General features: G+C 43.9%; 2 protein-coding genes across 6 annotated transcripts; both read left to right on the forward strand.

Annotated features, from left to right (window-relative positions):
* Positions 1-12,090: 12,090 nt before the first annotated feature.
* On the forward strand, positions 12,091-24,557 carry FIBIN (fin bud initiation factor homolog). The gene has a single exon (XM_084852517.1). It carries the CDS (start codon positions 17,410-17,412, stop codon positions 18,070-18,072), a length of 663 nt encoding a protein of 220 aa, XP_084708643.1. The 5' UTR covers positions 12,091-17,409; the 3' UTR covers positions 18,073-24,557.
* A 16,925-nt stretch (positions 24,558-41,482) lies between these two features.
* BBOX1 (gamma-butyrobetaine hydroxylase 1) lies at positions 41,483-114,023 on the forward strand. 5 transcript variants are annotated; one of them, XM_084852541.1, is made up of 9 exons: positions 41,483-41,543; positions 52,178-52,249; positions 55,141-55,605; positions 61,008-61,122; positions 92,429-92,627; positions 105,480-105,585; positions 110,691-110,887; positions 111,958-112,124; positions 112,887-114,023. In XM_084852541.1, the coding sequence occupies exons 3-9, from the start codon at positions 55,213-55,215 to the stop codon at positions 113,045-113,047; spliced, it is 1,338 nt and encodes a 445-aa protein (XP_084708667.1). In that variant the 5' UTR covers positions 41,483-41,543; positions 52,178-52,249; positions 55,141-55,212; the 3' UTR covers positions 113,048-114,023. The 5 variants fall into 5 exon arrangements, with proteins under 5 accessions (XP_084708667.1, XP_084708658.1, XP_084708693.1 ...); XM_084852532.1 differs by lacking the exon at positions 52,178-52,249; XM_084852567.1 differs by lacking the exon at positions 52,178-52,249 and having other exon boundaries at positions 113,967-114,012.
* The last annotated feature ends 30,156 nt before the right edge of the window (positions 114,024-144,179 follow it).

A 144,179-nucleotide genomic window follows, 5' to 3' on the forward strand; every position in this document is an offset into this window, starting at 1 on the left:
AATACACTCAAATGTAGCAAGAGCAGCAAGATCTTCAGTCTGTTGAGTGTTGGGTGGTGGGTGTTTTTCCGTCCAAGCTAAGTATCCACTTTTGCTGTCCATCTGTTAATCCCCACATCACAGGGATGTAATTTAAAAGTGCATGTACAGCTGCTATTATCACAGACTTTTTGAGATCAAAATTTATACAAGCAATGACTTCCAACGAAAAGGAAGCCACTACAGGACATGCCAACATCTTATGCCTCAAAGAGGCATTGTTCTCATTACATCGCCATCATCTAGCAAAGCTAGCCAACTTCTCCTTAGCAAACCTCTCTGGTGTCCAATATACACAAAACATTATTTGTTGTTACATCAATCTCAGTTTCAAATCTAAAGAAATAGTACTTATGGAAGCTCAAGCAACTTTCCATTGATTGAGCTGTATAGAGCATCCCAGTTCCTTACTCCATTCATCTCTGACTTTCTGAACATCTACTTTACTACATTCCAAAAGACTTTTAGAAACAGCTATTGTAGGCATAGCTTTCTATAAGGAACCAAGTAATTCCTCCAACAGTGCAGGAAGCACTGAAGTACTCATTGCTGATGGGCCATATATAGACTCCCAGCAGATGCTAATGCTAAATATACTGCCAACTAGTACTAGACAAATTATATCTATTCCACAATACTGAAAATGGTAGGAATTCATTCTCCAAACCTATTAGCTGATCTCAAGTATAAATTCCATTGTCAGCCCAACTCCTCCACATAAAAGGACAATAGTACATTCTTTCAAGAAGGAAGGAAGGAAAAAAATATTGAATATAATGATGATTAATAGCTTTTTGTTAAAGCATAAACTCTTCACAATAGAATACTTAATCAGTGATCTAGGGCATGTGGATTCTCAATCATTCCCAAACCATATACCTAGAAAACTGACTTGTAAAATTCCCTTTGTTTAGGATCTCTCTGCCCCCTGTCCTCCTAATCCAAAAGATACAATCCATCAGAAATTTCTCGGGTAAAGCCCAATTGAAATTAATGGGAGTAGACAGCTGGACTTGGAGAGCCAGGTTCAACCTATGTCTGCCATGGACTTGATGACTTCTGTCTCCATCTCAGCTGCCTGTCTATAAAATGGGAATAATATTGGTCAATCCCATTATTGTGAAGACAAGCATAATATTCTTACTGATTTTATGTAAGCTGCCCTGGCAACCATGAAGAGTGGAATAATGCTTAATAAAAATAAATGATAAATACTGCAAAGCATGCTACAATTTTTTTAAAAATGCTAGATATTAATAGAAATCTTTATTTTAAAAAAATATAGGGGGCAGAGCAGTGAGTCCCAAAACAGTTTTTTTTTATTGTGCTTTCTACTCTATATGCGTCATACTTCACATTTATGTCCTGCTGTAAGCTATGAACAACATCTGTCCATGGTGGGGAAGGAGAATTGCCAGTTGATTAAGCAATGAAGCAAATGAAGATAAAGTTATGATTCCTGAAGGGTATTGCTTCCTTGCCTCAATATGGTTTAGCCATCTGTGTTTTTCACCTGCAATCAGTTATAGCCCAGATGTTTTCCATGAAAAAACAATGGATAACTATTAGATTCTGAGTCTGTAGAAAAACCTCAGGCCAGAAATAGAGAAGGTTGTTTATGGTTTAGTCCCAAAATTAGATTTGATTTAACAGTGTTCTTATCAGATTAGATCAAATAGTACAAAAAGTATTTCAAGACACTTTCCATAAGTCCATTGTGGTAGTTTTGGTGACCTTAAAAAGAGAACATTGGTAATTGTTTACAAATAGTAAAAAAACCCTAAATCCCATCATTTCATACATTTTGTCAAAAGTGATTATTTGTCTAGAGATCCTTATCTGATTTCCCCAATTTCTTTCTACTATTGTCTGAAATGGATTTCATTTACTCAGAAGCATCAATGTTAGTCCATGAAATGAAATTAATTTAACTTAAAATTAAATGTGCTTAAGTTTGGATGGAGACAGACAATATTTATTTTGTTTATACCCTACTTTCTACCAGATAATGATGCTCAAGGTGGCTAGCAACAATAAAAGCATCATTTAAAATAAAACATTATTAAAACAATCATAAACCAAATAGAAAAATACAATTTTAAATAACAAAAACGGTAGGGTTCCCCAACCCCTGAGAGTTAAAGACAATTTGAAACACTGCCCATAGGGTGTACATTCATTCCACTTTTGCCTCTGATAAATAAGGTATATAGGTTTTGTGCATTGTTCTAAAACCTGCAAGACCTATTTGACCAGAGGTCACAGCGGAACAAAAGTAACATTTAGGAATCTATGTCTCTCTCAATACAAACCACTTTCAACTCTCTTAAAATCTATTATCTGTATCTGGCTTTTCTCTACACTGCATCCTATTACCCCAATCTAAAAAATATAATCTGCATGCAGATAAAGGTTTTGCATACAGATCAGCTGTACTAGGTGCATGGAGGAGGAAACCTGGTGAATGGTTTCATTGATTACATATTTCACCCTGTTCACATCCCTACATAGAAGACTCTGCATGTGCAACCATATGCATGCATGGATACTTACATGCTATCCTGGACTGGGGTTCCTGTGTGTAAACCTTCTCTAAATAAGAAGCTGGATTAGCAGTCATGTACTGTGGTAATTAATGCTGGCAGAGAAAGTAGAAAGTAACCTGTGGGTTCCTCACTATGTGCCTGTCTACACTTTAAATTTAAATTCAGTAGAAAGTAACCTGTGGGTTCCTCACTATGTGCCTGTCTACACTTTAAATTTAATGCAAGTATAAAACTTTAGGTATCCCTTTGCCTTACAAGAGGCTATCCATGAATAGCACATTGCTGAAGAAAACAGTCTGTGAAACGTGTGTAGAACAACCAAGATATCCAAGTGCAACAGCTAGGACCTATCTCCTGATGATTCATAAGAAACATTTCTCACATGATTCACATATGGGAGAGAAAATGCCACACTCATTGGAAAGCATGTTTCTGCAGTTCTTGTTGTAATATGGTGGGATATTTCTGGATTCTAAATACCTTGGAATCACTATATGAGGAACTTCACTTGCCAAAAGCCTTACTTAGGAAGCAATCCTATGGCTGCTAGTCAGAGGCTAGACAGCCATAGGATATGTGGGTTTCCGGGAACCAACTTCCCCGCCCTTCTGTGCTGCCTGGCAGGCAACGTGGAATGGCCTCACGCTCCACGCTCGAAAGAGGAGCGTGGAGCAGCCAAAACGGGGCATTCCGAGGGGTGTTCCGGGGCGGGGAAGGCGGAAATGCTGGTGCCACACATCCTATGTGTCATCCAGCAGCCTCCTCCCATGCTCCAGCTTCCCGCAGCTAGACAGCCGAGATGCAGGGCAGAAGAAGCGCAGAGGGAACAATCCCCTCCGTGCTTCTCCTGCCCTGCATTGGATAGGCGCTCACCTCCGAGTCTGGAGGTGGCCACTTATCCCCATCGGATTGCGCCCTTAATCAGTGAATCGTGTCTGTTGTCGCTTTATAAGGGTACATGGGGCTTACGGGAGCTGTAGTCCAAAACATCTGGAGGGCACCAGATTGCCTACCCCAAATAGGATCATTGGTCCCACCTATGTATTTCCTTCATACACATTCAGCATGGGAAGTCGTTCCCATGGCACTGTGTACGTGTGTAGATGGGTCCTTAGATACAGCATGTTTGGGAAGACTGAAATGATCACCCTTCTGATTTTTCTACATCCTTATTCTGATGTCTGATATTTTGTACTTCATTTTCTTACATAGGAACTGTCCTGTTTGGCCACTGAAAGGCATCGCAGGCGGAATATGTCATATATATCCCTAGAGAGTGTGGTTTTTTATGTTATTAGATGCAGTAGTTAATATTGCCAAAGGAGGTGAAGGAATGTTGCTGGCAACAGCGTTTGCTGCAAGGCTTGGTTCCTGAACCTTTTTGTCCCTTGGGTTGTCAACTTCTTGGTGTGTAGTTATTTTAGGTTAAGAATATTCATTTTTCACTACTCAAGAACTTAATTACCTGTGAGGGATTCTGTAATGTTACGCCATTTAGGGTGCAATCCTAGACAGAAAAAAAGCCTTACAACTCCCAGCATTCCCTAGCCATTAATCTGGTGCCCTCCAGATGTTTTGGTCTATGAGCATCTCTACACCAGCCTAAATCCCCGCATTTAACACGGGGCTTTCTGCTTCCGTTTTAAATGCAGGTCGCAACGGGCTCCCTTTACACGCACTTTCTCCCCCCACTTCCCCCCTTATCTGAATCTTCCATATGTTTCATTGGTCTAGCTGCTGTTATTGCTGCGTTTCCTTTTTCCATGGAGGGAACTCAAGCAGGGTAATTTAATAGCACATTATCTCCGATCTTTCTAACAATGGTATAAAGGTCATTTAGTGCAGGAGACACTCTGGAGGTTAACAATGTCATCTAAAAGGCCCATGAACTTCCGTGAGCGAGCAATCTCAATGGCAGGATAAAAGCTCCGTATGAAGAAGCCCCACAACTCCCATAAGCCCCAGCCAGTAGGGTCGATGATCAGGGACTGAGGGAGTTATAGTCCAAAACATCTAGCAGACACCAGGTTGCCCATCTCCCACTGAGCGTGCATCTCTATGTAGCCAAAACAGCACGATTCATGCAAAAGACGGAGGCATTAGCTGGCCCCAAGGTTTGCGGAAGTATAAAACATCTTTAGGAGGGAGGGGGAACCCTCCAAGGGGGCAAACGTGATGTGTCAGTTGGCAGACTGCACCACTTCAGATGCTGGGGGTTTATTGGATGTTCAGATGCTCCCTCGTGGGAAAAAAAAGATTCCTGCACATAGAAAGCATTACTGGGGAGAAGGTTAGGTTAATAATATATAACTTAAGAGGCTTCCTGTTTTCCTAATGCCAGATCAAGCCACTGATCCATTTAATTCAGAATTATGTTCAATGACAGGCAGTAGCTCTCCAGAGTTTCAGACAAGGAACTTTCACAGCCTTACCTGGAGGTGTGTGTGTGTGTGTGTGTGTGTATATATATATATATATATATATATATATATATATATGAGAGAGAGGAAGGAAGGGAGAAAGAGAAGATGATGCAGTCTTTCTGCACTTTCAACCTGACATGGTACAGTTTTGCCAATTTATGTAGAAACATTTTGACCATTTCATCTGTTGCTCGTGTGACCTCAGTGGACCATAGCGCACAAAAATAAGCCATGGCAAGAGGCTGTTAAACCAGACATGGTATTACAAGGAAGTGGTGAGAGAGATTCAAGAAACAGAGATCCTTCACTCCAAGCAGAATCGGGGCCGGAGCAAGAAGCAGGGCAGAAGGAGGACCAAGCCAGAGACTACAGTCAGGAGATATGTTTGGAAACAGGGAAACAGAAGGAAACCACAGACACAGCAGTCATAAGTTCAACACAGGATGGTAGTGATGAAATAAAGAAGTCCCAAGAGAACAAGCAGGACAACTGACACATACTGGATGTTAATCATAGGTCACATCAGACTATGGGAGGCAATGACTCAGATGCCCAATTGACAGTAGAATCAGAGTCCCAAGACCATGATGGTCTTGGAACTCAGTCATTGGATGGGATTCTTTCACACAAGGTAGCACTCCAATACAGGAATCAAGAAGGTTCTTACAAAAGGAATACGGGAATCACAGGTGCTTACAAAAGCTAGTTCAGAGGGTTTTGAACCTTTCCAAATAGTTTCAATTATCTAAAAGCATTTGCTGTATTACACTATCACTTCTAGAATGATTAAAGAACATCATCCTAGTGTTTCCTATTATCATTAGGAATCTTTTCCTGCTTTAAATCATACCTTAATTAATGCAGGGGCACATGTTAAATATTTATCTCTACGTGCTTCATTATAAATAGTAATTTATATTTTGCCTGCTCAGAATAAAACAAGGCCATTAACCTTCACTGTAAAAGATATATGGCTTTGGTTTTCCAGAACAGTAGCTTGGTTAAGACTGTAATAGCAAAAAGCTTGCCAAAAACCATGAAGGGTGCCAGATCACCTTAAGACTAGCAGTTTTTGGTTCCTTGAAATGTCAAGAGCTCTGTTTTTGTGATGTGAGAATGCCACGGGTCGAAATGGATGCATGTCAGCATGGAAACTTTCAGCCTACAGATACTGAAGCAATTCATATAATAAAACAGCTCCCAGTGCATGCTTGTGTAGGTAAAAATAGTACATTAAACCAGGAAATATGAATTCTCAGCTGTATTGTACACAAGTTCCAGGGACAGCAGAATAATGCGGTGTTGATGCTGCTGAATGAAAGCACTGTTGTGTGCTGTCATTCAAAAGCTGTGGAATGGTCAAGTGTAAGTGTTAAGAAAATAAATATAGTGCTGGCAATAACTATTTCCTCGCCTGCTTTTTATACCATCAACCATGTAGAATGTTATTATCATATTGGTTACAGAGGGAGCCATTTTTCCTTACATACGTATTAGCATTTTTCCCCATTGAAACCACATATTTGGTTGGTTCTGTTGTTCAGTTGCAAAATGTGTCCCATTTCAAAGTAATTTGTCGTATAAACACACGGGGATGAACTGGCAGAATGAACACATTTGGACCGATTGACTAAACTGACCTTTCAGTCTATTCAAGACAGAGCTAGAAGTTTAAGGGAAGCATCCCTGGGATTTCATGACTATCTAGGCTTTTTAAACTCTGTTGCTAAAGACCATATAACTTGTTCAAGAACCCCCATTTAAACTAATTGGTGAAGCACTTTCCCATACACTTATAATGCAGCTGATTCCAGTCCTGATTACACCATTGTGCTTGGGCACCATAAGGTTTGCAAATGCTGCTGCGTCACAAAAGCATGGCTTGCCACAAAGCCAGTAAGCATGTGGAACAAATCAAGCATTACTAAAAGGCTGTAACTCTATGGAATACGCTGATTCAATCTTAGGACATGATTCACGCAAAAAGCACTTAACTTCAGAGCAGTTAATCCCCCATAGAGATCCATGGAAGTCTAAGGGACTACTCCAGGACTAGACTGGATTTAACATGGTGGGTGGAATGTAACCAAACATTAATTTCGCATGTCACATAACTAGTCTGAGATCAGATTAATTCCAGAGCTCCTAGGCCTATTACTGTGAAGGCACTGAGAAATCACAGGGAATTAGGAGATGGATAGCTGGATAAATAAACCAACCATCTTTCCAGATTGAATTTAACCATCTGGCAAACAGTGACTCTCCACTTTGCCCTGAAATATCTTGCAGTTGTTCCTGTACTGACCCTGCTGGGTTGTCAGTTTCACTGTATGTCCACAGCAAACCCAAAGGCCCAATTAAAACATTGTTACAAGGCTCATCATAGTATATATGATGGGTCGATATGATCCTAGCCAGGAATATCCTTCTGAATAGCAGCAGGCAGATCCATCTGCAATTGGAGCTAGAAAGACAGGAATAGGGTGGCCACTTATGGATCACCAAAAAAGAAAAAAATACATCACCAAAAAAGAAGCCAAAAGAGGGCACAGGTCTGCATACAATTTGCATAAACTAACTTTGCATATAGATACATTTAGAAATAATCATTACAGTTTAAATAGAAATACAATATATCTCACCATAGTGAGGAGGACTGTGACCAGGTGACCTGTGTGCCTGCTTTTCGCCATCCAGGTGCTAACTCTTGACGGACAACTTCAAGGCCTTGCTGCTCTCCCTCCTTATGGTTCTTTGTCTTTACACTGGATTTGATCTGGACAGCCCTTCCATAAAGGACATCTTCAACTAATAGGGGATATTTGGGGAAGAAGTATGGAGTGGTTGTGGCCATTAGTTTGCATACAGACTTGAAACATTAAATCAGTCTTGACAGCTTCCAGATGTGTTGGACTGCAACTCCTGTAATTCCCAGCCAGCATAGCCATCGGTACAGCAGCAAGGCTTGCCCTGGCCTTCTTCCTCATCAAACAGTTTTCTGCATGCAAGGAGTTGCGTTTCTCCACCTACAGTAACCCTCCCACTTCAGCTGAAAATGATCCTGTTCAGGAAAAAGGGCTACATAACTCTGCTGATTGAACAAACTGGCAGTATAACTTTACAACACCTGTGTCTGGGTTCCTGTGATTTGGGTGAATGGCATCTGAATACACCTATGATGCTATTATGACCCAATGGTGAAATATCTCAGCCTAATATTGGGGGGATAATTCCCTCAAAGCCCTGGGGGTCCTTTAGGACCGTATAGAATGTAAAGATAATATTCAAGCACAGGCACTGAAACAGAAGCTCTGGTTCTGAAAAGGGCCTTTGTCACGCTGCCACGACTCTAACAGAACGAGGCAACAGCAGAAAAAAGCAACACAGTCTTTTTATCTTTGCAGCCAAGTCCTGCAGATGAACTGTTTTAAATATAAGGAAGCATGAGGTCACTTTTCCTGGCAGACAAGCCTGCACTGCTTCCGTTGACTTCAGTAGCAGCATTAATGTCCTAGGGAAAAACTGGGCATTGACTCCAGTGGTGTTACACGACGGGGGACAAGCCAGACTCAGCAGAGCAAACTTTGCTCTTATCTGCCCTATTGTGCATGTGCCAAAAACTATCCGCATGATGTAATTGTGCATATGCAACAGCTGTGCACTTGTGTTTAGCCACTAGATCAGTTATGTAAAAATCCATCTGTGTATGTGTACATACATATTCACACGCACATAGTATTTTCACACACAAAAAGCTCTCAAGCGGGATGGGCATAGATACATACATGAACATCTATGTCCATCATCATACAAGTTTAAATCAGGCTCTGTACAAAGACAGGGTTTTTAAGACAGCCTGGTTTAAATTTGAGGCCTTCATGGGAATGCAGCAGAGACAGAAGTTCTCCTAGAGATCATCCAGTCACTTAAGCCAGCTTCTTTTCATTAAACTTAATTGAAATGTATAGTAAAATTTCAGCTCCAAAGCAAAATTCAGACATCATTGCATGCGGACCTGTTCATTTTTGGGGGTGGGGGAGTATTGCTTTCTTGATGCCTATTGTCTCCCAGAAACCCCATCAGGACAGACTTCTAGAAAGAAAAGGAGCCTTCAGCAAAGTCATTACTTTTATTTAGCTACCCACCCCTTCTTAGATTCTGCTGTGCTAGTCTATGAATTTTTGTAGCAGACTGTAGAACTGAGCCTTTGTATTATTTCAGGGTCTATATTTGTGCAGCTGCAGAGCTTCATGGGAGTTCGCAGTAGCGATAGTTACTAATTTTATTGCCATGGGGATTAGAAGCTTTCGGCCCCACCATCCTGGAGCAAATATGCTTGGCATTCTGAGCCTTGAAAAGATTCAAAACGTAAATTCAAAACAAGAGACAACAGGTGGCTATGATAGATGGGGAACACAAGGAAGAATGGAGACACTGCTGAATAAACTGCAGTCTTCACATACTGGCTAGTACGTAACTGTTCTTTTACTAAGTGCACTCTGTTCTGGTATTACTGGCTCTGGTATTTGACGGAAGGATGCTCCAGCCGTTCTTACATACGTCCGAACTTCAGCACATATTGAACTTGTGAGTCTTCTCATGATATAATCCCAGAAAATTAAGGCTTTCAGAGAACTAACTTTCAGCTTTCTTCACACCTCCCCATTGCAGGCCTCCCACCCCCAGTTCCCACAGGGCTTCTGCTATAAAGCAAAACCCAAAACAAACTACACGATATATTAAAGGCATAACAATGTATAGCTGCCCTTCTTTTTAATTGCTCACAAGTAAGCACATGGGGTCCTGATCTGGATTGAAGCCACTTTGTGTGAGAAGGGGAAGTTTAAACCTTCCCCTACCCATATTTGTCCGCCCTGCGTGGGTTGTTCTACACCTTCCCTTAGCACACGCGCGCGCACACACACATTTTTTAACTGTTGCGCTGATGAACAGCGAATGTTAGGAGGGGAGTGGTTGGGGAAATGTTTAAACTTCCCTTCCCCACCTACAGTGGTCCTGATCCAGATTTGGGAGCCCATGATTACTTGGGAGTAATCAAGGAGTGGCAGCTGCACACTACAACTTCAGCATAATGGGCAATTTAGCCCTCAGTTTGAGAAACAGTATTCTGAGGTTCCAGGAGATAGCAGTTGTTGTTTTTATGCTACTGCTACTTTCCTTGTTTTAACATTGTGGTATGTTTGGAATTTTAATGAAACAGGCTGTATAGAATGTTAAGAACCTACCACTCTTAGAGGCATGGTGCAGGATGCTAAAACTCCCAAACTCCCTATTGTAAGTTGTAACACTTGGGAGGTTCCCACAGCATCAGGAGAATCGGGAAGTTCTTAAAATTAGAGTTCTTAGGTTGTACTTGGGAAGCACAACAGGGGCATTAAAGAGCTCTGTCTGACTTTCATGCTTTCTAAAAGCATCTTTTTATGTGGCTTTGGACACATTTCCCTATAACCTGTGGCCACTGTCCCACATCTGACTCACCTTGGAAGGTGAGTTGACACCATACAGATTGCAGCTGAGATGCTTATCACAGAATTTATTTATTTATTATATTTATTTATTTATATTCTGCCTTTTCCCCCAATACTGGGACTCAAGGCAGCCTTAAAATGTTAAAACTTCTACAGTTAAGAATTACTTATGAACCAGTCACAGAGAAAGAATAACAGCCTGTCAGATAACTGAACTCAAAAGAACAGCATGAAAAGGGCAAGGCCATATGTTTCTTTAAGCTGTCAATTAGTCTGAGACAAGCAGCTGTTACCCAAAAACAAATTTAAATTCCAGTGACATTTGTGTTTTTATTGCACATCTCCCCAGGCACTTTTGTTTAGTGTAGTAGAAGTAATTCATAAAAACAGTAAATAACCTTGGAACAGCTCCAAACAAGTGTGAGCAGATAAGAGGGAACTGAAATATATTAATTCTTTGTGTGAAATTTGTGCAGAGAATTTCAGGAGGATGCTCATATGCTTCAGCATGTTCAGCCTCGTGCTATGTACATTTACTTTCAAGTAAGTCTTACTGCATTCAACAGGGCTTACTAAGGAAATAGGCATCATATTACAATCTAACGTTCAGTCTGCACAAACTCTTTTAATAGTATGTTCTATGGTCAAATGTATCAAGCAGCCACATTTGACGGAATTCAGCAGGATAGCCAATGTAGTCATAGACTTGGGATTAATTTGGCCTTTCCTGCCTTGTAAGGGCTCTGATATTTTAAACACCTGCTTGTCGAATTAGTAGTGGTGGGTGATGCCTTACCTGCCAGACATCTACATACCATACAACTACTGTATCTACAGTAAAGGAGCCTATGCTACATCTGTTGCAGAAACCTGTGTGCACCTGTATCTGTCTTGAATATGTTCAGGGGAACAGTAGCCATGTCTTGCTTTGCCCAAGCTCTGTCTAAAAGGTGATTGAAAAACGATGACCCCAATAGAGAACATACATTAACAACTCAATTATCCTTGTCTGGGAAGGCCATCACTATCTCTTCCTTTGCAAGAGTGCTAGCCTTAAGTCCCAGGCCACCAAATGGATGATTACTTTCCTGCTGTCATAGCCATTTGAAGAACATTCCTTCCAATTCCTCACATCACTTGTCATAAATCCCATTCCTTCTTATTGGTGTGTAAAGTACTTACCAGAAAACCTCCTGCTAGAAGTTATGTGTCATCCAGGGGCTGTGTAACTCCTAAATTGTTTTGTCTCTTCCTTTGCTGTTGCACTTTGCCCTTAAATGAGTTCCTCTACCACTGATATTCCAACCAATCCTGGAGAACCACAGGGAGATCAACTACAAAAGAACAGGCTTTGCTAGGTCGCACAAACTTGTGCGGCCTGTCATACAACTTGGGACCCACCAATTTGGAAACAGCCCACTAGCCATGTACTGTGGCCGGACAGGTTCTTAGTAATCCCTGTTTTGCAGGCAGCAAAAGCTGGAGTTTTCTTCTGCTTCTGGTGACCAATACATGACTGATGGTTTACATTTGGCTTTACAGGTCTGGAGTGTGATATTTATTTTTGTATTTATTTTGTATTTATTTAAAACATTTATATCCCACCCTATATTATTAGGATCTCAGGGTGGCATACAAATAATATCAGTTTAGACAGTATCAAACAATAATAATTTTTAAACAGCTAAAAACATATTAAACCATTAGGCAAGTAATACCAATTTAAAATCTAAAACCATAAAACAGTGAAAACAGTGTGCTACTTTAGGGAATGCATTTAGCCCTCAAAAGGCTTTGGTAAAAAGCCATGTTTTTAATTGGCGCCGAAATGAAACTAATGTCTGTGCCAATCAGGCCTCCAAGGGGAGGGCATTCTACAACTGGGGTGCCACAGCAGAAAAAGCCCTCTCCCACATCCCACGGTAGTGTATCTCTCTCACTGATGAGATGCAGAGGAGGGACCAACAGATCTCAATCCTCAGGCAGGCATATGTTGGGGAAATAATATTTCATTAAATTGGTAAAATGCTGTAATTTGGCTTGCTTAGTAATGAGTGAATCTGCTCTTGAGAATGAGATCATAATTCAGGCTCAACTTCTGACTGGGGTTGCTTCCACTCCAGCCATTTTCTCCAGAATTGACATCTTTGATTCATTCACTTATCACAGAGAATATGGACATTGCTACCAAACTGTTGCAATCATTTTCTGTGTTGCCCTCCCAGCTATATAAAAAAAAATTGTTTTTGGAGATTTTTCTTTTTAAATGCAACTGCAGTGCCAGCCTGTCCACTGTAAACTGGGAAAGCACTATTGATGCACCTGGAGGAGTGGTCCATGAAGCAACTGGTTATGCGCTTGTTGATACCCTACCTATTTGCACTGCTTGCCCTGCACCTGTTGGGTATATTGCCCTCCACTACACCTAGAGTTTTGTCTAGCATGAAAGCACAAATGAAATATTTTTTTCTTTTTCTTTCACTAAAGCCCAATTCTACTAAAATAAAATAGAATAAAACAGATGAATAAGCAAATGGTGGGGTTGCTATAGCTGCAAAAAGAAAACAACTACTGTAAGAGGCCGATTCTGGGAGGGCAGGAACAGGAAATTACTAATGAAATGGCTGATTTCAGAAAAGCTGGTGATTGGAAGAGAAAAGAAAATTTTCGGTTTAAGGACCAATGTAACGTGCTGTGAGATGCAGCAGCACTTTAAATCACACCATTGATGGAAGGCTGCATACCTAAGCACATGTTCTAGAACTGGATGGGATTCACTTCTGAATAAACATATGAATTTAACCACAGGAACATGCAGTGCTGGAAATTTATGGGGAATATAGTAGTATATTAAGTGTCATGTGGAATCACAATTTCAATTCCATTTCCAGATGACTGCGGAAGAGGAATACCTCAGCAGTGCTAATGGGCTGTAGGTCCTATAATTTCTGGATTAAATATGACCTTCTAACTCCTGTACAATAGCAACTAGCTTAGCATTAAAGCCAGGAAAACATTTACAGCATGATCCCATGTGTACTCAGAAGTAAGTCCCACTGATTTCAATGACGCTTGCTCCCAGGTAAGTGAGCATAGGATTGCATCCTTATTTAGCTAACATGCACTTGCATTCTTTTTTAAAATACATAATTCTGTACCTATTTGCTTTATAGTTTGTTTAGTACTTTGCTCTGGGGATTCATGTGTTCTGTTTCTTCTAAGCCTAAAAATACCATTGAAATTACATTCTTATGTAACAGCATGGGGTGGGGGTGTTTGAGAAAACTTGTATGGCAGCCATCTCCAACATGGTGCCCTACAGATGTTTTGAACTACAACTCCCAGGGTTCCTGACCACTGGCTATGCTGGCTGGAGATGATGGGAGTTGAAGTCCATAACATCTAGAAGGCACCAGGTTGGGGAAGGCTGTTGTATGGTTTAAGGGGTTATGGTAGACAGAATAACCACAGAACTTACTCCGTGGTTGCACGTTCAAGTTTTGTCTATATCCCTGTTAACCAATGAATTACTATTCCATTCCATGAGTTGACAGTGGAACCCCAGGATAAGTGCTGATTCAGCTGTTTTTAAAGACAACCTACGCTACATCTGTTTTTGATAGCACTGTTTGCTTTTCAGTCTGGTTATTATTATTCAACATGAACTGCTAACCTAGAAAAGTCAATCATAAAAGCACTTGTTTCTAATACAGCCTCTAGTTGAATAACTCTGGTTTAATAGTTTCAGAACAGTAATTGCGGTGTTCTCGACTTACAAAGATGTGATATTAATAAGATTCACCAGTGACAGTCACTGGACAGTTTAGGCTAAACTGCGTGTTGGGAGTAGATATGGGCGGATTCCATATATCTATTGTTATTTGTTTAGTAAATGTATACCTCCAAGATTACCAAAGGCAGCTAAAAATATAAAAACAATAATGTTAAACAATCACAAAAGTAAACAGATACAGATTAAATGACCAATCAAATCAATTTGGTAAATTGAAAGCACGTGCTGAAACAAGTGATTTTTAAAGAGACAATACAAAATCATTAAGGCAGGAGTAAGACAGATCTCCCAAGACAGAGTCCTATAATCTAGGTGCAACCACACAAAAAGCTTTCTGCTGTGTTCTAGCCAAACATACCTTCAGATATAGCTGGGAAACGCAAGGAGAAAGGCAGGCTCCTTTGGGAAAAGATGGTCCTTTGTATATTGTGGTCCCACTGTACTGTTCAACTTAAATAAGGGATGCTATAATGAGTGACAAACCTGATAGTTTCCCTTGCTAGACTTCAGTTTTAAGTTGAAACTGTGTATTCATCATTTAAAAAATAGTTTGAAGCTAATACCATCCTCCGTCTCCCTCCATCCTGAGGTTTCTTACCGAGTTAAGCTTCTCAGGGCCAGCTCCAGCTTTGAGAAGGCCTTGAGCAAATTGCCCCCTGGCAGGCATATAAAGCTCCTCTTAGCAGGCTTATCAGGTGACCCAGCAGTGGGCTGGAAGACTCAGCAGCGATAGTGGCAGGAACATGGGCCGGATGAGTATGGCTGGACTTAACAGACCCATTTTCTTTCCCCCACAATGTAATGCCATATTGTAGTCACTCCTGCCCCCCAAATATTTTAAAAATAATTAGGGCCCCAGATCATAACTAGTATCAGTGGGATGCCATGTGCTGACACTGGGCTTGAACCTTCTAATAAGATCTGAGATGGCAGGGAAGAAACTTAACATTCTTGTCAGATAAAGGGGCTGGAAAGATTCAACTTGCTGTGTTCACACTCCCTTGCTGCATTTTAAACAGCATCATTCCATTCAGGGAAAGCAGACAGTGAACTGCCCCTTAATCTCAGCTGTGCGTGGATGATTAATTTCCATGATTTCATTACACACTGCAATCATATGGACACATGATAGTATTGATATATAAAACACAAGCTGCAATTTTAAAGAGCATACAACCATTTTTCAGGTTTCATAACCATTTTATTACAATGTGCCTTTTGGAAAAGGTCGTTTTCCAGTTTGTTTCCATCAATGTTATTATGACATTAAAACTGTATTGCAGTCTTTCTGTTTACTGTTGGAAACAAAAGCTACAATCCACTCATATGCCAGAACAGTCACACTGGATTTTTGAGGGCTATTCTAGAGTAAGTGGGGTTAAGCCTAAAACCCATGAACCAATTTGGCTGCAAACAGATGGCAGCTTCCTACACACAAACAAAATTTTAAGGATCACGTGATGCAACACAACCCATTCGGATTGTGTCAAACTTCCTCATGACACAGTCTGCCAATGAGGGGCTTCAGAGAGATCTGTATAATCCCTGCCTTACTTTATTTATTTGTATTCCACTCTTCCTCCAAGGAGCTCAAGACAACATACATGGTTTTCCACCCACCCTCCTTTTATTCTCACAACCCTGTGAGAAAGGTTAGACTGAGAGAAAGTGACTGGCCCAAGGTCACCCAGCGAGGTGCATGCCTGAATGGAGATTTGAATCAGTCTCCCCAGTTCTAGGTTGACACTCTAACCACTATACTGCACTGGCTGTCTTTCGTGTCTTCTTCAGGCTCCTTCACTATAATATCCGACAATGAATTAACTTTTTAAAAGGGGCTGAATTCACATAAGCAGCTGTGTGATGGTCATTTTAAATTGTAACCATGTGGAAACTGCTTCTGTTCATATGAAGCAGCTGCCATGTGGCTTGCCACTCAAGATTTTACATCACAACCCCCCACCCCTTTCTCCCCTGAAAAAGGGTTGCAGTAGCACTGTGAAATTTTCATGGTGCAAGGAATAACAAAGAGCTCACTATGCAGTTTGGATTTAAAGTGGCTATCAACATGCACATAATCTTCATCTAAGTAGCACCTTCACTTTGTGACAAGGAAACAGAGGGCATTTCAGCAAGTCATATTTCTTATTTTATTTATTCATTCTGATGTACTGACCCTGAAGGGTAGGTGATATGAGCTTTTCCGCAATTTATTTTAAAGAAAATGCTCATTTAAAACGGGGGAGGGGAAAATTGGAAGAAGCCGTTTCTCAATGTCAGACCTTTGTCCTCAAAATAAGTTTATTAGCCTCACTTGGAGTTTTTGCTGGAAATATTGCTGGCGTTTCTTTCCAGACTAGAGCAGCGTGGCAAGATCTTAGCCTACTGGGGCCATCCACTTCTTTATTTCTTTCGCCCTCAACCTTAAAGCTCCCCACACACCCGTTGTCAAACGCAGGAGTCCTGAAAAAGAAGTGGCACTGTAGCTTTAATAACGACATCGAGGTCTAAAGGCTTCCTTCCAAACTTGGTGTTTTGGACTTTTGCATAAGTGACGAGACCAGTGGTGTAATTCGAGAGGGGGGAGAGAGAGAGATCCTACGGCCAAAAGCCAAGCTCCCGCGTTACCACCAATCCAGATGTTGAAGAAAGAGTAGCTCGAGGCGGCTGCAGCAGCAGCTTCAGGCAGGTCTAGCTCTAATCCGGCCGCAGGCTCTCTCGCTCCGGTTTTGCTTGGAGGCTTCGTTGCGTGGAAGAGAGACTGGAAGGAGGGAAAACGTGGTGAGGTGGATGGGAAAGTTGGAGGGAAAAAAGACAGAAGAAACTCCTCCTTAGGGTTTGCTGCTGCTGCTATTTTCTTTCTCTCCCCCCCCCCCGGGGGGGAGGATAAAGCAGCAGCAGCAGCAGCTCCCGTGGATGAATCGGGGGCGAGCGCGGTCTTCCAAGGGAAGGTGACGCCGAGCTTTCAGGGAGCCCCGCGCACGCTTCCCAATGAAGCCCCGCGCGAAGGGCGCCCGCGGCCAGAGGACTTGATCTGCCCCCGCTCGGGTCCGTCCGCCTTTCGCCCTGCGCTCGGGGGCCCGCCGTCGGGCAGCCTCCCCGCTCGCCACCAGGCCGGGATGCCGCTGGGGCTGCGCTTGGTGTGGCTGCTGGGCTGCTGGGCCAGCCTGGGCCGCGGCTATTTCGACGGGCCGCTCTACCCGGAGATGTCCAACGGGACGCTGCACCATTACTTCGTGCCGGACGGGGACTACGAGGAGAACGACGACCCGGAGAAGTGCCAGCTGCTCTTCAGGGTGAGCGAGCGGCTGCGCTGCGCGGCGGGCGGCGGCGAGGCGCAGCAGCGGCTGCACCACCAGGCGGCGGCGGCGCCCGGCCTCACGCTGCGAGAGGAATTCACCGTGCTGGGCCGGCAGGTGGAGGACGCGGCGCGGGTGCTGGCCGGCATCCGCAGGAGCATCTCCTACGACCTGGACGGCGAGGAGAGCTACGGCAAGTACCTGCGCCGGGAGTCCACGCAGATCGGCGACGCCTACGCCAGCTCGGACAAGTCGCTGGGCGAGCTGGAGAGCAAGTTCCGGCAGGGCCAGGAGCACGAGAGCCGCGAGGAGAGCCGCCTCGACGACGACTTCCTGGGCATGCTGGTGCGCGCGCGCGCCCTCCTCAAGGAGACCCTGGCCATCTCGGCGGGCCTCCGGGACAAGCACGAGCTGCTCGCGCTCGCCGTCCGCAGCCACGGCACGCGCCTCAGCCGCCTCAAGACCGAGTACCTCAAGGCCTGACCCGCCCGCGGGAGGCCGGCCTGCCCGGCGCCCGGCCCGGCGCGGACGCACCGCCGCGACCAACCCGCGCTCGCGTTCCCTTCCCGCCCGGCGGCGGCGGCGGCCACGTGCTGGGGCCCCGCCGGGCACGCTTTGGAGGCCCAGCTCTTCATCGAGTTCCCCCTCCTCCTCGTTGTTACTCCGCTTTATTCCCAGGGCTGGCCCTACCGTTAGGCAGGCTGAGGCGTCCGCCTCAGGTTTCGGGTGTCACGAAAGGGCAGCCAATCGTTAGTTCTTGACTTCGTCGTCGTTATTGTTACCATTTTTACCGCCAAGGATGGGGAGGGGTGTTTGTGGGATTGTCTGCCTCATGTTCCAAAATAACCTTGGCTACTCTGCACCTTGATTGAACGGTGTGGGGGGTGCCATTTGTTGCTCTCCCTCAGGTAGCAAAATGTTTTGGGGTGGCCTGGTTCCAAATCCTGTTGGTGTTAGTGGTAATACCGACATTCCATCCAGCACTTTGAAAGTGCAATGTAATTAGCCCTACTGTTGGGGGGGGGGGGCGGGGAGCCTTGGCTCTCCTCAGGAGACGGATTTAGGGGGATTCTTAAAGAACCACAAACTGGCAACTGATTGGTTTATCGTTTTTTAAGACCGTGCAGGGTTCTGTTTCTGCTCAGGCACCAAAATGTCCTGGAACACCTCTGGTCAACTTGTTGCTTTTTTCTTTTCTTTCCTTTTTCTGTTTTTAAACCCTGGCATCCACGTCTTTGCCAACTTTCTGTTGTGCAGAAGTGAAACCACAGACTGCTGTTTCAGTAAAAACTGCATTTGTTGGATTTCTGTCTGTTACACATCTGTTAAAGGTGCAAGAGCCCTGGCAGGGGCGGGGGAGAGCAGGTGGCAATCTTGTTTTATTATCTTCATTGTCTGCTTTGAGTATAATGGATTGGAAAATTGGTATATAAATAGTGACTAATGGCACAATCCTATGCATGTTTAGACAGAAAAATGCCCTACAACTCCCAGCATCCCATAGCCATCATGGTTAGCTGGGAAATTTTGGGAGTTGTAGGATTTTTTTTCTGTCTAAACATGCCTAGGATTGTGCCCTAAGGCTGCAATTCTATACAGCCTTACCTGGGAGTACATTCCATTGCACTCAGTGGGGCTTGCTTCTTAGTAGGGATGTATAGGATTGCATTGTAAGGCTGCAATCCTATACCCACTTACCTGGGAGCAAGTCCCATTGAACTCAGTAAGATGTATGTCTGAGTAGGCATGCATAGGATTGTGCTGTATACAATTAGAAGCCTAGGAGATAGTTCACTTTTATACGCATCTTCTGGATGTGGGTACTGAGGCTGATATAGTGATATCAGTAGCTTTTGAAGCCTGCAGCCCTGAACGGACAAGTGCAGCCCAATATGGATTATTGGGTGGTACAACTTTCTAAAAAGTCTTATTAGTAAATATTGTATTTATATGATTAGATAATGCTTGTCATGTGCAAGAGCTTAATAATCCTTATTGGTATGTATAATCCTTCAGCAGAGTTAGGCACACCGCCCACATGCTGGGGGGAAAGGTAGTCATGACTGGGGAAGGCAATGGCAAACCACCCCACTATAGTCGGCCATGAAAACGCCAGCGTAAGCGGCGTCCCTCTAGGGGTCAGCAATGACCCAGTGCTTGCACAGGAGGAACCTTTCCTTTCCTGGAACATGGTCAGTACCCCTGGGAAATAAGTAGGAGGCCAAGAGCTAATGACTTGCTAACAGCTTTTGGTCCTTGCTTTCCACTTCGTCCCCTCTGCAGCTGTGTGGAACTCCAAGAAGATCCAGTATTACAAAAAATGTACTATTAATGGCAATGTATATAGCACTACTAATGTGCAAAGTTGTTCATGGATCTTATTTTGTTCATTTTCACACACACAAAAACCCTTTAATGTAGGCTACTGATTGCCCATTTTATATTTGAGGAGCTGAGACTTATTCCACCATTTTACTGACTGGCTGACATGGAAATTTGTATGCTGATTAGTGAGTGTGAGACTGAAATCAAGGAAACTGGATTAATCGGGAGTAAAGGGATATAATCTTTTGTATGATGCCTTAAGACAAAACTTTTCCCATCCTATCATTGTGTGTTTATGGGGGAAATGGGAATTCAGATGCTCATTAGGGATTGTTTGGAACCAGAGTATGGTAGCTATTAACTTGGCAAGGTACAAGGGTGTGATATGTCACACAAGTCTGTAAAAATATAGGCCCCTTCTCTTTCAGTTTAATTTTTTTTTCTAGGGTCATAGTCACCAGGGACAGTTGGTGGTGTTGGGGACTCTTTAGAATTCATGCCATTCATGTGGAGTATTTGCAGTAACAGCTTTATAATTCTCACCATCTCTTTCTCTCTTACACACACATTATACACACACACTCCATGCAGAATATACAACTGTGTGCTTAGTGTGCTAGGACTGTGAACATTCTGATATCAGGGAATCTCTTACATCAACTATGACTTTGTGTCATAGGCCCTTTAAAAATAAGGGACAGTCTTTAAAATATGAAACCCAGGGGCCTCCTAGAAAAACTGTGCCAGACTTGAAGCAATAACTCCCATCCTTCCCCTTTCTGCAAGAATTATTTTAAACACTGTAAAGGGATTTAGCATAGTTGGAAGCTACTGTTGAGTATAGCTTGGCTTCCTCTAGGATGTAGATTTCCTGCCCACTAGGAGAGAACCCAGCTGGATTGCCAGCAACAGCCAGAAACTGGAATCATGTACATTATTCCCTTCAATCTAGGACTGCCAGATCTATGTTTTAAAAGTAAGAGATGTTTCATAACTTTGGTGTCCACAGAGTAAAGCTCCATTTGAGCTGCTGTAGCATTTTAAAATGACATTTGTTTTGTTATGTGGAAAAACAGTGTTCAGGCTAAGGGACAGACCTTAGAAATAAGAATAGGACTTTCTGACCATGGTACTCCAGGGTCAGAAGAGACAGTTTTGAAGAGAAACTGGGAACAACTCCCAGTTAAGCTTTATGAACAAGGCAGAATGGTAGCAGTCAGAGTTCCAGTCCAAAAGAAAGTGACAAAACCTGTTGTTTCTTCCTTGTACCAGAAGTCTCATTGCTCACCCTTTCAAAAGATCTGATCGGGAGCCCTAGAGCAAGCAGGGTAGAGGGAGGCTCTGAGACTCTTTAGAGGGGAAACCCCCCCCAGAACGGGCAATGAGAGCATCCAGGCAGAAAGACAGAGCAGAACTCCTTTTTCTTTCCTTGTTTCTTTTTGCAGCTACCTGGGCCCAGGAGATAGCTGACCTTCCGGCAATAACTTGGCCCCAAGTGACAATAGCCATTCCCATACTTACATTGCTGCAAATCCTCTTTCCCCTGTGGCCTACATCATCACCCTCACTAGGCTGCTTTCCTGAAACATTACCCTTTTTATTTCCTAACTGCTTGCACCATAGGGTCACCTTTAACCAGGTTAAACAAGAGATGCTCTACAATGGCAGTGTGTGTGACACAGTTCTACAGAATTCAGAAATAAATACATGTATCATGTTCTAGGGAACTGTTGTATCTGGAGGAAAACACATTGTTCTAAATTAAGAAGACAGCTGTCCAGACACTAAGATACTGGCATCTACCTTCTCTACTGTTTCACAGAATACAGTACAATTCTTCCTGAGTTTGTAGGTGCTCTTAACTGTCCTACAATTTTCCTGTCTACCAGCCACTTCATTACTTACACTTCTCTGCAAAAAACTTAAGGCTAAAGCCTAGATATACTTACTTAGGAGTAAGCCCCATTAAACACATATTTACTTTTGAGTAAACATGCATAGGTTCATGCTGTAAAACCTGCAGCCCACAGCCTTATCTTCCAAGCGCATCCCAGCATTCCCAGCATGTGGCTTGCTCCTCCCATCTTTTGTACCATGCATAATAGCCCTTTGATGATTCAGTTCTCTTAGGATTGTGGCATTAAGTATCCATTTATTATAAGATATTTTAAATATCAGGTAAGCCATTAACAGAGTGGTCCTATACATGTCTACTCAGAAGTAAGTCCCACTGAGTTCAATGGGACTTCTGAATAGACATCTATAGGATGGCACTAGCCAATCTACTTTGTAATTCCATAGGCTGGAAGAAAACTGACTTTCCTTCTGTCATTACCAAACCAACTGTAATTAACCAGCATGGTACTGAATCCTGTCGTTCTGAAACTTGTCATGATTCCACAGGTGGCACTTAGAAGATGGCCATAAAAGGCCTAATTTCTCCCTTCAAGTAGGTTAGGGCTGTATATTCGTATTAGCTAACCTTGGCTTTGTGAATTTGTGCGGGATTTGCATTTTCTGGTTCACTTACTCCATACCTGTTTGTGCGAGCGGCCAGGAGTGGTCCATGAAAGGCTTGTTCTACACCATATTCTTTCTGTTTAAACAGTCACCATTGGCCACATTGTCATTCCATCAAGTGGGAGGCTGGGAGCACAATCAGATTTGCAAATCTATAAGGCCAACCCAGCCTCATACAATTATCATTCCAAAGGCTTCTGACTATTTTATACTTGTGTTTGTGAGAAAGCGTCTTTAAGTTGACTTGGAAGTCAAGAAGAAATGCACACGTCATCATGCAACAAAACTGATCCACAGTAAGATATCAGGAAGTGACAGAGATATCTTAAAAACAGATTATAATATAGTGCTGGATTACTCAGAAGCAGGTTTAATTTAGATCCATTTCCACTGAATCCTAAGTAAGAAGAGATAAAAGTATGGGTCACAATCCAGCTAAAGTTAAACATATTAAAGCCTCATTGATCTCAATGGAAAAATTAAGTAGCACTTTAATCTCTTCCACTGAAGTCAATGAGACTTCAAAATATTTAATTTTTGTGGGATTGTGCCTACAATTATTTGCTTTGAGTCCATTTCCATTGTCACAGCAACACCAAGACAGAACATTGTCCTTGCTGAAATGTAATTTATTAATGTGAAGTTTTGCCATCTAGAGCTTGTAAGATCTAGGATACATTCACCCTCTAAGAGTCCATCAACAGCTGAGTTTGCTTTTCACAATGATATTTATTACGTTTACCTTTTGGTTTACTATTTCTTAAAAGTATACGTTGTAAATGGTATGTAACAAATACATATAAAGCTTAAATCTAGAAGTATTAAGCATTCTAATATTTAACAACTATTTTGTATTCCATTGTGTATCTTTAATTGGGTATAATACATTTGGACTTTCTGTTGGTGCTGTTTTTCATCCAAAACTAAGAGCCTCCCAAAATATTGATTCAACAACTATACATGGATAAACCAAGGAATTTTGGATTCATATCCAGGTCTATATGTATTGGACTACAACTGTCTTGTTTTTGCTTTATTTGACTTTTCTTGCTCAGATATGGAGCACACGGTATGAGCTACAGCTCACTTCTGCTAGCATTCTGAAACTGGCATGCGCTGCAGTCCTGTGCACACTTACTCAGACATAAATCAGTGGTATATGTGTTTAGGATTCATATGTCCATCATGCTGTAATGAAGGCTATAATTAACACATCACTTGGGCGGCAATCCTGCATGCAATTGGTCAGTTGGGTTTAAGCAGCTTAATTCTGAGCAATTTTGCAACTTGTGAGTATGCCTGGAACTGAATGGAAAGTTGGTAATATTATTTCAGAATAAGCAGTTTGGGGCTTGAACTGTCAGTTACAGGTGTTCTACTTCTACTTTTTAAAAAAACTGCTCAGTTAAGTATTTAAAGCTGTGATTTTTTCTTTCTTTTTTTGTAAATAACAGAAAATGTACTGTTTGTGGCTTGCCTTTGTCACTGTAAACCATCAGTTAGGGTGCAAAGGAGGACAGGGCCCCTAAAATAGTATTGTAGATGAGGGAGTTTCAGCTGGTGTAGCTTGCAGAACAATCTACGCCGTCTTAAAGAAATTCCCTCTTCTACACAGCTGTTAAAGATGCAAGAGCCATGCCATCTTTTGCATCTGGGCACCCTACTGTCAGTACCCTCAGAGGCAGTTTGAAGCTTATCTAGAAACCAGGGCCTGCAATTACCCATGAATGTAATTAACTTATTCCTCCCATTTCTGTTCATAGTGTGAGTTCACAATTTTATGAGAAGGATCGGCTTTTTTTTCTCCAGAACCTCTGCCCACCCTCAATTTAAACACACTTGCTTGTGAGATTAGCTACCTTGTACTTATGTGTGCTTTGGATTGCAGCCTAGACCTGGTTAAAAGAAGTTCTTTGTTCTAAGGCACCAGTAGTTTTGTTGTATCCATACCTTTGCTAGCTTCTGTTTTATAAAATCCTTTGTGCCTCTAGACAATAGCAAAAGAGCATGGTAAGAAGGTGTGTTGTTGTTTTTAATCAATTTTTCCTATTTAATTCTAAATTGAAGGTACCATGAACATCTAGATTGCAGGAAGGAAATTTGTCTTTATATTCTTTTAATAAATATTTAAAGAAAAAAGTTGGAGTCCTATGATTTGGGAGGGGATGCATTTTACTCACGGAAGTTTCTTTTGACAGTGCTGCAAAGATCTGAATTGCTACCTATCAAGAGCTTGCTTTCTGTTAAAGAACAATATAACTTAATTAACATTCAGTGTAAAAGTTTCCAAGCCAAGCACTATTTTTTGTAAAGTAGTGTTTTAAAAACATAGGGACTGATACAGCTAAAGCTCATCATGACCAATATTTTCTTGGTTTCAGTGGGATTCATTTACAACTAGGGAGGCCAGATGCAAAACAGGGCCGGTTTGCTGCACCTTTAATGGTTTTGTAGAAGAGGGTATTTCAGCAGATATAGAGTGTTTCTACATTAAACAACACCTCCCCCCCCCCAAAAAAAATCCCACATCCTTTCTGGAGCTTCCTGCTTTCGGTTTCTTGGCAGGATTAGGAAGGGCTTCTTTAGTGCTTTCCTCCCCCCCCCCCCGCTTGTGTGCAAAGGAGGGTGGGGGAAATCTTGTTTTTGTAGCTTAACTTCTGCTGTACTGTTTTCTCGCAGCCCCCAGGAAACCTCCAATTTACTTCTGAGTAGACATAAAATGTAAGATTGTGCTGTAAGTCTGCAACCCTTGGCAGACTTATGTGGGAGTAAGCTGCATTGAACTCAGTGGGACTTACTTCTGAGTAGACATAAGATCATCCTGTAAGTCTACAACCCTCAGCACACTTAGTTGGGAGTAAGCCCCACTGTAATTTATAGGGTGCTCTGAAACAACAGGATGTTGCTTCTGAGGTTGGTGGGGTGTGGGATCAGATGTGTCTCTGTTGCAGGGAGGCATGTTGCCCTATTCTCCCTCCAATTGAGAAATGCAGAGGCAGGAGATGCAATTTGCAGGCGATTCTTGCCCTCGCTGCTGTCAAATCTCATCCTGACCGCGCCCCCAACAACTGAAACCAAACGCCCACAGCAGGAAGACACAGCGGTTTCTCCCGCTATTGGAGAATTTCACAGGGAGGTCATAGTGCTCCTGTTCTGTGGGCTGGAAAAAATACCGTATTTTTTGCATTTGAGAAAAACATGAGATAGGCTGGAGGAAATGGCGGGAGACACCCTGGAGGGTAACGGCGTCATCTAAAAAGCCCGGAAACTTCCAAGGGGGTGCCATTTCAATAGCAGATAAAAACTCTGTGCAATGAACCCCATAGCTTGTGCTACACTCAAAGGTGGGGGAACTCAATGGACTGCAACCCACTTTTGCCCTTGGCACAGGAGAAAAGGCACACTTTCATCATTTCCTATATAAATTGGCACTGTGAAATCCTTCCCAGTGTATTGTCTCATAGTGTTGATATGCTCTTGGGTGGTATGAGCAGAGGCAGGACTCATGGGTTTATAGTTACTTTGAGGATGCATGGAAAAATCTATTGATATCAACTGCCATGTATGGCTTTGTTGAGACTACACAGCAAGGTGAGAACTCCAAGGTGATTTATAAATATTTTAAATAAGGTATATTCTGGATTAGGCTAGGGTATTTCAATAACGTGAAAATGATGGACCACCAACAATGATAAAGCACTTCACACTCAAGAGACGTTACTTGGGAATGCCAGTGACTTCAATGGGAAGCAATAAAGGTATAACACATACTTAGGAAATAAACCAATATAACTATGACAGAAAATTGTGAAGTAATATTCCAAAGCAAATTTCATTGTGTTTTCCTGTCATTTCCATGTAGTATGATTTGACAGGTGCATGGAATGAAAAATTTGCTGTCCAAACTCCAGCAGTGACATGGTAAACATCACGTACAAAAATTAAAGTTTGATCAAAGTTGAAGTGACTTCCTTTCTCATCCAGGGTTGCCAACTGACAGGGGCACGGGGGGGGGGGGGACTGGCCAGGCCTGCTTTTGTATTCAGCAGTTTCATCTGCAGAAATTGGCTGGTAAAGCATTTTCATTTCATTCATTATAATTCTATACCGCCCAATAGCCAAAGCTCATGAAATGAAAATCATGCTGCATACAGAAGGGAGTGGGAGAAAACACTTAAGATTCAAAACTCATAACTTGCTTTAAAACAGTGCCAACAGAAGACCTTGGTTGAAATTATCAGTGGTTGCTCTGGGGTAATCTCATTCTTTGCAGTGGAGGATACTCTTGAACAAATGCCGCAAGCATTGCAGCTATGTTTACTTTCATTGTTAAAGAGTGAACAAGTACTTTCCAGCGTTTCAAAGGAACAGCACATTGAAAATTCTAAACAAAGAGCTGGGGGCCTTTAGACGGCACCCTCTGTATTAATACCGAACCTCATACAGTCATCAGAGCCTATGTGGGTTTCAGCCATTAAAGGGGACCAAACAGTTGAACATTTTAAAATCTTGCATGTGAAAATGCTCATTGGAAAATGGGCCAAGCCTCCTTTTAACTTTCAGTGTCGAAGATCTGCAACAAGTTTTAACGTTAGTGCTTGTTTTCTCCAATGTTCTAAAGCAGATAGGTTCAAATGCTGGGCAAGAGGGGTGAGGGAGAAACACTACATCTTAATTACGACATTAAAAGCCAAGTCCAGTTTAAAGATTATGATTTAGTGAGGGCTAGAACTAAAATTACATGTAGGAACAAAATCCCACCTATTACCTGGATTTTCATGTGAGCCTTCATCCATCCACCACTGCACATTGTGCTATGTTCATACTGACTGTCAGGGCTGGCTTGGGCTTCCTATCACTATCAGTGGGGACATGTTGAATCCCTTAACTTGTTGGGAATTCTGGATGTTTGATTTGTTTTTATCCCTCCTGATGATTAACCTCTAGAATGAGATAATCCAGTCTGTCACAGCTCTGTGAGTGGCAAATGGAGCCATCCCCACTGATTCTCAGAGGGGAGTAGACATTCCACATTCTGAAGATGTGTTCAGTAAGGAATCTTGCCTTTTGAAGCAGAAGCTTCCTTCCCAGAGTTGCAATAGGTAACCATAAAGGGTGCTCTTATATACTTCATAGTCCCATTATAAGGAGAGGTTTAGCAGGTGCCTCGTGTGGCGCAGAGTGGTAGGTGGCAGTACTGCAACTGAAACTCTCTCCATGACCTGAGTTTGATCCCAGTGGAAGCTGGTTTTCAGGTAGCCGGCTCAGGTCAACTCAGCCCTCCATCCTTCCAAGGTTGGTAAAATGAGTACCCAGCTTGCTGGGGGAAAGGTAGTTAGGATTGGGGAAAGCAATGGCAAACCACCCCACTATAGTCTGCCAGGAAAACGCTGAGGAAAAACGGCGTTCCTCTGGGGGTCAGTAATGACTTGGTGCTTGCACAAGAGGAACCTTTCCTTTCCTTAGCAGGTGCACATTATTCAAGGCACAGGCTCTCACATTGAGTCCGAAGGTGGTGATCTTATGGAGCTGCCAGTGGTTCTGACATATATTCCCTAGTATTCCCAGGGAAATTCACAAATCACATAAATGGGGATCATGTTCATGTGATTTTGCAAGCTATCCTCTGAATAAGGATGCTTTGCCATGAGATGCTATCCATATATTTAAAACCAAAATATGCACACTAATGTTTGAATCCATTCTGGGTCCTTCAAAAGGCTAGCTATTTTCTGGCCACTTAGTTGTTCAACTTGAACTTTCCCATGTCTTTGCTTTTTTTTTTTTATCAAAAACTCAGGAATTTCAGGAGCAAACTCCTGCACCATTAAAGTTATTTGTCAGATGTACCATCCAGAATGACAGAGTAATATTTTGTTGTAGACTTCTGGTGAACCAAACTTTTTGACTTCCATCGCCAATAAACTGATGCTCTCATTTTGAATTATTTTCTCTGAGGTTGTGAGTGTGGATTTCTAGGGTAGTTACACTCTTTGGGATCAATTGACATGAGACTTTAAACAGCAGACCCATTCTCTTCCAAGTAAGTGTGTGGGCCCCAATCCAGATCGGAACCATTGCATGCGGGTAAGGGCAGTTAAAACCTGTCTCCATGCTGCTTGTATTCTGAAATTTCCTCCCACCTCCGCCAGTGGGCTAAAAATTGGTGGGGGGAGCCTCCACTGACACCAATACAGGCTTTTCCCTCCCATTTTTGCCCCTGCACTTTTAAACCCCTTTTACCCATGTATGGTGGTCCCAATCCAGACTGAGGCCCTGTGAGCTTACTTGTGTGTAAAAATCAGCAGGAACTGCTGCTGCGCTCCTGCTATTTCTTTTGTGTCAGTCGGAGTGACTGCTTGTGCAACTGGCATTTTGCAATTCTAAAAGTAACCCCAGAAACAAGTGGAAATACTCATTTCCAGATCGGGACAGATCAGTAGAATTCCCTTCTGTGAGCTCCACTGACCTGCCCTGTTCCAGAAACAAGCACTTCCACTCCTTTCAGTTTGCTTGTAGAACCGCAAAATCATTGTTGCAAAAGTGGTCACTCCTTCTGGTACACAGGCACAATGGGATACTGCCCAGGCGGAGTTGCCTGCTACATATTTAACTTGTCATATAGTTTGACCCTTAGATAGTTTGTAGGTACAAAATCAAAAGCTCCCACCAACTTCACAGTTTTAAGGAAGTTACTATTAGGGTTGTTGGAGAATTCCTCCACAGACTCCAGTGAGGCTGGATTCTAAAGAATCCAGCCCCGCAGAATCCGTGGCGGAACGGCCTCGCCCCCCCCGCAATCGCCCCCCGAAACGGACCTACCTGGTGGCAGATGCGGCAGCTCCAGGTCGTCTTCCGGGCTGCTGCAGCCACAAATGGCCGTCATTTGCATCCCTGCTGTAGCCATGATAGGCTATGTAAATATTTACGTAGCCTATCACGGCTAAAGCGGGGATGCAAATGGAGGCCGCTATGCCATTTGTGTCCCTGCTTTTGCCGTGATAGGCTGCGTAAGTATCTACGTAGCCTATCACGGCAAAAGACAGGGACACAAATGGCATAGGGGACACCATTTGCATCCCTGCTTTAGCCGTGATAGGCTATGTAAATATTTATGTAGCCTATCATGGCCTAGCATAGGGATGCAAATGGCGTCCCCTACGCAGGACGCCATTTGCATACGCAGCAGCCTGGCAGTGGATGGGGCTCCCGCTGTGGATTGGCCTGGCCAGTGGCTTGGCAGACTGGCTGTGGAGCGGAACCGGCCAGGCAGGATTCCGGGGGGGGGGGAGGACCGGATCGCCTCCCCCCCCCCCCGTTGAGGATTCAGGGGGAAGGACCGGATCGCCTCCCCCCCCGCACAACCCAGCGGAGCCAGGTAAGTGGGGTTTCGTACACCCCTAGTTACTATTGCTTGGCACATTCAGCTCTTTTGATGTCTCATGCAGGCTGAATCTACACATAGCAGTTTTACCGTTATCATACTGCAATGATAACTGTTGGTGCACATGACACCAATGGGCACCAATAGTTATCACTGTAGTATGATAATGGTATAACTGCTATGTGTAGATTCATCCACAGTCCAGGTTTTGAGAAGCAAGCAATGCCTTGGATCATCTAAGTGAAGACTTAGGCTTTCTTCACATGGGACTTCTATCCTGCGATTGAGATTGCGCCTACACAGAAATTTGCGGGCTCTTTAGATGACAGTGTGGTCATCCAAGGCGTCTCCTGCACTAAGTGCCCTTTGTTCTGTTTTTAAATAGATTGCAGATAATCAAATTACCCCTTTGTGCTCTACTTGAGAGTCTTGAGTTCCTTCCATGATAAGGAGAAAAGTGGCAAGAAGAGGAGTGAGATCAATGGAAGACTCAGATATGGGGAGGAGGGGGAAAGGGGAGGGGGGAAAGGAAGTGGGAGGGAGTCCTTGTGATCCTGCATTTAAAATGGAAGCAGAAAGCCCCGTTTTAAATGCAGGATTTTAGGTGGATGTAGAGATGCCCTTAAACTCAGAGGCAACTGTGACCAGCTGCTCCATCATTCACTCAGCAGTTTTGCTCTCCTCTTTGGTCACATATGTGGTTGCATCCATTTAAGGTGTGAGTGTAGATGCAGCAGCTATCAGCTCACTTACACTCTGACAAACTGGAAGAACAATTGCCTCCCAGTTGCTGTCACTTGTATGGCTGCTGTAAAATATGGTAGAATATTCTAAAGGAGGTGATGGTGTCTAAAGGCAGCTTTAATACACGCCAGTCTGTAGCTCTTATAATGAAATGCAAGAGAAATCAAGTCATGGTACGTAGTACACCCTGTACAGTCAAGCGTTGCCTAAAGTTACACAGTATACTCCAGACTGGATCATTTTCCAACCAAACCGGAATGTAGGAAGTGTGCTTCTACTGAGTCAGGTTGTGATACATCTAGCCCAGTACTGTCAACACTGGTAGTGGCTCTTCGAGGTTTCAGACAGGATGCTTTCCCAGCCCTTCCTGGAGATGCCAGAGATTAAACTTGGGACCTTCTGTTCCCTCCACTACCAGTATTAGACATTACTGAAGGCTCTGCTCCACCTGCTGTATACAGTGGTGAGAAAGTCTGTGAACCCCTTAGGATTGTCACATATTTCTAGCCTAAAATGGTATTAGATCTTAATTTAACCCCATAATCCTAGATAAAGATCAATAGATAACATCAGAAAACAAATGACCCACAAACTTAATGCTTTTTCAACATTTACTTATCCACAGCTGATTCAACATTCTATATCCATGTGTGAAAAAGTATGTGAACCTTTAGATCCAGTACCTGGCACTCCCTTGAGCAGCAATGACTTCACGTAAGCATTTCCTGTATCTGTTGGTCAGTCTCACTAGTCGGTTTTGAGGAATTTTGGCCCATTTCTGCAGTGACATTTGAGAACTTCCTTGCATGAACAACTCGCTTCAGGTTCTGCCACAACCCTTCGATGGGGTTTAGGTCTGGGCTTTGACTGGGCCATTCTAAAACACGGAATTTCTTCCATTCTGCTGACAGGAAGACACCATTGGATTCAAGCCAATGATTCTTGTTCCTCTATTTAGTATGTAACAATGCAACTATGAGATGGATACTGAATCCTGAGCATTGTTACTAGTCTGCAAATGCTATGTAAGTCATTTGAGACACTTTGAAAGCCTAACAAATAAGCTATCTTTTCTATTTTGCAAATGCCTTCCATGCTTGGTTGCCTGGAGAAGATTCCTACTCACCACAGGTGGCAGGATGACTGGGTTGATTACAAAGATGCAGTCTCAAAAGCATAGCACTTTTAAAGCAGTGTGTTATGATTACATCTCTTTTAGTGTTCTGAACCTTATTAACTCAGTAAGGAAGCAATCCTATTGGGATAGGTGGCTGCCCCCGAACTCAGAGGTGACCACCTATCCAAGGCAGGGTGGACGACGTGCGGAGGGGATCTACTCCTCTGTGCTCTGGCCACTCTGCATTACTGGCTTGAGAGCCGATTTTGGCTGACTAGCCAGAGCAGTTCAGAGCGGAGGAGTGGTGGCCAGATGGCACAGTCAGGGCCAGAAATGTTGGAACAAGGATAACTGTTTTGGCAGTTGGCCTCTGTACACCACCACATTGAAGTTGAAAGGAAACACACGCACATGGGAGCGAAGTCAGGATTTTCAGCTGTAATTCAAGGGGTTTGACAAAAGTGGGGCACTAACCATTCAGGAAGGACAGCCAGTGGCATACACACACACCCATCGTTGGTGGCTCATAAGTAATGGAAGAATGGCTGACAAGCAGCTGCACGGCCAGGTGTGGCCTGTTTCCTGGGTACCCCATGACCAATCAAGCAGATAAAAGGCCTGGAGGTGGTTCTGAGTGTTACATGTGCATTTGGTAGCTGTTCACTGGAACTCCCAACATGAGGTCCACAGAGGTGTCCATGAGAGTGGAGGAGGCCATCATTAGGCTGAGGAAACAAAATAAACCCATCAGAGAGATAGCAAAAACAGTGGGAGTGGCCCACACAACAGCTTGGAACATCCTGGAAAAGAAGGAATTAACTGGCAAGCTCAGAAACAGCAAAAGGCCTGGAAGACCATGGAAGACAGCTAAAGTAGATGACCGCAGAATTCTGCTCATGGTGAAGAGGAACCCTTTCACAACATTTAGCCAGGTCAAGAACACTCTTGAGGAGGTAGGCATGTCATTATCAACATCTACAGTCAAGAGACAGCTTTATGAATGTAAACACAGAGACTTCACAACAAGGTGCAAACCACTGGTAATGCTCAAGAACAGAAAGGCCAGATTAGCCTTTGCCAGCAAACACCTAAAAAAGCCTGCCCAGTTCTGGAATAAGATTCTTTGGACTGATGAAACCAAGATTAACTTGTGCCAGAACGATGGGAAGAGAAAAGTATGGAGAAGGAAAGGAACAGCTCATGATTCAAAGCATACCACATCTTCTGTCAAACATGGTGGAGGCAGTGTTATGGCATGGGCATGTATGTCTGCCAATAGAGCCGGGTCACTTGTGTTTATTGATGACCTGACTGCTGATAAAAGCAGCAGGATGAATTCTGAAGTGTATAGGGCTATACTTTCTGCTCAGATTCAGCCGAATGCTGCCAAACGGATAGGACGCCGCTTCATATTGCAGATGGATAATGACCCAAAACATACAGCAAAAGCTACCCAAGAGTTTCTCAAGGCAAAGAAGTGGGATGTTCTTCAATGGCCAAGTCAGTCACCTGTTCTGAACCCAATAGAGCATGCCTTTCACTTCCTGAAGACAAGACTGAAGGCAGAAAGACCCACAAACAAGCAGCAGCTGAAGGCAGCTGCAGTAAAGGCCTGGCAAAGCATCTCGAGGGAGGACACTCAGCATTTGGCCATGTCCATGGGTTCCAGACTTCAGGCAGTCATTGACTGCAAAGAATTTTCATCCAGGTATTAAAGGCGATCCTTAAGTCTGAGATGATGTTGGTTTGTTCCATTACTTATGAGCCACCAACGATGGGTGTGTGTGTATGCCACTGGCTGTACTTTCTGAATGGTTGGTGCCCCACTTCTGTCAAACCCCTTGAATTACAGCTGAAAGTCCTGACTTCGCTCCCATCTGGGTGTGTTTCCTTTCAACTTCAATGTGGTGGTGTACAGAACAGTTATCCTTGTTCCAATATTTCTGACCCTGACTGTAGGAAGCATCATAACAATGCTTCTGCTGTTCCTGCCCCTCCCCGCCCCCAGGAATACCTCTTTTCCTCCCACTCCACACTTCTCATGGATGTTTCTGAGAGCAGGGAGTGGAATAGCAGTTCAGATTCTGAAGGAGAACCACCAGACATGAGGGAGGTGTTTTCCCAGGCTAGTCCAGACATGACCGGCCCGTCTTCTCAGGTTACAAATGCCCAGCTGGCTGAGGATAAGGGTTCCTCTTCACACACCCCTGTGAGAGGCAGCGAACAGAAGGAGGGGGGAAGTTGGAGAATCTGATCTAATAGACGCCAGGCGCAGAGCAAAGGCAGGGGCGGAACTTAGACGTCTACCCGATTGGCCTTGTGTGAGAAACTGCACTCAGAAGCCTCATGAGAGATTTCCCCCCCCCCTTAAGTTAAGCTAGTGAGACCGCCTTCCTCTTCAAACAGTGGGCAACGCTCTTAACTACCTTTTGAAGTCCCCTGAAGGCATTCCTTTGTAGACTGAGAGTCACTGAGAATTTGCATCTGTATGACCCTGTGAAGTAATGGATTAAAAGCTGTAGCCTGAGGCCTTTTGTCTGTGTTTGTCTTCAATGTTGAAATAAAGTGGGGGCTAAAGGAATCCTGACAACACTGCTCTTCCAAGCGTGGAGCCTGGGACGATCCACACTGCCTATGAGGCAGTGGGGGAGAGACGAGGAGGCGGTTTTCTGGGAACTGACCTTGGAGCTCTGGCTCTGAGGTTGGTTCCCGTAAACCGAAAAATCCTATGGCCGTCTAGCCGCTGTCTAGTGGCCATAGTATTGCGGCCTAAGGCATTTTAATTCTGAGTTTGATGTGGAAGCCTCATCTTTATTTTAACACTCCTAAATTTCACTCATTTTTTCTAGCTTTTTTCCATGGCATCTGGTTTTTGTGATTTAATAATAATAATAATAATAATAATACAACTTTTCAGGTGTCATCCATAGCCTGAATGAAATGGTAGCTATGGTAATGAATAATGAAGCAAGTGTATTGTTTTTAAAGTTTGGCAGAAATGTCTGATGTTTTTCAAACCATGAAAATGTGGCTACGCCTGCAGTCAGTTAAAGAAATTTATTTCTTCAGCCTCTTTCCTTACTTTGATCTTTATCCAACCAAAGAAGAAAACTGGGGCATAAATTTATTTCTTGAAACTCAGAGATGCAAAAATAGTGTTAGACAAAGTATTTTCTAACACTGATTCATATTACAGAGCAATTAAAACTGGGCATGATCTAGTCAAATTTAAGCACTGTTAAGTTCCATTGATTTCAAGTGACAGAGTTAAGCACATGCTTAACTTTCCCACTGAAACCAATGGAGCTTAAATGTCATTAACTTTGGCTAGATTGTGCCTATGGTACTGTTTCCATTTCCTTGCCAACCTTGTCTCATTGTTCCGATGCTTTAGCAGCCCCACTCTCCTATTATTCCGTCCCATACTAGTCTACCAACACAGGAATGTATAAACCACTTGGGGAGGGGCAGGATCCTGAGGGAAGGACCAAACCAGCATCAGAGAATGGATCAAGGGATGGCACGAACATGGTTCTTCCCATGTGATCCCTATATTACTGGAAAAGTATGGAATAGAGCCACAGAAACAGCAGCTATGCCTTTCCCACAATGAGAGGTTTGTCTATGTTAGCCAACTACTGCATAATTCAGCGATCACAGAATCTTAAGGCACTGTCCTAACACTGGCTAAGTTAACCAAAATGTTCCTGGGATTTATGTGAGGTTTTGTTTTTTTTTTACCTGTCCTATTCCCAGAGTTTTAAAGGTCAGTAACAATATGTAAAAGTTGTAGTATATTTTTTTAAAAAAGTCAAGTACAGCAAAAGAATAATCATACTCCAAAAAGGATCCATGGCAACAGAATGCTTTTCCAAAGGTTATGCCTGGACAATTCTGGACAATTCTCAAGTGTGGCTACCATGCAAATTACTTTTGAAAAAGTAAAGTCACCATGAGATTGTTTTCTCCATGAAGGTGTCACATGATGAATATTTCTTCTGTGTCCCAGTGTGGTGACAACTGGCAGCTGAACTAGCTGGCTTCCTGGTATAAAAAGGGAGGGTTCTATTGCACTCATGTTCTGCTTTTGGACTTCCCACTGGGGCATCTGACTGGCCAATGTGGGAACAGTGTGTGGGACAAGATAGCCCTTTGGTCTGATCCAGCATGGCTTTTCTTACGTTCTTAAATACCAGTTGTCACCATGCAAGAGCACACTCATAAGAAATGTTGCCCTGTGAAACAGTTGATACAAATAATCCCTTAGTGACCTTACCATGGGCCAGTTCACACAGTCTGAAGCTCCCTCATGATGTGCAACCTGACCATCTTCGACAGCACAGTCATTTGGAGGACATACGTATAACTCCATGTAACTATGGATACAGCTGTAGCTTCTGAGTGACGGTGCCTGAGGACGTGCCAGATCCACTGTGGTGCAGAATGTTGGATGTGAACTAGATCAGCCTTCCCCAACCTCATGCCCTTCAGATGTGTTGGATTACAACACCCATAATCCCCAGCAAACATAGTTGTAGGCCAACACATTGTTGTGGTTGTCGTCCAACATTGTAGTGGTTGTACTTCAACACATCTGGAGGATACGAGGTTGGGGTGGCTGGACTACTGTAGAGAGACTTGATGGAGGGCCTATTCCTTGTCCTATTCCATCTTTTCCTCCTTAATGTTTTGTTTTGTTTTTCCTGGTAAGAAAAAAGATGGAAGAAACAATGAGAAAGCACAGGAGGTTACTAGCTGAAGAAAACATCTGGGCATGCACACCCACCCAAATTCTATGAATGAGGCTGGGTGAATGCACAATAATGCCTCAACTGGAAGCAGCCCTGGCTTCAAAGTCCTGCTTAGTCATGAAGAATAAGTGTGGGCCAGTCACTCTCTCTTTGCCTAACCAACTTGGAGCTATGAGGATATAACGGGGCGTCTGTGTGGCAGTGAAGATAAACCATGTACACTGCTTTGAACTCTTTGGAGGGGCAGCAATATAAAAATATAATCACTCAATGGATCAATTCCATGTGCAACTGCAGGAGCACACACGGCTGAAGGTAGCTTTTATCCCATATCAGAAGTGAACATGGGATAAAATAACCTTAAATTAAAGCACTCCAGCTTAATTGGGCTGTAATGATGGCCAACCTGGGATTGGATGGAATAAGTAAATTAACCAAATGGTACATGTTTCTGTAAAATGATATTGTGGCAGTAACAAAAACATGTAACACACTGTAAAGGTAACGAGTTCCAGATTTTCATTACACATTACTTTGGATATTTCTATTTTAAAGTTCCATTTTTATAGGCATTCAGAAAATAGAAGGATAATGGTAATGAGTCATACTTTTGCTAAGTTATTATGTAATCTAGAAGGGAGTATGCTTTATTTCAGTTGGACAAGATTCTTTTCCACTTGGATCACATGCAGCACCCATTATACATTTCATAGGATGTATCAATCAAGCAAACACTGCTTAATACATTGCTGTTGGGACGAGTGCTGTTTCAGAATTAGAACTGCAGCTGCAAAAATGTTTCTAACTCTCAGATTTCTATCCTCACACCATTCTTCTTTATGATAGATTTTCTTTGCTATCTTAAAAAAAGTTCTAAAATTTATTGATTTATCTATTCATTTATCTATTTATTTAAAATTACAGCATTTCAGGGCAAACCGCCCTCTCAAGCTGATACAGAAATACAGTAATAAAACAATAAAACAAAATATAAATAATTCAAACTTCAGCATCAAAAATATTATTTGGGGTTTTTTTTAGTAACAATTAAAACTACAGGAAAATATATCCTGGCATCATTATCTAATCAAAAGCAGACTGGAATATCCACACTTTTAAGACCCAAGAACAAACCGAGGCAAAGCAACCATTTCCTGCGGAAAGGAATTCCGTAGGGATGGGACCGCCACTGAAAAAGCCCTGTCTCTTGTGCCCACCAACCTGCCCTTGAGCCAATCTTGAAGTCTGGGCAGGTTCACACAGGTGTAGGTGGCCCTTACAAATAACCTGGCCCCAAGTCATTTAGGGTAGTTAAGATTAGGGCTGTGCGCTGCTTCGGCCTGAGGCCCGAAACCCGAGTCGAAGTGGGCTGCTTTGGGCCCCTTCCAAGATGAAGCGAAGGGGGCACAAAGCGACATGACGTGGATCGGGGGCTCTACTGACGGTGTATTTCATGAACATTTAAATTGTCATAAGGACCACTGAGAACTACAGCTGAAGTATAATTTCAACTGAGATATTAACATTAATTTCTGTTATCTGCATAACTCTGCAAATATTGCTTTACACTGTTCATTTCTAAAAATGCTAAGTTGCCCTCGAATGGTGGACATAGAATCATAGAATAGTAGGGTTGGAAGGGGCCTATAAGGCCATCCAGTCCAACCCCCAACAGTTTTCACCCTTGTCTGAATACATCCTACTAAGATATCATCTAGGTATTGTTGATGTGGCTGACAGCAGCTTACTTAACCTGCAGCATATATTTAGAATTACAGTTGCCTTTCTGTATTAATGGATCAGGACCTGATCTGAAAAGGGACTTATCTCCTTTCAGACCCAGAATCTTTTTCAATGCATGGAATCTTCCCCCAAAGATATAAATGCAATTGTATGTTATTTCCCCTTGTATAGCCAGAAACCTTTATGTATAAACCATATTTTTCTGTTTATATGGGACAAACCACATCATCTGTGTTGAATAATAAAAAAACTAGGTTCACACTGACCAAAGTGGTTTATAATTTGAAAACTCCTGATTTCCACAGCATCAGCTCAGTAAGAACAGAGTAAAATTATGCAGAAATATAGAATTGCTGAACATGTTTGATCTCTCTAACGACTTAGACAAGCAAGGAAAACCCATGAGTGGAAAGATAAAAAATGGATATGGAATATTTTAAAGCTACTATATGTGACTTATGGAACAGAATTAGACATATTTTTGCATGGATTACTGCATTGATTTGGCACTTGGCGATTCTTATTGAATAAAGCTACCAAGACAAATATTTCATTTCCCATATGTCACAAAACTCAGTTTGAGTTCATTCTCTATTCTAGTTGCCAAAATGGCTGTAAAAATTTAATTCACAAAACAGTCTTTTAACTCCTTTATTACGTCTGCTCATAATTGTTTCCATCAAACTACCCAATATTTAATCCAAGAAAAACGTTGTCATATTTGATAAAGATGTTGGTGTGGTACTATTTTAGGACTGCAGTTGTCCCATATGCCATTTCTGGTATTAAACTAATGAGCAGGCTTTGCGCTCAGTAACATGGATATCTGGAGCTGGACTTCAACATTCCTTACAACTACATTACTTCTGCATTTATATAAAGCCGCGGTACAGCGAGACTTGAGGAAGAGTGAATTATGAATTCACAGGAGTTGAATATTGAATTACAAAGCCATGAAATGGCCGGCTTATTAATAAACCTCAGCTACAATGTGAAGTTTGAATGTGTGGGGAGAACACAGGCAAGCAAGAGGGGACAGCCTCCACAGGTCACTCTCCACCCCCCCCCCCCACGCCCCGCCACTCTCTCAGCAGCATGGCAGTGAGGACTGTACTGGGCAAGTGATGGTTCCAAGGAACAGCTGCTACTGCTTCAGATCTCTCACCACCACCACCACCACCCTGCTCTGGGAGGCTCACCCTGTTCCCTTTACGCAATGCAGTGGGAAGTATCGGGCCCAGTGGAAACACCCAGAACAAGCAAGCAATACTGCTTATCTGCTCTTCCTCTTTCTGAAGGCACTGTAGTAGGAGGAGGGGGCTTGCTGGGCCCAATCCACTCTGTCGCCTGGCCCAGGAGAAGGTCACCTGCCAGAGCAAGTGAAAGCTGGGGCTGCACCTGCACTGCCTTTGCTTGGCCCAATCCCCCCAGCTCCACAACCCACAGGGGGAGAGTGTGGGTGAGAGTGTGATAGGATGAGGTGCCTGCTCCTTGCAAAAGCAACGGATCTTGCCCACTTCTGCACTGACGATCTCCCTCTGGAGGTGCCTGCCATGTTGGGAACTGGGCCCAGCAGGATCTCCCTTTCCCAGCCATGCCACCCAGAGAAAATGAATGGTCTGCCTCATCCAGTATCAGAGGCAGCATGCCTATGTACACCAGTTGCAGGCACACATGGGCAGGAGGGTGCCGCTGCACTCATGTCCTGCTTGTGGGTTTCTCATGAGCGGCCGGCTGGCCACTGTGAGAACAGAATGCTGGACTAGATGGACTTTGGTCTAATCCAGCATGGCTCTTTTTATGTTCTTATCTTGCTCTTTCTCTCTGGGCAGCACTGCCACCCCAATCCTTGAAGTCCGAATCAGGCCCCCTGTCAGTAGCCACAGATGTCGGCAAACACACTCGAGTGGTGGGTTAGGAACAGACTTTACTGGAGATATAACAAACGTACATCTCAAGGTAAGTTGGCTGTGGTCAGCCCCATGGTCAGCATCACTTTCTGGAGGAAGAAGGAAGAATAGGAAAGTAGAGGGAGGAGACAAGGAAAAGGCAGAGCAGAACGGACCTCCCAGAGATCCCCTCCCACCTCACTCAGGTACATAGTAACCCTTCAAGTTCAGGTTAAGTGACTCATGGCCCTTGTCCCTCCAACCAACCGTACTGTTGCATCTCCCAGAGAGGACAGGCCAGTTAGAGGGCAACCTTCCCCAATTACCATAATCCCCTTTGCCCAAGCTGCAGCAGCTGCCCTATACCACCTGCTCTTGGAGGTGATGTTGCTGTTGCTGCAAGGCACAGATGGCGAGGCGGCACATGGAGCAGCTGCATTCACCCAGCAGGGCCTAAACCTGCCAAGGGCTGCTACAACTCAACAGCAGCTGGTCACGCAGTGGGCTCTCCTGAGACTCTGCAACCTCTGCATCTCTCTCTCTCCCCACCCCCCCAACCCTGGGCTGGAGCATCCTGCTGTGTCCAACATTGTAATCTAAAAACACACACACACCGAACTTAGATGCCTTGATGTTGCTGGATGCCAAACAACAGGTTTAGGTCAGCCGTGTTGGAATGCTGTGAGAGGGGTGGGCAGAAGGTAGATTAGGATCTACTGGTAGATCTCTAGATGATTTCCAGTAGATCGGCACGGGTTTCCTATTCCCAACTCCCTAGTAAGAGCAACAACTAAACACTGGGTTGCTGGGGGGTGGGGGAGACACTCTTGAGAAATCCCAGGAATGGATTTTTGCGTGAAAGGACTTCTGTACTTGGTTCTGGTTTGTTGTTGTTGTTCAGTCGTTCAGTCGTGTCCGACTCTTCGTGACCCCATGGACCATAGCACGCCAGGCCTTCCTGTCCTGCGCTCTCTCCCGGAGCGTGCTCAAGTTCATATTCATATTGGTTCTGGTTACTGATCACAAATTCCTGGGCTGAACATGTGCGCCGAGGCATGTCTGTCTGTCCACCTGACAGTGTATGTCTGTCCACCTGAGCGCTGCTTTGCACCTAGCTTCAGCGAGTGGATCTAAGGGTTGGGGGGGGGGGACACAGCACTCTAGATCCCGCAACCTTGAAGTCTGCCCAGCCCCGACCTCTGATATTCCGTGTCCCAGAGTGCAGTGCGCTTTTCGTTGCGCTGTCTCGCTCACACACCCCTTCCCAATGGCTGTGCGTGCGAGCACGCGGGCAAACCTCACTGCCGGGCACCCTCGGAGCCGCTCCTCTTTGTGGGCAAGCCAGACAGTTGACCTTTACTCCTTCTGCCAGAGGCGGCTTGCTGCGCCCGCCTGCGGCGTTTCCTCCCCCCCTTTCTTTGTGGAAGTAGGCGGCGGCGGCGGCGGCCTTTGCCCGCTTTCCTGGTTCTAGCGCGGCCCAGGTAAGACGCTACGCCCCTGCTTCGTACAGGCTGGAAATGTTTGTGGTTTCCGCACTCCGGCTGAGGCTCGGAATGCCTCTCTCGGGCGGCCGAGAAACTGCGCGGGAGCAACAGAGTTCGGCAGCGAGTCCGCCTCGTCTTCCTCCCCAGGGAGGCGGCTCCTTTTCCTCACAGCTTGAGTCGGGGGGCGGGGTGGGGGCGGTGAATTCCCTTCTCCGCCCGGTTGGATTCCCTTGTGGGCATCGAGATCTGGGTGGAGGAAGACCTCGAGGGAGGGCAGCGCATTTTGTAAAGGCCGCTGAGGAAACCGGAACCTTTACTGGGCTTTGTGGGTAGGGGACCCTAGATGTGAGCCTGAGCGGAGCGGCAGTGTGCATTTCTTGGAGGCTGTACAACTCCACTCTATATATAGACGTAGCTAGGAAGAGAGGCGTGGGATGTGGGAGAAGGGAGACAGCCTTGCTCCGCTACTAGCTGGGCTGCGACAAAATGTTGCAGTGTGGGGTGCACCTGTTCGGGCTGCCGGCCGTGCCTTCTCCCACGGTATCTCATTCTACTCACACGTCCATACACACATGCAAGAGTCAGCCACCATTCTCGGCCCACTAAGCATTCCCCATCCTCACTGAGCTGGGGTTTTAAGGGTTTTTTTCCCACCCTCCCTAAGTCTGTTTTGTTCCTCTGCAAAGCTTCTCCCAAACCAGTTGATACTTCCCTCTTGTGCATGGAGTGTGCTGTTTTGGCTACGTAAAGAACTACGCTCGGAGAATGAGTTTGCTAGTCGTATGTAGGACGAAGGGGCGGATCAGGATCACTTTGTATGCTACAGAGCAAGCTGTGACTTTCTGAAGGCAGTAGAGATGGCTATATATTACTTCCAGTATCGAGAGTCAATATGCCTCTCAATATCAGTTGTTGGGGAACATGAGCAGCAGCGTCATGTGGGCTTCCCACGGGTAACTAGTTGGCCACTGTGGGAACAGAATTCTGGACTAGATAGGCCTTTGATCCAGCAGGGCTATTCTTGTGTTTTTAAGGAGGGGAAGGAATGGGGCAACTGCCACTGTTTCATTCATAAAACAGTAAAGCACATGAAAAGTATTTTATCTGATCATGTGAAAACATAATGTGTAACACCTACATTAGTATGGATTGCAAGTCTTACTAAAAAACAAAATCTAAGGAGAGAGCTAATATGCTCTGCCTCTGGAATATAATCTATGGCAGGATTAGGATACTTTTCACAATTGACCTAAACATCTGTGTGGAACCAGGGGTAGTGTTTCTTTGTTTATGTATTTATTAGTAATACTTATAAACCACTTACTATAATAAAATCTCTAAGCAGTCCACATATACATATTAAAAAATCACATTTAAAAACTATTAAAAACAATTCCAACTATAGTAACAATAAAAATAATATTTAAAAACACTATTAACAATTCCAACTATAGTAACAATAAAAATAATATTTAAAAACACTATTAACAATTCCAACTATAGTAACAATAAAAAATAATATTTAAAAACACTATTAACAATTCCAGCTACAACAATACAAAACCATACAAGGAACAGTAATATGGAGCAGCATATAGTTAATTGCAGTTCATTACAAGCCAGGGAAGGCTTGGGTGCAGAAGTGAATTTTCAGGAGGTGTTTGAAACTTATCACATTTTCTGCCTTCCAAACTGCACAGGGGATGGTTTTCCAGAGGATGGCACCATCTCCAAGAAGACCCTCCCCCGTGATATGTGGCAACATTCTGTTGGTCACAGAACAACCAGCAAGGCCTCCTCTCAAGATCCCTAATGAGTATGCTGCCTCACAATACACGTAGGCCCTGTGTCATAGAGGACACTTGCGTGAAGGAACCCCACACCAAGATCTCTCTGCAATTGGAAAATGTATATTAGTGCTTGCCAACTCTTCTCTGATATGGCTCTTGTGCCATGATAGTTGTGTGCCAGACATTCATCACTTCATTTCCTCCATCACTGCATGCCCATCCTAGCAATTACTGTAACTTCCCTGTTTTAATAAGTGGTTAGAATGCCTTTTAATTTGGGCTCTGCAATATGTCACTTGTGAATGTACTAATGTGGAACAGAACGCAACAGAGTCGCTTTCAAACTAAACATTGAATACTATTTTCAGACTAGTGTTTTATCACACATTCACAAATCAGCACCTGGTGTTTGATAAAATGCTCCTTTCCATTTTGCCAAATGATACTAGTAAGCCAAGTTACCCCTGGTTGAAAGAACTTGCCCTGTGGTGGTTCATTCGATCCGTACGGAATACGTAGGAACCAATGTAGGTTTTTACATTCAAACTACAGATGGGGCAAATTGGAAAGCCTTATTCCTGGAACCTGTTTCAGTCATTTCCATGGCTCAATCCTGGATATAAGAAACAATGATAAATAAATTAACTTCTTTGAGCATATACGAAGTGCCTTTTCTTTACTTCTCAGTAACCACACTGGTTTGGTCACCTAAGATCAAAGAAAAAGGCTTCCATATCAGAAAGTGTAACTTCCAACCAGGTTTGAGCTTCTGTGCTCTGTTGAGTTAGACAGTAAATTCCAGATTATGAAGTTCCTCACTGATGACTGCTGATGCACCACTACTGCTGGCCCACCGCATCATCTCAGCACAAGATGTTGTGGCAGTGCCGAAGAATGGATCTCTGCTGCTGTGCCAGGAGCTGCCATCACCCGCAGAATAGTAGTATCTTACAAAGCTGTAACTTGGCACTGAACTGGGCAGAAATGTGGTATTATCTGTCAGGACTGGAAACAAGGCGCCTTATGTCATGTCCTAAAAAATTCCCAACCACCACGGAGCCATTTACATCTAGGCAGACATACTTCCCTCAGTTATTGTAATAAAATGCATGGAATGTGTTTACTGTGGGTTATGTTTTAATGTGAAGGGATTTCTTGTAGACTTTGGCTTCAGTGTCTTCTAAGGATAAGAGGCTGTATAAGGTGAATTCTTTAAAAATTGAACGAGCGGTGCACAGTCCTTTTACTCTACAGGGGTTCTGTTAAGGCCAGAATAAGTAGGTTGGAGATTACATTTAACTACAAGTAGGATAATAGGATTTTTAACCTTCTGATCCTAACAATTTTAAAATCCCATTCCTAAATATATTTACTTGGAGGTCTTCTGCACACATTTACATGGAAGCTTTCACCTGGACATACTTGCATGTGAGCAGCCTTATACACCATTCCTGGATGTGTTTACTTGGAGATACCGCTTAAATCAGAGGGCATTTACATCATGAAAATAGAACTCAAGTTCTACTCTGTTTGGTACTAATGGCTATGAAGAGGGTCTAAAGGCACGTAGTGCAACTGTAATTGGTTGGGTAACAGACACTTTTTTTTTCCGGACTCTATCAAAAATTGGTAAATGTCATAGAGTATGACATTCAGTTTATTTGTATCTAAGTACAGTGTTACTGGTCATAACATTACCCATACCTTTTATAAAATTGACCCTCCTCTGATCCCTTATAAAAGAATATTCCACAGTGAATTGAGTCTGGGGTGTTTCTACATCCCCAGGATAGGTGGTCTTCCAGGTCGATATGGTTCTAATCTAATAAGAATATGGACTACTATATAAGCATGCCAAGTATCACCTTGTAAAGGGTTTAGTCTGGAAGAAATTTTTAACCACTGCAGAAGGAATATTTAAAGCATATTTCAATAAGACAATTAAAATCTCACCTCATATTTTTTTACTTCTGTTTCCTTTAATGGTCATATTTTGGCATCCTAGCTGTCTTTTTTTCCTTCACCCCATAATTTTGCACTGTATTTATGTTTAAGGTACAGTTTATTTATTTCATTTCTATACCACCCAATAACTGAAGTTTACTATGCAGGTAATAGTTGTTGTTGTTGTTGTTGTTCAGTCATTCAGTCGTGTCTGACTCTTCGTGACCCCATGGACCATAGCATGCCAGGCCTTCCTGTCCTGCGCTGTCTCCTGGAGCGTGCTCAAGTCCATATTCATTGCATCAGTGATGCTATCTAGCCATCTCATCCTCTGCCGTCCCCTTCTCCTTTTGCCTTCAGTCTTTCCCAGCATCAGGGTCTTTTCCAGAGAGTTTTCTCTTCGCATTAGGTGGCCAAAATATTTGAGCTTCAGTATCTGTCCTTGCAATGAGCAGTCAGGGTTGATTTCCTTTAGGATGGACTGATTTGACCTCCTTGCAGTCCAGGGGACTCGTAAGAGTCTTCTGCAGCACCACAGTTCGAAAGCATCAATTCTTCGGTGCTCAGCCTTCCTCATAGTCCAGCTCTCACAGCCATACGTTACTACTGGGAAGACCATAGCTTTGATTAGACGGATCTTTGTCGGCAAGGTGATGTCTCTACTTCTTACTATGCTGTCTAGGTTTGCCATAGCTTTCCTCCCAAGGAGCAAGCGTCTTTTAATTTCATGGCTACAGTCACCGTCTGCGGTGATCTTGGAGCCCAAGAAAGTAAAATCTGTCACTGCTTCCATTTCTTCCCCTTCTATATGCCAGGAAGTGATGGGGCCAGATGCCATGATCTTAGTTTTTTTAATGTGGAGTTTCAAACCAGCTTTTGCACTCTCCTCTTTCACCCTCAACAAGAGGCTCTTTAGATCCTCTTTGCTTTCTGCCATTAGGGTGGTATCATCTGCGTATCTCAGGTTGTTGATAATTCTCCCGGCAATCTTAATTCCGACCTGTGATTCATCCAACCCAGCGTTTCTCATGATGTACTCTGCATATAAGTTAAATAAGCAGGGCAACAATATGCAGCCTTGTCGTACTCCTTTCCCAATTTTGAACCAATCGGTTGTTCCATGTGTGGTTCTTACTGTTGCTTCTTGACCCTCGTACAGGTTTCTCAGGAGACAGGTAAGGTGGTCTGGTACCCCCATCTCTTTCAGAATTTGCCAGAATTTGTTGTTAAGGTAATAGTTAGGGCTTGCTAACACATTAAATATTTTAATTTATTTACTTTCTGTCTTATAACTGATTAATTTTAAGTAATTTTGTTGTTGTTGTTCAGTCGTTCAGTCGTGTCCGACTCTTCGTGACCCCATGGACCATAGCACACCAGGCCTTCCTGTGCTGCGTTCTCTCCCGGAGCGTGCTCAAGTTCATATTCATATTCATTGCATCGGTGTTAAGTAATTTACCTATTAGCATTATAGGTGTTATTGAAAATATTAAAGACAAAGCAATTGTTTTGTTTTTCTGAAATGTGAAAGAACCTATGATTTCTGTTAACAAAAGGTGTCTCCTATTGTTATAGGGAAAGGCCATCTTTATCAGTTTGGAAATTTGGAATATGCTGTGTTAATAACAACCACAGTCAAAATCGCTTCAGAAATGAACATACTCAGATTATATTAGAATTGTGAAAGATCCAAATTCAAAAGATAAATTGACATAGATTTCAACTCAGAATTGTGAGCATCAGTTGCTTGTTCTTTTAGCTAGAAGGAAAACATAGTGGTTTCACCCAGAAATGCAAGGCATCTGCTAGGCTTGGATACATATTGGAAGGAAAATTCATCTTCAAGGGCTGCAGTCCCATTACCCACTTGCCTGAAAGTAAGCTCCATTGAACTTAGTGGGACTTCCTTCTGTGCACAAATGTATAGGATTGTGCTGTCAAAGTTGACATAGGGAGGAGGGAAGTAGTTTGTTTATAGCTTCCATGGCAATGCCCCTCAGTCTCAACCTCACTGATGAAACACTGGAAAACAGACCAAATTTTAATCTGTGATTAAAACTTTAATTTTTTAATATATGGATTACAAATTGATACAATCTTGCTGCCCATATACAACACATTTTCAGATAAATACATTTAGGATCCCAGAAATGTTGATGGGAGCGCCTACTGGGTATTGTTAAGACATGTACTATAAAGAGGTAGAGTCCTAGGTCTACTTCTCAAATTATGTTGGTGCTGTGGGAACTACTTCAGCATAGCTCCTTCCAACACTTGCATAATGTGAGAATTTGAAGCCCCTAAATCTGAAACAATTCAATTAGACAATTGGCCTCCTTTGCCTTGATCACAAACTTTTCAAAGTCAGCCATTTTATCACCACCACCAAAATTTGATAAGACAGACGTTAGAATGAGTCACACTGTACTGATATAACTCACCAAAATGTCACTTTCTAGCTCAGAACACAAGGTGTACCAAAGAAGTATGAAAAAGGGAAAAGATGTAATTAATATGTAATTTTTAAGTGTGTAAATAACAAACTAAAAAAGGATGTTTTATTCTGGATCTGCTCTCAGACCTCTCTTTAGCTCTGTCACTCATAGGTCTTAGTATCTGCAATGGAGCTGGTTATACGTAGAGAAGCTTTCAAAATTTCATCCAAAAGGTTGTGCTTCAACCATATACAGGTGCATGAATTCCACATGCTGGGATATTTCATGCATCTCAACACATGGAGAATGTATGAGTTTTCCCTTGGACATTATACTGGAATTGTGATAGGTGGAAATATGAGTTACTTGTACATCCACCTTTTTCCCATTTGTTTCCAGCTTCTGAAGCCACCCTGGGTCGGGCAGACCCATGGGAAATTAAGGCATGGTCACATACTCTCTCTTTTTGAGCACTGAGGGCCAAACTGCATGTGACGCTAAATGCATCACTGGAAGTTGTATTGTTTTATTTTTATATTTATTATTTACTGAAATCGTTATCTCACTTGTTAGCCAAATGGCTCCCAGAACGGATTACAAGAATCAACAATTAGACCGTCCCTGCCCTCAGATTTATAATCTAAAAAGACATGAGACATGAGGAAAAGGATTGGGAGGGATGAGCGAAACAGCATGATGATGCTTGATTCAGTTACCAAGATGGATGTGAATATACCTATCATGGAACCAATTTTACTCAGGTCTGCACTGAATCTTTTGTCCTAGGATGGCCTGTTCCTCTTTCTTCTGTTCTGCAGTTTCTTTTCCTTTGAGTTCAAGTTTAATTTGCTTCTTCTCTCATTCCTCAGGGCAAGATGTTTCCTCAGAAGCTCTTCTGGTAGCATTTGGGGGAGGGAGAAGCCACCATTTGCACTTAAAATGGAAATAGGCATAGCCCCCCCTTGGGACCATGTACTGCAGGGATGATTTTGTAAACCTTTCCTCCCCCACTGCAGTCCCAACAAAAATTGCCCACAACAAAGTTGCTGTTATCTCTTGGAAGGAAGTACTCATTGGTGTATCTGAATAATGGCAGCAAATGAAAGTTTACTGTAGAATTCCAACCATCCCTCATCAATCCCTGCTTTTTTGCATTCCTGCAGCAGCCCTTTTTCTTTGTGAAGTCTTTAACCACAGCATCAGAATTAGAAATAAAGAGAATTAATAGTGATTTCTGTGAAACAGCCATTAGCTGAAGCCACTTCCCATGACTAGAGTGGATTAATTTTGTTCTGAGCATTTGCTTTGTGTAAAATAGAGCAGGAAGGTGGGTGGAGCATTAATTGCTTGCCCTGCTTACAAGGATTTCAAGTTTGTGCAATTACTTGAAACTAACTATTGTATAAGTATCAAAAGATGTGCACGTGTTCTGTTTCAAATATAACTATGTACACATCATTAAATACTTTAATAATTTAGAGCCTAGTAAAAATAGAGTGTAAAATACCTTAGTTGTAGATTATCTTGTCATATGACCAACAAGGCCTTTAGCTGGAATAAATCAATGTTTTTCCATTGATGTTAGTGGAAACCGCATTCCATCCAACTTCAGTGAAAGACATAATAGAAACGTGGTCCAGATAGCCACGTCATTTGTATTGTATTGTACTGGATTGTAGTCATTTTCACAGCTGCAAAAATGTCAGTCAGTATTTGTTTGGAATAATTATATGTACATAGATGCATCTGCCATAATATTTCTTCAACAAATAGAAAGATGAAGTTTGTTATATCCATAGGCCAAGACATTCTGGCAACTACAAAGTTCTGGAAATGTAGCATTTTAAAGACATTTGCTTGGAATGCAGGATATGCAGTCTACCTCATAAGAGCAGCCAGCACTCTTGCATAGAGCAAGCCAATCTGTACATGCTGCAAAATGGAGGGGGCATGAAAGCCCCTCATCACACACTTTAGCCATCCTCTGAATAGGGAGATTTGCCCAGATAGAGGCAGTATATGATAGTCAGGAAATAGTAGCATATGACACAGAAGATCTTCCATCTCCTCAAAATGGCCCTCAGTAAAATTAGTTTGTGATCAAGGCCATATATAGTCCATGGGGGGTGTGTGTGTGTGTGTGTGTGTGTGTGATCAGTGTGAAGGATGTATTTGCAGGTGGTGATGCTGTGTGATGCAAAATTATGGAGTTGAGTATATTTTGTAGTGAGTCCTTGGGGTAAATGCGTGTATGGGTTTGGACTACAGGGTCACTGCTCAGGGACCAGTAAAATCATGGACACATCCATATGGCTGATTAACCAGTCTCGTTCATATTTTTTGTTGTCATTTAATAAGCACTTTATGTCTAAGTGATGTTACTAGGCACTGTTAGTTCCCTCTCAACAGCATTTTCTAACATATTAAGAGCCTTCCCTTTAGGTACCCAGTTAACTTTGTTTTATTCAGAGAAGATCTCCTTTTTAGTAGTGACAATTGACAGTAGACTAGTAAAAATAAGCAATGCTTCTTACTGAAGATGAAAAAAAGGTTGAACCAGTCCCAGCAAGCTCCTTTCAAGATGCCGAAAAATATTTTGACATATGAAAATGGAATTATAGATTTATGATTTTAACTAGCAGAATACTTGGAATATTGAATTATGTGCTTTTGAAGAGCTGGGTTTGCTTTGGGAGAAACGATCCATCTTTCAGATATAAGCTAATTCACCTGAACTTATGAGTGCTCAGGGAAAGGGAGAACGGCATGGCACATATTTTAGTCCCTACCCCCAGTTACATTCCTGAGTCACATATATATCACTGGCCACATACTGCAAAAGTAGATGGTTATCAGTTGCAGCAAAAAGAGTCTGTTGCTCCTTTTGTGTGATACTTCCTGCTTAATCCCCTCCTGCTTCTGCAATATGCACCCTTACTGGGTACACACTTAGATATATACTGATTTACCCCTGTGGGATGCAGTCCACAAAATGTAATGTACCTTTCTGTTCTGTATGCCCAATGTAACTTATATACTAGTTATTCCTGAGCTGTAAGTTGTAGAATATAGGACTCTTTGCCTCCAGATATCCTTGACTGCAACTCCCAGCATTTTTGGCCCTTGGCCATGCTGGTAGGGCTGATGGGAGTTGAAGTCCAAAACATTAGAGTGCACAAGATTAGGGAAAGGCTGCAGAGGGATGCATAAACACTTCAAACGAAAGCAGAGAGATGCGGAAGTCTGGGAGGTAGGAGCCAACACAGGGACACCCTGAGAGTTTGGCTGAAACAAGGGAATAGACAATTACGTTGAGTTGAAGGAGGGACCTGCCACCAAGAGGCAGTGTGGTTGAAGGGAAGGAGTGGGAACTATATTGAGAAGCAGGAAGCTGACATAAGGGTGAGTGGAGAAGGCATAGAAGAAGCAGAGATCTGAAGTTTGGAGAGACCAAGTGAAAAGGTGGGGTGGGGAGAGAGAATCATGCAGGTCCTAAGGACATACAGGCTGTGTGCTGCTGATGAGAAGGGGGTTAAGGATCAGTGGCCCTGATCCAGTGAATCCTTTTATGCACCTGAACGGGATTGCCGATGTACCATGATTTTTTTGTTTGTTTTACCAAAGCAGCTCCCCTGTACTACACTGTATGAAACTTAAAACAAAACACCCCTCCAGGTGTAATTTAAAATCCTCTGCCTCAGGATGTGTGGCAGAGCATATATATTAGCACAGATGTGTATCATACTTTCCCCATTATGATACCATGTGGGTAAAGAACATGCCAGTTACATGCAGTCAGCTGTTCCCTTTTTGCGGCTTGCAGATATAAGCATGAAAAATTAAAGCGATTACATTTGACAGGCTGTTAAGCCATGAGGTCAGTAGGAATTATGTATTTATTATTTTTTCCAGTCTCATCATTCTTCATGCCAGTTAAAAAAAAAAACCATTGGCAGCTTCTGGTCTCCTCAGCTAAAGAAGTAAATGGATACTGCAAAGTTCAACCTTATGATTTTCCCTCCAGGAAAAATGGTTCCTCCTTTGAACCTTAATCAGACCAGCATTATAAATGTGTGCTCCTCCATCTGTTATTAATTGAATGACCAATAGCAGGTTAGAGTTGCCACCCATCTGGAAAACGACTGGTCTGGCTGATTGTGAGGTTTCTGCTGCCACCCCACCCCAATTGATGGGTGAGAGAAGTGAAACCAGGTTTCCCTGCATGGTTTCCCATTTATTTTAAAGAAATTAGCATTAGTATTATTAATTATTTTGGTCAGAAGAGACCCCAAAGTGGGAAGCAGTCTACGTGGCTACAGATCCACAAGGGAATGAGAGCATGTAGTGCACATATGGAGCAGGGAGTGTGTGTTCCTAGATGTTTAACTTCTTGACTATAATGCATATTATTACTATATAAAGCATAAGTTGCCCCATCCTTGCACGAATTTGTGTTTTCTAGCTTTCATAATGTCTGGCCAAAACACTGTTCATAGTGTGGCTTACCACAAGTGCTTGGATGATTCTTCATAAGGTGAGATTGCTTTCCTTTAAAATACATCTCTGTGTTGTAAGCTTATCAAATTTCATTTCTTGTGGTTTTGCAGGGGTGGAGATGTAAAACATGCTGAGTGGTGGGTGGTAGGCCTATGAACACCTATCGGCAAATGTGCTGTTTATTAAGAATTTCCCAGAGAGCATCGTTTTTAAGGTGCCAATGGAATATTTAAAAGCACATAGGATGATGGGTGGGAGTGTCAGCTTGTGGTGCTGCATGTGATGAATTTGGATCTTTAAGGGCTCCTTCACACGGATCTTTTATCCTGCGATTGAGATTGCTCCTTCACGGAAGTTTGCGGGCTCTTTACATGACACTGTGACCCTGCCTTGACCCTCCAGGGCGTCTCCTGCACTAAATGCCCTTTGTTCTGCTTTTAAATAGATCTTAAATAGATTTTAAATTCCGCAGATAATGAGCTATCAAATTACCCTCTTGTGTTCCACTTCAGTTTCCTCCGTGAAAAGAGTTAAGCGGCAAGAAGAGGAGCGATATCAATGAAAGATATTGGGAGACTTAGGGCGTGTTTCCACGCTATGGGCTTCACTTCGTTTGCAACTTTTGTTCCCCAATCGCATCTTCTCCTTTTCCAGTTTCCACAGTGCTTAAAGTCCTGGCTTATCATCGCTGTAGCCTGGGGCTCTGTGCTGTTCCACTGAGCTCTAATGAAATTATTTCTTGATGGCTGGGTGGAATCTGGGTCGAGTCTGGATTGGGTCTGATTACCTCATCAGTGTTCCCACCTCCCCGGCCGTGTTTCCAGGACAATGGAAGGAGACGCTAATGGAGGAGTAACAGATTTTAATCACATTTAAGGAATTGGGCTTAAAAGTGTGCCATTTCAATTGAGGGGGAATCTCTCTAAGTTCTGATGTAGGCATTCACAGGCAAGCCTCATTCAGCACAATGGGAGTTACTTCTGAGGAGACACTAATGGGTTAGTTGTGGGAAAGAGAGTAGTAAAGACGAAGACGGAATCCAGCCCCCATTGTAACCTGCAGGATAGCTATAATGGAGCTGCAAAGTACTTCCTAAGGCAATTCATTGGAGCCTCGTTTGGTTGCTTAAATGCATTTAAGGAATTAGGCTTTAATGTGTGCCATTTGCTAGGGAAGTCAGAGAATTCTGCCCAAATTTTAAATGGGATCGAATTCTGACAAATCCTGTCCACAGAATCCTCGGAATGGGGCAGCCTGGTCGACCCGGACCGGAGCTCACGCAGACCCTTTTTTTTGTGTCTGCTGAACAGCGGATTTTACGAAAATAATTACGAAAAGAAATCTGTAAATCGGAAATGGAGGAAGAACACGAACGGCTTTACCTTTTTTACGAGGCATTTTCCCAAGGCTTTCTTTTGCTGGGGTTGAGTCGCAAAGTCCACGGAAATCCTCCATCTTTTCTGTTTATTGTCTGTGGAGGTGAGGTGAGGTGAGGTCCGGTCATGTCAGGACATGTCAGGTCAGGTCAGGTGACCGGAAGTTACGTGGGGAATCCCCATGAAGGGCTTTACTCTTACAGAGACTGACAGCAGGCGTGCGAAAAGGATTTTTTGGCGGTAGTTATGGAATTATTTATGTAAGTTCGGGGAGCCGGAAAAAACGGGGGTATCTGGGGCATGCAGACGGCGGAATGGGGCGACCCTCGGCTCTGTGGAATCCTCGCAGAGCAGCTCCGTGAGGATTTCGGGGGGGGGGAGGAACAGATCGGCCCCCCTCCCGCGGATCCCCCACCGGAACAGACGGTGGGAAATCCGTACATCCTTAGCCATTTCAATTGAGGGGGAATCTCAGCCTCATCCACCACAATGGGAGTTACTCCTGAGGAGACAGTAATGGGTTTGTTGTGGGAAAGAGAGGAAACCAGCCCCCATTTTAACACACAGGATCTCTGTATGGAAGCTGTGAATGAGTTATATCCTAAGGCAATGGACCAAAGCCTCGAGATCGCACTTAATCGCATTTAAGGAATTGGGCTTTAATATGTGCCATGTCAGTTGAGGGGCTTTTCTGTTATTTCTGTGGGCATTCAGAGGGAAAGCCTCATTCGGCACAATGGGAGAAAAGACCCCTGACTGGGGTCATGCACTGTGTTCTAGTGCTTATTTGCAATGATGTTTTAAAAGTTGGTCCTTCAACATCCTACCCCCAAACGGCGATGAAACTCCCAGAAAACAGGGAGGGAAAGGGTTGGGTCACTGAGGTCAGAGTGCCCAAAGGCTAGGCTACACGGCCCATGGTCAAGGCTATGATACCAGACACAGTGCGACTGTGGAAACAGGTCAGTAATGGAGCTGCGGTAAGCCGGAAAAGTCAGACTATAAGCAGTCTCAGAAGTGGTTTTTCAGCGATAAAATGCGGGGCTGGTGCTGAATGGCCATGACGTCATGGAAACACAGAGACCTCACCGCGCAGCCAGGTTGGAGTAAATTGCTGGTGGAAACACTGTCTCAGATGAGGCAGGAAGAGGGGGGGAAGGAAGTCAGTTGTGATCCCGCATTCAAAACGGAAGCAGAAAGCCCTGTTTTAAATGCAGGATTTTAGGCTGGGGTAGAGATGCCCCAAGAATGAAGTGCTGTAAGGGAAAAGGTGGCAGGGAAAGGAATCAGTGGGTACAGCCTTTCCTAATATTATCTTTAAAAATGCTTTAATTTGTACTACTGGCTCAATGTCTGCCCTCTAAAATCATGGTCCTGTCAGATATCTTTTAAGTACCAAAATATTGATGCACCCAATACTAAAATAAACTTTTAAATAAATAAATGCAGACCTTATTATGTGCTAGTTAGAAAGAACAACAAGGAACAGAACTAACAAACAGCAGAATCCTTTCTCCTTCTAGCCTTTCAACAATATACATTTTTCTTACAGCGCTGACCTGAAGAGAACTTCCATAGAGGGAAAAGCCTTTCTGGAGTCAAGATCAAACAAGAGGAGGCAAAGATGTGGACTGCAATTGCTAAATACTTGCTAAGAACTAAAGTCCGTCAAGACTGTTCTCGAACTCTGCTACAGGCACAAAAGGCCAAGCACAGTCATGGGAAGCATTTCTCTCTAAGCAGCAGGCCTTGGCAACATTCATCTGCAATAGCACAGGCAGTTCAGGCCTTCAGCACGAGTGCAGCCATTCAGAAAGTAGAAGGTCTGGAGGCAAATCAGTTTATCTGTGTTCACTGGGAAGATGGGAGTGAGAGCCTTTACCCTTCTGTGTGGCTACGAGACAATTGCCAATGCCCTGATTGTTTCTTGCACTCTGCTAAAGCACGCAAACTGCTTCTTGAAAATCTGGATGTCAATATTGGGGTGAAGGATGTCACTTTGACAGAAAGGAAAAAGGTAACGTGTGTGTGTGTTTAAAAACTTGTTTTCACATAATGTATGAATTTCAAACTGTAGACCCATTGCTGCTGCTGCTGTTTTGCAGTAGTATGATTCCTTAAGGCCGCCGTCCAATATACCAGGGGTCCCCAACCTTTTTGGAGCCGCGGAAACATTTGGGAAATTGCTGTGGGCACCATCACAAAATGGCTCCCATGGTGGTGGTGGCAAGTCACATAATGGCTGCTGTGGGGCCTGGCTAGTTGAAGTGATTGTGGGGGAGAGAAATAGTGAGGCTAGAGGCTAGGGGGAAAGGGAAACTGGAAAGAGTTGCTTCCTGGTCAGGCCAGTCTTCCATCCACACCAACCTTTCCCCTTTGCTCTCAAGCTCTCTTTGCACTCCCAGCCTTGCTATTTCTCTCCCCCAACCTCTTTACTCACTGTTTTTCTCCTTTCCCCATCTCTTGCTTTCTTTGTCTCCTTCCCTAGCCCCTAGCTTTGTTCTTTATCTTCCACTCACCCCTTGCTGTTTCTCTCCACTCACAGCCTCCAGCCATGCTATTTCTCTCCCCCTGCTCTTTACCTCACTGTTCCCCCCCCCCCGGTCCTGCTCTTTTTCTCCCCTCTACGCCTTTGCTTTGCTTTCTCTTCCTGTCTGCCGAACACTGATCAGTGGCAAGTTCAGGAACAGGAAGGAGAAGCTGGCAACCTAACGTTCTTCAATTTTTTATTTTAAAAAAAAGTTTTTGAAGGGGGCAGAGGGTGAAGAGCTGTGCAGGCACCATTGAACGTACTCGTGGGTGCCACATTTGGGGCCCCGGCTATACACACTTGGGAATAAGCTTCACCGAACACAGTGGGACTTTCATCGGAGTGGATAAGATTGCACTGTAAGTCTTTGTATTTCTTTTACTCATGGGGTTGGATCCAGCTCCTTCCATCAACAGGAGGTTTTTGATCCAATGGAACTTCCCATTGGATCAAAAAAATATTCCTCCAAGGGTTGGGGACCCTCTGAAACAGTGGGAGAATGGCACTGAGGACTGCAGAGGGAGGGAAGAACTGGCAAAAATTACTTCTTCCCACCCCTTTCCACCAGCTAGAGCATTCTGAGTAGAACTCTGCTTGGGGACACTTCCTCCAGTGGAATTCAGAACTCTGGATCCAACCCATTGACTCGGTTTGCATGATCATCGGAGCCCACCGTGGCTTAAATAAGCCTTATTTATGCTTATTTAAGGGGATTAGACGAATGTATGGAGTATAAGGCTATCAATGGCTACTAGTCATACTGGATATAGATTGCCACCAGAATCAGAGGCAGTATGTCACTCAACCATAGGTGCTGGGGAACACAAGCAGGAGGGTGCTATTATCTCCTGCTTGTGGGCTTCCCAGAGGCATCTGGTGGGAACAGAATGCTCAACTAGATAGACTTATGTTATTATGTTCTTTGTTGTTGTTCAGTCGTTCAGTTGTGTCCGACTCTTCGTGACCCCATGGACCATAGCATGCCAGGCCTTCCTGTCCTGCGCTCTCTCCCAGAGCGTGCTCAAGTTCATATTCATTGCATCGGTGATGCTATCTAGCCATCTCATCCTCTGCCGCCCCCTTCTCCTTTTGCCTTCAGTCTTTCCCAGCATCAGGGTCTTTTCCAGAGAGTTTTCTCTTCACATTAGGTGGCCAAAATATTTGAGCTTCAGCTTCAGTATCTGTCCTTGCAATGAGCACTCAGGGCTGATTTCCTTTAGGATGGACTGATTTGACCTCCTTGCAGTCCAGGGGACTCGTAAGAGTCTTCTCCAGCACCACAGTTCGAAAGCATCAATTCTTCGGCGCTCAGCCTTCCTTATAGTCCAGCTCTCACAGCCATACATTACTACTGGGAAAACCATAGCTTTGATTAGACGGACCTTTGTCTCTGCTTCTTACTATGCTGTCTAGGTTTGCCATAGCTTTCCTCCCAAGGAGCAAGCGTCTTTTAATTTCATGGCTACAGTCACTGTCTGCTGTGATCTTGGAGCCCAAGAAAATAGAATCTGTCACAGCTTCCATTTTTTCCCCTTCTATATGCCAGGAAGTGAGGGGGCCAGATGCCATGATCTTAGTTTTTTTAATGTGGAGTTTCAAACCAGCTTTTGCACTCTCCTCTTTCACCCTGAACAAGAGGCTCTTTAGATCCTCTTTGCTTTCTGCCATTAGGGTGGTATCATCTGCATATCGGAGGTTGTTGATAATTCTCCCGGCAGTCTTAATTCTGACCTGTGATTCATCCAACCCAGCGTTTCTCATGATGTACTCTGCATATAAGTTAAATAAGCAGGGTGACAATATGCAACATTGTCGTACTCCTTTCCCAATTTTGAACCAATCAGTTGTTCCATGTCTGGTTCTTACTGTTGCTTCTTGACCCTCATACAGGTTTCTCAGGAGACAGGTAAGGTGGTCTGGTACTCCCATCACTTTAAGAATTTGCCACAGTTTGTTGTGATCCACACAATCAAAGGCTTTAGCGTAGTCAATGAAGCAGAAATAGACGTTTTTCTGGAATTCTCTTGCTTTCTCCATGATCCAGCGAAAGTTGGCAATTTGATCTCTAGTTCCTCTGCCTCTTCGAAACCCCGCTTGTACTTCTGGTAGTTCTCGGTTCGCATACTGCTGAAGCCTAGCTTGTAGGATTTTGAGCATCACCTTGCTGGCATGTGAAATGAGCGCAATTGTGCGGTAGTTTGAACACTCTTTGGCGTTGCCTTTCTTTGGAATTGGAATGTAAACTGACCTTTTCCAGTCTTGTGGCCACTGTTGAGTGTTCCAAATTTGTTGGCATATTGAATGCAGCAATTTAACACCATCATCTTTTAGGATTTTAAATAGGTCAGCTGGAATACTGTCATCTCCGCTAGCTTTGTTGTTACTAATGTTTCCTAAGGCCCACTTGACTTCACTCTTGAGGATGTCCGGCTCAAGTTCAGTGACCGCACTCTCATGGCTATCAGGGACATTCAGATCTTTCCTGTATAGTTCTTCTGTGTATTCTTTCCACCTCTTCTTAATCTCATCTGCTTCTGTTAGGTCCCTGCCTTCTTTGTCCTTTATCATGCCCGTCTTTGCACAAAATGTTCCCTTGAGATCTCCAATTTTCTTGAAGAGATCTCTAGTCTTTCCCATTCTGTTGTTTTCCTCGATTTCTTTGCATTGTTCATTTAAGAAGGCCTTCTTGTCTCTCCTTGCTATTCTCTGGAACTCTGCATTCAGTTGGATATATCTTCCCCTTTCTCCCTTGCTTTTCGCTTCCCTTCTTTCGTGAGCTACTTGTAAAGCCTCATCAGACAGCCACTTTGCTTTCTTGCATTTCTTTTTCTTTGGGATGGATTTCGTTGCTGCCTCCTTAACAATGTTACGGACCTCTGTCCATAGTTCTTTAGGCACTCTGTCTATCATGTCTAATCCCTTAAATCTATTCGTCACCTCCACTGTATATTCATAAGGGATATGATTTAGGTCATACCTGAATGGTTTAGTGGTTTTCCCTACGTTCTTCAATTTCAGCTGAAATTTTGCAAGAAGCAGCTCATGATCTGAGCCACAGTCAGCTCCAGGTCTTGTTTTTACTGACTGTATAGAGCTTCTCCATCTTTGGCTGCAAAGGACATAATCAATCTGATTTCGATATTGACCATCTGGTGATGTCCATGTGTAGAGTCGTCTCTTGTGCTGTTGGAAAAGAGTGTTTGCTATGATCAGCGTGTTCTCTTGGCAAAACTCTATTAGCTTTTGTCCTGCTTCATTTTGTACACCAAGGCCATGCCTGCCTGTTATCCCGGTGATTTCTTGACTTCCTACTTTAGCATTCCAATCCCCTATGATGAAGAGGACATCTTTTTTTGGTGTTAGTTCTAGAAGGTGTTGTAGGTCTTCATAGAACCGATCAACCTCAGCTTCTTTGGCCTCAGTGGTTGGGGCATAGACTTGAATTACTGTGATGTTGAATGGTTTGCCTTGGATTCGTACTGAGATCATTCTATCATTTTTAAGATTGTACCCCAGTACTGCTTTTCCCACCCTTTTGTTGACTATGAGTGCTACTCCATTTCTTGACTATGAGTGCTACTCCATGAGCACTGGTTAGGCCTCATCTGGAGTACTGTGTCCAGTTCTGGGCACCACACTTTAAGAAGGATGCAGACAAACTGGAGTGGGTTCAGAGGAGGGCAGCAAAGATGATCAGGGACTGGAAACAAAGCCCTATGAAGAGAGACTGAAAGAACTGGGCATGTTTAGCCTTGAGAAGAGAAGACTGAGGGGAGATATGATAGCACTCTTCAAGTACTTGAAAGGTTGTCACAGAGGATCTCTTCTTGATCATCCCAGAGTGCAGGACATGGAATAATGGGCTCAAGTTACAGGAAGCCAGATTCCAGCTGAACATCAGGACAAACTTCCTGACTGTAAGAGCAATACGACAATGGAACCAGTTACCTGGGGAGGTGGTGGGCTCTCCCACACTGGAGGCCTTCAAGACGAGGCTGGACAGCCATCTGTCAGGGATGCTCTGACTTGGATTCCTGCATTGAGCAGGGGGTTGGACTCGATGGCCCTGTAGGCCCCTTCCAACCCTACTATTCTATGATTCTATGATTCTAAGGGATTCTTGTCCACAGTAGTAGATATGATGGTCACCTGAATTAAATTCGCCCATGCCTGTCCATTTTAGTTCGCTGATTCCCAAGATGTCGATGTTCAATCTTGCCATCTCATGTTTGACCACCTCCAGCTTTCCTTGATTCATTGATCTTACATTCCAGGTTCCTAAACAATACTGTTCTTTACAGCATCGGATTTTCTTTTCACCACCAGACACATTCACAGCTTTCGGCTTTGGCCCAGCCGCTTCACTCTTTCTGGCGCTACTTGGAAATACCCTCTGCTCTTCCCCAGTAGTATATTGGACACCTTCTGACCTGAGGGCCTCATCTTCCGGCGTCATCTCTTTTAGCCTTGTGATACTTTCCATGGGGTTTTCTTGGCAAGAACACTGGAGTGGGTTGCCATTTCCTTCTCCAGTGGACCACATTTTGTCAGAACTCTCTGCCATGACCTGTCCGTCTTGGGTGGCCCTGCACAACATAGCTTATGGCTTCACTGAGTTACGCAAGCCCCTTCGCCACAACAAGGCAGTGATCCATGTTCTTTAGACCCACTAAATTCAGTGGAACCGACTTTCAAATAAACATGCATAGGGTTGTGCTGCATGTAACAAAAATACATGCCAGTCATTTAAGTTATGTGAACTAAGATATTTTTGACCTCCCTTCCCCTCAGAAAAAGCCAGCAAAGCAAATAAAATGTTGTATTTCCAGGGCAATGAGCTTACTTTGTTCATCTTTCAATGCATATTTTTTTCTATTTTATGGAATAAGGTATATATTATATGGCCAGATGACCACGCCAGTGAATTTGAGGCTGAATGGTTGAAGAAGAGATGTTTTTCTGGACAAGCAAGAGCAAAAATACAAGAAGAATTATTTTTATCAGGTAAGGATTAATACAAGCTCTGTGATAAATACGTTAAGGTAACACAGTTCTTAATGGAATCCGAATTCATTTCTAATAATTTATATAGCAGTATAGAGAACTTTCTTATTCTTCCTAAAGAAGATAGCCAAACATGGAATATAAAGCAATGAGCACCTCATCTCCATGCCTTTGAATAAAGTAAATGGCAACTGCTTTGTATGCAGGAAACTTGAAGGCACATGAAAGCAGAAATGACTCTTTATAGAGGAGTATATCTATATCCACCTACATGCATGATGTCACTTCCCTGTTGTGAGTACATTGTTATCACAGGCAAAGGTTCTGAACGCTTCCAGAAAGCCTTATTAAAAGAGGCATGAGTCATGATACTACAGAAATCAAATTTAAAGCCTTTTCTTTGCATGCTATCTTGATAATAAATTGATCTTATCTTATCTTGATATAGATTAAATGAATTGGACATTAGGGAAGAGTTGGCACTAAGGAAGCTGCCACCACCCACTTGTGTTGGCAGATTCACACACACAGGGTTTTCACCGCTTTCCTCTAGCTAAGGTTTCACATGTCCGGTGGTTGTGTGAATAAGGTCTGATACGTACAAATTAGTCGTGGCTATCTTGCACGTGATATATTTCTGCTGAATAAGTAAACCATTTCTGATCTGAACACAGCAGTGGCTGATGTAATGGTTCACTGGTGGGAATTGCTGGCCACTACTGTGGGGCAATCAAGGGGGTAGAGGAAAGTATATTCTTACCAGTAGTTGTTGGAGCCAGTAGTGGAATCAAGGGACTATTTATATTTTTATTTATATATATATGTATGTATGTATGTATGTATGTATGCATGCATGCACAATTGTAACGAAGCCAAATCAAAAGGAGGGGGGCATTACAAACAACAACATCAATAGCAGGAACATAATTTAAAAAACCATATCCATTTGTGATAACTTTTCACTACACCAATGGTTAAAACAAACAAACAAAATTTCACACTTATGTTTCAAATATATATGTTAAAATAAAGAGACCATATATCTAAATAAGCATCCAGACAAAATTGACGACTGTAAGATACATGTACAAATGCAGCAAGAGCAGTAAGATCTTCAGTCCATTGAACAATAGGTGGTGGGTGTTTATCCTTCCAGGCTTGGAGTATAAGTCTCTTTGCAACTGTAAGGGCTCTCGGTATGTACTTTGCTGTCCATCTGTTAATCCCCACATCATAGGTATATAATTTAAAAGCGCATGAACATCCATAATTATAATAGATTTTTCAAGAACAAAATGTATGCGGGCAGTAACTTCCAACCAGAACGAAGCCACCACAGGGCATGCCCACATTATATGCCTCACCAACGCATTATCCACATTACCTAACCAGCATGTAGCAGAGCTAGCCAGCTTTTTCGTAATCAGTCTCTGTGTATACTTGTGTCCAGTTTACACAAAACATCAGTTTTTGCTGTATCAGCTCAGTTTTAAATCTACAGAAATAGTATATACAGAAGCTAAGGCAACTTTCCACTGACTAGACTGCATAGAGATTCAAATTCCCTATTCCATTCCTCTCTAACATATTGAACATCCACTTTATTACATTCCAAAAGACATTTATAAAAGGCTATTGTAGGCTTAGCTTTCAGTAAAGATCCAATTATTTCTTCTAACAGTATAGGAGATGCTGATGGCCCATATATAGACATCAGAAGGTGCTGTAATTGAATATATTGCTACCCTACACTAGATGATATCTGCACTGCAGTATTGAAAATGGTAAAATCATCCAATCTTATTAACTGATCTAATAAGACTGATCTAAATTCCACCATCAACCCAATTCCTCCACAAAAAAACTTCTGCTCTATTTTCAAGTAAGGATTTCCCTATAAAGTTAATTTAGCATGAGAATAAGGGTCAAATTGCAGTTGATGAGACACTATATGCTATGTCTCTCTAGCCCCTGAAATTGCAGGTGGAGCCATTCCTTTCTTTTTAGTGTGCCTAGATCCTAGTGCCATCCAGCCAAAAAGACGTGTCAAATAGTTTGACTCAAAAACAATCCTTGGAGGAGTATTAAATGATAAAGATATCTTCCAATCATTGGTACAAGATAACAGGTAATCCTCATGATATAAAGTGAGATCTAGAAAATTAAATCCTCCCTCCCTACTTGGCAACTGGATCCACTCAAGCGAAAACTGGGGAAAAAGAACCCCCCAAATAAACTTCAGAAATGCTGCATGGAGTTTTTGAAAATAGGTTTGGGGAATATATAAAGGAATATTACGCAATACATAAATTACTCATGGTAAAACATTCTTCTTAAGTATATTAAACTTACCACAAGTACTTAAAGTGAGTGATGGCCATCTTTCCAAATCAAGAGATATTTCCACCTGTAATAAACTTAAATTCAGTTTAATCATTTGAGAAATATCTCCATATTCCAAGATACATCATAACTTCTAGACACCAGCGGAATTGCTATTTAGTAGCTACATCGGATATCTACTGGCATTAATTCAGATTTTGACCAACTCATAGTATAACCTGAAAGTACACGAAAAGTGCCACTTAATCTTGTTAATTTTGGCATAGAAGACTCTAAGCTGCTGATAAATAACAAGTCATCTGCATATAAAGACGTTTTCTATTCAACCCGCTGATGCACAAACTTACGACTTTCTCTGCTCCGCCTAATGTCACACACCAAGGGTTCCAAACATAAATCAAATATCAAAGGAGAAACAGGACAGCCCTGCCTTGTGTCCCTCTCTAAACAACAACAACAACAAAATCTTGAAAAAATTTCCATTTGTCATCACTCATGACACAGGAGTAGGGATGAACAAACCCACCTCTCTCCAGTATTGGCGGGTGCCCTCTGAAGCGCTGACCGTGCTCGAGCCCCCCTGAACCCATGCTCGAACTCACCAAGCCACCCGCCCTCACCCTGGATCCCGTCCGCAAGCGCCCACCATTTTGCAGAGCTTATTCTTACAGAAAAGACGAGGTAATTAAAATGTGCATATTTAAATATGCGCAAATTTGGACTGGGAAAGCTTAATATATGCAATATTAAAGGTGTAAATGGGCCATTTACGTGCCTAATATTGCGTAGATCAGCCTTTCCGAGTCCGAATTTGCTCATATTTAGATATTCACATTTTTAATAACCTCCTTTTTCCCGTAAAAATAAGTTCAGTGAAATGGCAGGCACTCATGGACGGGTCCAGGTGAGTGCAGGGAACAACCTGGAAGGCACAAGCTGGGACTCAGCGGGCGCGGTCCAGGGACCAATTCGGACCATTTTGGACCAAATCCAAAAAGAAATTTTCACGTTTCCGATTCATAGGATCCCTATCCATCCTGTATAGTTCAGAATAAAATTTCTGAAACCCGAAATTAATATCCTTTGGGGTTGTGTATACATTGTTGTGTTCATCTTTAATCAACGGACTATAATTTTGAGTTTTTTGTTATTTCAACCCAAATGCTAGACTATTGCCAGGAATTTCTCCCCTTTTCCAATACCTGTGATGCAGACAAGTCAACGTGAATTCTGTTTTAGATGAATGTAGCTTATTCAATTATTATTTAGCATGTTGTAGTCTTTGATAGAGGTCTAGGGAGGGACTTTTAGCGATAGGAAAACCAATGATTTTCAAGCTCACCTTAATTATCTGAAAATCACTTCGGGGCTTGTTTCAGCTCAGTACCATTTTCCTGCTTGGTTGTATTGAAATGCTCAGATTCAAACACATGTGACTGAGAAGGGATCGGTGATATGTTCCTACTTATAAATATTAACTGAAGTCTGATAGAGTTGGGCGGGGGGGTATTGCTGGTCTCTAACAGCTTAAAAACATGTGTTGTTGAGCTGTTAAAGAAAACAGAATTGTGTATTTTCCCATTTGGTCAATAAAACTTAAAGTAAGCAAAGTTTTCAGGAATGTGCAAGGCTGCTGCCGCTCTGGGTAATATACATGTACTTACACAGCATTATGCTCCAATTAGTAAACAGATATCATGCTGTTATTTGGAGGGCAGTTCTGCATTCTTTCTTTTTGGAGTCCTCAAATTGGGGGCGGGGGGGGGGAAGGCAAAGAAAATATAAAACACAGGAGCTATTTTGTTCCTCAGCCAGAGCTGTTCACATTCAGAAGCCTAGTTCTCTCCTGAGAGAGATGGAGAAAACTGTTCATAAATGCTTTAACTGAATAATATAAAATGCCTCTGTTAAACTGGGCATTAACATAATGTTCTTAAACTCAATTCCAGGAAAAGAAATGGTTGCTCAAAGTGAGCAGCTTTTTGGATTTTTCCTCAGATTTATACACAGATTGGAGTTTGAATTACGCAGCTCAGGGGAGAATATTTTTTAGGTGGAGAGAGCCAAAGTCTGCTTGTCACTAGGAAGCAATGAGGCCCCTTTCCCTCCAGCCCCACAGCACTGATTTTTGTCTGCTTACACAAACCTAGCAAATATTTATCTATTTATTTATTTCTATATTTCCCTTCATTAAATCAGATTCCAGGGTGGTGGCCAGCAATATAGGTAATATTAAAAAAAAAAAAATACGCACACATGCAGTAGTACTTGTATCTACACTGTCTACAAAGCATTCTGCTGCACTGTCTCCTGCAACCTTCTCCCAACCCAGTGTCCTCCAGATGTTTTAGACTACAACTCCCAGCAGAATGGCCAGTAGTGAGTGTAGGTACAATCACCTACAAATTGTGGTGTTTGTAGATGTCAGGGTGGACACTGAGCCCATAGAATCCCAGAGTAGTTCTGATTCTGAGGAAGAGCAGTCGCTCCTGGGAGAGGAGCGCGCTCCTCTTTCCCAGGACTAACAGCTGACGGAGATTCCTCTCACCAGCATTTCTAGTTTAGTTAGCAGTCCAGGGAGTGACGAAGCACAGATAGCAGACTTGGTGGATGCACGACGCAGACGCAGAGAGCGGCGCCAGATGGAGGGCGCGGAAAGGAGGCAAAGTGCCAGGTTGGCGCGCAAACAACGGCTGCGCCCAGAGGCTCCAAGGGAAAAGGAGAGGGACTCTCCCTAGTCCTTAAGTTCAGGGGTCTGCCAGTAATTCCCTTTCAAACGGGGACCAACTGTTCCAACTTAGGGCATAGGCACTGTGCTGCTCAGATCTAGTTGCAATCGGTATAGTTGTTAAGTTGTAAAAGAAGAATAAAGCTTTGAAAGGAATTCCTTTGTCTGTGTCTGGACTTGGCTACTGGTTTAGACAAAGAGAGACCTCCAAGGAGCCCTTGACAGTAGTCCTCCACAAATATCTGGAGGGCACCAGGTTGGGGAAGTGTACTGGTGTACTGCGTTTGAACTGTGGCCAAGGAGTTGATGCTCAGGCCACATAAAGGCATCTAAAGATATCATCACTGCATTTGAAAGAGTGCATTTCAGTCAGTGATGAGAGAGAAGGTTTTTGGTCAGTTTTCCATAATTCCTAGACAAAACCAGTATTTATGATACTTGGTGCACCTTGCATTTTTGTACAATTTTACTGTTATTATTCTAAGTTATTTTTATTTTATACATTTAAATTTTACCCCAACTTTTGACCCTCAAAATGGCCCCAAAGCAGCTTACATCCATAAAATTATAAAAATACAAAATTGCAATAAACTGCATTTAAACAGCTATCTGAGACTATCAGATATCAGAGACTCTATCTGAAATGGTAGAGCCATAAAAAAAAATCCAACAGCAGAGAAAAATAATACTAACTGCTTGGTGACATGAAAAGATTTTTACTATTCACTTCAAAGTTCTGAGACAGGGAACAAGCAGGACACTTTCAGGAGGGAATTCCACTGCCTGCCTGGGCACCATGACTGAAAAGGCCCTGTCCCATGTTCCAGCCAAACACACCTCTGAAAGCAATAGGATGTGGAGCAAGACCTCACATGACGAATGCAGCGGGTAGGCAAATTCATGTATCAGAACTGCAAAATGACTTTTACAATTATATTACTCTGGCATTTATTATTTTTAGAGTTTCTAACTATGGCTGTTTGCAAACAATTGCTTTTCAGAGAGCTAGAGATGGCATTCTACGCTTGGCATTCTCTGTGGTGCACACACACATACTTCTCTTCCATCACAGTCTCAGGGACAAATTGGTTTTTCAAGGTTCTATAGTATTTCTAGCAGTACATGGGAAAACTTAGCTCCCATCAGAATGTCTGCACTGGAAATACATACAATTTCAGGTAGCTATCTCAGGCAGCTACTGGATAATGCCCACGGTGCATGGACGACCCACCACCATGTTTTGGAACCGTTTAGCATTTTGTTTTCAGTACATAGAAGGATGAGCACTCATCCCCCTATTTGCGCATGTAGCCACATAGGTTACATCTCTCTCTCAGCAATGACCCTCTTCTTTTGCAGGGTAAGGGAAATAAAGAGGCAGACACCAATGGCTGGGATTAAACAACCACAACTTTATCAGTGGAATGTGGTGAGACCAAGCTAGCTATTAAGACCCATGTGGAGGTGGTGATTGGGATGATCAGGGAGACTGTCATGGACTGCCACCCAGTATGTCCCCCTGGCACAACTCAGCTAATTCTAACCCAGCTCTCCCTTCTGGGGGGAGGGAGGTGTGAGGTAGGCTCACCACTGGACCTACCTGCTGTTGGTTCTACCATACTGTCACTGCAACAGACAGCTGTCCTACCCACTCAGCTGCTCAGCTTTGTGAGTACCATGCTATCTCCCACTTCAGGCAAGATTTGTAAGAAGAAATTGGGACCCTCACCATTGTTTATTGGATTTCACAAGTGTGATGTGAACAAAGATGCCACTTTCAATCAACAGTCAGTGGCCGCCTCTAACCCTGTGGCACCAGGAGGGCTGCCATGGTCCAGGAGAGAGAGGGAGTCATCCGAAGGCCTAAATAGGTCACCTACTTGGTCCTGATGCTGGCTGTTCTCTCTTTTCAGGCAGCATAGCTCCTCTCACACTGCCTGGGCAGGAAGTTCTCTATTTCTTGTCCAAAGGCCTGTAAGACCCCAGGCCAAATCTCAGGTCTTGTGAGATTTCAGGTGATACAGGCCCACAGCCTTGCTATCCTAGGCAAATCCAGACCACTTTTTCCACTCCAGCAACCTCCACCCATCCCCACAGGTGGAACAGCAAGCCTTTCTTTTACTGTGTTCTGCTTATTTGCTTCTGCCTTTAGAATGGGAACATAAAGCCAGCAGACTGGCACAATGGATCTGTTGCTGGTCTGTACCATTTCAGACTGGTGGTGAGTGAATCAGATAGTTGAATGTACCCCCACCACACATTTTGTTTGTTTGTTTATTTATTTATTACATTTATATCTCACCTTTTTTCCTCTTGCAAGGAACCCAAGGCGGTTTACATAGCCCTCCTCCCCCCGTTTTATCCTCACAACAACCCTGTGAGGTAGGTTAGGTGGAGAATCAGTGACTGGTCCAAAGTCACCCAGTGAGTTTCATAATCGAGTGTGGACTAGAACCCAGACCTCCCAAGTCCCAGTCCAATACCCTTAACCACTACATCACACTTATTAAAAAATACCTTAGTATGTTGGGAACAAGAGGCTTTCTCCCTGACATGCTAGTTTTTGCATGTCTTCTTCAATCAGTATCAGGCAGATGCTGTCCAGAGGGGCAGGGGCGAGCCTTGATATGATGAGTTTAATGAATGACACATTCTTGGGAAATGTAAAAAGTGCTATAGTCCATTGATAAGTCCATGGATCATGCAGTCTTCTGGAAGGTGTTGGTGTCCCCCCCCCCCCCCATACCACATAGATCTGTTTTTCATCAGCAGTGGCAACATTGTTTTTGAAAAACATGAATGAGCACTATTTGACTTCCTCCTGAAATCTAAGCTATTAACGTTTCCTGCAGATTGTTTGAAAAATAAACACATTTTTCAGTGCAACTATTTCAGTGCTGCCTGAGAAGTGAGAAGTAAGCCTGTCATAGTATTCACAGCCTGCCTCTTTAACAGTTTTTAGCAACTCCATTTTCATAACACGTAGCCTTCAATTCAGTCCTATCCTGCAGTAGCAAAGTGGAAATGATATTGAGTGTGGTTAAGTAATGGAATGGTAGAATAATGAATAATGTGAGTGGGATGGTTTACCCACCAGGAAATGCTGTCAAAGGACGCCATCCCATTTTAGAGCTTCTGCTGAATAGATTTTCAAGCTGCAGTTACTCCTGATTTATTTATTTATTTTTAATGGAATAATGATCCCTCTTGTTCAGTAAAGGAGAGAAAAACATCGAGATCTAATTCCATGGACTGATGGATAGACATACAAGGAGAATGTGGATGGGAGAAGGTAATAATCTGGATTACAATAGCAATCCTTTAAAAACTTTAGCAAAGTATAAACTCAGTCGATACACTGTCCGTTTTTCAAGGATTCACCCCTGGTTGCAGGTCGTATTCCTCCGTGCTGATGCCAAACCACTTCCATGCAGTTGCTATATTAAAAACTCACCAGTGCTGTGTGGGTGGCGTTTGTCATAATCTCAGTCATGCAGTTGGGTGCTTCCCAGATAGGTATTTACTCTGGAATTGCCATGCTTCGTTCACTCGCTTTTTATGGGGCATCTGCATGACATTATCCATTGCTACTTCTGTATTCTTCAGACCACAGAAAATCTGACTCTTTTGGAAAGAATGGAACCATAATGCAGTCTCCACAGGTGTAATTTGCTTTGGCACCGCTCTTCCCTCTTTTCTGAAGAGGCATAGTTTTGACATGTGCAGTGACATATCAGTTGGATGAGCCTCTTGCCTTATATTTATGCTTCCCCGAGGAAGCAAAATTAGTACATAGCAGCTTGCGTGTGTTATGTGTTTGACTTGGAACAAGTCTAACCAGAAGTTGATTTAGGTCATAGCTGACATACTGAAAATATCGAAGAATTTGTTTTTGTGCTATCAAATGAGGGATAAATGTTCTCGCTAAAGCTGAGTGTAATATTGAACTGTGTCGGACTGGAGATGCCTAGTAGAGGGCTGTAGGAAAGAACCATAGGAAAATTCTTTAGCTTAGCAGTAGAGCACATGCATTGCATGTCGAAGGTCTCAGGTTCAATCTCCAGCATCTCCAGGTAAGGCTGGGAAAAAGTCCTGCCTACCACGGAGAGCCACCCCCAGTCAGCATAGCTCGTACTGAGACCAAAGAACATGTTACTTTAAAGATACAGCATGCAGCTATGTCTTTCTTCTTCTTGTTTTACTCTAGAGTAAGCACTGGGGTCCTGATCCAGATCAGAACCCTAGCATGGAGGCAGGGGAGCTTTAACCATTTACCCCCTTCAAACACTGTGATCCTAGTCCTGATTGCTCCCCTGCCACCTGCAGTTTATATTGCCAAATATGGATCCATTAGAACAAAGGAGTCACTATTTGGTAATATATATTGCAGGTGCAGGGGACCTGAACCAGATCCAGACCACAGCAGGAAAAACCAACCCCCCCTACCCCCCATGCTAGGCTTCCAGTCCAGATTGGGGCCCCTGTGCGTACTCTAGAGTAAAAACAAAAAAGTATGCAGGTGCTTGCCGAGTCTTTAAAGTAACATGTGCTTCAGCCCTATAGGAGGTTTTCCTATGAACCTCCTCCATCATTACAGTGCAGTCACAAGTCTGCTGTGCATTCCACCTCCATCAGAACTCAGCCGTCAATATAGCTAACAAAGTATTTTCAGCTTTGTGTCTGTGCAATCTGTTAACATCTGAGATCTGCCAAGTTGAAGAGCTTGGCCCATTTAGGCAGGCTGTTAAAACATTTTTGTTTAGGCGAGTTTTAATGGCTGTTTATTTGAGCTGTGCTTTTATTTTTCCCTGCTGTTGGAAAGGAACTGCTGTTTCAGTTCCTAAGATTTCATTATTGTTGACGTTTTCAATTGTACGCTGAATTTTTTTTCTTTTAATTCCTGTTCCCTGCTTTGAGAATTCTCGTAAACTGGAAAGTGGATTTTAGATTTCCAAACAAATAAATAATCTGATTGGAACCAATTTCCATTGGTGTATTGCAATTTAGTGGGCACCACAATATACTGGCACCACAAACTCCTAACTCAATGGTCTAGCAGAGCCTTCCCCAACCTGGTGCCCTCCAGATTTTTTGGACAATAACTCCCATAATCTCTATCTTCTGGCCATGCTGGCTGAGGCTGATAGGAGTTGTAGTCCCAAACATCTGAAGGGCCCAAGATTGGGGAAGGCTGGTTTTAGCAGTTCAGGCATGTCAGGTCACTGTTTTCGAAAGACATTAAGCATTCTTATATGGAAGCTCAGTACAGTAGGGTTGGAAAGGGCCCAGCGTAACATCTGGCCCCCTGATCAGCAACTATATATGCCAGAGATTGACTTTGTGGAGGAGATGGAAAGTACTGAAAGGCCTAAACCCCGTTTTCCCAGCCACTCAAAGTAGGTTATCATCAGTACCCATTGCCACGACCATGCTCCCTACACATTTATCTTTTGCTTCTAGTTTGGCAACCATGGGGACCATAAAACCCTCTCTCAAGGTTGGCTTGTGCCTAGGGGCCACCTGTGTCTGACTCCTACATGAGCCCAGGCTTCTGTACAGAGGTAGGATATTCTGTACTTAAGACTAGGGCTGTGCACTGCCTCATTACGAAGCCCGAATAACAAGGCAAAGCAGGCAGATTTGGACCAGCCTCCTTGTGATATGAAGCAGAGCAGAGCAGAACCGAAGCAAAGCACCTCCCCCACAAAGCGCCTCCTCCGCCTCGTATATTCAGTGCTCTACTTAATGCCTGAGCAGTCCAGACAGGCTGTCTCCAAAATGTATCAACTTCTGAAAGCTCATGCAGCGGGGCAAGAGGAGGAGAAGGAAGAGGAAGGGGTAAGGCGAGTGGACACGGGAGGCGGGAAGGGACTGCAGGAGAAGGAGGGAGTGTGCTTTGGTGAATAGGAACGCTCGGCTGGAACCGATGGCCGCAGTCTCCAATCAGAGAGAGTGGTGGAGTAAGGGGGTATATATACTTCAGCGAAAGTCTGCATTCGGTTATTGCACTAGCTGTGTCTTTGGGAGAGGGCTGGTGTATAGTTAGATGATCTGGTGTGTGTGTGCACGCATGTATTCCTTGCAGTTCCTCCTTCTATTTCTTCGTTCTTGATCACCATTAGGCTTTCCTCAATATTTGAAAGGAAACGGCTAGGTTGTAGCGGGATCATTTCCTCGCTCTTTGTGCGACCTGCCCTTTGGGGACTGTGTCTTTGCACCTGTTGTAGCCTCCTTCTCCTTTTTCTTTCTACCTCCAACTTGTCTGTTCTGTGAATTATTCATATTCATCTCTCCTTTCAATATTTTTTCAAACAAACATAGCTTTTCTTTGCTCATTGCTGCTACACTCCCCCCTTTCTATTGTTCATGTTGCTTGTGGACTCTGGAAAAGGCTGTGTTTGTTGTTTAAGGTCGACCCTCACTTCTGCTTTCTCCGTTCTGTTTCCTTGTCATTTTTGTCTTTCAACTCTGTCTCTTCTAGATTTTTAAAAACCCAGTGTTATTTCAATTTTTAAAAACAAACATTGACTTCAGGGCATGTTCCTCCTCGCCTCCCCCCTTTTAAAGTCATATTCAACCATTTAGTTTTTTCCTGCTTTCTAAAATCTTAAAGAAAGGCACATTATAGCAGCCCACATGCTTAGTGTTTGGATCCTCCCTCCCCCCCGGTGCCAAAGTGAATCATCTGTTTTTTTTCTGTGTTGATCCTCCCAAAACAGAAATTAAAGAAGAGTTTTTATTTTTATTGTTTGCTTGCTCGTGTGTGTGTGTGAGGTTGTTACTCCACCAACGCTACACATCCCAATTTCAAGACAGTGTTGAAAAAGCACCAGAGACATACAGTCAGGGCCAGAAATATTGGAACAAGGATAACTGTTTTGGCATTTGGCCTCTGTACACCACCACATTGGAGTTGGAAGGAAACACACCCAGATGGGAGCGAAGTCAGGACTTTCAGTTGTAATTCAAGGGGTTTGACAAAAGTGGGGCACCAACCATTCAGGAAGTACAACCAGTGGCATACACACACACCTATCGTTGGTGGCTCATAACTAATGGAACAAACCAACATCATTTCAAACTTAAGGATCGCCTTTAATACCTGGATGAAAATCCTTTGCAATCAATGACTGCCTGAAGTCTGGAACCCATGGACATGACCAAATGCTGAGTTTCCTCCCTCGAGATGCTTTGCCAGGCCTTTACTGCAGCTGCCTTCAGCTGCTGCTTGTTTGTGGGTCTTTCTGCCTTCAGTCTTGTCTTCAGTAAGTGAAAAGCATGCTCTATTGGGTTGCAATCAGGTGACTGACTTGGCCATTGAAGAACATCCCACTTCTTTGCCTTGAGAAACTCTTGGGTAGCTTTTGCTGTATGTTTTGGGTCATTATCCATCTGCAATATGAAGCGGCGTCCTACCAGTTTGGCAGCATTCGGCTGAATCTGAGCAGAAAGTATAGCCCTATACACTTCAGAATTCATCCTGCTGCTTTTATCAGCAGTCAGGTCATCAGTAACCACCAGTGACCCGGTTCCATGGGCAGCCATACATGCCCATGCCATAACACCGCCTCCACCATGTTTGACAGATGATGTGGTATGCTTTGGATCATGAGCTGTTCCTTTCCTTCTCCATACTTTTCTCTTCCCATCATTCTGGCACAAGTTAATCTTGGTTTCATCAGTCCAAAGAATCTTATTCCAGAACTGGGCAGGTTCTTTTAGGTGTTTGCTGGCAAAGGCTAATCTGGCCTGTCTTGAGGTTTGCACCTTGTTGTGAAGCCTCTGTGTTTACATTCATAAAGCCGTCTCTTGACTGTAGATGTTGACAATGACATGCCTACCTCCACGGGAGCGTTCTTGATCTGGCTAGATGTTGTGAAAGGGTTCCTCTTCACCATGAGGAGAATTCTGCGGTCATCCACTTTAGTTGTCTTCCATGGTCTTCCAGGCCTTTTGCTGTTGCTGAGCTTGCCAGTTAATTCCTTCTTTTTCAGGATGTTCCAGAGTGCAAAAACACTCCCACTGTTTTTGCTATCTCTCTGATGGGTTTATTTTGTTTCCTCAGCCTAATGATGGCCTCCTTCACTCGCATGGACACTTCTGTGGACCTCATGTTGGGAGTTCCAGTGAACAACTACCTAATGCAAATATAACACTCAGAACCACCTCCAGGCCCTTTATCTGCTTGATTGGTCATGGGGTACGCAGGGAACAGGCCCCACCTGGCCATGCAGCTGCTTGTCAGCCATTCGTTCCATTACTTATGAGCCACCAACAATAGGTGTGTGTGTATGCCACTGGCTGTCCTTCCTGAATGGTTAGTGCCCCACTTTTGTCAAACCCCTTGAATTACAGCTGAAAATCCTGACTTTGCTCCCATCGGGGTGTGTTTCCTTCCAACTTCAATGTGGTGGTGTACAGAGGCCAACTGCCAAAACAGTTATCCTTGTTTCAATGTTTCTGGCCCTGACTGTACTATTTTTATTAATTACCTTCTTATTTCAATAGGACTGCACTATGTGGCAAAGCAATCCAGTGCAATATGAGGCATCGTTGGGGTGTTGGCAGGGGCAGATGTGGGTGAGGTGCTGCTGTCACTAGCAGCAGTGTTAGGCAAGCTCTCCGTTTCCTAGTCCAGATAGTGCGTCCCAGTACAGTAGGGCAGCAGAGTGCAGAGGCCACAGTGTACCGGGAGGTCACTGTTTGAGGAGGCTGGCATAGGCAGCTGCAGTAGTCGCACTGTTGCCAAAGGAGGAGCAGCATCTCATTCTGTAGTGGAAGAGGGGTGCCCATTGATGGACATTAGGTCAGAGGCGTCTGACATCCTCAGCATGGTGGAGGGCAAAGAGGAGGAGATCCTCCAGGGTGTGTTGGAGGAGGAGCAGCAGGCTGAGGTTCTAGCACGCAACCCCTCTTCCACTGTTCCCCCCGCTTGTGTTGTCGTCCCCCCCAAGACTCAAGGCAGGCAGTCTGTGTCTCTTCCTCCCCCGAAACATCAGGGCAACATTGTGTGGGACCACTTAGAGTTGGGAGCGGATCCCAGCACTGCCATCTGCTGCCACTGCAAGGCGTGTCTGTATAGGGGGAAACAGAGCACTACAGCACCAGGACCAATCGGTCTTGCTTGGGAAAGAGGTCCCCAAATTTCATGTCTGTATCATAAAAACTAAAAAAGTTATGACCATTTGTGTTTTCCCATGCAAGTCAACGGTAAAACGCCACAAACAGGTGGTCCGGATATCCGAGTCTCACTTTGGATTCAGGTCGGAGCAGAGGGGGTCCGAATTGGTCCAAGGTGGATAGGGGTCGCTTCGGAGGATCCGAAGTGGATCCGGGCGTCCGTGCACAGCCCTACTTAAGACAAGTGTTTATTACATTTATATCCTATCCTTCCTCCACGGTGCTCGCAGAGGCATACATGATTCTCCTTGCCCTCATTCCTGTGAGGTAGCTTAGACTAAGAGATAGTGTCTGGTCCAAAGTCACCCAGTATCCATTTCCCCAGTTCAGGAAGGCTTTGTGTTAGAGCTTGGAGCTCCAAAGGAGCTGTTGCTTCAGCAAGGACTGAGCTCAGACTGAGAGCTTATACCTAAACTGTAAGCTTCACCCCTTCCTGGCTTTCAGACAGGCCCTACCTGATCTGGGCAGATGCTTGCATCAGCATCTCCCACCTCCCGAGTAGATTAATGTGCAGGTAGCTGGGCACTTCACTGAAGCTCCTGCTTGACATACCATCTTTTTGGTGTCTTCAGTCCTGAGGGTGACAAAGGAGGGTCCTGGGAGCTGGTCCAGGTGACTGGTATGGAAATCCCTGGTCCTGTGGCTGTCATGTCTGGGTCTGAAGGCTTATTAGGATAATTGAGGGTGCAAGAGTCTTTGGGGAATAGTAATCTCCTCTGAGGAGTTGTCAGGCTCCAGTCTAGGCAAGGTTGGACCCCGACACCCAGTCTTCATGGCTGAATGGGTACCCAGTCCTAGCCTGACAGGAACATAGGAAACTACCTTATACAGAATCAGACCATCTAGCCCAGAACTGTTGTCACTGACTGGCAGCGGCTTTCCAGGGTTTCAGGCTTAAACCACTACACCATACCAGCTCTCAGTCATCACTCACAGAAGGCTATGTAACTTTTTATGAAAACATTCCAAGCAAATAATACATGAGTGGTAGAAATGTCACTCTAGGCTAGTGGCATAAGGATGTCATCACCATCTGGTTTCTACCCCCTTTCCCAAGCCTGTTTCCAGTGGGTGATTTCTTGTTATGTAGAGCACCGCAAACCAGGACTTATGGAAGGGCCAGGAAAATGAAGGCCACTTTATCTAAAGTAGGGATGAGAAACTCTGTTTCTATGGAGAGCCATAAATCCACAAGGGAAAATCAATTGGGACTGAGCTAATGGTGGGAAGAGCCAGAGGTGGTTGGAGCCAACCATGTCCCTCTCACACTTTCTGCCAAGCTGCTTGCTCTCTCTCTCTCTCTCTCTCTCTCTCTCTCACCAGGACATGCTCCTGCCCTAAGGTCAGGTCTTCTCCCTGACCTCATAACTAAATCCTTGAAATGCAGCATCAAAAGGAGGTGCCTCTGCCATCCCCCTTAAGCCCAGAGCCAGCAAGCACTGACGAGAGCATGCTGGCCTTCTGTCCTTCTGTGCCTGCCTGGTTGGAGCTCCAATTTCCCAGCAGGTGCATGGGCAGAGAAAAAGCCTTTGGGAAGCAGTACCCAGTGCTTCACCTCACTCAGCCTTTCCAAGTGTGCTCTATTGGGCACCAGTTCCCAAAGGCATATGGAGCCAATGCCCAGTGTTCTCATCCCACCCAGTCTTTCCTAATGGAAGGCCAGGTGAGCTGGGGGCATGCAGTGGACTTTGTGTATCTCTTGAAATTTGGCCATGGTTTCCATACTACTGGTCGAAAAGTATCATCCTTATCCAAGCACATGTTGGGAAGGGCCAGAAATCTATTCCTTCCTTGTTAGGGTGCAGCATACCGTGGATGGATGGTGGCTTGGAGGGCGGCAACAAGGGAAATGGCCTTTTTGGTGGTGGCTCCCCATTTATGGAATAATCTCCCTGACGAGGCCCACCTGGCGCCAACACTGTCACCTTTTTGGCACCAGGTTAAAACTGCCCTCTCAGGCATTTGGCAGTGTATAATGAGTCTCTTGATTGTCTCTGGCTGATTGTTTTAAACTGTTTTAGATATATGTTGTTTTCCTGTGTGTTATTTGTTTTATGTCATTGTATGAATGGGTTTTTTTTATATATTTTATATAACGTATTTTAATGGTTTTTAATTTTTGTGAACCGCCCAGAGAGCTTCGGCTATGGAGCATTAGAAATATAATTCAGACAGCACATAGTTAAACTATGGTAGTGATGGCTGCTAAATTGGATGGCTTTAAAGGGGCATTGGACAAATTGCTAGAAGAATCCTACTGTGAGGTAACCCTTGTTTGTTGCTTACATCAGTGGCTTGCAGGATGGGTTGAAGAGTGAGAGTGAGCCTCTTCTTGCACCCTTCACCACCCTTATATTATTTTTGTGTGTCACTACAAGGTAATCCTGTATCACATTGTAATTCAAAGTTTGTTTAATTCTGGTTTTTCTACTGCACCAACAGGAATGAGACAAAAAAATTATTCAACACCACACCAAGATTTCCAGCAGCAGGCATGCTGCAAGATTTGGGGGGTTACTTTCTAATACGATATGTTTGGTTGCAACAGAATAGATTTAGAGTCTGAAAGGAAAATATTCATTCTCTACCACATTGAGATTTCCACTAGCATGCATACTACAGGACCATACTACATGGTTGCTTTGGATCTTGAGGTGTTTGGTGAAGATAAAACAATGTGGTGGTATGGTGTTGTAGATTAAAATAAGTGATTAGTGGAAGGCTTAAACACCGTCTTCCAGCAGACTACTTATTTGTTTCAGACAGCATCTTCCCAGTATCCCTTCACCCCAGAAAAGATGTATGGGTTCAGGTTTGTAAGTTCAATTGCCTAACTTCATATTCTATGTAAGTCTCTGTGAGTACCTTTTAGTAGGGAGAAGACACTGCTCTACAAACATACTTCAATTTAATAAATTTAGCAATCGATTTCTGCTCAAAATCATTATGTTCCCCACCCAAACACTACCAAGTTCCACTTTTTCTGGGCGCCTCCTAATAATCTTTGAAACAATTTCCCCTACCCCGCACCCCAACCTCTTTGACATTTCTCACCATTACAGGCAACATCATCAGTCATATTGTTGCTAGGAAATACAGCTACATGTATCACACACCATTATTAGCAGTAGTACTGCTCTCAGCCCAACTACATTAAAGGAGACACCCATCTCTCACTATAAACTCACCCAATGAATCACCTCACAGTCAGATTCCTCTAGCAATACAGTAATGCTCAGATGCTTCATAAGGCAATACAGGACCAGGACAACGTGGAGTATCTTTGCTGGTCCTAGGCGCTCCATCCTCCCAATCTGGATTTGGGACTGAAAGACCCAGGAAGTGTGGGTGCATGGAGGGTAAGTTGTAAGCAAGCACAGTTTGTGACATTGCACAACATCATGACTGATTATGAAGCACATCAGATAAGACATCAGCCTTAGCTTCAGATTTCCTGGCTTTGTGGCGTTTGGACCATGTTTGATTTGATGATCCTCCATTGTGCATTGTGTTCTTGTATGCACCATGCAATATGTAATGAGAAACAGCTACGCCACATCACTTCTCCATCTTGGCTCTGTGTTTCCTCCTCCCTCCCAATCCCCTTTCCTTTTATGTCTTTTAGAATGTAAGCCTGTGGACAGGGGCTGTCTTATTTCCTATCTTTGTAAGTCACCTTGGGAGACTTTTGAACTAAGAGGCAGAATAAAATGCAATACATAAAAAAAAGGCTTGCACACAATTTCAGTCTATATCTCTCACTCAGAAGTGGTTTTGAAAAAGTGACAGGCAGTGTGGAAGCTTCTTTGATAAAAATTAATGAAAAAATTTTGGAGTGCATGATACGGCATACATTTGTACACATCAAAGAATCCTTTGTAACTGGGAAGTTTTCACTTTTCTTTTTCTATGAATACTCAGAAATTGCCCTGAGAAGATGTGAAATTACTGTCCTTATACAGTATTTGCTTGACTTGAACCAGAAAGTCATGGATTGGGGGGGGGGGGGCTTTAAGAGTATGTTGAAACATCAGTGCCTTGCAGCATTTTCCCATTCCCTCAGCCAAGTTGATTCCTTTCCTAATTATGCCTTGGAATAAGCCCAAGATCTCTGGTTTGGTCATTCACAAGCATATAAGTGAAGTTGGGACACCCCCCGCCCCCTGGGTGCATCACTTTACACATGCTTACATACAACTGCATTTGTCATTTTGATGACCATTTTTCCACTATGGAGTAATCCTTTTGGAGCTCTTCGCAATCCCTCTTTTTTTTTTAACTACCCTAAATAATTTTGTGTAATCAGCAAACTTGGCCACCTTGCTGCTTAGTCCTAGTTCTAGATCATTTATTATTATTACTATTATTACTATTATTACTATTATTACTATTATTATTATTACATTTGTTATTATTGCATTTATATCCTGCCTTTTTTCCTCTTGCAAGTAAAATAAGGCAGTTTCCATGGGCATCCTCCTCCATTTCATCCTCACAACAGCCGTGTGAGGTAGGTTAGGCTTAGAGTCAGTAAGTGGCCCAAAGCCACCCAGTGAGCTTCATGACCAAGTGGGGACTAGAACCCAGATCTCCCAGGTTCCAGTCCAACACTCTAACCACTATACAACACTGTCTTTATGAACAAGTTGAAAAGCATTGGTCCCAATGCAGATCCCTGCTATCTAAAAAGCTATCTAAAAGTGCAATATGTTTGAAAATATATTTTAAAACTTAAGCAGGAAAACAGTGAATACCCTTTTAAGTTGTTAAACAAATGAAATTATGCCACATGAGAAATCTTAAGATATGAATGGTTTATAAAGAAAATGATCATAGACTCATAGAATAGTAGGGTTGGAAGGGGCCTACAAGACCATAAAGTCCTACCCCCTGCTCAGTGCAGGAATCCAAGTCAGAGCATCCCTGACAGATGGCTGTCCAGCCTCATCTTGAATGCTTCCAGTGTGGGAGAGCCCACCACCTCCCTAAGTAATTGGTTCCATTGTCGTAAATGCAGAAGAACATCATATACAGAAGTAAAATGTGAAACATGCAATGATTACAAAGAAAATACATGTGTACACTATGCAAAATGCACTACAGTTTAACCGTTGCTAAGGCCTATTGAAAAAAACAGTGTTAGTAGGCCCAATGTTAGTAGGCCTCAGCAGCAGTTTCAATTGTACTTAGCTGTACTTAAACTTCCACCAATCCAAACTAGTTAAATGCAGTGTTTCAAGCTTTCAGCAATATAGCAGAATGGTCCAAACTTTTGGAGAAAAGGAAGAGAGTGAGGGTGGTGGTGGTGGGTATTAAAAGGAAGATATAGCTACCTATCCCAAGCAGAGATCTGAAGACCAGGCTTTCTTGGACCCAGAAGAAGGTTGAAAGAGACCTCTCCTAGAATCCAGGGTGTAGAAGTCAGCAAAGTCCAGGTAGGGAAAATTAATCCAGGTAGAGAGTGAAGACAATATTTTAAATTGAAAAGTGTTGGGAAGCCCATGCTTCACCAGTGAGTGAAATAAAATAGCAGGCAAAAACTACACCGAGCTGCTCAGCCGCCAGGTGCCTGACTCAGAGAAACGGGCTTGGGGAAAGATAGCTCAAAATAGTCTCAAAACCAAGAGAAAACATGTTCAAAAAGAGAACAGAGGACTCTTCTTCTCCCAGAAGGAAGGCAAGAACCAAAAAGTTCTCAGAACAAATCAAAATCTGCTAATAAAGTTCAGAGTTAAGCAAAGGGTAAAAAGCAAGCAAGCCAGGGTGGAACAGACGTGGTTCTTGTCTTTTTCACACGGTGCTGTTGCTTTTTTTAAACCCCTGACAGTCCTCAATTTTCTGCTTTTTGATTGGCTCTTTTCTGTAGTTGTGAGCTGGAAATTTTGGTTCTGAATTGGTTCTGAATGACATGGGGGGGCAGAAACCTGCAGGGACAGTTTCTCATTGTTTGGGGCAGCTGATCCTACTGTAGGCCTGATCAGGGTACATGGGAATGCTCTGGACTCATGGAGCTGCTAACTGCAGGGAGTAACAAATGTAACCTTTTCTCATACTGCTCCCTTGTTCTATGGCTTGACCACAGCTTTGTCAGCACGATTGTCTGCTTCTTTCTGCCCTCAAGGAAAGACAGGGCTGCTTATGAAGCAAAGTTTCACTCCCATTCCATGCCATAGCTTCCTTCTAAGCCCTCTGTTCCCAGCACTTGAATTCAAAAAGGAAACCTAGGGCACAATCCTATGCGTGTTCAGACAGAGAATGCTGGGAGTTGTAGGGCTTTTCTCTGTCTAAACATGCATAGGATTGTGCCCTTAGTAATACAAACAAGGGGACGGGGGAGCAGAGGAAGAAAGGGAATGGCTGGGAGTGCAGACCAGTAAACAGAAGCAGTGGGGTCCAGTCCCACCGAAGGGATTCTTTGTCTGCATACAGACACACAGAGGACCCAGAAACCCAGTTAGCTGCTGCTGCTGCTGCTTTTTCTCCACACAGCAGTTATTCCCCTCCCCCCACCCTCAACATTGTGAGTGCCACCTTATGAAATCTCATAGGGATTCATTGTACCAAAAAAAAAAGTAAATTGAATTTTTAAAAAAGAAATGCCATTCCACCAACTACAATAGAAACGGAATAGGAAAACATATATGGTTTTGATATTTGTCCTCCAGGCTTTTGGCAAATGATGGACATAAAAAGTTGCCAATACATGTTTTCAGTGCCAAAACTGCGTGACCAAGTATTTATTTTATTTTTTCTGTTAACTGCCCTTTCTCCATCAATCTTTAACCAATCCTCCTGGAATTTTCAAGTTATGCAAAATAGACATTTCTGTCCGGCACATGCAATTTTTAGGATGATTGGTAAAACCCTTTTGATTTTATTAAGGTCAGAATAACCCACCCCCCTGATTTTCATTTAACTTGATGGAATCCTTTTTTGACTGATCGCCTTATCTATTTCCGTCTTCCAGATTGGGCATGTGTGGAGGGTGGGAGGCTCACAGTTTGAACTTTAAAGGGAGCATTGTTAACCAACTGTATTTGGCATGTTAATGTTCCACTGGCTTTGCAGAAGAGCCTTTGATTCAGCTGATGGAAGACCCAGCGCTGTGATTTTGCCCTTTCCCCTGCATACCCCTACCCTGGCCACCACACCCACTGTTCTGAAGGTTCTCTCAACCCTCTGGAATAGATTTCCAGGGAGAATCAATGAAAATTGCTTCCCCTTCTGCCAGCAGGAGCGTCCTATGAGTAGAAGCTCAAGAGATCTCAGGATCCAAGCCAACGTGCAAAGTAGATTAAAGAAAGGTTTGTTAGGATGATAAGAAAAACTTGAAAATTAAGCACACAGTTGAAACACTCAGATTTCACAGCACTCATATACCCAGGCAAGCACATGAATCTTAACATTTATCTTTTATTGGATTTGCTTGGTAATGTACTTATTACAGTCAAGGTAGTTTTTCCCCATGAAGGATCAAAAATGGCCCCTGCTGTAAAACAAACCTTTTGAAGCAACTATAGTCTGTTGAGTCCAGCACACTGAATATTAAGCAATATGTGTTGGAATAGATTTGGTAAGGAATTTTAATAAGGTGTGATTACATTTCAAGGATCATACTTTGAGTTTTTTTCATTTTGGACTATTTCGAAAAATTCAGCAACTTGTCAGTCACGCTGCAGCTTCTTAGAAACACAAGGTCAGATATAAAGATGGTTTGTGCGAATGGTTTACATTAGGATGTGTGTGTTGTGTTTCTTGGACTCCCCCTCTAACAGAGGAATCAGACATGCTAGTTGTGGTTGGAAAGTGCAAACCTTGCAAATGTAGAAAATTGTTGTTACTCACAGTTGTCGGTTCAGGGCCACTTTTGCTGACTACACAGTGCTCTGTACCTGCCACAAGAAACACAAATATGGGATAACAAACTATTTTTTAAAAAAATCCTGGGTGCCTACCATTTTTAAGTTTAAGGTGGGCTGCTAAATCCATTCTCAGAGGCCCAGCAAAAGGTCTGCAAAGTTTATGCTCTTGGTCTGCTTTCCCAAATGGAACTTGTGCTTAATAGCTGTGTTTAATAAGTGAATTGGAGGCATTTCCTTCTGCCACATCATTTCTGGATTTTGGAATGTTCTGCAGACAAAGTCAAGCCACGTACCTTCAGCTTAGGATTTTTTGTTTGCCTGTGGGTTACCTTCTGAACATGCAAGTAGAGCAGAGGCGTAGAGCTAAACTCAAAGGGACTGTTTTTGCATGCATCATCTGCTGTTGAATCTGAGTTTGGGGAAGAGTCTAGAGCAGGGGTGGGCAAATTCTGGGGGTCTGGGGGCCAATTCCACACACACCCCAGGCCACATTCCTCCCCCAACCCCGGGGCTGCATTCCTACCCCAACCCCGGGGCTGCATTCCTACACACACCCTTGCTGGAATTGCTCCCCATGTGCCTTCTTTTAAAGGAAAAATGTGACTTTTTTTTGCACCATATTGATGGATTTCAGCAGTAAATTTGGCGTGGGTCACAAAAAAGGCTGGGGGATGCATGCAGCCCCCAAAGCCACGTGTTGCTCACCCCTGGTCTGGGCAAAGTGCCGAGAAAAGAGCTTTTGGCCCCAGAGCATAGTCTGTGGGGTAAGAGGTGGTGTAGAGTGGGAAGAGGTGGCATGTCGAGTTAGGCCATGATTGATGTGCCAGCTAAGGATCACATGAGGTTTTCTGATGGTACAGTGTAGGGCAGGCAGGCATCATGAACCATCCAGCCTCCTGCTCTTGTTTTATGGTCACCATGGGCCATAAAGGGCAATCAAGGAAGGCTAATTGCCCTTTAAAGGACCAGGAAGGAATTTTTCCATATCCTCCTGATTAGCCTTGGATGGGCATGACTTGCATTTTCCCCAGGGTGATTTGTTAGTACTTTGGGAGGTATATTTGGCTTAACTTGTTATGTTGTCACAGGTTTTGCAGGTGGATCAGAATGAAGGTGGAAAAGGCCCCTAGACTGGTTTATGAAGCCGGGAACAAGCATTTGGACCAAGCGCTCCTCCATTGCTCTTCCTCTTGCATGCTGGGTAGGGTGCTTCATTCTTGACCTGTATTAAGCCAGAGTTCCCCAATTCATCAAACCCAGAAACTCTGGCTTAAGGTCAGTTAACCAGCCAGGTTAATACATCAGGGTCAGATCCTTAATAGAAGCCAGGAATGAAGTGCTGAAGTTGAAAGGAGGGAGGGACGGAGGGAGGGAGGGGCAAGGGAAGAGCATTTGGCCCAGATCCTCATTCTGAACTTGGAGCCAGGAATGCTTGTCAAAAGCCAGGCAATTTCTCTTTGATCAAGTCAGTACTCTTCAATGGACAAACACACTCTGCATGTGTTCAGCACTCAACCTGAGGCTCCAGAATTTTTGAAAATGAAATTTAGCATCCCTTATTGATCTTAACTAAACTACCAAATTTGAATGCTAGGTTTGCCGAAGCAAGGGGGTAATGATGTTATCAGACAGATAATATTCCACAAGGTACTTACTTGTTCAAATACAATAACATACCTTTTATTAGGGAAAATTGATTTTATGATGAGAAAACCTCCACTCTAGAGCGTTTTAAGAGTTCATCAAACAATTTTAGGCAGATGGTTCTTAGAGCATTCTTTTAGCTATTCCATATGGCAACTTGCAATAACTATGTCCAAAGTGACAGACGTTGTTATATATTTAAGGTTTATTTTTTCTGAATAACCCAAGATAGTTTGCTACATCCCTGGAGCACATTCTTTGCCTTATGGAAAGAAACAATTTGGTTTTGTATATCAATTTTTCAGTGTCGGTCTCAGAGATGAGCTTTGGGATACATCTGAAAATAGTGGAATCATTATAATTATTTTCTTTTTCTTAGGCTTTCATCTCCTTCAACTAGTCTAACTCAATGAAAATTCTTGGGTTTTACAAGAAGCAGGAGACACCATTTGCGCAGCATGACAGAGCAAGCTTTTATAAATCAAGTTATATGCTGTGCTCCCTGGTGGCTGCATGTTCACCAAGTATAAGGAGTCCTGCATGCGCACTGAAGTACATGCATAGAATTCCTCCATGCCAGGGGGGAATCCTGGACCAATAAGGATCTCCAAATACATAGAGCAGCTCTGTGCGCATTGGTCCCCTTCTCATACTCTGAATGTGCTGCCAGCAAGGGGCCTGGCTAACATATGGTTCCGCAATTCACTCACACATTCTTTTGTGTGTGAAGGTTTTATCAGATAAACTTTATCTGACCCCCCTTCCCTAATTTAGACCTTATTTATCTATTTATAACATTAAAATACCATTCCACATTAAACAAATTCTGAAGCAGTGAACAAGAAAAGATAAAAAGAATAAAACATTTTTTCTTTTTTTAAAAAAAAGAGTACCAGTAAAAACCATGACTGGTCAATCAAGGAAGGCTTCTTGAAATAAATATATTTTCAGGAGGTGCCAAAAACAACACAATGTTGGCACCTGTCTGACCTCCAGAGGCAGGGAGTTCAATAGAAAGGGAGACACCACACTGAAGGCTCTTCTCTGGGTGGACTCCAGTCAGGCCATAGGACCCTGGGTTCTAGTGTTGTGAGAGGGAGAAAAATGTGTCCCTATCTGCTTTCTCCACACTATGCATAATTTTATACACCTCTGTCATTTCCCTTTTACTCATCGTTTTGTCTAAGCGAAAAGCCATAAACATTGTAACCTTTTGGCACAGTGAAATTGCTCATGCTCTAGACCATAAATTCAGCATCAGAAGTTCCTATTTAGGGGATGCCCAGTGCCTGTTTGTGAGATGTGAAAGTTCCTTGGGTTATCTGACAAAATCTTAATCCACTATGAGACTGCATATTCTTATCCTTACTCTAAATTTAAATGGCATATGTGCATCATTATGATGTTTAGCAATAATAATAATAATAATCAGCAACAACAACAGGAAGAAGTGAGGCTGGAAGACTCCCAGCAGTGTTTAAGGCCCAGTCTTGGATCTATTCAAGATTAAATTTCAAAAAAGACAAAGTGCAGTGTATTTTAAAAGCATTTGTTGTAGTTACCTTTTTGTACCTCACACTAACTATAGCAATGTTGTCAACATGTCTGTCCCTACACACACACCCTGTTTTTAAGCAAATGGATTTGTATCTGTCTTGCATACCTAGCACATAGGCCCTTTAAAGGTTTATAACGATTGTCATCCTTTGGCTGCATTTGGACATACAAATCAGAATTGCTGAGAATGCTGGCTTATTGTTCATGATCAGCATGCTCATACATACTGCCCAATTGTCCCTTGGCTCCACCTGCCAGCACAAGTTGCTAACCTAACTAGAAACTAACAAGAGGAAGGCGTCCTGTTATGTGTGAACCTGGACTCTGGTTTGTTAGGGGAGCGAGAAACCAGGAGTCCAGGTTTGGACTTAACTGGAAACTTTTGCTTCCTCCTTCTTTTCTGGTTAGTTTTCCCACTCCCACTGGTGGGAGGAGCCGAGTGGGGGCGGTGATCCAGGAGTGTGCACAAGCTCACTGCTTGTGAACAATAAGCCAGAATACTCAGCAATTCTGGATTATCATTACCTTCCTTTGTGTGGAACCAGTGAATTGGCCAGTGATATGGGCGCTCCTGGACTCTACTGTCTGCCTTGCCAAATGATGCCCCTGATTTTTAGCTCTATAAATTGTGCTGGAGTCGTGCTAGAGATGACAATTTACTAAATATTTGTAATTGTCATCAACCTTTTCCAACATGAGGGTGAGAATAAGCTTTTTTTGTATTCTATGTGATGAGCTGTTTAGTGTGAGCTGAATGTTTTGTATGTGCCACTCCGATCCAACAGAAAAGGTTCAGCAAAAGTACTTCAGCTGTGTTGTTTGTCTAGATCAGTGGCAGCCCAACATTTTTAGCAAGTGTGTCCAAAGTATTAGAAAGTGCCATGCTAAATGTACACTAGAGTACACGTGTGGTTTCTTGTTCCTTTGGCATGGTTTTTCTATATAGTCTCCAGTGCAGGGGAGTAAGGATTATCTAGATCCATTTCCATCTGTCTTCAGGCTTGGTTATGGGACAGAAACTGCTTTGGCGGATGGTCTATGCCAGAAACTCGACCGGGGCGAGTTTGACAACCAGGCTGTTGGCCTGTGGTGTCCCTCAGGGCTCCATCTTACCCCCATGCTATTTAACATATACATGAAATCCAACTCTATCTCTCCTTTACATCTAAGTCCAAGGAAGCTGTTCTGGTTCTAAACTGGTGCCTAATGTCGGCAATGGACTGGATGAGGGCAAACAAATTGAAACTTAATCCAAACAAGACAGAGGTACTCCTGATCAGTTAAAAGGCAGATCAGGGAATAGGGATTCAACCTGTGCTGGATGTGGTCACACTTCCCCTGAAGATCCAGGCTCACAGTTTGGGTATACTCTTGGACTCAGCCCTGAACCTGAATGTCCAGGTGTCGGTGGTGGCCAGGAGTGCGTTGGCACAGCTGAGGCTAGTGTGCCAACTGTGCCTATTCCTAGAGATGCCTGATAAAGCCAGGGCCACACGTGCCTTAATTAGATCCTGTTTGGACTACTGGAATGTGCTCTACAAGGGGCTGCCTTTGAAAACTGTTCAGAAACTTGAGCTGGTCCAGAATGCTGCAGCCAAACTGTTGAACGGGGCCAGTTACAGGGAGCACATGACTTCCTTGTTACAGCAGCTTCACTGGCTACCAGTCTATTTCCAGGCAGAATTCAAAGAACTGGTTATAACTTGGGAGCAGGCTACCTGAAAGACCGCCTTCTCCCATATGAGCCTGCCTGGGTCCTCAGATCTTCAGGAGAGGCCCTTCTTTCAAAACCACCGCCTTCAGAGGCATATTTGATGCCGATGCAAAAGAGGGCCTTCTTGGTGGCCTTTCCCTCACTATTGAACCCCCTGCTGAAGGAGGGAGGGTTTGCTTTCTCTCAGCTGTCCTACTGCCAGCAGGCAAAGGCTGCTTTCTTCAAGAAGGCCTTTGGCCTGTAAGTTGGGTTGGGCGTTGTTTTTTATTTTTTTATTCTGTAATTGTTATGTTTTTACTGTATTTTACTGTAGTTTATATTTTAATCAATTTTAATTATCCTTGTAAGCTGCCCTGAGTTCCATTTTTTTGGTAGAAAGGCAGGGCACAAATCAAACAAATAAATAAGCCCAGCCCAGTGCAGGAGGGCAACCTGGCCTAGAGCATGCACAGCCAATGCATCCCACAAGTGGCACAAGCAGCAGAAGGTTGTGGAATTTCTGACCCAGAGCATAGTGACCTGCAGGATGGACGACATGCTGCTCTATCTCTGCCTTCCACCCGCTAATCCCAGCGAAGCTGTGGAACTCCTGCATAGGTGCTTGGAAGCAGTTTTGGCTGGTTGAGGGCCATCAACTTGAAACTTAATCTAGGCAAGGTTAAAGTACTTTGGGTGGAGAAATCAGCTGATCTGGATAGAGCAGTGGAGGCTGGTGGCTTCAGTTTTGGTGGGGCTGTGAATCCATTATGGGTTTCAGTCAGAACCTGCCAGAACTCTAAAGTCACTGTCCGAGGTGCTGAACCCTATCCCCAAAATAGGTTCAGCAGCCTGGATAGCTCCTTTAGAGTTCCGGCTGGTTCTGACTGAAACCCAGAATGGATTCACAGCCCCACCCAAATCCGAGCCACCAACCTCCACTGGGATAGAGGGATACAACTGGTATTGGACAGGGTTGTGCTCCCCCTGAAGAACCAACTTTTTCTCTTGGGGGTCCTGCTGGGCTTATCACTGTCTGTGGAAGCTGTCAATAGCCAGGTGTGTCCTTTACCAACTGTACATCAGCTGTAAGCTTTTATAGACCTGGACTTCTCCTACTGGTGGACCCCTCTTTACAAGTGTTCCTCAGGAAAAGAATTACTGAAAGACTGTCACCAGTCAGGCTGAATCTCCTGACATACCCTTGTCTGTCCAGCTGGGGTGTTCTAATCCCTTCTGCCAGGAACCCCTCCCTTCAGCCCTGCTCTAGGAAAAAAGAAAGGGACTTTGCGTTTTCTTGCCCAAAGGCCAGAGTCACAGAACTTAACAAAAACCCTGTGAAATCCTAAGAACATAAGCAGTAGGTTTGCAACTGTGCAGTCCTTCCCATGGGGAAGATTTTTAGTGAGATACTCTATTTTAAAATAATGCAGCCAAATGTCCAAATATAATTTTAAAAAAACATTTATTTGGGGAAAGGGGAAAACAAGAGAAAGCAACAATCGCACATGCAGAATTCCAAACAAAAATCAAAGTCAGTCTCACCTAGCTAGTTATATGTTACATACTTGAGTAGAGTCTTGGGCTTCAGAGCATAAGTGGAGTTCATTGCAGAGAACAGAGTCTGAGAGGGAACATCTGGGCCTCCTGATTAAATGTTATTAGCAAGATGACAGGGAGTGAACAAACTCCCACTCTATAGGAATCTGAGTTCGGTAAAAGCCAGCACTTTTGCAGATACTGTTTTGTCCACTGATGCAATTACCTCCATTTCTGATGTCAGTGATCTCACTGGACTAGTATCAGACAACCAGTATGGGAGTAAAGCACCTGGGGTGATGGACTATGAAGAGGGAGGGAGAATTCATCCTCTCTCACCTGCACGCACCTTTTCCTGTAAAATCAGACCATGCCCCCCATACTGTACGTGAGCAAGGCAGACCTGGGAACCACAAATGTGACTGCTCCAGCATGTCTAGTTTGGCTTTGGTTTCCCTGGAAGACCACTAGAAGAAATGTTTCTCCTGTTAGAACCTTAGTGTTTAGCAATCAAATAATTGCCAAAGGTTACTTAGCAAGCTCCCTTGGCTATCTCCTTTTATTATAGGCTGCTTCCTAAAATGGAAAGAGAAAAATTCCAATGAAGTCAAGTCACTGTTTGAGTCTGTATGTACACTTGTGCAAGCAGACACTGCATGAGTGCCCAAATTTAGCGTATTTGCTTCTCTTGTGCATCTGTACTTGTTTTATGCAACTGCTGTTTATTGTAGGTAGCTGAAAAAAAGAATATTTTCCTCCCTTTGGCAGCAGTTAGACCTTTAGCTGGTAAACGATCATTCCAGGAGAACTTTTATACCATCACACACGTCACTGAAAACAGTGGAAGCTGGTGGCTCCTATTTCAGTGGGGTAGTGAATCCGCTCTAGCTTTTAGTCAGAACTCTAAAGGAGCTATCCAAGGTGCTGGACCCATTTTGTGGGTAGGGTTCAGTACTTTGGATAGCTCCTTTAGAGTTCTGATTGAAACCCAGAGCGGATGCACAGCCCCACTGAAATAGCAGCCACCAGCCTTCACTGACTGAAAATAAAGTAAACAAAGGATAGTGTTGCAGCGGAGCTTCAGACATGCTGGCTCCCTGATATGCATATTGTGTGCTGTGTATTTAATTGGTGCCACCCTGACACCTTGGCTCAAGAATCCATTTTGTTTCTGGTAGGCACAACCTAAAACATTGTCAGGAACATGGTTAGTAAGGTTGTGGACTGCCACAGAAGCACAGGAGCCATAGTGTAATTCATGCTTCCTCCTTGATTAGATTAAAAGGAGTTGTTCCCTATCTGGGCCAGCTCCAGGTGTTTGAGGGCCCCTGGGCAAGACACTGTCAATGGGCCCCCTCCCTCAGGGAGTCCACCTTCTCACTGCCATTGTCATCAGCTGCTGTTGCTCCTTATCTTCTTCCTTATTGCTGCTACCACTTCCTTGCTTGACAGGCAGAAAGCCAGTGAGCAAGTAGGCAGTGACATCTACTGCTCTGCCTTCTCACCACCACTGTTGTTTGGGCCAGAGCAAGAAGCAAGTGAACAAGGTGGTTGCAATGGTGAAGAGGAGGAGCAACTTCAGGGGGCTTTTGTCAGAGGGCCCTTGCTGGGCTGTGGGCCCTTGGATGCTGCCCGACCATGCCTACTTTTGATGCCAGCGCTGTTCCCTGTAACTACAGAGTCATGCAAATATATGCCAGATTGCCATCAGCTGACCCATGAGGGTACCGTTGAACTGAGCAATCCAGAGCCTTGGCAGGAAAAATGGCCTAATCCTGAAGTGTCCACACCTCCCAGCCAGGTCAGCAAAGTCAAACACCACCAGAGGATTCTTAATGATACCTTTTGTTTTTAATATTGTACTTTTGTGGTCTTTCACACATGCACACGCCAGATATTCAAGGCAGACTGCCTCTGAACGTAGAGGACTCTGAATTTTTGCAAACCTTCATGTAGGAACAAGAAATGTCTGAGACAGAACTGAATTGGAGTACTCTGTGTGTAAATGAAGGCATCTATTATAGCTATAATAATAAACTGAATTAGGCTTTAGTTTGGGTGGTTTTGTACCACAAGATACAAATGGCCTTTTTGATTTTGTTTAAAAGCTTGTATCTGTTTACACAATAGGCAGCATTATGTACACACGATAAAAGAGCAAAGTTATTTCCTGGGAAGCCTCCAAAGTGTTATTTTGAAACTTACCCTCTCTGTACGTTAAAAATGAGAAATGTTTTCCCTGTTGGAAGATGCAGTTTCCCTTTATGAGATGCAAGAAACGGATCAGCTCCATTGATTCTTGGGCGGCTGACAGAGTGCTACAACAACACTTTAAGGAAACCTCTTCTGGATTTCAGTTGTTCATTTTTATATATCCTGATGGCAAACTGTTGCAACTTTGCAACTAGTTGGGAAATAGTGGAGCAACTGTCTTTTTAAGCAGCTGTTTGGGATCACATTTAGTGGGGAATAGGTTTCTTCCACATTAGGGCTATTTATCACTGCAGCGGCACAAGGAGGAGGGTAGCATATGGCATTTTGTGCTAAGTTCTTTTGGACTGTGCCACCTACACTGTTCCCATTCATCTCCATTTGGCCTAGCAGCAGTCAGCATGTGGGAGGATAAGCCTGACACTTGCAAGGAAGAAACCCATCTGAGAGTATTCAATGTGTTGATTGATTCTAATTCTTAGTACGGAAATAAATAGATCATGGTCATTTATACTTGTGTATGTATTTCTTTTCTGAATATGACTTTCACAGAACGTCAGTACTGGGGTTCTGATCTTCAGCTCCCAACTATGACCTTTGAAGAGGTGTTGCTCAGTGATGAAAGCGCATACAAGTGGCTGGTCACCCTTAAAAAGTTGGGAATTGTGCTGCTAACAGGAGCTGCTAGTAGACAGGGAGAACTGCTTAAACTTGGGCAACGTATTGGATTCCTTCGCCTCACGTTTTATGGGTAATGTAAAGCTTTTATGTATTCCTACTCTTGTCAGCTATGTGACCCATTTTGCTGCTTGACATCTCAAGTTACCTTTATTTTCTGTGAAGGAGACACTTATTGATTCAGAATTTTCTTCACTTTGCTGGTAATAATGCAGCTAGAGAAGTTTCAAGTGAAGCAACAGCTTTTCAGCCAGTTCAGAAATTATTTAAAGTATACAATGAGCTTAGTCTGGATATAAAGCAAACCATAGTGTAGTGTTACAAGAACTAGCCTAGGCAAGTGTGCTCCCCACTCTTTCTCTGATGCAGCTGGGAGGAGGAACAGAGATGCTTCCAGTTCCATTTTTTATTAACCATGGCTTGTCATGTCATTCAGACTCAACAAACTGTGGTTAAACGTAACTGTGGCTATTGGAAACAAGCCAACTTCAAACCATGGTTTAAGACACTGGCTTGTTTCCACTTGCCATAGTTAAGATTAACCACAGTTTAGGATTTCAATAACATGCTAAGTTGTGGTTAATCTAAAACAGAAGCAGAACCTTCTGATCTCCTCCTTGTCACCATACTTGCTGCCACATTCTGTATCTACTGATGTTTCTGAACCATGTTTAAAGTCAGCCGCATACAGAGAGCATCATAATAATCCAGACTGGATGTAACCAGAGTATGTGACACTGTGGAAAAGTCCATTTTCTCCAGATAGGGCTGCAGCTGATAGACCAGCCGAAGCTGGTAAAGGCACTCCTTGTTACTGATGTCACCTACATTGAAATCACTGAATCCAGGAGCCCCCTCAATCAGCATACTTAACCCTTCAGGGGGAGTACAACCCCATCTGAGATGGGATGTTCCCCTAAATCAAGATCAAAGGATTTCCCAGCCCACAAGACCTATCTTGTCAGGATTAAGTTTCTGCTTGTTTGCCAAAATATCCTCCAGGCACCTGTTCAGAACTTGTAGCTATAGTTAATGTGGCATGCACTGTAAATTTGGTCGTGTTTAACTTCAGAACCTACACCGAACAGGTTCTAACACTCGGGTGGGTAACCAAGCTAATCCAAACAGTCAAGCATCACTACAGACAAAATTGTAAATTGAAATCTATTTAAGGCTTTATTTTAGAAAAGTACAAATAAAAAGAAAATGGTGGCATTGGTAGTTATATGAGTGTTACAAACTTTGTCTATGATTACAGGGAAAAGAATGTGACAAAAACTTGAGATTAACTAAAGAATTGCAATTGCCAAAGCTGGTACTATGAATTTATCTGCTAATAAGATAATGGCTTGAGCTTCTAACATTGTTATGACTCCTCCTTCCCATCCTCGTGTTTACTACATGTGGTTTAAAGCTAAACTAAAACAAACCTAACCTAAACTAAAACATAATTGTTAACTCTCTCATTACTTCCTCCTGTACCTTACTTGAATTATAAAAAATTACACTAAAGCATTGCTAAGTTCCTCTAGGCATGCGAAGAATAAAGGTAGAAGTTAGAGTGAAAGGAAAAACCCAAGACTTGAAAATAATTCTAAGTCCCATCTTCAGAAATAACTCCCAAGTTTCAAGCTGAGAAATAATTCTAAGTTCTACTTTCAGAAAATACTCTAAGTTCTAACTTCAGAAAATATTCTAAGTTCCAGAGTCTAAGAGTCTAAAGAGATCCATAATCACCCAAATCCTTGGGTCTGGTGGCGAGACAGAAAGAGCGAAGAAAGACCAGCAGCAGCAGAAATGAGCTCTCGCTACCTGTGCTTTTATACACTTGTTCTGGTCAAAGGTGGGGCCCCCAATGAGTAATGAAACAGCCATCTTCCAATCAAAATGGGGTGTGTGTGTGGTTAGATCACCCACTCATCAACCAGAAGTAAGGTGTCTTATCTATCCCCTACAATCTCACGTGTTTCGGAAACATCTCTGGCACTACTACAGTCGGGTTACTTTGAAGTGTCCTAAAACATGGCCAAAAGTCTGCCATCTGGGCATGTTATCTTGACTGACGTATTTCTCCGTGTTACATCTTCTTTGAACTCGGGTCATCTTCGATCATAGTTGGTCATATCCACCTGAATGCCACCTCCCAATCGTCATTTGTGCTCAGGGCTACAGCTTCCCTTAGTGTCGAGGAAGGCCATTCTCTTATCAGCAGGTGTACACCACAAGATGTCAAAACAGTACTTTTCTTCCTCTTAGTGGGTGTCTGAGCATGCTCAGTTCTTTCATTCGTCTTGCTCATACACTCTGCCAGTACACCACGGCCTTGAACAAGCTCCATGAAGCTGCTTGTAAAGACAGCTGCACGTTTTTTCCTTTCTTCAAAGCCAGTCCTGCAAAATCTTAATTATAGTCTTAGTGAGATAACATCAATTAGCATAGAATCAAAACTTCAAGGTCTTCTCGCCCAGGGGTCAAAAGTCTGGAATATAAATCTGATTCTGAAATATGAATCCGGGGTCTTTTAGGGGGTCTTCTTGTAGGTTTCCACAAAACCCTCATTCAGATCATTTCACCATTCCAGATCAAATTAGCCATCTTCAGTCTTTTAGCAACATTATTTAACCCTTTTAGTACCAGATTAACATGCACGAAGCAGCCATTTTAAATTCAGATAATAGCTTCCAGAAATGTGACCATATAATCCAAATAATCTATGAGGTGCAGCTTTTCCTGTAAAGAAGGGTGGCCTGCACATCCACACTACAAGTTTAGTTTGGAACTGGTCACAAACAGGTTTAACTCTCACAACGGGCCCAAAGAAACACAAGAATTGCAGTCATTTGAAGGACACAGGAATTGAAGTCCTGTGAAGAGCTGAGAATTCTGTGTGAAGATGTCCTTGTCACTTCAAAAAGCTACACCTGCCAGGGGCGGTATCGAACTGAGCCTTGCGCCCCTGCCCATTGCATTGCACCTTGCCTATTCTGTTCCGCAAGTGCAACCGCCGCTTGTGCTTCTGGGAGCAAGTGGAAGCACTCATTTTTGGAACGGGGCAAGTCAGCAGAGCTCGTGCAAGAGAGCTCCACTGACCCAGGAAGTGTTAAATCTCTGTTGCGCAAGTGGTGAGTCCCGCTTGCATGATGGAATCGGCAAGAGGGGCCTCTTGTGCAACAGCCCCATTGGATAGAATCATAGGGTTGGAAGGGGCCTACAAGACCATCGAGTCCACCCCCCTGCTCAATGCAGGAAGCCTGATTCCCAGGAGGTCTGCCATCCGAGTACTAACCAGGGCTGACCCTGCTTAGCTTCCGAGATCAGACAAGATCAGGCACATAGTGCCCTAGGACTCTACAGCTGGAAGCCGTTTCTATAGGACAAGCTTGAAGCTAGTTTACATTTGTACTGAAACTAGTCCTGAAAGATGCACATAAGCTGTCGCTAGTCACCATTTTACCCATAGAGAAACCCTCCAGATTTTCAGCCTGGGGTGAGGGCTCTTCCACACTAGAAAATGGTGAGCATGACAATGTTCTCATTGAAGCATTCATAATGCAAGCTAGTGGATCACCAATTGACTCAGCCAGTCAGTCATCGCCTATACAGTTGCCATGGCTCCCCTCTTGCCAATCAACTGGTCTTGAGAGGTCTCAAGTAGCCATTCTTGCTGTTAACCACCTTCTAGCCAAGAAGTGCTTGGCGTGAAGCCCAAGGCAGCATGTTCTACTCCTTTGACATCTCTCTCCTGCTTGCAATGGACCTTGCATAAATCCCAACACCACCCTTGCTTTGTTGCAACAGAAATGTTTGTACAACTATTTTCAAAATATGCTTCGCAATTTTGGTGATTGATCATCTCCTGTGACTTGTAAAGGGTGGGAGGCAGGGGAGTAAAGACATCTCACATTTAAATGTTACCATCTGTAATGATACCATTTCTGTCAGTTACAGATTTTACCTTAGCCTGAAAAGCCACAAAACCCTAGGAGATCCGGGGGCTTCCAGCCAACAAAGACCCTTAATGTGATTTCCCTTTCTTGCCTCAGATAATAACAGTTCTGGTTAAATGTTCCTTTTCTTTTGAGCACCTCTGTTCAACAGTTAACAGTGAGGGAATATCTATCCTCCTTTGTCTGAAACGATTTAAAATAAATAGAAGAAAGAAAGAAAAATATCCCAAAGCTTGGCTAGAAGATTGACATTCCTTCCAGATTAGAACTCAGAAGCAGCAATGATTTACTTCCCTGTAATAATGTTTTTGTACAAGGCCACATGGAAGTTGTATCTGTGTATGCAGCATTGACTAAACACAGGCCATTGAGGAAATATGTCCATCCAAGTGGTCAGCTCTGAGGCTGAGAATGAATAAAGAGGATCCTTCTCTCTCATTAGTCAGTTGCTTGCTAATGAAGAGAGAGATAGTGAATGCTTCAGCCAAATAATAAGTAAATGATTGAAGGAAAACAACAAAACCTTCATCTTGCTAGGCTGAAGTTGTTTGGTCATTGACAACAAAAATTAAAATTTGGGATGTTTCCAGAGTCTGTGTTTCCAGAGTCTATGCAAATAGATGTTTCCAGAGTCTGTGTTTCCAGAGTCTATGCAAAAAATGTCTCAGAGACAGATCATTAGTCCTTGTGGTCCAGTAGACAAGCATTGACAATGGATGTGCTCTCTCTTACTGCATTTCCACTCTGCAATTGCTAATTTATAAGTTACACTATTAATTATGTTAGCAAATCTGTAGGAAGGGGGATTTCAGCACTGCCCAATTTCCAACTAAACCAAACAGCTCTACCTTAAAAAAAATTGAGGGAAAATTACAGAAATACATTTAGAATTACCTGCATGAGTGTGTGCAGTTCAGAAGAATCTGTGGAGTTATACTAACATTTTACAAGCAAGTCAGTTTAAATAATGGTTAGACCAGAGAATGTAGCTTCTGGACACAGGAGGGAATCAGGGGACTGCATGGATCATAAAAGCTGGCTCTTGGAGGTGACCATGTCCTACTGTGCCAAATAAAAAGGAGTTTGATTGAAGACAAATTGTGAAAAGTCAAGTTTACATCCTAGCAGAGCTGTGGACAATATTTTGTGACTGAGTGTGCTTACATTCTTTCGCTAGTTGCCAAATTTTCCAATTGTGAAGCTTCCAAACATGATGAAATAGAGTTGGTATAAAGTGCACACCCTAAGACGCCTTAGGCTGAAGCATATATACCCAGGCAGTACAGCTAATGAATGCAAGAAGTGTCCTTAGAAAAAGAAGACACCTCTTCCCCAAACATTCTGTGGCTTGCTATAGGAAGCCAGCTGTAAATAACTGCACACCTTTCAACTGTGCATAGTAGAGGGGAACCAGCATAGTTTGATTCAAGCTGCCTCCATGCACTACAGAGATCAGAAGCACGTTTCTGTTGTCTTGACCTGCCCTTATAACACAGTCATCCACTGGATATGATTCTGCCTTTTTTTTTTACACCTATACGCATGCCAGGGAGTCAAACCATTAATTTATGGCTCAGTTCCGATTTGGGTTTGCTGCAACTGAGGCTGTTCTGGTTTGGCTAATAATGGTTCTGTAACTGGTTCCCATGAGAAAAATGTAAATATAAGGCAAATAATTTATAATGATCATTTGCACAGCAATGATCCCCCCCCCCCAAACAGGTAGACTGCAAACCTTAGGTTCTTGCCTCCTTCCCCATCAAGATTTGTATTCACGCCTATTCATTTGAATTGGCCGTTTTACTGTATCTTTGCATTTCCTTTCTGTAACCTTGTTTCCTGTTTTCCTGCCCCAAATTAGGGGTCACAGTTTAATCCCTTGTCCAAACACATTCCTACTTTATTTTACAGGTACACATATGTTCTTCTGACAGTACTATACTTATAAAGATCATTTGATAGATACCAAACATGTCTTAGGATGCTTATGTTGTAGCACTGTATCACCTACATGTGTGTTGCATGTTCATCCCTTCCATGTTATCACTTGTATGTTGACCAAGCCCGTCAAAAAAGGAAGTAGGCTTTCAGTCCCATACCTGCCTAATGCTTCCCAGACCTAGTGCTTGAAGAGGACATAGTATAGAAGCCAAGACGAACCCGAAATATATAATCCTCTCAGATATTGGTTTTATTTTATGTGCCCATAAAATGTTTATTTTATGTGCTCATTCTGATTCTGTGCTAACTGGTAGAGCCAGTGACCGTACCCCATCACATGTTTTGTTTCGTTGAACCTTTATTTTGAATTGGTAACCTGACTTTTCCCCCCAGTTCTGTTCTAGTTCAGTTTCAACTGAGACTGTCAGCTAATGGTTCAGGTTCTATTCCAGTCGGTAAAAAGTAAAGATTTGGATTCGTGTTCAGTTTGCCACACACATGTGTGCACACGCACACTCACAGCGAGAGAGAGAGAGAGAGAGAGACCTCTCATAGCCTGCTCCTGCTCTCCCCTTAAGTAAGAAGACAATGGAGCAAATGGCCCCAGCGAACATGTGCATTTGAGAAGGGCAGGATGAATAGAGCTGAAGCATAATGGCTGGGGAGGCTCATAGAGATGCCCATATCAATTACTTTTAGCCCATTTAGCACTCTCCCATATGACAGCTTCCTGGTTTAGCTTCCACTATGGTCTGCGCAGGATGCAAATGTGTTGTGCAGTCTGAATGATACCCAAGCACGGCCTTCCCCAACCTGGGCCATGCTTGCTGGGAATGGTGGGAGTTGCAGTCCAACGCATCTGGAGGGCAGCAGGTTGGGGAAGACTGCTCTAACAGACAATCAGCAGAATGGTAAGGCCTCTAAGGCAGGGGCGAGCAGAAAGTAGATCTCCAGATGTTTTGGACTTCAACTCCCAGCATTCCTGACAATTGGCCATGCTGGTAGGGGCTTCCAGGAGTTGAAGTCCAAAACATCTGGAGATCTACTTTCTGCCCACCCTGCTCTAAGGGAAAACATACTCTTTTTCCTCTATGAAGCCCTCAAGGTGAGCACACAAGACCAGCCCTGTGTGCTACTTCCATATTGGTCACCATCAGTTGTGGTGACTACTGAAGAACTGGTGCAGGAGCTGAAATGCTGACTGAGTGCTGGCCAAGGATCTGGGAAGACTCAGCAAGTGAGAGTCACCATTCCCAATAGAACCAGGAAAAGGATCCCAGACTGGCCGACAACCCACTAGCCTTTTCCTCTTGAAGCCATCAATATAATCTTTATTTGGCAATTGGAAGAGAAATAAACCTAATATGACAGGTGTCTGTGCAGGTGAACTGTCATCTGCTATTTCTAAATGCATTATTGACTGCTTGTATTTAAAGGCAGATACACACAAAATTAAATTGCAGCTGTTTATCTGTATGTATTTATTGTACACCTGATATGGTATTTTCAGAAATAGTTTTCTCCATGGAGCACATATAGACTGAAAGTGGCTGAGTAGTCATTCCCTCTCCCTGGAAAACCCTGAGCGCTATATTTCTGTAAGGGAGACTAATGATCTCTAGGGGAATCCTCAGCAGGCTTACTAAACTACAAGTCCCATGATTCTTTATAGATTCATCCTGGCAATTGAACTGGTGGAAACCAAAATACATTTGTAGTGTAGCTGGACCCACAGTGATGAGATTGTAATGTACAGTTGGATAGACAAGAAGCTTGGGGCGTTGTGGTATAGTCCAGAAAAAGATTTACCACTATGTCCTGTTAACTATATAAACTCCTCCCTGCTGCCACCCACCCACCCTCAAAACACACACACACACACACACACACACACACACACTTTACAAAGTAGTTTGAATCACTCCTTACTGGACTAGGCTAGTGAGAGCAAGCAAGCAACTTAACCCTTTGCTTTTGGAACTTTCCACAAGAAAGTGATGTTTATGTTTGCTCAACAGAGGAGTGAGTTGGGAGCCCAAAGAACAGCTAAGCATTTATTTGGAAACATTGTCTCTGCCAATTGGCTGTAGTGCATAGGGAATATGTGATTAGTTCAGCAGGTGCTGTTTGGGAAAGGAGTAGCCAAGGAGGTGGAGAAGACCGGAGGAGTGAAAAGCCTTCTGTATACAGTATGGGTGTGGGGGCAGAACTGAAGTGGTATGAATGAGGTTAGGTTAGGAAGAACAGTTGAAGGTTTGTTTATTTTTTAAAGGCTTTAGAATTTTTACAAAAACGTATTGCTACGCAAGCCTCACTTCCCTGAGTGGTGTGGAAGTTCCTAGGATGCAGTGCTTACCCACGTTGGATGTCCTGGGGGGTGGGGGGGATCAGTGGAGCCTTGTGGCACTTCTGTAAAGTGTTTGCAGACATGCAAGTTGAGGATAGGGATCGCTCCAAAAGACAGTAGAACAGCTGCCTCACGCCAGATCTCCAGAGAGAGGCACCTCTGCATCCTCAGTTCCTATTGGCTTATAGGTTTCAAAATTAAGCTCAGACTCTCCCCCGCCCCCATCCAGCTGCTTCTTTTGTTCCTTTTGTCACACACACACAGGCCTAGTTTACATCATCCTTAGCTGGGGTAGGGGGAGAAAGGTATGTCCCCCTTCAGAACACTCCAGGACCTTCCAGCTACTTCCTAACTATTGAGACAGCATCACGTAGGCCATAAGCTAAGCCTGGGATGAGGAGCCTTCAGCAAGTAGGCTGGATCTGGCCCAGAGCCTCATTTCATCCGGCCTGCTCGGAACTCTCTGACCCCTACCAAGGAGTGGGTCGTGTTGAGGGACAAGCTGCGCCAATGCACTTGCTTCAGAAGTGTGTGTGTGCACGTGTGTGAGTGAGAGAGAGAGAGAGATGGCTGAAGGTGAAGCCCCCAGGCAAAGCAGCTGCTGCAAGGTAACGCTGGGCTTGGCTGGATGGGGAGGGAAGCCAAAAGGAGGGGAGGGGAGGGGAGAGGCTGGCTGTGATTAATCTTACACCAGGGAAATATCTTCATTTAAAAAAAAAAAAGTCTGGGAAGGTTGCAGCTGCTGGGAGCCTTGCAACCCAAACAGCAAAGGGAGTTCTTTGCCCCTGCCGCTGTTCTTTCTTTCCCTGAGGGGGGGGGAAAGAACTCTCCAGAAGACCGAATTAGTGTATTCTGGACCTTCCAGCAAAACCACCCTTTGTTTTGTTGTAAGTGCACCTCAGGGACTTGTTCCTAAACCCTTCTCTTCTCCCACCCCCCAAATAGCAACACAATCAGTCAAGGTCCCCCCCTTCTTTTTTTGCACATGAGCCAAGACACAGACAAATGGAGTCCCATTCTTTCATTGAACTGGGCGATGCAATGCCGCAAACTGTGCCCAGTTGGGGCTCTGGCTCCACCCACTGGTCGTCTGGCTCCTAATTGAGTTTTCCCATACACCAATGTCCCTGCATAGAAAAAAGCCAAGCCATTTGCCTAGCAAATTATGCGGCCAGGCATGGCTGAAAACCTTGGCCAGTCTTCACTATGGTAACCTAAGGGGGGGAAACAGAATATATTCAGCAAATGCATAAATATTTGGTTTCTCTCCCTTCCTTCCTTCACACATCACATTACATTTTTTTCTAAGGACCTCAGTGGCAAAATAATCAGTTATATGTAGGCATTGATGATTGTACTACTTATCCATGTACAGGCATGCCCAAAGATGGACTAAAATGAATATTTCTTATCAGTGAAAGACCAGACGTTCACAGAGCTATTTAATAGGATACTCTTATTTTCTCAGACGGTTTTGCTTGAAGAACAGCTTTGTGAAGCACGACCACTTTTGCGGTTTCATTAATAAAATTCTGTCCTGTTAAAGATACGATCTTGTCTCTGATACCTTCCTAGCTGGGCACAGGGAAAGAATCTCACAACGTTGATGCTGTTTGTAGTCAAAGTAATATATTTGATTCTTTAAAAGATTACTGGTTAGAGAACCATTTGCCCCAATGACAAAAACAAGCTTCTGCATGCATATCCATATGTGAAAAAGAAACAGTGTGCGCAAAAGGGCAGCTGTCACATTTCTCCTTTTGAGAAATGAAACTACTTTTCATTTCTAAACATTTATTATTACCAACCCATGTAGCTTTCTCCCCATTGTACATTTTTCCTCCAATAACTGATTGTAGAGTTCTTAATTTTTTTTTTAATGATCTGGTTCTTACAAGGACATGTTCCAGAATGTTACGATACATGCCTTAAGAATTCAGCTATTGCCTGGGTTTTAAACAAATGTACTAAAATGGTAAATGCTAATAATGGTTATCTGTGTAGCACTCGCATCCAAAAAAAGAGAAATCGGTACCTTAGAAACTCATAAATTTGAAGTTGGCAACTGAATATAACAATTGTCCATCCACTTCTAAAAACACAATGATAGGAGACCTTACGAAAGGGAGAAAAGAGGAGCAGAACTTTAAAAAAAACCCATCTTAGTCAAGAAAAGCCTTTTACTGAACATGAATGTTATTTCATTCGTAAATCATTATTTTAGCATGCTTCAGCAGCTCACATTAGGGTTCTTAAATTTCAAAGAAGTCAGTACAAGGCCACACTTGCAAAAGAATTCTGGCTGGTCATCTGAGAGCTAATTCATTCATGCAAAGAAGAGGAAAAGAATACATGAGGGATTCATGTTGCAACTACCCCTGTGAGTTCTATGAGTGAGAGCCCACACTGTTCATCTTCACATTGGCATTGGGCTCCATTAAATGTTGTATCTCCGTGCATGGAGATAGAAAGAGATCCATGAGCCCAGTGCCAAAACTACTGGAGAACTTAAGATGACCTGGGGGACTTAGATAGGAACCTAGGAAGCTGCCTTATACGGAGTCGGACCGTTGGTCCATCTGGCCTGGTATTGTCAACACTGACTGGCAGCACCTCCCCAGGGTTTCAGACCAGATTCTTTCCTTGCCCCACCTGGAGAAGCCCCTTGCAGCAGCTAAGATAAGTCCAATGGACAAATCCACATATCACACAATACACAAACAAATTAAAAAGTCCTTTTAAAAAGTCACATGATAATTCTGCGCAGTATAATTTTTATCTTCCTATTTAAATATAATTTCTCAGAAGGAAGGATAAAATTGCTTGGGAACCAGCAAATTGCTTTGGAGCCTTTTTTAATTAAAGGGGCTAAACATACCATCAAGCCTGGATGACATAATTCAAATTGAGCACTGTGGAAATGTGGTTGAGGTTGTCATATTTCAGAACTGAGCTCACACTCTCTTAAGTACATAATGTACCATATCATCTCTTGGAATTCCCCATGACACTGAAATGCTCTTGTAAATATCATTCACATCTTTCCAGAATTTCAAAGCCTGCTTGTAGGACCGTTGTTCCTGCATTCCTGCAGGGACTGACAGTCATTAGGATCTCAGCCGGCAGGGAAGGGGACTTGAATTGTTTCTTCTCCTTCTCTGTTTCTAATGAAAATTGCTTCTCCAAAGCTGCGGTTAACCTTGGAAGGAAAGCTCCTATTGGTGACGATGAGAGCTCCCCACCCCACCCGCCCCAAAACAAATAGCTGCTTTGGAGGCAAGGTTTTAATCGGGACCACAGCAGGAAAGGAAAGGGTTATAAATGTCGTTCCTGCAATCCGGATAATTATCTCCACCACCAAACAGTGGCTGCTATTTGCATTTTTAGAAACGTAACCGTTAAATTAAAAAAGTCATTTAAACTTACACCTAGTTTGTTCCTAAGGTGATGCCTGCTGTGTTACTTGCATGCAACATCAACAAAGAAAGTGTTTTCTTCTTCTTTGTAGGCGTTTTCCTTAGGTTGCAATCCTGTGCATGTTTAGACAGAAAAAAGTGCTACAACTCCCAGCATTCCCCGGCCAGCTTTGCTAGCTGGGGAATGCTGGGAATTGTAGGACTTTTTTCTATCTAAACATGCATAGGATTGTGCCCTTAATGTATATTTATTCAGTTGATTAACTAACTAAATCCCATACGCTGAATCATCTAAAATGTTTTAATCGATTAACAGCCTAATTTAACCAGATTAATCATAATAACACCTATAAACTGTTGTCTCACTATCCAGCCTGTCTGACATTCACTGTTCTCAGAGCTGTGACCCTGCTTAGGGCTCAGTGGAGCCGTGTTCTCTCTCTCCCTCGTCCCAGCCAGCTATCAGAGGAAAACAGGATGTGCTGAATGCAGGTCCAGGCATAGCACCCATATGAGGAAGAAGCCATTCTTTCCTTCCTCTCCATCATACATGCAGACTGTTCACAGAAGCATGATATCTTCATCTGTTTATTATGTATGCACCATCTGGCACAAGCAACAGGAAAAAATCAAAATGAACTTTTATCAGAAAACAACAAGCAGGATCTCCAGAAGTGGGAGGACTAGCAGAAGCATTTTATTTGCCATGCTTTCTTCCATTTCTTGGATGACCATGCCTCAGACCACTGGTCCATCTCTGGCTCAGCACTGACTGGCTGCTGCTCTCTAGAGCATCCTTTTCCAAGCTGGTGTCTTCCAGGTGTGCTGGATTGCAGCTCCCATCATTCCCAGCCAGCAGGGTGGGAGTTGCAGTCCAGCACATCTGGAGGGCACCAGCTTGGGGTAGGCTTCTCTAGGGTTTCAGAAAGGAGTCTTTCCCAGCCTCACCTTTAGATGTCAGGGATTGGGAACTTCTGAATTCAGAACATGTGCTCTGCTACTGAGCTATGGGCCTTCTTCTCCATTCATTGAAGAATGTTTGAATGCAAAGACCTTATCAAAGGTGTTACCAACCCAAATCATTCCATGTTCAGTAGTTCTAAAACTTCTATTTTAGCATAGAAGGAGGCCTTTGTGTTTCACATGAGTTAATTATATGATCGGCTAATTTTTTTAAGTACTCATATCCAAAATTTTATAGGCTGACTGTTATAATTTTCTCCCTCCCTCTGTCTCTCTTTGTCTCTCCTTTTTATTTCTTGCTAATTATAAAGGCCTACTTGGCAAGTACAAGATAAAGCAGATGCTAACAACGTGGCTTACACAACTGAGAAGCTAAGTTTTCACACCGATTACCCTGTTCTGCAATTTCCACCTGGGGTAAGAGAAAGCAAAGGGGAAGGGGGTGGCAGGGAGGGGGCAATATTCCTGCAGTTTTAAGTAAAGTTACATGGGGTGCAGATGTCTGATGAGGCATGAATAGAACTGGAAGCTATCTATCTGATCTAGTATGTATTTATTTGTTCATTATTTATTTAAATGCCTACCTATCTTTATCGGATAAGCTCAGGTGGGAATTCAAATATAGTTTGTTTTTACTCTGTTTTAATTTGTTTAGTTGTTTTGTATGATATTGTTCTACATGTTTTGATTTGTATGTCAATCATAAGCACAAACACAAAACCCAACTCAAAACAAAGGGTACTTACATTGCACTTACAAAACCAAAATTGTAATTTTTTTTGTACTTCACTGAATTTTGCAATGCAGATCTCTGATTTTAAAAATGCATACATGAGTGAAAATGGCATACAAAAATGCATACATTAGGAGAAATGCATACACAAATGTGTACATTTTTGTAAACTAAGTGCAGTGCGGTTGGGCTGTGGGGGAAAGCGGATGGGGTCCCACCAGCTTCGTGGGCTGCACTGGGAGCAGCCAAAGGCTGCCTATGGTATGTGAGTTGTGCACCCCTGATGTAGACAGTACAAGTCAGTGGTGTGCTCTATCAAATTCAGCCTTGTAGCTATGGTAAATGAGCATTAGGTGCAAGAAAGCCCTCAAATTCTCTTAGATCTCATAGGAGAGCATCCATTTTTGAGAAGTGCAAAGGTATTTCAGTGTAGAACATGAACATGCATTTCCATACAATGCCTTAGTAACCTATTGAACTTCTGACACCGTTACCAAATTCCTGCCATTCTGCCTGCATTTGCAAAGACGGGAGATTAATGTGGTGAGTGCAGATGTTGTAGGAAACTTTTGCTCACGGCCCTCAGACGATCTGTAGCAATCATATTATTAATGAACTGAGCAGGCCAGCATCATGTGCTGCTAAATGGATGCCAGATCTTTCAGACTAATGTGCTACCTTGAAAATTCATTTAGATGCTGTACAAGTAGATATGGCATAGGAATGGAGGAGGTATTTCTCAAATGGGAAACAAATGCAACTTAGCTCACAATCTCATTTATGCCAAGAATCACACTCTGCCATATGATGTTCTTCACAATCTTTTCAATTAAAACATGCTTGTAGGAAATAAAAATAGTTAAAAAAACATTCTGGAAGCAATCTGCCACCTACACGCTCCTACTACGTGCTTGTATTTAAATGTCTAGTTTTACAATACTTTTTGAAGTTTTACGAAGGAGTAGCAAAAAGTTTCTGCCCCAAATATTTATTCTCTCCACTTTAACAAACCATAGGAGGTTCTAGGGCAGCCTTTTACGTAGTCAGTTTCCTTCTGAGGAGGGAGCAATGGGGACATTTGTCTCCTTCTCTCAAAATACTAGAATCCCATGAAGCCGAGTGGTGGAAGATTCAGGACAGATAAAAGGGAGGACTTCTTCACACAGTGCATAGTTAAACTATAGAATTCGCAGGATGTGGTGATGGCCACCAATTTGGATGGCTTTAAAAGGGAGCTAGACAAATTCCTGTAGGAGAAGGCTATCAGTGGCTACTACCAGTCCTGGTGGCTATATGCTACCTCCAGTACCAGAGGCAGTGAGCCTATGTATACCAGTTGCTGGGGAACATGGGCGGGAGGGCGCTGTTGCACTCATGTCCTGCTTGTGGGTTTCCCGTGGGCAGCTGGTTGGCCACTGTGTGGACAGAGTTCTGACCTAGACGGCCCCTTGGTCTGATCCAGCAGGGCTCGTCAAGTGGATTTGTTATCTCTGTTCAGTTCTTTACTACGGGGGTGCAGAACCTCAGGCCAGGAGCAAAGTCCAACCCTCCTGGGGTCCCAGTTCAGCCCTCCAGGGTTCCCCAGACAACCATGCCATTGTCCTTCAACCACCAGCCCTTTGGTGGCTTCACAGCTTTTGTGCAGTTTTTCCCTATTCTAAATGCCAGTTACTGCTACAATATGCTGATATTTTTTGGTATTTTGGCCCTGCCCCTTTTGCCTTTGGCCCCACCCACCAATGAATAGCTGAAGTCCTGCCCACCCACCTTCTCTGAAATGGAACTCAGCCCACAGGTTGGAAGAGGTTCAATGCCTCTGCTTTACAATATACAGGCTGAGTAGTGGGAGGGGGTAGCAGGTAGTGCTCACTTGAATGTGGGGGGAAAGGAAAAAGGGCTTGCAGCAGGTGATCTGATAAGCTTCCATTAGGCCCCATACACTGACTTGAGCATGCTCAGTAGCGACCAGGGGCACAATGGGAAATCTAGCTCCATTTCCCCCATATTCCTCCATGCCGCTGCACATGCTTGCAGCAGCATCTAGAGATGCTGGGGATCATGGGCAATATTTGTTTATTTATTTCTATACCACCCAATAGTTGAAGCTCTCTAGGCAGTTCACAAAAATTAAACCCACAAAGTGCAGCATAAAACAATATAAAATTGTTAAATATAACAATATAAAATATGAAAGCTTAAAACCACAATATAACAGTACAGCCAGAATAAAATGTAATGCAGAGAATTAAGATACAGATTTAAAACACTAAAGCTAAAAGACTAGGAAGCTAAAATAATGGGAAACCTGGCACCGGAAGGAGTACAATGTAGGCGCCAGACGAACCTCTTTAGGGAGCTTATTCCACAGCGAGGGTGCCACAGAGAAAAGGCCCTCTTTTGTACATTTACTACCTCGAGATCCCTTCCCACCAGCCCACCCCACCTTCAGTAAGTTTAGGAAAGGGCAGGGACAGTAGAGCGGACTCCAGGAGAGCCCACAGTTTAGAGAGATCTGGTCCCAATCCCAACTGGACCCATGAAATCTGGGGTCTGACATACACACCCATTATCAGCCCCCACCCCGCCCCGCCTTACCACTGCCACACACAGGCAGACAGAACACTGATTTCAGTCCACAGCCTTGCAGATGGGGGCTGGCAGTATTTTTAGCCATAGGAATATCAACTGACCATCAATGCCTATTAACTACCGAGGTAGACAAATGCCAATGGCCATGTGTCTGGAGATGTTGGGAGCTGTAGTCCACCATAAGAAGCAGACCAGAGGCCTATCTGATCCAGCATCCTGTTCACACAGTAGCTAACCAGCTGTCTGTGAGAAGCCCACAGCTAGGACATGGGTGCAATAGCACCCTCCCGCTCATGCTCCCCAGCAAATGGTATACAGAGACATGTTGCCTCAAGGTTCCACCCACAGAGAACACAGAAGAGGATCTCCAGACTACTTTCTGTCCTGCCAGCAGGCTGGAGTTCATAGCCATCATGTCTAGTAGCCATGGATAGCCTTACCCTCCATGAATTTGACTAACCCCCTTTTAAAGCCATCCAAAGTGGTGGCCAGCACTGCATCCTGTCTTGGCGAATTCCATCATGTAACTTGGCACCGTGTGAAGAAGCATTTCCTTTTTGTTGGCAAGTAACTTGTACACGAACGTGAGCACACTCCAGGAGAGAGCGGAGGACAGGAAGGCCTGGCGTGCTATGGTCCATGGGGTCACGAAGAGTCAGACACGACTGAACAACAACAACAACTTGTACACATAATGAAGTATGCCGAAGAAAACTTTACTAATGAACCCAACAGTCTTTTAGCAGAGATGAAAGAGAAGCCCTAAGCTAGCAAGACATCAACTTAACTGTCATATACAAACTGTCACAACAGATGAAATATTCAGGTTACCACAGAAGCTACCAGCTAGCCACCAACATGCTGTTATAACTCCAATACTTTAATCTATCCTGAATCTCCCATCACTCAGCTTCAGGGGATGACACCAAGTTCTAGTGTTCTGAGAGAGGGACACAAACCTCTCCCTATCCACATTCTCCACACCATGCATAATTGTGTACACCTCTATCATGTCTCCCCTTATTTTCCATTTTTCTAAGCTAAACAGCCCAGATGTTGTAGCCTTTCCTCATAGGAGAATTGCTCCTGCCCCTTGAGCATTTTGACTGCCCTTTACAATATCCTTTTTCTTAGGGGTCTTCAATGAGCAGGTTTATCATCACAACTGGAGCGCAGCAGCCTAATATCTCAGATTTAATTAGGCTAACTGCAACTGTTATAATTACTGCTTGAGACTCCCCACATTTTCCTGGAGTAATTGTAAAAGCTAAGTGAAGCAGGTGTATAGTGGCTATTGGTCAGCAGTTCCTTTCATTGCCCAAATTAGCCCACTGTTTATTGCATCTCTCCTGCCAGAAATTACATCTCTCCTGCCAGAAAATGCTCAGAGAGAAAGAGTGACAGCATATATATGCATCCCTGTATACCAGGGATGTGGAACCTCTGCCTAGAAGGCCTAATCCAACCTGCAGAGGTTCTCCATCTGGCCCGTGGAGCCCCCTGGGGGAATCCCCTCTTTTATCTCCTATCTCAGATCAGAGATAACAGCGGGGATGCAGGCAGCGGGGGGGCTTGGCCAGTGCTGGAAGGAGTGGTTGCTGTTCCCAGCACCAGCTGAGTCCTTTCGCATGGCACTCCGATGGGGGCAGTGCACACTGCATGAAGCCAGGGACTCAGCCAGCGATGGGAGCAGTGGCCTCTCTTCCCAGCACCAGCTGAATCCTTGAACACAGCACCCCCATTGGAATGCCGTGCACTGCAGTAGCTCCTTGCAGCACTGGCCGAGTCCCTTACTCTGTGCCTCTCTCAGCATGGAGAAAGACAAAAAGGACAGTGGGGCGATGATAGCAGTGCATGTGGCTATGCCACTGATGTCGTCCGGCCCCCAGAGGGCCCTGTGGGGGGCAGTTCAGCCCCCCACCCTGATATGGTTCTGCACCCCTGATTTATACTATGGATAATTTGGGCTTGAGTGAATGCATCTTATTCCACTATTATATTGGCATAAGGCATAGCTAAGGCAAGTCCATACCGTCCAGAAGACCTAAGGTTGGTTTGTAATAGGTAAAAGCAAAGCGATTAGTATAAAAATACTAATTCATTCTTAGAATGTTTTTTTAAAAAAAACCCAATAAACTGATTATGAATGAAGATGCATCTAGGCTGGTTCCTGTTATAACCTGGCATTAATTTGTTACAGATTCAGTTACTGCATTGTATAGAACAAACTTCTACTGGAGGGGAAAGTGAAGTTGTGGATGGATTTCATGTAGCAAACAAGCTTAAGAAGCAAAATCCTCAAGCCTTCCAAATCTTGACATCCACCTTTGTAGACTTCACAGATGTTGGGGTTGATTATTGTGATTTCTCCATGCAGTCCAAACAAAGGATTATAGAGTAAGTAACAATAAAGAATCTGATTATGCCACACCAACATCAGTTTATCCTATGCTGATGGCACTGTCTACCCTGCATTACAGGCAACAACTATCTTTTTGAACTATAATAACCAAAACTGGGAGGTCTATGGCTGCCACCTTGTGGACAAGAAAAAGGCACGTCTTTAAAAGTGAATATGCTGTTAGATTTGTCATGTAAGTAGGGATGGGTGAGAAGTTCAGTTCAGTTTTGGTAAGAATGTACCAAAATCCAAAAAGTTAAACATATTCAGGACAAAAAGAACTTGAGATGAATAACATTTGAATGTAGAAGAAACTATACTGACGATGGATTTGTTCACCCAGGTCCAAGGCTTTGAGTGCTTTGCTCTTAAAAGCCTGGGTTTGAATCAATATGTATTCAACCATATTCCTCTTTAATTAAGGCTGACAACTCTTTTTTTCTGATGGGCTCTTCATTTTTAACAGTTGTATGGCAGGCATCATTGTCCTATCCATGCTGGGAATAGCTGTACCTAGTGAATTTGGCTGGTCCAGATGGGTGAGAAATTAATTTCAGCTCATGTTTGACAAGAATTTATCAAAATTTGCAAAGTTCTTCATATTCAGGAGAGAGAGATTTAATGATGAAGAATTCCCATTGATGAAGAATTTTGGAGGTTCTTCTCAAAAAATGAACCGAACTAAATTCTCAGCCACTTGCACTGGCCAAATACATTAAGTACAGCTATTCTCACCACAGAAAGGACTATGTTGTACCTGCCTGCTGTGTAGTTGTTACAGATGAGAAACCCATTTAAAGAATTAAGCCCTCAAAACCCTCTGCCAAGATGGAAGTTTCATTTTCTCCCACGTTTCAGTTTTTTAAAAATCTCAAGTTCTATCCATCCCATTTATTAAAAAATGTGTTAATTTTTGTAGGTTCTTAACAGAACTTGAACCAAATTAAAGTCTCACCCATCCCTCCCTATAAGACTCCCCACAAAGCAAAAAAAAGTGCCAAAATGATGTTTTCTTTCACCAGAACCGCTGAAAGATTCAAGTTTTGTTCTCTCCATTTCTTGACAGTGTAGATGAAAAAGGCCAAGTGGTTCGTATCAACTTTAATAATGCAACCAGAGACACAATATTTGACATACCTGCTGAAAAAGTAAAGCCATTTTATGCTGCTCTCAAGGACTATGTTGATCTGTTAAACAGTGAGGATAATAAATATACCTACAAAATGAAACCAGGTAAGTAAAGTAATTGCTTCTTTAATCAAAGTGCTTTCATTAGCAAGAATAACACTTCTCTTGTGTCTCATTGCCGGTCCTCTCTGGTGTGGGGATGACAGATTTAAATCTTCCCTTTCTGCCGAACACAAAACTTATTTTTCAGGAAATGCATTCTCAGAAGTAAAGAAATGTTTCCCATTTCATGAAAGATATGCACATGTACAGGTGCATCTGAAACAAAGTTGATATTTCTTGATATTTCCATTGACAAATCTAAGTGTTCACTAATGAGAGCTGTGCTAAAAAAAACCCAAAGTAACCTCAAACTCTGTGCCAAAGTAACCCCAATTCTGCATTATCAAAAGATTAAGGCAGTAGCCTGAGTTCATCACATTCAGCATGGGTTTGTGCACCCCGACTTAGGGCATGATTAATCCTTATCTCACCAAAGCATTCAAACTATCACGACACCAAAATCACCTTGTTGGAGCTTCACTATCTCAAAATGTTGCATCAGTGCCCTCTCTTGGTCTATCACATTTCTGATACCGGTATATGTGTTTACCACATTCTAAAATGTACCACTGATTTAAAAAAATTATTTTTATTTATTGTATTTTTAATCTGCCCAATAACAATTGTTCGCTGGGTGAACATATAAATAGGTGACATAATAAAATACGATACAAATAGTTAAAAGAATAAAGTACAATGCAATACAAAATAACAGACATAAGATATACAAATTCTAAAAAATTATTCTAAAATTAATCTTTGCAGGTGAGATAGTGGTATTTGATAATTGGCGCTTACTTCATGGTCGGCAGAGTTACCAGGCAGGAACAGAAATATCCCGCCATCTTGAAGGGGCCTATGCAGACTGGGACGTGGTAATGTCAAGGCTCCGAATCCTACAGAAGAACGTGCTGAACAGGAAGTAACCCTTGAAAGTTGGACTACTAGGGACCCTCAGTCTGTGCAGGGGTTGGATGGTCCTCCCCCAAAGGCAAATGGATCCAATATGTTTGCAGTGACTTCAGGGAATTCCTGGCTGACATAGCTCTATCCTGTTGAAACCCTGGTTGATCTTTGGAACAAAGATTAGCAGAGCAATCCTTATGGTCCTTGGGAGGGCTTCCCAGGGACCATAGGATATGGTGGATTTTCACCACCACCACCACCACCACCATCATCCCTCTCCTTTTGATAGACGGAGATCCCATCTATCGAGTGTCAATCCTGTCGGATTGTGCTCTATCATGGGCAGTTAACATGATAGCATGTAGATGTCCTTTCCACCTGACTGGAGCTTGGGCAACTCCTTGGTTTTCCAGAAAATTGTGAGCAATGAAATAACAAGAACAATAGTTAGAGGAAGAATTTTCCAACAGTGGTGGAAGATTTGCCCGTGCTTTGGCAGGGAATGTGGGAAAGAATCAGGGTGGGGGTAGGGCATTAGTAGTGGTGCCTCCTTGGTGGAATGCCCTCCCCTATTAAATCCACAAGGTTAGATTGCTGCTGGTCTTTTGTTTCAGCAGTCTTTTTGAGGATAATGATCTGTTCACTGTTTTCCCTTGGCTATGTTTTCTTATGCTTTTATAAATATTGTATTGATTTGTTGTTGTTTTTAATGTTGATTTTTCTTGGATTGTTTTAGATATTATTGTAAGCTGTTTTGTGGTCAGAAAGTTGGAGTAAGAATTATGAAAATAAAAATATCAATAACAGCAACTTCTGCTCAAATTTTTTAAATAGTGATATGCCGGTCTTCCCGTTTCCATGCCATATTTACAGCAACATGTTTTCTTCTAACCTTGATTATCTGAAATAAATGTAAGCTGCTTTTCTTTTTTTTTAAAGGTGGGGGGAGAATCTAAACGAACGAACGAATGAATGAATAAAGGGTCATTACATACCATACAAAAGGTATGCCGGTGCTAAATGTATGGCTTGCATTGGTCTCCTGTTTGGACAGGTAACCAAAATAGAATTACTGTAAGATATAGAACTGGCAACTATTTTCTTGCATGTTTACCATTGTTACTAGTTGATTACTGCCTTAGGTTGCAGTCCTATACACACTTGTTGTTGTTCAGTCGTTAAGTCGTGTCCGACTCTTCGTGACCCCATGGACCATAGCATGCCAGGCCTTCCTGTCCTCTGCTCTCTCCTGGAGTGTGCTCAGGTTCATATTCATTGCATCGATGATGCTATCTAGCCATCTCATCCTCTGCTGTCCCCTTCTCCTTTTGCCTTCAATCTTTCCCAGCTTCAGGGTCTTTTCCAGGGAGTTTTCTCTTTGCATAAGGTGGCCAGAATATTTGAGCTTCAGTATTTGTCCTTGCAATGAGCACTCAGGGTTGATTTCCTTTAGAATTGACTGATTTGACCTCCTTGCAGTCCAGGGGACTCGTAAGAGTCTTCTCCAGCCTATACACACTTATCTGGTATTAAGTCCCACTGAAGCAGGTGTGCACAGGATTAATGAAGTTCACATTCTCTTAATCCTAATTCTTTTGAATGCATCTTTGCCCAGTGAAACAGAGAGCAGCAGATCTGGAGGAAGGAACTGGTGTCTGGCCTTCTTGCTAAGTCTGGCTCAGACAAATTAGGGTTCAATGCTTTTGGTGTGCTGACCCAGCTGCTTCTATACTAGGCCTTTGGACCAACACCAGTCCAGAATTGCTATCTTTCAGTCACTCTTATTACTATTATTTTTACAGAGGATCCAGATGACGTTGTTCCCAGCCCGTTGCGTTGCTTTCGGAGTGGTCCTCTATCTGGTACTCAGCCTAAGTCACCTACTTTGCTACTGCCCCTCTCAAGAAGGCTGCAATCCTAAACACCCTTTCCCAGGAATAAGTCCCATTGCACCAGATAGGACTTATTTTTGAGTAAACATTAGGACCTGGAAATATCATCCACATAGGTGTAATATTCGCTTTGAATAATGCAAAGCTGTTAGTAATTAAAAAAAACAAAATCTCTGAATTCCTGTTGAAGCAAACTACCACAAGTATTGCTTTAAAGTTCGTCCTGCAACTTGGAAAAGGCTGAGAACCTAAGCACACTTTCCAGGGTGTAAGTAAAGAGAGGGACCCTAGCTTTGTGGGAGATCAGCCCCTGCCCTTTCTCCATGCCCAGCTGCTTCCCTGATTAGGGAAGGTGAGGGAGCAGCAAAGCAGACTCCTCCAGGTGCCGGCTGAATCCTGACCTGGCTTCGTTCCCCTTTGCCTTTCCCAATCGAGGAAGGGGGGCGGGAAGAGCAGAGCACTCATCAAGGCTGTGGCTCAGTTGCTCTCACACTCCCCCCCACTTCTCTGAGGAAGTCCAGCTTTGGGGAGGAGGAGAAGCCTCACTCAAGGCCTCCATGAGCCAGATGTGCCCCCTGGCATCATCCAGCCCTCTGGATTGGTCCCAGGAGGCAATCCAGTTCCCCACCCCTAATATAAGGCAACTACCCAGTGTGAGACCCTCTCCTAAATGTGTGTGAACTTCAGGGTTTTGTTGAATATAAATGTTGACTTTTTCGTTTGCATACTAAGCCAAGTTAAGATTTGTATCAGAATCTGGATCTGATCATATTTCTAAGCAATACCAAATAGTTGCTTTTTCTTCCTGCTCTGAATTTTGGCATCATATTAGAACTTGATATAATACAGCACAAGCTGATGTGACATATCACAAACACTGGCTTTTAATGGCTACTTGATCCACCAGTGCTTCTTTTCTTTTCTATCCAGAAATTCTAATGTTTTCTAATGTGCATGTATTAAAAGAAAAATGCAGTGGTCTTGCTCATTTAATTGCAAGTCAGCTTTCCTATGTTTACTGTGCTGAGATACTGTTTTTTGACAGTGAAACCCAAATCCTTAGGTTTGGTTCAGCCACTTCATTTTGGAAAACATTTTCCACTTTGAACTCTGAAGCTTTCTGAGACCACTTTCATGTGTTTATGCATTAATAAAATTGGTTTTGGAACCAATTAGCCAATTGGATTCTTGCCTGCTTAAAACCCCCATTTCTTACTAGAATGATGTATTGCGCAGATGCTAGAATAAAGATAATAGCAGAAGAATTACTGAGAGGTAATCATCAAAAGGTTTTGGCTACACTTCTAGATATGTACAGTTGAGATAAGACTTTTATTCATTCTAAATAGAGAGCCATTAGGCTACATGAAGGAAAGTTCTGGCCCAGTCAAAGCTGTAAGAGGATCGCTTTTGGCAGTGTATTCTCTGTTACAAGAATTTAGTCTTCCAATGGTGTTCCTTCAAAGAGAGCTGTATTAATGTCAGTGCAGCAGGACTGTTTTTGCAAATGCTACATTGCTTCATGGCACAGATATAGCAAAGCTGCCCCATGGAATTTTGCTGAGAAACATCCCCCTCCCACTGCCATTTACAGGAAGGGAGATTTTGGTTGAATGTCAGGAAAAATTTCCTAAGGGTCAGAGCAGTCAGACAATGGAATGAACTTCCTAGGAGGTAGTAGACTCTCCATTGCTGGAGGTATTCAAGCAGAGACTAGACAGCCATCTGTTGGGGATGCTTTAAAGTAGATTCCTGCACTGAGCCAGGGGTTGCACTTAATGGCCTAAATGGCCCCTTCCAACTCTATGATTCTATGATTTGTCATCCAAATTGTTAAAGAATCTTAAGAAAACTCAGGTTAAATCATTTAGTCTTCTGTAATGCTTCTTACAAAGGCCAAAGGTTAATAGCACAGGGATATATGAAAGTTACTCCAAGCACTGTTGAAACATAATTGACAGCACAATCCTATGCATATCTTCTCAGAAGAGGGTCCCAATGAACTCAATGGGACGTACTCCCAGGTCAGTGTGAGTATAGGTTGCAGCCTTAAGTTGTGCAACTATCCTGTTTGCCCAAGGTGACTTTGAGTCTGTGTTTCTTGAACACTAATGCACACCAACCCCATTCCTCATGACAGACTGCTTTTGCAATTGGGGTGTGGGTGGGTTCAAAAGTAGACTGTGATGTAGAATTAGGTATCTGCTGTTCAAAGAGAAAAAAAAACTAATCCCACTAGGTGCATCTAAACACTTGGGTACACCGAAAGTAGCTCTTTAGATCCTGATCTTGCTGTTTTGGGTCTTTTAGAGGATTACATGATGTTCTCATAGCCTGATTCCATGAGTCTGTACACCGGAAACAATCACAGATGATAAGGATCCTGACTGATTCAAGTTAGGGCTTTCTATGGGGCTTTACACTGGAAATAAGAATGGCAAATCTGACACAATGACGTTAGACCAGCAGGCCACACAACCTGTCCGAGGTCAGCAGAAAAGTTTGCAATGACTCAGCAATCTGATGCTTCCATACTGGCACTGGCAACTATCGGTAGCAGAGGCAGCAGGCAGAGAGGAAGTAGGGCTGGAGACATCATGCCAGTCTAAAGGCCTTTCAGCTACTACAGATAACACAGTACAAACCTAATACAAAATCAAACTTGGATTGCAACTGGCAGACACCACAGCAGCATGGACCTGCCCCCCTTCCACCATGCAAGATGCCACTATAGTTGCATGGATACATGTGGTATGGGGGGATCCTTCACAAAGTCGTTAAGTGTGTTGATTCAAGGTTTATCTAACTGCCAAAAGTCAAATGGATACTTTGGGGGTAGTATCCTATTGTGCACCTGCGCTTGTGGGAGTGACTAGCCGCGCAATGGGGCTTTTGCACTTCTAAAAAGAACCCCAGAAATTAGCAGAAATGCTAGTTTCTGGAAGAAGCCAGGTCAGTGGAGCTCACAGAAGGGAGCTCTGCTGAGGGCTCATTCACACGGAGCTTTTATCCTGCAATTGAGGATAAAAAGCTCATGAACCTTTGCGGGCTCTTTATATGACGCCATGATCATTCAAGGCATCTCCTGCACTAAATGCCCTTTGTTCCGTTTTTAAATAGATTGCAGACAATGAGCTATCAAATTACCCCGTTGTGTTCTCCTTCAGTTTCCTCCATGAAAAGAAAAGTAAAAACGGCAAGAAGAGGAGTGAGATCAATGAAAGGGAATGGAAGACTCAGGTACGGAAAGAAGGGGGGGGGAAAGGAAGCACGTGAAGAAGGGAGTCGTGATCTTGCATTTAAAACGGAAGCAGAAAGCCCCATTTTAAATGCAGGATTTTAGGCTGGTGTAGTCTGGTGTTCAACAAATGTCTGTTGAACATTTTATATCTTAACATTTTAATATGTGCCTGGGAGGACTGTTGAGCAACTCGGGGGGTCAGGGAGGTGCCACTATAACTGTGGTCACAGGCAGGGGGAGGTATGGCACTGGGGGATTAACAAGCCAGCTGAGGAGAAGAGGGGCTAGACACCTTACAGCTGTCTCCTTTTCTGGTTTTTTCCCCCAACCTGATGGTTCCTGGCAGCCTTACCAGTCTGCCCTCGGGTCTGGTGCTGCTGAATGCCAGGTCGGCCCAAAATAAAATCTCCCTCATCCATGATTTGATTGTGGATGAGGGGGCTGACCTGGTATGTATTACTGAGACCTGGGTGGGGGAACTGGGAGGGGTCACTCTCTCCCAGCTGTGCCCTCCTGGGTACTCGGTGCAGCACTAACACCGACTTGAGGGTCGGGGGGGGGGGGTTTGCTGTGGTCTATAGGAATTCAATCTCCCTCTCCAGGCTTCCTGCTCATTCGAGTGCAGATCTTGAGTGTTTGTACCTTGTTGTGGGTACCCGGGACAGATTAGGGATTCTGTTGGTGTACCGCCCACCCCGCTGCCCATCAGACTCCCTGCCTGAGCTGACGGAGGTGGTCTCGGACTTGGTGTTGAGAACCCCTAGGGTGATGGTCTGTCCCAACATGTCATCAGCCCAATGCATATAAAAGGACACACGCTTGATCTGGTTTTCTCGACTGGGCAGGAGGATGGTGATCTGAAAGTGGAGGAATTAACATCTGTCCCTTTGTCATGGTCAGATCACTTCCTGCTGAGGTTTTGACTCCTGGCAGCCTTCCCCCTCTGCAAGGATGGAGGACGTATTAAAATGGTCCACCCCCGGAGATTAATGGATTCTGATGGATTCCAGAGGGCTCTGGGGGATTTTCCTGCTGGTATGGCTGGTGCTTCTGTCGAAGCCCAGGTCACTCTGTGGAATGGAGAGATGACTCGGGCGGTTGACACGATCGCGCCCAAGCGCCCTCTCCCTCTGAGCAGAGCCCGGCCAGTGTCAAGGGCTCCTTGGAGGGCTCTCTCAGTCTCATCTAGTAGCCAAGTCCAGATACAGACAAAGGGATTCTTTTCAAAGCTTTATTCTTCTTTTACAACTTAACAACTCTACAGGTAGCAACTAGATCTGAGCAGCAGAGTACCTATGCCCTAAGTTGGAACAGTTGGTCCCCGTTTGAAAGGGAATTACTGGCAGACCCCTGAACTTAAGGACTAGGGAGAGTCCCTCCCCTTTTCCCTTGGATGCTCTGGGCGCAGCCGTTGTTTGAGCGCCAACCGGGCACTACGCCTCCTTTCCGCGCCCTCCATCTGGTGCTGCTCTCTGTGTCTGCGCCACGCATCCACCAAGTCTCCTGTCTGTGCTCGGTCACTCCCTGGACTGCTTTCTAATCTAGGAATGCTGGTGGGAGGAATCTCCGTCAGCTGCGGGCCCTGGGAAAGAGGAGCGCGCTCCTATCCCAGGAGCGACTGCTCTTCCTCCGAATCAGAACTACTCTGGGATTCTATGGGCTCAATGTCCACCCTGACAGCCAGCTCCTTGGTATACACCTGAGCTGAGGGCAATGAAGCAAGAGGGGAGACGGCTAGAATGCAGGTGGAGGAAAACTCGTGCTGAGTCTGACTGAACACAGGTAAGAGCCCACTATCAAGCCTACTCTGTGGCGGTGAGGGTGGAAAAGAGACAGTTCTTTTCCACCAGCATTGCATCTTCTCAGTGTCGTCCAGCGGAGATTTTCCGAGTGGTTCGCGGCCTGTTACATTCTGAGCCAGGGAGAGAGACGGTGGAACCCTCGGTGGCACGCTGTGACGAGTTTGCACGGCACTTTGAAGGTAAAGTCGCTCAGATTCATCATGAATTGGACACCACGATTAATGCCGTTCCATTGGTAGAGGCATTCAGAGCACCGCCTGGTCCAGTTTTATTGGATGAGTTTCAGTTACTGAGGCCTGAGGATGCGGACAAGGTGCTTGGCCAAGTCCGATCGACCACTTGTGTGCTTGACCCTTGCCCTTCATGGCTTATTAAATCAAACAAGGAGGGGATGTCTGGCTGGGTCCAGGAGGTTGTAAATTCCTCCTTGAGAGAGGGAGTGGTGCCTGCCGCTTTAAAAGAGGCGGTAATTAGACCACTCCTGAAAAAGCCTAACCTGGACCCAGAGGATGTTAACAATTATAGGCCAGTGGCCAACATCCCCTTCCTGGGCAAGATGCTTGAGTGGGTGGTTGTAGGACAGCTCCAGGCACTGTTGAATGAAATGGATTATCTAGAACCATTTCAATCGGGCTTCAGGCCTGGTTTTGGAACGGAAACTGCCTTGGTCACCCTGTGGGATGACCTCTGCCGGGAGAGAGACAGGGGGAGTGCGACCCTGTTGATTCTTCTGGACCTCTCAGCGGCTTTCGATACCATCGACCATGGTATCCTTCTGGATAGGTTGTCTGGGTTGGGAGTTGGAGACAGTGCACTACAGTGGTTCCGCTCCTACTTGGATGGCCGATTCCAGAAGGTGGTGCTGGGGGATTATTGCTCTGTGCCATGGCAATTGTACCATGGGGTTCCACAGGGCTCTATTTTATACCCTATGCTGTTTAACATCTACATGAAACCGCTGGGGGAGGTTATCTGGAGGTGTGGGCTGAGGTGCCATCAATATGCGGATGACACCCAGCTCTACCTCTCTTTCTCATCAAAACCAGGTGAGGCAGTGGCTGTTCTGAACCAGTGCCTGGGCACGGTAATGGACTGGATGAGGGCCAATAAACTGAAACTCAATCCAGACAAGACGGAGGTACTGTTAGTGGGTGGTTCGTCTGCCCGGCTAAGTGATATTCAACCTGTTCTGGAGGGGTTGCACTCCCCCTAAAGGATCACGTTCATAGTTTGGGGGTGCTCTTGGATCCAGAACTGTCACTTGAGGCACAGGTGAACTCAGTGGCATGGAGCACTTTTTAACAGCTGGTATACCAACTACGCCCTTATCTGGACAGAGATAGCCTAGCTACAGTTATCCGTGCTCTGATAACTTCTCTTCTGGATTCCTGCAGTGCGTTATACGTGGGGGTGCCTTTGAAAATGGTCCGGAAACTTCAGCTGGTCCAAAATAGGGCAGCAAGATTGTTAACAGGGACTGGCCTGTGAGCTCATATTACGCCAGTACTTTTCCAGCTGCACTGGCTGCCAGTCCATTTCCGGGCCCAATTCAAAGTGCTGGTATTAACATTTAAAGCCCTTAACGGCTTGGGGCCAGGTTATCTGAAGGATCTCCTCCTCCCATATGTGCTGCCCAGACCTTAAGATCATCCTCAGCAGCCCTTCTCTGTGAGCCCCTGCCAAAGGAAGTGAGGCGGGTGGCTACTAGGAGGAGGGCTTTTTCTGCTGTGGCACCCTGGCTCTGGAATGAGCTCCTAGTGATGTTCGCCTGGCACCTACATTGTATTCCTTTCGGCACCAGGTGAAGACCTTTTTATTTTCCCAGGCATTTTAGCATTTTAGCTTTCTAAACTTTTAGCTTTGCTGTTTTAAATCTGTATTTTAAACTCCTGTACTGCTGCTAGGTTTTATTGTGGTTGTATTGTTATATTGTGGTTTTAATGTTCTGTATATTTTAAATTGTTTTATTGTGTGCTGTTTGGTTTTAATTTTTGTGAACTGTCCAGAGAGCTTCGGCTATTGGGCAGTATAGAAATGAAATTAGATAGATAGATAGATAGATAGATAGATAGATAGATAGATAGATAGATAGATAGATAGATACAGATGCCCTGCTCCAAGATCACCGCAGACGGTGACTGAAGCCATGAAATTAAAAGATGCTTGCTCCTTGGGAAGAAAGCTATGGCAAACCTAGACAGCATAATAAGAAGCAGAGACATCACCTTGCCGACAAAGGTCCGTATAATCAAAACTATGGTTTTCCCAGGAGTAACGTATGGCTGTGAGAGCTGGACTATAAGGAAGGCTGAGCGCCGAAGAACTGATGCTTTCGAACTGTGGTGCTGGAGAAGACTCTTACGAGTCCCCTGGACTGCAAGGAGGTCAAATCAGTCAATCCTAAAGGAAATCAACCCTGACTGCTCATTGCAAGGACAGATACTGAAGCTGAAACTCAAATATTTTGGCCACCTAATGAGAAGAGAAAACTCACTGGAAAAGACCCTGATGATGGGAAAGATTGAAGGCAAAAGGAGAAGGGGACAGCAGAGGATGAGATAGCTAGATAGTATCACCGATGCAATGAATATGAACTTGAGCACACTCCAGGAGAGAGTGGAGGACAGGAAAACCTGGCATGCTATGGTCCATGGGGTCACGAAGAGTCGGACATGACTTAACGACTGAACAACAACAACAAGAGATGCCCTGACCTGCCCGATCTGGAAACGAGTGTTTCCGCTAGTTTCCTGGGTTATTTTTAGACTTGCTAAAGTCCTGCTGTCTGAGTGGCCACTTCCATGAGCGCAACGGAACCAGCTGCAGTGGAGCAGCCCCATTGGACACTGCCTTTGGGAGGAAGGGGACTCATGGGAGAAGTTGAGGAGCAAGGGGCCAGCCAAAGAGTGCACAGCAGAGGAAAAGTTGGGGGCAATATGGCTGGGGAGGGGGGGTATTACAGAATGAGCCAGTAGGACAGAATCTGAGGCTTACTGAGCTTAGTGTCTCTGGATGTGAAGCATAATGTTTGGGTGCAGATTTTGTTCCCTAAGCCCATGTTATAATTTAAGTGTTTATGTATTTTACACACACACAGGTTTTCCATTACTGTTAGTCGCCTGGAGATGGGATTGGCTACAAAACAAAGGGAGCAGGTGCTGCCTAGATCCTTCTGGTTTTGCAGTATTTCTAATACCATCATTTTTTCTTCGTCTGTTGTTCCCCTGTAACAGTAAAACTGTAACGAAATGCTCCCGGTTGTTTCAGTCACGGAACAGTAGCCTTCGCTTTCTCCATTACATCTGGCTTTCCTTTCTTCTTCCCCACAAAGTGCTTTCCTCTGCCCCATGAGGCTGGAGGCCACAGTAGCATATGGTCCTTAAAATGTGGGTATTTCTGCCTGAAGTGTTTGGCATCTGCTTCATATGGGTCTTCTGCCACTCTCCAAATACTTCTGGTATAAATAACTACAGACTGGAGGAAGCACACTTTACAGAGCAATCCTGTGGGGTGAGGGAAGGTGGAAGCTGTGGCAAAGCAACTGCCAAATCCAAAGCCACGGTGGGCATCGCATTTTTTCCCTTCAAATGCTTCACATTTTCCCTTCCATTTGATTACAATGGGAGGGAAAATAAGTATGTAGCTCCAGGTCTGCTACTTTTGCCTCATTCAAGGGCCATGTTGGGGGAATGGGAGGGCTTTGGATCCAATGGAGGTCCTTTGTGCTGTTATTACCATTGGGGTACCGACAGTAGCGCAGCAAACGTAGCAGAGGTTTTTGGACTCCAACAACATCCAATCCACTGAGTCCTACGGACCCTGGGACGCCCTCCCAGAGACCTGAAGTTACCTAGCAATTAGGTAACTTCAGCCTAATAATGAAGTTACATTTCAACAAAATCCACAGGATGAGTCTCTGAAGAAAGAAATTCTGCTTCCAAATCTGGAACCTAGTTGTTCAGGCTACACCGGTGCTGTGGATACCCTCTTATAAGTGCACTCCCAAGAACAGAACAGAAATAGTCCAAGATACCTGATGACTAGTCAAGTCTGTAAATGGGGTGTGTTGATATTGTCCAGTTAAAACGTAGGACATGAAGGAGCAACTCCCCAAACATGGCTATGATATACTTCACAGGAGTGTGAGATTGCACCATGGCCAAGTGGCTCCCATGCCATGTTGTGTTGCATATGAGTGGGGTCTTGGGTTGTGGCACCTCTGCTGCCCCTACCACAGACCTGAGTTGCAAATGTTTGGGTCAGAAACATGCGCCAGACATCTTGAACTGGAAATCCACTCTTTTCATTACAACAGGAAAAGTTGGGATTCAGGTTTCTAACTTTTTGGTCATTATTATTGGCAAACAAGCAAGCTATATTGACCCATGTTTGGTTGCAATTGTTTTCTAATTTGGCCTCTGTGGGGTGTGTGTGTGTGTGACTGAGTGATTGTGCACACAATCCAGTGACCTAATACAATTACTGGGGGAAATGTGGTACAACTAGGTCTGACCTTGTGATGGTGTAGTACAATTCTTTTCAAAGATAGTGATTGTGAGGGGTGGGGGGAGAAATATAGCTTCCAAATCACGTGACGTACTAGTTCTCCTCTACTCAGCACTGGTTAGGCCTCATCTTGACTACTGTGTCCAGTTCTGGGCACCCCACTTTAAGAAGGATGCAGCCAAACTGGAGAGAGTTCAGAGGCGGGCAACAAAGATGATCAGGGGACTGGAAACAAAGCCCTATGAGGAGAGCCTGAAAGAACTGGGCATGTTTAGCCTTGAGAAGAGAAGACTGAGGGGAGATATGATAGCACTCTTCAAGTACTTGGAAGGTTGTCACAGAGAGGAAGGCCAGGATCTCTTCTCGATCATCCCAGAGCGCAGGACATGGAATAATGGGCTCAAGTTACAGGAAGCCAGATTCCGGCTGAACATCAAAGAAAACTTCCTATTAGAGCAATACAACAATGGAACCAATGACCTAGGGAGGTGGTGGGCTCTCCCACACTGGAGGCATTCAATACAAGGCTGCACAGCCATCTGTCGGGGATGCTCTGACTTAGATTCCTACATTGAGCAGGGGGTTGGACTCGAAGGTCTTGTAGGCCCCTTCCAACCCTACTATTATATGATTCTATGAAAGTGAAGCAACGATAAGAGGAAAAAAACACACTGATGTTGCAGTGCTCAGGACAGGATTTACTCTGAAATTATCTCATTTACTTCAATGAAAATAATTCAGGACTGCAACTCATGTTTCTCAACATAATTCCTCTTCCACAGCGCTGCCAAAGCAAAAGTTCTGAATAACCTTCATATGACTTGGTTTAAACCCTATAGATATAGATATAGATATAGATATAGATATAGATATAGATATAGATATAGATATAGATAGTGGCGGCCTACACTATGCTTTTGTTGTTTTGTTGTTGTTGTTGTTGTTCTGGCTCCGAAATGGTAAGGCAGGGTTTCCATCTAGTGGCTTAACGAGGAAATTGTACACAGCCAGGAAAGGATTTGTTTTGTCCACACAGGACAAAAACTTGAGCAATCTTACCTGGCTTGAATTTCATGGTATGTTATTGATTCTTTTTATATAACAAAAAGTGGATATCCATGAGAAAACTGTGGAAGGGCTGGAGGAGGAGGCTTAACTTCCATTCCATTCGGAGATCTGTAACTGTTCCCCTTCTTCTCTGTCCCTGCAGAGAAACAAAGCAGGATGAGAGCAAAATCCATTGCTTCTTCTCCCCACATCTCCTGGAGGAAGAGTAGAGAAGTGCACTGGCTTTTCCCCTTCGTGTTCTGTTAAGCATCATTTCCACCCACCCCAAGAGGCTCTGGTCCAGTGTTCGGTAGTAACACTTGAAAGCACTGATCAGCTGGTAATGATGAACTATCTAGAATTGGTCTGGAGCATTTCAACGCCAATAGCAGCAGGGCAATCCTTAGCAGCCAATGAGCTTTACAGGGAAAGGGAATAAAAGAATCTGAACACTCCACTCTCTTGGCTCCAATTTCCTGGCTACCAACAATTGCAAATATGCTTTCTTGGACAGCCGACTCCAGCAAAGCCCCTCTACCCTGAGGATACCAGCGGAAGGAAGGAAGGAAGGAAGGAAGGAAGGAAGGAAGAAAACACAAAGGTAGCCATGTTAACAGTATGAAAAATGCCAACATTCATATCAGTGATGAAAGACTTTTATTAGGCCAACCAAAAGGTCACCCAAAATGTGCAAGCTTTTGAGATCTCGAGATCTCTTCATCAGGTAAGATGTTACAAAAAGCAAGTTTGTTGGGGTGGGGGGAGAGGGATGGAGAGGGGGGAAAACCTGACTTGATGGTAAAGTCACAGCATTTGTATGCTCAGAGTCCCAAAATGAAGTGGGGAAGGTGGGGTCTGCAGACATTCAATTTAGGCTATGCAGGTCATTTGATGGCTACAAGATCGGACCTGGAGCTGCCCTAGGAGCAAGAAAAGAGGAAATGTTGGATCCCCCATTTTGGAAATAGAGAATCCAGCTGTGTTTCCATCCTGAGTGAAGGGAGGAAACCTCTTAATAAACGCAAGCCCCATCAGCAAGCCCACTAGATGCATGCACTAATGAGAGCTTTAATCCCATCGCAAATAGGAGGCATGGGTGTGATTCTGATTGGGACTGCAACAGGTGTTAAAGGGTTTAAACCCTCTCCCACCACACACACACACACACCACAGTCCCAATGTGTCCCAAAGTTCTTAGTCAGCACCCCCTGTGCTGACTAAGAACTTCTCTACACCAGGCTCTTTATCCTGCAATTTTACCAGTGCTTTTGCTTCTGGATTCTTTGCGGGATTAAGGTTGGCCCTTTATACGTGCTTCCCCATTTTTTCCCTGGGGAGTTCCTTCTCTACAAGTTCTATATGTTTCATTATTCAACCATTAGATGGTGCTGTGGTACAGTGCAACTCTATAATCACACAGAGGAATTCTTTCTGCCATTTTAAAATAGTGCATTTTCCTTGTTACAAATAAAGCTGTGGAAATGGTCACAAAGCACAGGAGAGGCCCTGAAGGTTTGTGATTGTCTCTTTCATTTCTTTTGATTTTGTTTCAAAGCAGCATGGGGGGGGGCGATTTGGATTGGGACCATGAAACTGGGAAAGTGCAGTTAACCACCCCCTGCTCTGCCTGCACACTGTTTACATGGTCCTATGGTCCTATTTGCTCCCTTAAGGAAAACCTAGCCAGATTCCTGCTTTTCAAGCCACTGGCAACATTTTCTCACTCTTTCTAGTCACCTCGCCCCTTGAACTTCCTTTTTTAGCACTCCTCTCTCCCTCTGCCCATAATATCATAAGCAGCATCACAGTGAATATGGGAGGGGGGCAACTGCCCTCCAAGGCAAGTTCCTCTCACTTCTACCCAATCAAACTGCTGGTTAACTGAAGGAAAGGCACTTTTCACACACAGCTTGTAAGTGAATCATAAATACAACTTGCTTCTCTTTGTTTTGCTTCCCACCTTCTGCCCACACACGCACCCCACACGCATACACACATTCTTTTGCTTGAGAGAGATTAAGAAACTCTGGAGAAAGCAGCCACCAAATCTCTCTTTCATTCATTTAGCTTTCTCAGCTTCCCAGGTCTGAGCTTAATTGAAGTATTCTGCGCCATTGACACCTTGGTGAAGTTCAGGCTGGCTATTGTCAATTGACATCCAGAAATTGCCTCCGGTGAACGTCTACTCCCTTCTGTTTCCATGTAGGTTTGGGCCGCGGAAGCTAAGGACCTCATCGCTTCACTTAAGCACATGTTTGCTGAAAAAGCGTGGGTAACGCTTCACGTTGAAGGAAGCTCACTGAGAGGCGATCAGACAGTACAGTCAATAGCAATCTCTTTTCCTTTCACCTGCCCTGTAGCAGAAGCTGGAATGGAGGAAGGTATTCCTCCCACCCACCCCCAACTGGAACATCCCCCCCCCCGCCAGCATGCTGTCTCCTCCTCTGCACCCTGCTGCTGCTGGGATCGGGTAAGGGAAGCATGCAGCCAAGAGAAAGCAGCAGCTGCACCTCTTACTAGGATTGATTCCACAGTGCTAATAGCTCTAGCTGCCTAGAGAGAATTAGGGATTAGCCACCTTGACAGTAAGGAGTGGGCAAGTGATGGCTGCTGCTGCCTCTGCTTGCTTGCACAGCTGCTCTCTTTGGGTGGTGCAGCGGGAAGGACTGGGCCAAGCAGGGCCCCCAAAGGGAGGAGGCAAGAGGAAGAGGCAGCTGGTCCTTGGAGGCGCAGCTGCCACCTATGCCTCCTCGCTTGCTCGCTCTTCCTCAGTGGTACAGTGGGGTGAGCTCACTGGGCCCAGTCCCCACAGTAGCACCACCCAGAGGGAGAGCACAGGTGAGTGGGGGAGAGGTGTCTATGCCTTCCATGACCTTTTGGGCTCCTTCACACCGGCCTTTTATCCTGCTATTGAGATTGGTTACTCACAGAAGTTTGCGGGTCCTGTACATGACGCCGTCCTCCTCCACTGCACCTCCCGCTCTTTGTGAGCTCTACCGCGTTGTTTTTCATCACGAAGAAAGTCCAGCATTTCCCCTCCTCCCACCATGGAGTCAACGTAAATCGGGGTATACTGTTTAAAGTTGCATTATTGCAAATAAAACAACAGTGCCACCTAGTGGCTTTGTAGTGAAACACATAGAACTTACTGAGAAGTTTAGTTTTTTTGAGAAGCCACATGGGAAGGAATCCCATGTAATCCCACCAAGATTCCGGAAGCAGAAGCTCCAGTAAATTGCAAGATTGTTAGCCTTATGTGATGAAGCCCATTGCCTTGGCCCACCTCTATGGTGTACTGCCCAGAGAGCAGGCAGAGGGGCCTGCTCATGATTTCTCTCTAGGCAGTGCCATGGGACCAATCTTCTAGCACAGTACCTGGAGAGAATGAACAAGTCAGAAGAGGTAGGATAGGCTGCTGCCTCCTCTTGCTTGCATGCTTCCCCACTTGGAAGTGGCAGAGCTCAGAGAAGGCAAAGCTGTGAGAAAGCGCAGGGGCCTCCTGGCTGGGCGGCTCTTTCTCTTCTGCAGCCTCTGTGATTTCAACCCATAACTGCATCTAGAATCCTATATGGATGGCAGAGAGCGGGAAGGGGGGGTTGCAGGGGGAGGGGGGGTTCTGTGTAAGAAGGAAAACAAAAGGCAATGCTCAATGCTGAATCGTATGATCTGGTGGAAATAGAAGAAGGTGCTTCTGAACATATGCCGAGCACATTTCCTTTGCAACCTTAGCCAGCCCAACCCTAAAACATCTCAAATAAAAGTTCAGGACCTTGAAGCCCCATGACTATCTTTGTCTGAGGCTTCCTTTGGTTTTCTGTCCATTGCGGCTTTTTTAAAAACAACAAGAACAACAACAACTAAAGGAGGAGCAGCTGGGATCTGTAAACTGTTTAAATAAAAATGGGAGGGGGGAGGTGAAAAATAAAGGAAAAGGAGAAGACTCTGACTGCTGCTCTCTGCTAAAAATATATATAAGTCCCTCACCCCTGAAAGACTTTCTTCTGGATTTCTCCAGACCACACATGTGAAGAAAGTACACACACACTTTTGCAGCCCAAGAATCAGGCTGAGAAAGAAGGGAGGTGCTATTTGGTCAGCCCTTGTTGCAGACCTAAGCATGCTTGTTTAAAAAGTTAATTCCATTAAAATCAGTATGACTTAACTTCACCGAAAATATATTTGCAATGGGACCATTAATGACTGTTATTTTTCATTAACTTCTCTTTCAAAAATCTAACGTGTGGTACAAAGCTGTTCTCCCCACCCCAAAATCCACAATGCCCCTTCTGTGCCCTCCCTACAATATGTTTTTTCAGATTGCATAATATATAACCTCTGGCCTCTTCAATGCAGTGTGATTTCTTACAGCTGTCTAATGAGCTCCTTCCCTTTCTCCTCTGCACTTCCTCTCAAGCCTCATTCCCCACCTAGCCTTCCTTCAGGTTCATTGACCACCCTGTGGTCTTCCTTCAAATTCTTTCCCTCTGAGCGCTCTGCCCCTTAACTTCCTTATATCTTAGGACCTCTCCTCAGTCCCCAGCTTACTCCAAACTGACAACTTGACCTTCCTTACAGAAACTGGATTGCAAATGGTTTAGTTCTCATGAGCAACTGAACATTCCATGCTGCCACACAAGCTCAGTCAGTGGGTGTCAGAGGCTTCACTACCTCAAGCGCAAAACAAAACAAAACTCTTTACCTTTCTCCCTATCCTTTTTTTTAGGAGTCCATACACTGTTGTTGGGGGTGGGGGTGAGGGGTGCCAGACAAACCCTCTCACATGTGTGTCATACGTGGAGCTGGCAGGGTGAGTGTCCAGCATGCGTGTCCATGAGGGAGCATGGCTGCTGGGCTGGACCCTGCTTTCTCCCCTCAAGGTGTGAGGGGTGTACCTGTGAACACCCCTAAGTTTTTCAAAGAAAAACCTTTAAGTCCAAATAAAAACACTGAAGTAAAAACTTCAAGTACAGTTTTTTGAGTCAACATGTAGACCAATAGTTGTCAGCATTGTACTATGGAGACCAACCAGCATAATTCTGTCTTTGTTCCTCCTGTGACTCAGAAGCAAAATCTACTTATTTGGTACTAGCCTCCTCAGCTTCTTCTGTTGGCAACCTGATAAGCTACCCATTGGACACAGGTTGGCTCCCACGCAAGAAGCGGAAGCAAAAATAATGACCTGTCCGAACACAAAGAGGGGAGGAAACATGACCCCATTATCTGATTAATCCTGTTTTATATTTTCAAAAGCTGACGTAAATGTTGGACTTTGTCTACTCTTCCGCTTTTTCACTCAGCTATTGTTGATTTATTTTGATGGTACTTCGTTTCAGGAAGTTACAGGATATTTCTCTGAACGCTATCAGCTGCCCAACTTTTTTTTTTTTTTTTAAAGTAACCCTATATTGATGTAATTTTTCTTGTTAAATGTTATCTCTTCAGGTTGGAATTTTTCTTGCAAATGAAACTGTGTCAACACTGGCCTCCATTTCCCTCTCTCATACTCAGGCTAACACTATGTCAACAAACTGAGATATTTGCATACACAAAGAAGTGTTGACCGCTGCACTTTAAAAACATGGGGTTTTAGTTGAAAGGTCAACAGAAATTACCCTTTTTACCCTACCTAACAATATTTGAGCTTTGTGGGAAGAACAAGATGTTAAAGTGAGGCTTGAAAAGTCAATATTTAACACTGTGCTGTAATCTGTAAATGTGAAATGTCACAGAGAAGTCAGATTGATTTCATGCTCACTAGGCATAACCAAGACAGTATTTTTCTATATAATTTGAGACAGTAGTACCCGCTCCTGTAAAAGATTGGACTTTTATACTTGTTTGAGCCCTTGGTTATAACTTTTGGTTCCAAAACTCTCGTTAATAACACTGCTGTAGTTCAGTAGTCTCTGCATCATGATACCCACTTATGCAGTAGCACCAAACAGGATTCTATCTAAATTAGAATATCACAGTGACAGGGGCTTAAGAGCATATCGATGAGTGAGACCCATAGTACTGTTGTTCCCATGCTTGCTCAGGGACACGTGTATCTGACAAGTGTCTGACCTTGAGTCTGTGTCCTGAAGGTTCTTCCCTTAAGTACAACGGGTGATTGGGGAATTAGTCAGGTAAACTGGACATCTGTCGGCCAAAGTACCCATTATTCGAATTACATCACATGTAGCTGAAGGTTAGCTTTTTATTTGCTCTAGTGTAAGCACACATGGCCCTGATTCAAACTGGGGCCACTGTGCACCCCAGGGGGCGAGGAATAAACATTTCCCTGCCACCACCATGTTTTTCCTGAAATCCTCCCCCCATGGGGGCAGGGGGGGGAGAAAAAAAGCTTCCATTAACACAAGTGAATACTTTAAAAAAAAAAAACCCCTGCAGGGGGGAATTTGCGGGGGCAGGGGCAATCGGGGGAGGAAGGTTTAATCCTCCCCTTCCAGTATGCTCTGTTCCAGATCCAAGTCAGGGCCATGTGGACTTACACTGGAGTAAATAAAAAGCTAACCTTCAGCTACATGATTAGCATAATGTGTAGTTTGGCTTTATGACACTTTTCCACACGATGAAGGGATCTTCCACTCCTGTAGATTTTTGTCTGATAAAATTCTCCTAAATGTTTGGCATGATGTTACAGATGATTGGCTGTGCTTATATCTTCACTATGTCAAGTTACTACAAGGTAGCTAAAACAACAAGTCTCAGCTACAAAATGAACAAAAATGGATATGAATCTTCATGCAATCTTTTTATTAAAAGTCTCAGAATTTGGGACAAATGGAATTTAAGACTGGTTCACTCTGAGCTTTGAGAATTTCTCCAAACTTAAGAATGAGAAAATGAGAGAAAATGAACTGACAGAATCATCCATCCCAAAGCAGCTAACAATAGAATACAAATAAAATAACAACGTTATAATTAAAACATTAACACTCAAATAAAAACAAATTCAACACAAATACAGGGATGAAGGAAGGGAAAGAACTGAGGGTTTCAGCCCCTGGTGGAAAGACATTCTCCAGACAGCAGGTCTACACACTGAGAAACAACAGAGGGGGAGACCTGATACACAAATTTCTCAGAAGCCACTGCTTATTCACAAGATCTATCAGAAACGATAAATCGGTTCTCTGATGTTATGGGGGGGGGGCGTTCTTTAAATATGCAACCACACAAAAAGTGCAGTTCCAAAACAACATTTGGGCAGTTCAAAATTCAAGTAATGCAAAAGTTGTATTATGTTAGTTGATGTAAAAAGTGTCTGATAACATGGAAAGTAAAGTGAGTAGTCTAGGCTCCTCTAGAAACCTAAACCCTGATTGCGCATACCCGTTTCTCTTCCCCCTGCTACTCTCTACAGTCTCCAAGATGAAGAAAAACATTCTAGAATATGGGGAGCCTTTTCCTGGCAAGTCATGGGAAGCTGTCAATGTTATAATAAGGGAAGTGATGCTGGGAAATATCCAATATGACATCCTTAAATTAACAGGGATTGCTGTAGTATGTGTGTGTGTAATTACGCTTCTCCATTTTGCTGCTCCTTGTACTGCTTTTATTGTAATTGGAATTGTTTTTAATGTTGTGTTTTTAATTTTGCATTTTAAATGTGATTTTAATATTTATATGTGAACCACTTAGGGAGCAATCTTATGGCCACTAGTCAGCGGCTAGATGGCCATATGATATGTGGTTTTCCGGGAAGCAACCTCAGAGTGCAGGCTCTGAGATCAGTTCCTGGAGAACCGGTCTTCCCCCCTTCCGTGCTGCCTCGCAGGCAGTGTGGAACGGCCCTGTGCTCCGTGCTTGGAAGAAGAGCGCAAAGTGGCCAAGACGGGGCATTCTGGGGGGCATTCTGGGGCAGGGAAGGCAGAAATGCTGGTATGACACATCCTATGTGTCGTCCAGCAGCCTCCTCCCCAGCTCCGCCTTGCCGCGGCTAGACAGCCAAAATCAGCTGTCAAGCTGCAAATGCAGGGCAGAAAAAGTGTGGAGAGAACAATCCCCTCCATGCTTCTCCTGCCCTGCATCGGATAGGCAGTCGCCTCGGAGTTCGGAGGCAGTCACCTATCCCCGCAGGATTGTGCCCTTAGGGATTTCATTTAGCGGTATATAAGTATCACAAATAAATGAACAGTGAGAGAGGTAGGTGTAAAGCGGCACAACAGCAAAGCAATGAAGAGGCTCTGGATCCACTCTGGATGCAATCAGTCTTAAGGCAAAATATGTAGGAAAGATAGATTGACTAACAGAGTATTTTTAAAAATATATTTTGAGCTGAAGGTTTTGGCTTCCACCCTTGTTAGTAGCTGTGCTGTTAAACGGATACCAGGAGTGGCAGAATAGAGACAGACAGACAGACAGACAGACAGACAGACTCTCCCCACTCCAAATAAACTTTTGTTGGAGTTCATGGCGCCTCTTGTGAGAAGCTTGGGTGTAACACCCTGCTGCATTAGTGCTGTCAAATCCCCAGGATTTTCTGCCACTGTGCAGGTTTCAAAATGGAATGGAATGGGACTCTAAGCAACAAAGCCTGTGCAGACACACAAGGAAAAGTCACAGGTGTGCTGTGGCAGTGCAAGCTATGTACACAAATTACAATGCTTTCTCTCCCCCCAGAAAAACTCCTGCACACTCCCAAGAATACTACGCCACTGTAACAGCATCAGGCCCCTAAAAGGAATGCTTCCCTACTCTCTTCAGCTGGAAAGAAAGCATGTGCATGCTGCACAGTGCAACCACTTCAGTTTCCCGTGGAAGTGAGTGGAGGATGGCAAAGAGCACATCCAATTCTAATAGAGGGAATAAGTGAATGACGCTGGACCAGGCACACACAGATGGACCTGAACCAGCCCTGTTTGCTCTGGGGCTCCCAAATCCTCAGCAGCACCCCAATATGATAATATGAAGATAACCTACTCCTCCTACACAGTGCTTATGTATTGGAACCATACATATTCTTCATCTTGGGTTAAACTAGGAAGTCTTTTAAGTCCCTGGTTTTAATGCCCAGTCTCCCATTACATGTTTTCTTCATGTGGCCCCACTAAAAAATAATTTGGGTCTGGAAAGTGTTACTTTGTAAAGGAGAACATCAATTGAAATGGTATGTCACTAAGGGTGCAATCCTATGCATGTTTGGACCTTTAAAAAGTCCTGAAACAGTTGTAGAACTTCTTTCTGTCTGCACATGCATAGGATTCCATCCTAAGTGGAGATTTCTGACACCACTGGCTAGACAGCATAGAAGCCATTCAGCATGTTAAACATCACCAATATGTTGTTTCTTCCACAGCGGCTGTCACCATCTTGGGAAAGATTCCAGGGCCTCCTAAGTACCTGTTTGCAGCACCTAAGCCTCATACCTTAGGCCTGCCAGGTAACACTGCCATCCAGCCTTCAGAAGTCAAAACAGATTCCAAAATGCATTGGTATAGTTGGGCAGACATTCACAGACCCGTTGTACTTGTGGCCAAGTTAACAATGCCCATGGATATTCGGTGGAATTCACTTCCACAGAATTCGCTGATGCTCTCTTGAAGGAGTCGGCTCTGTGCTCGCTGCCAGTCATGAAGACTCCTTTCCCCATCACCAAACTGATGATGATGATTGATGATTTACAATTCCATGCTGCCCCATAGCCGAAGCTCTCTGGGCGATTTACAAAAGTTAAAACATTAAAATACAATATACATTGTTTAAAAGCCATTTACATAAAAGTATGCAGACAATATATACGAACAACATATAACTAAAACAACTTTGAACTAAAAACAATTTTTTAAAAATCCAACAATAAAACACAGCTTAAAACAACACAGCTTAAAAACAGTAATCCAAGGTCAGCAAAAGGAGCACGAGTTCTAAAAAGGGAAGGCCTGCCGGAATAACAGAGTCTTTAATGCCTGCTTTTTGTTGTTCAGTCGTTCAGTCGTGTCCAACCCTTCGTGACCCCATGGACCATAGCAGGCCAGGCCTTCCTGTCCTGCGCTCTCTCCCGGAGCGTGCTCAAGTTCATATTCATTGCATCCGTGATGCTATCTAGCCATCTCATCCTTTGCCGTCCCCTTCTCCTTTTGCCTTCAGTCTTTCCCAGCATCAGGCTCTTTTCCAGAGAGTTTTCTCTTCGCATTAGGTGGCCAAAATATTTCAGCTTCACCTTCAGGATCTGTCCTTCCAATGAGCACTCAGGGTTGATTTCCTTTAGCATGGACTGATTTGACCTCCTTGCAGTCCAGGGGACTCGTAGGAGTCTTCTCCAGCACCACCTTCAAAGAGGTCAGCAGGCGCATTTCAACCGGTACGTCATTCCACAACCAAGGGGCAGCAAAGGAAAAGATCCTCTTGCGTGTGGCTGCCAGTCTCACATTAGGCAGCCGCAGCAGAGAGCCCTCAGAGGACCTTAGGTGGTGGACTGGGACATAGTAGAAGGTGCTCCCTAAGGCACCTTGGACCTTGACCAGGCTTTAAAGCCAAGAACCAGCACTTTATATTTTGCTTGGAAACAAACTGGCAGCCAGTGTAAAGATTTTACAGTAGTGTAATACGGTCTCCATGGGATATCCCAGAGACCACCCTGTCTGCCATATTTTGTACCAGTTGAAGTTTCTGATCTAAATATACAGGCAGCCCCAAGTACAGCACATTACAGAAATCAAGCCTAGAGGTTAGTAGCACGTGCACCACCATTACCAGGTCCACATGTTCCAGCAATGGGTGTAGCTGGTGTATCAGCCGAAGCTGATAACAGGCACTTCTCACTGTTGCCTTCACCTGGGGTGCCAGAAGCAGGGCTGGGTCAGGAGGCACCCCCAAGCTACGAACTTGCTCCTTCAGGGGGAGTTCAACCCCATCCAGAACTGGTTGACATACCTCAATACCTGCATTAGGACCCTTCACGATGAGCACCTCTGTCTTGCCTGGATTCAACTTCAGCTTATTCTCCGTCATCCAGCCCATTACCGAATTCAGGCAGTCATTCAGAGGAGTCATACCTTCCTTGGGTAAAGAAATTAAGGAGAAATTGATTTGGGTGTCATCAGCATACTGATAACACTCAGCCCCAAACCTCTCCCAATAGTTTCATGTAGATACTGAACAGCACTGGGAATAGAATGGAGCCCTGAGGGACTCCACATAATAGTTCCTTTTTCGAGGAACAACTATCCCCGAGCGACACCATCTGGAACTGTCCTGAGAGAAAGGAGCAGAACCACTGCAGATCAGTGCCCCCAACCCCCTCAGGCAATCCAGGAGAATACCATGGTCAATGGTATCGAATACCGCTGAGAGATCCAGAAGAATCAACAGGGATGCACTCCCTCTATCGATTCCCAGGTGAAGATCATCCACCAAGGTGACCACGGCAGTCTCAACTCCATATCCCGCTCTGAAGCCAGTTTGAAATGGGTCCAGGTAATCAGTTTTATCCAAGATTGCTTGGAGTTGAATGGACACCATCTTCTCAATTACCTTGCCCTAAAATGGAAAATCACTTACTGGCCTATAATTATTGAACTGTAGGGGGGTCAAGGGAAGGCTTCTTCAGAAGCGGTCTAACAACTGCTTCTTTCAGACAGGATGGAAAATACTTTCCCTTGGGGAGGCATTAATAATATACAGCAAATATTGCTTTACCATCTCCCCTCCCTGGACCACCAGCTAGGAAGGGCAGGGATCGAGAGGGCAAGTTGTCTTTTTGACCAAACCAAGCAGCTTGTCCACATCAGCAGGAGTCACAAGCTGAAAATGATCTAGTTTAATCATGCAAGCAGAGTTGCTGGACACCCCACTGTTGATTTCGGTCCCCACGACAGCGTCCAAGTTGGCTTGTATCCGAGAGATTTTATCTGCAAAAAACTTATTAAAGGCATCACAGTGAGCTACCGAAGGCTCTAAGATGGGATTGGGGGGAGGGCTGACTCCGCTCCCTAACCACCCTGAGCAGCTCAGCTGGGTGCAAGTTTGTGGACGCAATACGTGTAGAGTAAAAAGCCCTCTTCTCTGCACATATCGCCTCCTCATAGGTCTTCAAATGATCCCTATGATGTGTCTTGTTGGATTCAAGTCGTGTTTTCTGCCACTGGAGTTCTAGTTGTCATCTTTGCCACTTCAGCTCCCTCAGTTCTTCTGTAAACCATGGAGCTCGTTTGGAAGCGGGTAGGAGTGGACATCTAGGAGCAACCATGTCAATAGCCCTAGTCAGATCTTCATTCCACACAAAGACCAGGGACTCGACAGGGTCGGTGGTGGCACCAGCCAAGAAACCCCCCAAGGGGTTTTGGAATTGCAATGGATCCATCAGCCTTCAGGGGCGAACCATCTGAATTGGTCCTCCACCCCTGCGGAGGCGGGTAGTAGCCGTATACCAACCCTGACCAGACAGTGATCTGTCCATGGCAATGTGGAGACAGATAAAACCTCCACCCACAGGTCATTCTCCTGACTGGAGTAAAAGATCAAATTGCATGTGTGACCAGCTTCATGTGTTAGCCCCTTGACCACCTGGGACAGGCCCATGGTTGTCATGGTCACCATGAACTCCTGAGCTGCACTTGGCAAGCTGGACCCGAGGGGGATGTTGAAGTCACCCAGGCTAAAAGCCTGGGCGATTCCAACACCAGCTCCGAGACCAGCTCTGTGAGCTCAGTTAGGGACTCTGTTAGGCAGCAGGGTGACTGGTACACTAACAGAATCCCCAATCTGTCCCTAGTCCCGAGGCTGAGGTATACACACTTGATGTGAGCCAGTTCCTTCACAGTGCATCTGGACAGGGGGATGTTGTCTTTGTGGACCACTGCTTTGCTGCCTCCCCATCCACTTCTCCTTACCTGCTTTACCACAGAGTACCCGACCAGGAGAAGCTGCATCCATACAGGCCCACTTATACAGAAGTCTCTATGCATATCAGGTCAGCTTTTTCATCCAAAATTAAATCATGCATGGTTTTGATCTTATTCTGGACTGACCTGGCATTGCAAAGGAGCAGGCAAAGTCTCTGCGGGTGGCTTGGCCCGCTCCCCAAGGTCTAACAGGGCAAGCAGAAGGCTGGATAGGTGTAAAGTACCTGCCCTCCCTTCTCCTATGGGTTCTTGCTCTGCCAGCACCATATCTCCCCATGCCCGTCACCACTCCTATTGCCTTCCCTATACACATAATGACTTTGTCTCAGAAAAGATGTCAAACTCAGCAACGTTCAGCAGGATAAAACACAGTCAAGCCCAATGTCCCATCTCTCACCTGGAATGCACACCTAACACTCCCCTCCCATCTCTCACCTGGGGGGGGGGAGCGCGCACAATTCAATACCAGCAGGTTCTCACCTTGGGGTATAAAATCACTTCCCTCTCACTTTCAATACTTAACCCATAAGCGTAATAAATAGCTTAAATGGAAAAACAAACAAAACACATTCAAAGGCCTCACACCCCCAAACTCCAGACAACCCCCAAGATCCTCCCCCCTCACTCCCCACAACAGGAAGAGAAAGAAGGGAAAGAGAGAGAAGAGAGAAAAACAAAGGGATATGGTCCTTGCCCTCGCTGCCCCCTGAAGCGACTTCCCCAAAGGGGCAACCCCCCTTTGGTGTCATCCCCTTCGGGGGCGCTACCAGCCACATCGGCTTCCCTTAAGTCCAGGCTTCCTGGAGGGACAGCCAATGGCTGGATGCCAAACACTCCCCAGGGAACCGGGTCCTCAGCGGTTTCAGGGAGCTGGAAATAATGAGCCCTTCCCAAGGCCAGACAAGCAGCTAAAGGAGCAGGGAGTTGATGGTGGCCAGAAGAAAACGACTCCCACCTGCTCCTCAGATGATTCCCCTGCTGCCTCAGTTCTTGCTCTGCTGGGATGTTGCTGATCCCATATTATTGATGCTAAGTGTGCAGGGCGAGGGCAGAGACCATACCCTCCTGGTTATGCAGGACATGAGGTTTTCCCATGCATCCACCTTTGTGCCCAGATCACAGAATCAGATCCAGAAGGACTAACTATCTCCAGAAACCTATTTCCTTCAACACAGAGATTGCCCTTGCTGTACTGAAGCAAATGTGTTTAGTTTCAGGGTGTGCACCAACTAGGAAGGTGTTTTTAAGTGAGCCAGCAGAATTTCCATTGCCAATGAGCTCCAACTGTGACGAGATGGTCTGATTAAGTCATCATCTAAACTAGATATTCACTAGCAGGGATTGCCAGGAAAACACTACAGCCAAAGGGATTTTAACTGGAAAAATGATCACACGCTGGTGACAGTTGTTCAGAAGCTTGCTAGCGTTAGGGGCATGCTACGCCATAAAAATGTGCCATTACGCCTTGTTTGTAGAGACTCTTGTGCATAATGTGACTTTCAGATGTTTGATCAACGGCCTATCATTCCTGCAGCAAAAAATGGACTGGGAAGGAGCCATCCTTGGTGCTCTTTCCAGGAAGTTAGACTATATAGACCTTGGCTTGCACTCCAGATTATTTGCTGTCAAGTCAAATTAAGGCAGTGTGAAAACAATGAGAGCGGTCTGTTTGCCTGCAAGTTTGTTCAGTCACTGATTGCATTCATACCCAGAAAAGAGCAGCTGTGTTTACATCCACAAGAGTCCACCCTCCTCGTTCTAATTAATTCATGGCCCATTGATCACCCTGTGAATACACTTACAGTGCCATGTGCTCTTTGAGACAAGAATGGATCAGTGCAATTATAATTCAGCTCTGATGTTCAGCCTGAAAAGCACAACACTGCAGGCAGCAAATGGGGCTTTTTGTGATGCAGCAGGCTGAAGTCTGTTCCCGTTTGCGGCATGACTTGACTTTTTGAAACAGGAGGTTTATTTACAGGTTTGGGCTCTCCCACTTAAGTCAAGAAAAAGTCACAAGTTTGGAAGGGATAGCCATGTTAGTTTGTTGCAGCCAAAGCAGTACTAAATATTCTAGCGCCCTAAAAGCCAACACATTTATTTTAGCGTAAGCTTTTGTGGACTAAGGCTTCCTAAGATGCATGAAGTGTTATTCTTAGTTTATATATAATATATGTGTATACACACACAGGTATAGAGAAAAACTGTTTTTGTAAACAGTGGGGCTAAAGTGCAAGATGCAGCGTAACCCATGTGCAACAGCTGTCACTGGGGTCAATATAAACTTTCCAGTAGCAGAGCTGATAAAGTTTGTAAATAACTGGCTTATAATAACAATTTCCAGTTAGTCTGTTACAGCAAAAATAACAATGTATCTTGCGGCACCTTAAAGACTAACACATTTATTCTGACATAAGCTTTCGTTGACACTGTCTACTGATGCATCTGATGTGTCCACAGAAGCTTTCGCCAAAATAAATTTCTTCATCTTTAAGGTGCCACAACACCCTTTGTTATTTTGGCTCACAGGAGGAATTCTCACTGCTTCTGATATTCGCTTTTATCATGAATCAAATCAAGCACCTTTACTCTGAAACTCTTATTCCATTTGTAATTAATAATGAGATGCATTTCAAGTTCTTGTTTTTGAGTCTGCATGGGTCAGCATTTATGGGACTGGGCCAGCGAGACCAGTAGCCGCTATTGCACATGCTCCAAACCTAATTGCTTGACATTCGTACTTGGAGCTTTTCTACATGAGGCTATTAATCACTGTATGTACATTCAGTTTTGTCACAGAATTGAGATCTGAGCTCCACACAAAGAGCTTTTCCTTTCCTGCTTTTCTGCTACATAAGCTCTAGGTGGAGCAGTACAATACCAAAAGAGCACAAACACACCAGTAGAAATACTACTTTCAGAAATAATACCCCATTTTCCTCAATCAAAAAACCCCCTGGAAAGTGCTCTGAAAAAACAGAAGTGAAATTGGAGTATTGTGGTATCGTCTAATGAACCCATAAGCACCCTTGAGTGAGGAATCACGGGCACGTAGTAAATGCTTCAGGCAGAAAAGCTCTTGGCCTCTATGAGAAACTGTCCCTCTTTCCTGATAGCTGTATTTTAGCATCCTTATCACGGGGATGTGGAGAGATGATTTTTTTAGCCCTAATACCACCTCGTCCTTTGAATCACCTTGTCACACCATCCACCACCACCGTTTCCACTTCTGCTGGAACCCAACCTGTTGTTTTTCATTTACTGTGGCATTAGGCTGTGCTTCCACATGAGCAGAAGGACTTGGGTGAAATGGAGGATGTCCCTGGAACAGCTGTCCAGCAGATGAGAGTGCTGCAGCCAATCCTGATGCCACCACCACCTCCACATTCTAGCAGCCAATCAGGGGCCAGGACCCTTAGGACCCATGGCAATTATGTGAATGCGCATGTGCCAGAATATTAAGATTCAATTTAGAACTCGGGCGCAGGGGGAAGAGGCTGCTGTTGTCATTCACAGAGAAAGCTCATAATGTCATGCTGGAACTTCCCTTTGATGACATTATGTTTAAATTTGGTGACTTTGAGGTCAGCAGCAAAATGTCTTGGGAGACTAAACCTTTCTCTCACTGATTTTTGGATGTTGCCATTTCGATGACGGCCTTGTGTCCATTTCTTCTCTCGCATAGAATCTGATTTAGGTACATAGCAGAAAGCCACTGTTGGCAGGGGATGACTTGTATCAGGGAAATGAGCTTCCGATGCTATATGTACACTTGGAATACTTTGTATAATTCTGGTCAGCACACCTCAGGAAGGAGCTTTAGAAACATACACACCACTTCCCCCGGATTATTTCGGTGGTACAAATATTTTAAACATACTGCACTACGGGGAAACAAAAGGTACTGACTGGGTTTGCACAACACACTAACACACACTCAGACTAGGTTTGGACGATTGCATAGGGAGAAGAAGCCATCATGGCTTCTCCCCTCAACCCCACGAATGCCCTGCGTGAGTCTTCCATTTGCATAATTCCCCTCAATGCAGCATGGGTTGGCAGGTTGGCACGACAGGCGTGGCTTTGTACCCAATCTACAACCCATGACTTGCAGTAGGAGTTGTAGGGTAGGCACAAAGCTATGCTCACCATGCCATGTGCTGGGTTTGGATGACACACCAACCCACTCTGCATCATGGGGAATTGTGCAAATGGTGGTTACAGGCATGGCATGTGCAGGGGTAGGGAGAGAAGCCACCGTGGCTTCTTCCCTCTACATGATCACCCAAAAAAACCCTCAGTGGTTGAGTAGGGGTTGTTGTTGAACCGTGAGTTAGTGTGTTGTTTGAACCCAGCGTATTTTCTGCAGGGTGGCTTGTTAACCATGCAGTCCGGCTTATTTTTCTCGAACAAGCCACCTTGGAAACCGATGGTTTGTTGTTGGGTCGTTCAGGGTGGTTAACAAGCCACACTGAATGATTAACAAGCCACCCTGCAGAAAACGTCCTGGGTTCAGGCAACACGCTAACCCATAGTTTAACAAACAACCCACAGTTCAACAATAACCCACACTCAACCACTGAGTGTAGCTTAGTGTGTTGTGTGAACAGCCCACTGCCTCAGCTGAAATGAAAGTTCTTCCAAATGTCATTTAGCATGGGTTCGGCTACCACATCATACCAGTTTTATTTCCTAAAGGTCAGATTGAATATTACTGAAACTTGCAATCCATTATTCTGAATTATGATGAAGACAAAGGCTATACTCCAAAGGACAAACTGTGCTGGGCCCAGAGTGCACTGAGCCAGACTTTTAATCCCCAGCCCTCAGAAGAGAAGAGCCCCACACTATAACACAAACTGCCTTTGAATCTCGCTTGATTTTCAATAGCAGTTTTGCTATGCAGCAAGAAGAGTTCTGCCACATAGAATTGGTAAATTTTCTTCATTGCCTTTACCATGCATAAGAATTTCTGATGCTGGAATAAAATTTCCCTTCAGAACAAGTTTTGCATACAAAGAGAGTCGTCAGTGCCGGCTCCGGATTTTGGAGCGCCCTTCGGCAAGACACCCTCAATGGGCCCCTCCCTCAGTAAGTCTACCTTCTGACTGCCATTGTCACCACCTACAGTCGCTCCTCATCTCTTTCTCATCATTGCTACCACTTGCTTGCCTGCCAGGCAGAGAGCCAGGGAGGAAGGAGGCAGTGGTGTCTCCTGCTTCTCCTTCTCACCATCACCGTTGTCTGGGCCAGAGCGAGAGCCAGGTGAACAAGCAGGTTGAAATGATGTAGAGGAGGAGCAAGTCCAGGGCGCTCTTGTCAGTGAGCTCGTGTTGGGGTGTGTGGGCCCTTGGTAGATGCCCAGCCATGCCTGCCCTTGATGCCAGCCCCAGGTGATGCACGGTGTTTTTGTAACATTGGCTTTATTTACAAATAGGCAAGTAGGGTATAAGTGGATGCAAGCAATGTGGGCTCCTATTGGGCAGCAGGTCCACTAACTCACATCAGATCCCCAGAGAGGAATACCCACACTCCCAGGGTGCTTTCAGCTCACACTCCTCTCTCTCTCTCTCTCTCACACACACACACACACACATTTGTTCGCAACTACAGCTGGAAGGGAGAAGAAGTCACCGTCCCCAGGAGTTGCCTTCCAGATGTGTTGGCCTACAACTCCCATCATCCCTAGCCAGCATAGCCAATGGTGAGGAACGATGGAAGTTGTAGGCCAAGACATCTGGAGGGCCACAAGTTACCCACCCTGCTCTTATGGCTATCTCCTTTAAAATGCTGAAGAGGTCTCCAACTCCTGA

Source organism: Heloderma suspectum, chromosome 1 (assembly GCF_057233095.1).
Source record: "Heloderma suspectum isolate Gila_16-S chromosome 1, 16-S_ref, whole genome shotgun sequence".
Taxonomy (NCBI): Eukaryota; Metazoa; Chordata; class Lepidosauria; order Squamata; family Helodermatidae; genus Heloderma; species Heloderma suspectum.

Bases quoted from the DNA above. Each gene is read 5' to 3' on its own strand.
- FIBIN (XM_084852517.1), top strand. From the start codon at position 17,410: ATGCCGCTGGGGCTGCGCTTGGTGTGGCTGCTGGGCTGCTGGGCCAGC.
- BBOX1 (XM_084852541.1), top strand. From the start codon at position 55,213: ATGTGGACTGCAATTGCTAAATACTTGCTAAGAACTAAAGTCCGTCAA. The intron at 61,123-92,428 runs GTAAGGATTAAT...TGACTTTCACAG, and splicing joins AGAAGAATTATTTTTATCAG to AACGTCAGTACTGGGGTTCT. The intron at 105,586-110,690 runs GTAAGAGAAAGC...AATTTGTTACAG, and splicing joins TTCTGCAATTTCCACCTGGG to ATTCAGTTACTGCATTGTAT.